Here is a 118,385-nt window from a genome sequence, read left to right on the forward strand (position 1 = left end):
TACAAATCAAGTGGAAACTGTTCTTTTTCTTCTGATTTTAAACGTCCAAATTCACAGGAATACTTTGATGCTGTAAAAGTTCTGAGTGATAGCCAAACAGCAGACACTACACACCTGGTTCCTTCAAAAATGAGACCTGAAAAAGATAAGGAATGTGAAAATTTGGATGATTTTTCAGTTTCTGAAGATTCAGAGGAAAATGTAATTGTAACATTAAAAAAATTAACAAATCTAATCATTGGATTTATGCCGCATAATTGTTCGTTCCCTAATCCAGATGTGGTCATGTCGAAAAGGTTAGGTATTTGTGTTTCAGTAAAGTAGTATGTACAAATTGTGGCTTTTCATCTGAACCTGTAAAACTTTATTCAACAATGAAGTCTCCTAGAGGCCCAGACAGTGGTGTCTTAAATAATGCATTGTTGATACCAGTGATGAAATCAAAAGTGGGTATTTCAGATATAATTACAATAATGTCTTGCCTGAATATTCAATGTTTAAGTCGGACTGTTATGCAACGAAAGGTCAACAAGATGTCGGATTTAATGGTTGACATTAATAAAAAAACAATGATCGAAAACCAAGAATATGTGAAAAAAGTCCTAGAATTAGCAGGACAAGACAATTCTTTTGATGCGGAGGTAGATTCTTCATTTAACAATCGCCCCCAAGCTGGGTTTGAAGCAGCATCGCAAACATTCTGTCCTTTTATAGAGCAAAATACAAGTAGGAAGCTACCTGTAAATATGATAGCAGCAAATACATTATGTCCAAAATTAAATTGTAACCATAACAATGACAAATGTAAAAAAAAACTACAGTACTGACGAGTCAATGGCTTCAACTGAAGGGAAATTTGTAAAACAACATTTAACTGAAATAAACAGTAAGAAAATTTTAAAGGTTGCGTTCTGTTACCAGTGATGCTTCTGCTCAAATTGCAAAATCTGTAAATGATTATTCTAAAGCTAATAACATACCGATTCGCCACTATAAATGCCTTGTCCACAAGTTGAGAACATTACAAAAACATTTGAGAAATGTAAAACTAAGCAGCTCAATGCATGGATTTGACAAGGATATTTTTGTAAGAAAGTTGGCAAGTGGTATAAGGGCCAGGATAAGACTAGAGTTCACTCGGATTAAAAGGCTCTCTGCCAATGAGTGCAGTTTTATTGAGCGTGGCAGGAGAGCAGTTGAAAATGTTATTCCATGTTTTGCAAATGATCATAGAAACTGTAGAAGAGATTCTATTGTTTGCTCTGCTCATCTATCCATGTACAATACAAGCCACTTGCCATATGCCAGGCATTTGGAACTGAACCAGAATGACATAATTAAATTGAAATCAGTCTTAGCAAAAAACTTTTCCAACTCTGAGATACAGAAAATTTCCCGTCTTTCAACAACCAACAAGTGTGAAAGTTTACACAGTAAGGTATTTTCATTTGCACCAAAAAATACTATTTGGACAAGAAATTTTGAAGGTTTATGTCATTCTGCCGTCCATTCCTCATCTCTGGGAAATGGGAAATCCTGTATATTACTTGCAAGTGCCATAGGACTAAAATACAGAAAGACGGATCCATTTATTAAAAATATGAGACTGCGGGACAAAACGGGTGAATACCATACACTCAGAAAAACTACTCGTCAGTACAAGTTTATCAGATTCAAATATAGGCGAAACAAAGGAAACAGGAAGTTGATGGCAAACTCATTATTTAACTGTGCCAATGAAAACATAATTAACGAACATCAATACGCTAACAGGAGAGACTTTACCTGAAGTTACAATATACATTTTGCGTATCCATAGTGCAACAAACATTCTGCATTATTTTTGCAAATCTTGCGTCTGTTATTTACACTTTGTGGCTCTAAAGATAAATGGTCTTTCCTTACACATAGTTCATTGTGACAAATATGTGAAACATTGAATTTATGATCAATTGGTTTAAAATTGTCATTCATAAAGTAGCTGAGTCTATGAGCAAAAATTTTAATTTTTTTCCCTCTAAATCTGGTTTCATAAACGCCATAGCCTTTTTTCTGTTGCCCCTGTCCAGATCAAACATCCACTAACATAGATAGTTTTTGTTTCAAAAACAGAGAAAAGCTTATTTTTTTCAATTTGTGTAAGGTTACATTTAAAAAAGTAAGACATTTGGGGTATTTACTGGTTTACACTATGAATACACAAAAAAATGCTGTTTTCAACTGAAAATATAAGCAGAGAAACATTGATACAGGGTAAATAATGTTTATCATGCATCTGTAACATTTTGTAATATCATATGCTTACTGAAAAGTCAACTGGAAGTAACATTTTTACAACAAACACTCTCTTTCAACTTGTGTGTAAAACTTGAAAATCAGTATCTGAATAGAGTTATCTTCCTTGAATTTCAAGGCATTTACAAAAAACATGAGTTCATCCCTGAAACTGTATTTTCTTACTGTTTTTGTGGTCGATTTAGGGTGAGAACACTTGAAATTATTTTTAAATGGTGAAAGTAACCTTGTGACTCTCATTTTAATTTCATCATGTATGTTAATGGTGGCAGAAACCAGTTTTTTTCACTAATTCACGTGCAAGTGTAGGCCAAATTTAAAAAAATTCTGTAAATAAATCTGAAAGATATAGACATGCTTTGATAATTTTTTGGTGTTCAGAATTGATTAAAATTGATAGTGAAGTACTTCTGATCAATGTTTTTTACATGGTTTCCTTATCCCGCATTACCTACTTTTCCCAGTTAACGGACAAAATCCCATCAATTTTTTAATTTGGCACCCTATTCCAGACCTCAGTGCATCAAACCTGCTAATTACTGACAAGAAAATCATTCAAAAATATCTAATTTAATCACTTGCAACTCGAATAAACAACAGCTGAACCTATCCTTACCATCAAAATTTGGCACTTTCCAGTGTCCTTAAATAACCACCTGTTTTGACCAATGGAAAACAGGATAACAATGTATAGAAAGCCTTCAAACAGTATGTATATGGGACTCTAGATTTTTCATGTCAAACAAGGATAAAACCATGAAAGTTGCATATCAATGTAATCAGGAAAGGTATCATTGTGTAATGCAAACTTAGAATTTTAAATCTTTTTATTTATCACTGCTCAGTGAAGTGACAAAGATAGCCAAAGTTTTTTAATACTAATTTTCTGCGTGGGACAATGGCACAGAGGCTAAGAACTGGTACCTGCCACCTTAAGCATTTTTTATATTGCATGTGTTTGACTTTTGATGTTATGTACATGTTTACTAGTCTTATAAGAATTAAAAAATCTTAAATGCAAGTTATATTTCTTCATGAAACAAATTTTACAGGCTTTCAAAGAAAGGTGGTGTTTTTGCGACATTTCATTCAAAATGTCATCTGTCACCGACAATCACAAAAAAATGCTTAAAAAATACTTCAAAGTGTTAGGCACAAATAAAAACCAGATAGATTGATTATGCAGTAAATTTTATTGAAAGAAAACATGTAAAAAGACCAAGAACATTACATGTGTATGAAAAAATATGAAAAATATTACCCCACTTTACAAATTTTCAGAGATTTTCACTTTAAAATATGTAATAAAGGTATAATTTTATCCAAGACATGTACCCATTTGTTAAAAAAAGTCATTTGAAATGAAGACTTAATTGCTTTTTATTATAAATAATGTTTCATTCAGTATCTATTTACCTCACATTGATTTATTATGTTAGGTTTAATATCTGACAGTCTAAGGGAGGTAATTAGTAAATATTTTGACAGCATCTATCAGCCTCTTTAAAATGACTCAGCATAGGACATAAAGTTCCAAATCTATCAACACATATGATTCAGAGATGTTGCAACCCCATCCTCTCTATTTTTAATTCTTATTGCACTCTTCTATTTCAAATGACCCATCATAAATTCCTTTCCATTTGATACACACAAGTTGAAAAAGTGATAGTCGTTTATAATTTAAAATGGTTTTTTCTCGTCGAAGTTTCTTAAGAAATCGTTCAAAGCAAAAAACAATGTTCCAGAAGGGACATAAACACTTTCCAATACACAAGGATTCTTACAAATCAAGTGGAAACTGTTCTTTTTCTTCTGATTTTAAACGTCCAAATTCACAGGAATACTTTGATGCTGTAAAAGTTCTGAGTGATAGCCAAACAGCAGACACTACACACCTGGTTCCTTCAAAAATGAGACCTGAAAAAGATAAGGAATGTGAAAATTTGGATGATTTTTCAGTTTCTGAAGATTCAGAGGAAAATGTAATTGTAACATTAAAAAAATTAACAAATCTAATCATTGGATTTATGCCGCATAATTGTTCGTTCCCTAATCCAGATGTGGTCATGTCGAAAAGGTTAGGTATTTGTGTTTCAGTAAAAGTAGTATGTACAAATTGTGGCTTTTCATCTGAACCTGTAAAACTTTATTCAACAATGAAGTCTCCTAGAGGCCCAGACAGTGGTGTCTTAAATAATGCATTGTTGATACCAGTGATGAAATCAAAAGTGGGTATTTCAGATATAATTACAATAATGTCTTGCCTGAATATTCAATGTTTAAGTCGGACTGTTATGCAACGAAAGGTCAACAAGATGTCGGATTTAATGGTTGACATTAATAAAAAAACAATGATCGAAAACCAAGAATATGTGAAAAAAGTCCTAGAATTAGCAGGACAAGACAATTCTTTTGATGCGGAGGTAGATTCTTCATTTAACAATCGCCCCCAAGCTGGGTTTGAAGCAGCATCGCAAACATTCTGTCCTTTTATAGAGCAAAATACAAGTAGGAAGCTACCTGTAAATATGATAGCAGCAAATACATTATGTCCAAAATTAAATTGTAACCATAACAATGACAAATGTAAAAAAAAAACTACAGTACTGACGAGTCAATGGCTTCAACTGAAGGGAAATTTGTAAAACAACATTTAACTGAAATAAACAGTAAGAAAATTTTAAAGGTGCGTTCTGTTACCAGTGATGCTTCTGCTCAAATTGCAAAATCTGTAAATGATTATTCTAAAGCTAATAACATACCGATTCGCCACTATAAATGCCTTGTCCACAAGTTGAGAACATTACAAAAACATTTGAGAAATGTAAAACTAAGCAGCTCAATGCATGGATTTGACAAGGATATTTTTGTAAGAAAGTTGGCAAGTGGTATAAGGGCCAGGATAAGACTAGAGTTCACTCGGATTAAAAGGCTCTCTGCCAATGAGTGCAGTTTTATTGAGCGTGGCAGGAGAGCAGTTGAAAATGTTATTCCATGTTTTGCAAATGATCATAGAAACTGTAGAAGAGATTCTATTGTTTGCTCTGCTCATCTATCCATGTACAATACAAGCCACTTGCCATATGCCAGGCATTTGGAACTGAACCAGAATGACATAATTAAATTGAAATCAGTCTTAGCAAAAAACTTTTCCAACTCTGAGATACAGAAAATTTCCCGTCTTTCAACAACCAACAAGTGTGAAAGTTTACACAGTAAGGTATTTTCATTTGCACCAAAAAATACTATTTGGACAAGAAATTTTGAAGGTTTATGTCATTCTGCCGTCCATTCCTCATCTCTGGGAAATGGGAAATCCTGTATATTACTTGCAAGTGCCATAGGACTAAAATACAGAAAGACGGATCCATTTATTAAAAATATGAGACTGCGGGACAAAACGGTGTGAATACCATACACTCAGAAAAACTACTCGTCAGTACAAGTTTATCAGATTCAAATATAGGCGAAACAAAGGAAACAGGAAGTTGATGGCAAACTCATTATTTAACTGTGCCAATGAAAACATAATTAACGAACATCAATACGCTAACAGGAGAGACTTTACCTGAAGTTACAATATACATTTTGCGTATCCATAGTGCAACAAACATTCTGCATTATTTTTGCAAATCTTGCGTCTGTTATTTACACTTTGTGGCTCTAAAGATAAATGGTCTTTCCTTACACATAGTTCATTGTGACAAATATGTGAAACATTGAATTTATGATCAATTGGTTTAAAATTGTCATTCATAAAGTAGCTGAGTCTATGAGCAAAAATTTTAATTTTTTTCCCTCTAAATCTGGTTTCATAAACGCCATAGCCTTTTTTCTGTTGCCCTGTCCAGATCAAACATCCACTAACATAGATAGTTTTTGTTTCAAAAACAGAGAAAAGCTTATTTTTTTCAATTTGTGTAAGGTTACATTTAAAAAAGTAAGACATTTGGGGTATTTACTGGTTTACACTATGAATACACAAAAAAATGCTGTTTTCAACTGAAAATATAAGCAGAGAAACATTGATACAGGGTAAATAATGTTTATCATGCATCTGTAACATTTTGTAATATCATATGCTTACTGAAAAGTCAACTGGAAGTAACATTTTTACAACAAACACTCTCTTTCAACTTGTGTGTAAAACTTGAAAATCAGTATCTGAATAGAGTTATCTTCCTTGAATTTCAAGGCATTTACAAAAAACATGAGTTCATCCCTGAAACTGTATTTTCTTACTGTTTTTGTGGTCGATTTAGGGTGAGAACACTTGAAATTATTTTTAAATGGTGAAAGTAACCTTGTGACTCTCATTTTAATTTCATCATGTATGTTAATGGTGGCAGAAACCAGTTTTTTTCACTAATTCACGTGCAAGTGTAGGCCAAATTTAAAAAAAATTCTGTAAATAAATCTGAAAGATATAGACATGCTTTGATAATTTTTTGGTGTTCAGAATTGATTAAAATTGATAGTGAAGTACTTCTGATCAATGTTTTTTACATGGTTTCCTTATCCCGCATTACCTACTTTTCCCAGTTAACGGACAAAATCCCATCAATTTTTTAATTTGGCACCCTATTCCAGACCTCAGTGCATCAAACCTGCTAATTACTGACAAGAAAATCATTCAAAAATATCTAATTTAATCACTTGCAACTCGAATAAACAACAGCTGAACCTATCCTTACCATCAAAATTTGGCACTTTCCAGTGTCCTTAAATAACCACCTGTTTTGACCAATGGAAAACAGGATAACAATGTATAGAAAGCCTTCAAACAGTATGTATATGGGACTCTAGATTTTTCATGTCAAACAAGGATAAAACCATGAAAGTTGCATATCAATGTAATCAGGAAAGGTATCATTGTGTAATGCAAACTTAGAATTTTAAATCTTTTTATTTATCACTGCTCAGTGAAGTGACAAAGATAGCCAAAGTTTTTTAATACTAATTTTCTGCGTGGGACAATGGCACAGAGGCTAAGAACTGGTACCTGCCACCTTAAGCATTTTTTATATTGCATGTGTTTGACTTTTGATGTTATGTACATGTTTACTAGTCTTATAAGAATTAAAAAATCTTAAATGCAAGTTATATTTCTTCATGAAACAAATTTTACAGGCTTTCAAAGAAAGGTGGTGTTTTTGCGACATTTCATTCAAAATGTCATCTGTCACCGACAATCACAAAAAAATGCTTAAAAAATACTTCAAAGTGTTAGGCACAAATAAAAACCAGATAGATTGATTATGCAGTAAATTTTATTGAAAGAAAACATGTAAAAAGACCAAGAACATTACATGTGTATGAAAAAATATGAAAAATATTACCCCACTTTACAAATTTTCAGAGATTTTCACTTTAAAATATGTAATAAAGGTATAATTTTATCCAAGACATGTACCCATTTGTTAAAAAAAGTCATTTGAAATGAAGACTTAATTGCTTTTTATTATAAATAATGTTTCATTCAGTATCTATTTACCTCACATTGATTTATTATGTTAGGTTTAATATCTGACAGTCTAAGGGAGGTAATTAGTAAATATTTTGACAGCATCTATCAGCCTCTTTAAAATGACTCAGCATAGGACATAAAGTTCCAAATCTATCAACACATATGATTCAGAGATGTTGCAACCCCATCCTCTCTATTTTTAATTCTTATTGCACTCTTCTATTTCAAATGACCCATCATAAATTCCTTTCCATTTGATACACACAAGTTGAAAAAGTGATAGTCGTTTATAATTTAAAATGGTTTTTTCTCGTCGAAGTTTCTTAAGAAATCGTTCAAAGCAAAAAACAATGTTCCAGAAGGGACATAAACACTTTCCAATACACAAGGATTCTTACAAATCAAGTGGAAACTGTTCTTTTTCTTCTGATTTTAAACGTCCAAATTCACAGGAATACTTTGATGCTGTAAAAGTTCTGAGTGATAGCCAAACAGCAGACACTACACACCTGGTTCCTTCAAAAATGAGACCTGAAAAAGATAAGGAATGTGAAAATTTGGATGATTTTTCAGTTTCTGAAGATTCAGAGGAAAATGTAATTGTAACATTAAAAAAATTAACAAATCTAATCATTGGATTTATGCCGCATAATTGTTCGTTCCCTAATCCAGATGTGGTCATGTCGAAAAGGTTAGGTATTTGTGTTTCAGTAAAAGTAGTATGTACAAATTGTGGCTTTTCATCTGAACCTGTAAAACTTTATTCAACAATGAAGTCTCCTAGAGGCCCAGACAGTGGTGTCTTAAATAATGCATTGTTGATACCAGTGATGAAATCAAAAGTGGGTATTTCAGATATAATTACAATAATGTCTTGCCTGAATATTCAATGTTTAAGTCGGACTGTTATGCAACGAAAGGTCAACAAGATGTCGGATTTAATGGTTGACATTAATAAAAAAACAATGATCGAAAACCAAGAATATGTGAAAAAAGTCCTAGAATTAGCAGGACAAGACAATTCTTTTGATGCGGAGGTAGATTCTTCATTTAACAATCGCCCCCAAGCTGGGTTTGAAGCAGCATCGCAAACATTCTGTCCTTTTATAGAGCAAAATACAAGTAGGAAGCTACCTGTAAATATGATAGCAGCAAATACATTATGTCCAAAATTAAATTGTAACCATAACAATGACAAATGTAAAAAAAAACTACAGTACTGACGAGTCAATGGCTTCAACTGAAGGGAAATTTGTAAAACAACATTTAACTGAAATAAACAGTAAGAAAATTTTAAAGGTGCGTTCTGTTACCAGTGATGCTTCTGCTCAAATTGCAAAATCTGTAAATGATTATTCTAAAGCTAATAACATACCGATTCGCCACTATAAATGCCTTGTCCACAAGTTGAGAACATTACAAAAACATTTGAGAAATGTAAAACTAAGCAGCTCAATGCATGGATTTGACAAGGATATTTTTGTAAGAAAGTTGGCAAGTGGTATAAGGGCCAGGATAAGACTAGAGTTCACTCGGATTAAAAGGCTCTCTGCCAATGAGTGCAGTTTTATTGAGCGTGGCAGGAGAGCAGTTGAAAATGTTATTCCATGTTTTGCAAATGATCATAGAAACTGTAGAAGAGATTCTATTGTTTGCTCTGCTCATCTATCCATGTACAATACAAGCCACTTGCCATATGCCAGGCATTTGGAACTGAACCAGAATGACATAATTAAATTGAAATCAGTCTTAGCAAAAAACTTTTCCAACTCTGAGATACAGAAAATTTCCCGTCTTTCAACAACCAACAAGTGTGAAAGTTTACACAGTAAGGTATTTTCATTTGCACCAAAAAATACTATTTGGACAAGAAATTTTGAAGGTTTATGTCATTCTGCCGTCCATTCCTCATCTCTGGGAAATGGGAAATCCTGTATATTACTTGCAAGTGCCATAGGACTAAAATACAGAAAGACGGATCCATTTATTAAAAATATGAGACTGCGGGACAAAACGGGTGAATACCATACACTCAGAAAAACTACTCGTCAGTACAAGTTTATCAGATTCAAATATAGGCGAAACAAAGGAAACAGGAAGTTGATGGCAAACTCATTATTTAACTGTGCCAATGAAAACATAATTAACGAACATCAATACGCTAACAGGAGAGACTTTACCTGAAGTTACAATATACATTTTGCGTATCCATAGTGCAACAAACATTCTGCATTATTTTTGCAAATCTTGCGTCTGTTATTTACACTTTGTGGCTCTAAAGATAAATGGTCTTTCCTTACACATAGTTCATTGTGACAAATATGTGAAACATTGAATTTATGATCAATTGGTTTAAAATTGTCATTCATAAAGTAGCTGAGTCTATGAGCAAAAATTTTAATTTTTTTCCCTCTAAATCTGGTTTCATAAACGCCATAGCCTTTTTTCTGTTGCCCTGTCCAGATCAAACATCCACTAACATAGATAGTTTTTGTTTCAAAAACAGAGAAAAGCTTATTTTTTTCAATTTGTGTAAGGTTACATTTAAAAAAGTAAGACATTTGGGGTATTTACTGGTTTACACTATGAATACACAAAAAAATGCTGTTTTCAACTGAAAATATAAGCAGAGAAACATTGATACAGGGTAAATAATGTTTATCATGCATCTGTAACATTTTGTAATATCATATGCTTACTGAAAAGTCAACTGGAAGTAACATTTTTACAACAAACACTCTCTTTCAACTTGTGTGTAAAACTTGAAAATCAGTATCTGAATAGAGTTATCTTCCTTGAATTTCAAGGCATTTACAAAAAACATGAGTTCATCCCTGAAACTGTATTTTCTTACTGTTTTTGTGGTCGATTTAGGGTGAGAACACTTGAAATTATTTTTAAATGGTGAAAGTAACCTTGTGACTCTCATTTTAATTTCATCATGTATGTTAATGGTGGCAGAAACCAGTTTTTTTCACTAATTCACGTGCAAGTGTAGGCCAAATTTAAAAAAAATTCTGTAAATAAATCTGAAAGATATAGACATGCTTTGATAATTTTTTGGTGTTCAGAATTGATTAAAATTGATAGTGAAGTACTTCTGATCAATGTTTTTTACATGGTTTCCTTATCCCGCATTACCTACTTTTCCCAGTTAACGGACAAAATCCCATCAATTTTTTAATTTGGCACCCTATTCCAGACCTCAGTGCATCAAACCTGCTAATTACTGACAAGAAAATCATTCAAAAATATCTAATTTAATCACTTGCAACTCGAATAAACAACAGCTGAACCTATCCTTACCATCAAAATTTGGCACTTTCCAGTGTCCTTAAATAACCACCTGTTTTGACCAATGGAAAACAGGATAACAATGTATAGAAAGCCTTCAAACAGTATGTATATGGGACTCTAGATTTTTCATGTCAAACAAGGATAAAACCATGAAAGTTGCATATCAATGTAATCAGGAAAGGTATCATTGTGTAATGCAAACTTAGAATTTTAAATCTTTTTATTTATCACTGCTCAGTGAAGTGACAAAGATAGCCAAAGTTTTTTAATACTAATTTTCTGCGTGGGACAATGGCACAGAGGCTAAGAACTGGTACCTGCCACCTTAAGCATTTTTTATATTGCATGTGTTTGACTTTTGATGTTATGTACATGTTTACTAGTCTTATAAGAATTAAAAAATCTTAAATGCAAGTTATATTTCTTCATGAAACAAATTTTACAGGCTTTCAAAGAAAGGTGGTGTTTTTGCGACATTTCATTCAAAATGTCATCTGTCACCGACAATCACAAAAAAATGCTTAAAAAATACTTCAAAGTGTTAGGCACAAATAAAAACCAGATAGATTGATTATGCAGTAAATTTTATTGAAAGAAAACATGTAAAAAGACCAAGAACATTACATGTGTATGAAAAAATATGAAAAATATTACCCCACTTTACAAATTTTCAGAGATTTTCACTTTAAAATATGTAATAAAGGTATAATTTTATCCAAGACATGTACCCATTTGTTAAAAAAAGTCATTTGAAATGAAGACTTAATTGCTTTTTATTATAAATAATGTTTCATTCAGTATCTATTTACCTCACATTGATTTATTATGTTAGGTTTAATATCTGACAGTCTAAGGGAGGTAATTAGTAAATATTTTGACAGCATCTATCAGCCTCTTTAAAATGACTCAGCATAGGACATAAAGTTCCAAATCTATCAACACATATGATTCAGAGATGTTGCAACCCCATCCTCTCTATTTTTAATTCTTATTGCACTCTTCTATTTCAAATGACCCATCATAAATTCCTTTCCATTTGATACACACAAGTTGAAAAAGTGATAGTCGTTTATAATTTAAAATGGTTTTTTCTCGTCGAAGTTTCTTAAGAAATCGTTCAAAGCAAAAAACAATGTTCCAGAAGGGACATAAACACTTTCCAATACACAAGGATTCTTACAAATCAAGTGGAAACTGTTCTTTTTCTTCTGATTTTAAACGTCCAAATTCACAGGAATACTTTGATGCTGTAAAAGTTCTGAGTGATAGCCAAACAGCAGACACTACACACCTGGTTCCTTCAAAAATGAGACCTGAAAAAGATAAGGAATGTGAAAATTTGGATGATTTTTCAGTTTCTGAAGATTCAGAGGAAAATGTAATTGTAACATTAAAAAAATTAACAAATCTAATCATTGGATTTATGCCGCATAATTGTTCGTTCCCTAATCCAGATGTGGTCATGTCGAAAAGGTTAGGTATTTGTGTTTCAGTAAAAGTAGTATGTACAAATTGTGGCTTTTCATCTGAACCTGTAAAACTTTATTCAACAATGAAGTCTCCTAGAGGCCCAGACAGTGGTGTCTTAAATAATGCATTGTTGATACCAGTGATGAAATCAAAAGTGGGTATTTCAGATATAATTACAATAATGTCTTGCCTGAATATTCAATGTTTAAGTCGGACTGTTATGCAACGAAAGGTCAACAAGATGTCGGATTTAATGGTTGACATTAATAAAAAAACAATGATCGAAAACCAAGAATATGTGAAAAAAGTCCTAGAATTAGCAGGACAAGACAATTCTTTTGATGCGGAGGTAGATTCTTCATTTAACAATCGCCCCCAAGCTGGGTTTGAAGCAGCATCGCAAACATTCTGTCCTTTTATAGAGCAAAATACAAGTAGGAAGCTACCTGTAAATATGATAGCAGCAAATACATTATGTCCAAAATTAAATTGTAACCATAACAATGACAAATGTAAAAAAAAACTACAGTACTGACGAGTCAATGGCTTCAACTGAAGGGAAATTTGTAAAACAACATTTAACTGAAATAAACAGTAAGAAAATTTTAAAGGTGCGTTCTGTTACCAGTGATGCTTCTGCTCAAATTGCAAAATCTGTAAATGATTATTCTAAAGCTAATAACATACCGATTCGCCACTATAAATGCCTTGTCCACAAGTTGAGAACATTACAAAAACATTTGAGAAATGTAAAACTAAGCAGCTCAATGCATGGATTTGACAAGGATATTTTTGTAAGAAAGTTGGCAAGTGGTATAAGGGCCAGGATAAGACTAGAGTTCACTCGGATTAAAAGGCTCTCTGCCAATGAGTGCAGTTTTATTGAGCGTGGCAGGAGAGCAGTTGAAAATGTTATTCCATGTTTTGCAAATGATCATAGAAACTGTAGAAGAGATTCTATTGTTTGCTCTGCTCATCTATCCATGTACAATACAAGCCACTTGCCATATGCCAGGCATTTGGAACTGAACCAGAATGACATAATTAAATTGAAATCAGTCTTAGCAAAAAACTTTTCCAACTCTGAGATACAGAAAATTTCCCGTCTTTCAACAACCAACAAGTGTGAAAGTTTACACAGTAAGGTATTTTCATTTGCACCAAAAAATACTATTTGGACAAGAAATTTTGAAGGTTTATGTCATTCTGCCGTCCATTCCTCATCTCTGGGAAATGGGAAATCCTGTATATTACTTGCAAGTGCCATAGGACTAAAATACAGAAAGACGGATCCATTTATTAAAAATATGAGACTGCGGGACAAAACGGGTGAATACCATACACTCAGAAAAACTACTCGTCAGTACAAGTTTATCAGATTCAAATATAGGCGAAACAAAGGAAACAGGAAGTTGATGGCAAACTCATTATTTAACTGTGCCAATGAAAACATAATTAACGAACATCAATACGCTAACAGGAGAGACTTTACCTGAAGTTACAATATACATTTTGCGTATCCATAGTGCAACAAACATTCTGCATTATTTTTGCAAATCTTGCGTCTGTTATTTACACTTTGTGGCTCTAAAGATAAATGGTCTTTCCTTACACATAGTTCATTGTGACAAATATGTGAAACATTGAATTTATGATCAATTGGTTTAAAATTGTCATTCATAAAGTAGCTGAGTCTATGAGCAAAAATTTTAATTTTTTTCCCTCTAAATCTGGTTTCATAAACGCCATAGCCTTTTTTCTGTTGCCCTGTCCAGATCAAACATCCACTAACATAGATAGTTTTTGTTTCAAAAACAGAGAAAAGCTTATTTTTTTCAATTTGTGTAAGGTTACATTTAAAAAAGTAAGACATTTGGGGTATTTACTGGTTTACACTATGAATACACAAAAAAATGCTGTTTTCAACTGAAAATATAAGCAGAGAAACATTGATACAGGGTAAATAATGTTTATCATGCATCTGTAACATTTTGTAATATCATATGCTTACTGAAAAGTCAACTGGAAGTAACATTTTTACAACAAACACTCTCTTTCAACTTGTGTGTAAAACTTGAAAATCAGTATCTGAATAGAGTTATCTTCCTTGAATTTCAAGGCATTTACAAAAAACATGAGTTCATCCCTGAAACTGTATTTTCTTACTGTTTTTGTGGTCGATTTAGGGTGAGAACACTTGAAATTATTTTTAAATGGTGAAAGTAACCTTGTGACTCTCATTTTAATTTCATCATGTATGTTAATGGTGGCAGAAACCAGTTTTTTTCACTAATTCACGTGCAAGTGTAGGCCAAATTTAAAAAAAATTCTGTAAATAAATCTGAAAGATATAGACATGCTTTGATAATTTTTTGGTGTTCAGAATTGATTAAAATTGATAGTGAAGTACTTCTGATCAATGTTTTTTACATGGTTTCCTTATCCCGCATTACCTACTTTTCCCAGTTAACGGACAAAATCCCATCAATTTTTTAATTTGGCACCCTATTCCAGACCTCAGTGCATCAAACCTGCTAATTACTGACAAGAAAATCATTCAAAAATATCTAATTTAATCACTTGCAACTCGAATAAACAACAGCTGAACCTATCCTTACCATCAAAATTTGGCACTTTCCAGTGTCCTTAAATAACCACCTGTTTTGACCAATGGAAAACAGGATAACAATGTATAGAAAGCCTTCAAACAGTATGTATATGGGACTCTAGATTTTTCATGTCAAACAAGGATAAAACCATGAAAGTTGCATATCAATGTAATCAGGAAAGGTATCATTGTGTAATGCAAACTTAGAATTTTAAATCTTTTTATTTATCACTGCTCAGTGAAGTGACAAAGATAGCCAAAGTTTTTTAATACTAATTTTCTGCGTGGGACAATGGCACAGAGGCTAAGAACTGGTACCTGCCACCTTAAGCATTTTTTATATTGCATGTGTTTGACTTTTGATGTTATGTACATGTTTACTAGTCTTATAAGAATTAAAAAATCTTAAATGCAAGTTATATTTCTTCATGAAACAAATTTTACAGGCTTTCAAAGAAAGGTGGTGTTTTTGCGACATTTCATTCAAAATGTCATCTGTCACCGACAATCACAAAAAAATGCTTAAAAAATACTTCAAAGTGTTAGGCACAAATAAAAACCAGATAGATTGATTATGCAGTAAATTTTATTGAAAGAAAACATGTAAAAAGACCAAGAACATTACATGTGTATGAAAAAATATGAAAAATATTACCCCACTTTACAAATTTTCAGAGATTTTCACTTTAAAATATGTAATAAAGGTATAATTTTATCCAAGACATGTACCCATTTGTTAAAAAAAGTCATTGAAATGAAGACTTAATTGCTTTTTATTATAAATAATGTTTCATTCAGTATCTATTTACCTCACATTGATTTATTATGTTAGGTTTAATATCTGACAGTCTAAGGGAGGTAATTAGTAAATATTTTGACAGCATCTATCAGCCTCTTTAAAATGACTCAGCATAGGACATAAAGTTCCAAATCTATCAACACATATGATTCAGAGATGTTGCAACCCCATCCTCTCTATTTTTAATTCTTATTGCACTCTTCTATTTCAAATGACCCATCATAAATTCCTTTCCATTTGATACACACAAGTTGAAAAAGTGATAGTCGTTTATAATTTAAAATGGTTTTTTCTCGTCGAAGTTTCTTAAGAAATCGTTCAAAGCAAAAAACAATGTTCCAGAAGGGACATAAACACTTTCCAATACACAAGGATTCTTACAAATCAAGTGGAAACTGTTCTTTTTCTTCTGATTTTAAACGTCCAAATTCACAGGAATACTTTGATGCTGTAAAAGTTCTGAGTGATAGCCAAACAGCAGACACTACACACCTGGTTCCTTCAAAAATGAGACCTGAAAAAGATAAGGAATGTGAAAATTTGGATGATTTTTCAGTTTCTGAAGATTCAGAGGAAAATGTAATTGTAACATTAAAAAAATTAACAAATCTAATCATTGGATTTATGCCGCATAATTGTTCGTTCCCTAATCCAGATGTGGTCATGTCGAAAAGGTTAGGTATTTGTGTTTCAGTAAAAGTAGTATGTACAAATTGTGGCTTTTCATCTGAACCTGTAAAACTTTATTCAACAATGAAGTCTCCTAGAGGCCCAGACAGTGGTGTCTTAAATAATGCATTGTTGATACCAGTGATGAAATCAAAAGTGGGTATTTCAGATATAATTACAATAATGTCTTGCCTGAATATTCAATGTTTAAGTCGGACTGTTATGCAACGAAAGGTCAACAAGATGTCGGATTTAATGGTTGACATTAATAAAAAAACAATGATCGAAAACCAAGAATATGTGAAAAAAGTCCTAGAATTAGCAGGACAAGACAATTCTTTTGATGCGGAGGTAGATTCTTCATTTAACAATCGCCCCCAAGCTGGGTTTGAAGCAGCATCGCAAACATTCTGTCCTTTTATAGAGCAAAATACAAGTAGGAAGCTACCTGTAAATATGATAGCAGCAAATACATTATGTCCAAAATTAAATTGTAACCATAACAATGACAAATGTAAAAAAAAACTACAGTACTGACGAGTCAATGGCTTCAACTGAAGGGAAATTTGTAAAACAACATTTAACTGAAATAAACAGTAAGAAAATTTTAAAGGTGCGTTCTGTTACCAGTGATGCTTCTGCTCAAATTGCAAAATCTGTAAATGATTATTCTAAAGCTAATAACATACCGATTCGCCACTATAAATGCCTTGTCCACAAGTTGAGAACATTACAAAAACATTTGAGAAATGTAAAACTAAGCAGCTCAATGCATGGATTTGACAAGGATATTTTTGTAAGAAAGTTGGCAAGTGGTATAAGGGCCAGGATAAGACTAGAGTTCACTCGGATTAAAAGGCTCTCTGCCAATGAGTGCAGTTTTATTGAGCGTGGCAGGAGAGCAGTTGAAAATGTTATTCCATGTTTTGCAAATGATCATAGAAACTGTAGAAGAGATTCTATTGTTTGCTCTGCTCATCTATCCATGTACAATACAAGCCACTTGCCATATGCCAGGCATTTGGAACTGAACCAGAATGACATAATTAAATTGAAATCAGTCTTAGCAAAAAACTTTTCCAACTCTGAGATACAGAAAATTTCCCGTCTTTCAACAACCAACAAGTGTGAAAGTTTACACAGTAAGGTATTTTCATTTGCACCAAAAAATACTATTTGGACAAGAAATTTTGAAGGTTTATGTCATTCTGCCGTCCATTCCTCATCTCTGGGAAATGGGAAATCCTGTATATTACTTGCAAGTGCCATAGGACTAAAATACAGAAAGACGGATCCATTTATTAAAAATATGAGACTGCGGGACAAAACGGGGTGAATACCATACACTCAGAAAAACTACTCGTCAGTACAAGTTTATCAGATTCAAATATAGGCGAAACAAAGGAAACAGGAAGTTGATGGCAAACTCATTATTTAACTGTGCCAATGAAAACATAATTAACGAACATCAATACGCTAACAGGAGAGACTTTACCTGAAGTTACAATATACATTTTGCGTATCCATAGTGCAACAAACATTCTGCATTATTTTTGCAAATCTTGCGTCTGTTATTTACACTTTGTGGCTCTAAAGATAAATGGTCTTTCCTTACACATAGTTCATTGTGACAAATATGTGAAACATTGAATTTATGATCAATTGGTTTTAAAATTGTCATTCATAAAGTAGCTGAGTCTATGAGCAAAAATTTTAATTTTTTTCCCTCTAAATCTGGTTTCATAAACGCCATAGCCTTTTTTCTGTTGCCCTGTCCAGATCAAACATCCACTAACATAGATAGTTTTTGTTTCAAAAACAGAGAAAAGCTTATTTTTTTCAATTTGTGTAAGGTTACATTTAAAAAAGTAAGACATTTGGGGTATTTACTGGTTTACACTATGAATACACAAAAAAAATGCTGTTTTCAACTGAAAATATAAGCAGAGAAACATTGATACAGGGTAAATAATGTTTATCATGCATCTGTAACATTTTGTAATATCATATGCTTACTGAAAAGTCAACTGGAAGTAACATTTTTACAACAAACACTCTCTTTCAACTTGTGTGTAAAACTTGAAAATCAGTATCTGAATAGAGTTATCTTCCTTGAATTTCAAGGCATTTACAAAAAACATGAGTTCATCCCTGAAACTGTATTTTCTTACTGTTTTTGTGGTCGATTTAGGGTGAGAACACTTGAAATTATTTTTAAATGGTGAAAGTAACCTTGTGACTCTCATTTTAATTTCATCATGTATGTTAATGGTGGCAGAAACCAGTTTTTTTCACTAATTCACGTGCAAGTGTAGGCCAAATTTAAAAAAAATTCTGTAAATAAATCTGAAAGATATAGACATGCTTTGATAATTTTTTGGTGTTCAGAATTGATTAAAATTGATAGTGAAGTACTTCTGATCAATGTTTTTTACATGGTTTCCTTATCCCGCATTACCTACTTTTCCCAGTTAACGGACAAAATCCCATCAATTTTTTAATTTGGCACCCTATTCCAGACCTCAGTGCATCAAACCTGCTAATTACTGACAAGAAAATCATTCAAAAATATCTAATTTAATCACTTGCAACTCGAATAAACAACAGCTGAACCTATCCTTACCATCAAAATTTGGCACTTTCCAGTGTCCTTAAATAACCACCTGTTTTGACCAATGGAAAACAGGATAACAATGTATAGAAAGCCTTCAAACAGTATGTATATGGGACTCTAGATTTTTCATGTCAAACAAGGATAAAACCATGAAAGTTGCATATCAATGTAATCAGGAAAGGTATCATTGTGTAATGCAAACTTAGAATTTTAAATCTTTTTATTTATCACTGCTCAGTGAAGTGACAAAGATAGCCAAAGTTTTTTAATACTAATTTTCTGCGTGGGACAATGGCACAGAGGCTAAGAACTGGTACCTGCCACCTTAAGCATTTTTTATATTGCATGTGTTTGACTTTTGATGTTATGTACATGTTTACTAGTCTTATAAGAATTAAAAAATCTTAAATGCAAGTTATATTTCTTCATGAAACAAATTTTACAGGCTTTCAAAGAAAGGTGGTGTTTTTGCGACATTTCATTCAAAATGTCATCTGTCACCGACAATCACAAAAAAATGCTTAAAAAATACTTCAAAGTGTTAGGCACAAATAAAAACCAGATAGATTGATTATGCAGTAAATTTTATTGAAAGAAAACATGTAAAAAGACCAAGAACATTACATGTGTATGAAAAAATATGAAAAATATTACCCCACTTTACAAATTTTCAGAGATTTTCACTTTAAAATATGTAATAAAGGTATAATTTTATCCAAGACATGTACCCATTTGTTAAAAAAAGTCATTTGAAATGAAGACTTAATTGCTTTTTATTATAAATAATGTTTCATTCAGTATCTATTTACCTCACATTGATTTATTATGTTAGGTTTAATATCTGACAGTCTAAGGGAGGTAATTAGTAAATATTTTGACAGCATCTATCAGCCTCTTTAAAATGACTCAGCATAGGACATAAAGTTCCAAATCTATCAACACATATGATTCAGAGATGTTGCAACCCCATCCTCTCTATTTTTAATTCTTATTGCACTCTTCTATTTCAAATGACCCATCATAAATTCCTTTCCATTTGATACACACAAGTTGAAAAAGTGATAGTCGTTTATAATTTAAAATGGTTTTTTCTCGTCGAAGTTTCTTAAGAAATCGTTCAAAGCAAAAAACAATGTTCCAGAAGGGACATAAACACTTTCCAATACACAAGGATTCTTACAAATCAAGTGGAAACTGTTCTTTTTCTTCTGATTTTAAACGTCCAAATTCACAGGAATACTTTGATGCTGTAAAAGTTCTGAGTGATAGCCAAACAGCAGACACTACACACCTGGTTCCTTCAAAAATGAGACCTGAAAAAGATAAGGAATGTGAAAATTTGGATGATTTTTCAGTTTCTGAAGATTCAGAGGAAAATGTAATTGTAACATTAAAAAAATTAACAAATCTAATCATTGGATTTATGCCGCATAATTGTTCGTTCCCTAATCCAGATGTGGTCATGTCGAAAAGGTTAGGTATTTGTGTTTCAGTAAAAGTAGTATGTACAAATTGTGGCTTTTCATCTGAACCTGTAAAACTTTATTCAACAATGAAGTCTCCTAGAGGCCCAGACAGTGGTGTCTTAAATAATGCATTGTTGATACCAGTGATGAAATCAAAAGTGGGTATTTCAGATATAATTACAATAATGTCTTGCCTGAATATTCAATGTTTAAGTCGGACTGTTATGCAACGAAAGGTCAACAAGATGTCGGATTTAATGGTTGACATTAATAAAAAAACAATGATCGAAAACCAAGAATATGTGAAAAAAGTCCTAGAATTAGCAGGACAAGACAATTCTTTTGATGCGGAGGTAGATTCTTCATTTAACAATCGCCCCCAAGCTGGGTTTGAAGCAGCATCGCAAACATTCTGTCCTTTTATAGAGCAAAATACAAGTAGGAAGCTACCTGTAAATATGATAGCAGCAAATACATTATGTCCAAAATTAAATTGTAACCATAACAATGACAAATGTAAAAAAAAACTACAGTACTGACGAGTCAATGGCTTCAACTGAAGGGAAATTTGTAAAACAACATTTAACTGAAATAAACAGTAAGAAAATTTTAAAGGTGCGTTCTGTTACCAGTGATGCTTCTGCTCAAATTGCAAAATCTGTAAATGATTATTCTAAAGCTAATAACATACCGATTCGCCACTATAAATGCCTTGTCCACAAGTTGAGAACATTACAAAAACATTTGAGAAATGTAAAACTAAGCAGCTCAATGCATGGATTTGACAAGGATATTTTTGTAAGAAAGTTGGCAAGTGGTATAAGGGCCAGGATAAGACTAGAGTTCACTCGGATTAAAAGGCTCTCTGCCAATGAGTGCAGTTTTATTGAGCGTGGCAGGAGAGCAGTTGAAAATGTTATTCCATGTTTTGCAAATGATCATAGAAACTGTAGAAGAGATTCTATTGTTTGCTCTGCTCATCTATCCATGTACAATACAAGCCACTTGCCATATGCCAGGCATTTGGAACTGAACCAGAATGACATAATTAAATTGAAATCAGTCTTAGCAAAAAACTTTTCCAACTCTGAGATACAGAAAATTTCCCGTCTTTCAACAACCAACAAGTGTGAAAGTTTACACAGTAAGGTATTTTCATTTGCACCAAAAAATACTATTTGGACAAGAAATTTTGAAGGTTTATGTCATTCTGCCGTCCATTCCTCATCTCTGGGAAATGGGAAATCCTGTATATTACTTGCAAGTGCCATAGGACTAAAATACAGAAAGACGGATCCATTTATTAAAAATATGAGACTGCGGGACAAAACGGTGTGAATACCATACACTCAGAAAAACTACTCGTCAGTACAAGTTTATCAGATTCAAATATAGGCGAAACAAAGGAAACAGGAAGTTGATGGCAAACTCATTATTTAACTGTGCCAATGAAAACATAATTAACGAACATCAATACGCTAACAGGAGAGACTTTACCTGAAGTTACAATATACATTTTGCGTATCCATAGTGCAACAAACATTCTGCATTATTTTTGCAAATCTTGCGTCTGTTATTTACACTTTGTGGCTCTAAAGATAAATGGTCTTTCCTTACACATAGTTCATTGTGACAAATATGTGAAACATTGAATTTATGATCAATTGGTTTAAAATTGTCATTCATAAAGTAGCTGAGTCTATGAGCAAAAATTTTAATTTTTTTCCCTCTAAATCTGGTTTCATAAACGCCATAGCCTTTTTTCTGTTGCCCTGTCCAGATCAAACATCCACTAACATAGATAGTTTTTGTTTCAAAAACAGAGAAAAGCTTATTTTTTTCAATTTGTGTAAGGTTACATTTAAAAAAGTAAGACATTTGGGGTATTTACTGGTTTACACTATGAATACACAAAAAAATGCTGTTTTCAACTGAAAATATAAGCAGAGAAACATTGATACAGGGTAAATAATGTTTATCATGCATCTGTAACATTTTGTAATATCATATGCTTACTGAAAAGTCAACTGGAAGTAACATTTTTACAACAAACACTCTCTTTCAACTTGTGTGTAAAACTTGAAAATCAGTATCTGAATAGAGTTATCTTCCTTGAATTTCAAGGCATTTACAAAAAACATGAGTTCATCCCTGAAACTGTATTTTCTTACTGTTTTTGTGGTCGATTTAGGGTGAGAACACTTGAAATTATTTTTAAATGGTGAAAGTAACCTTGTGACTCTCATTTTAATTTCATCATGTATGTTAATGGTGGCAGAAACCAGTTTTTTTCACTAATTCACGTGCAAGTGTAGGCCAAATTTAAAAAAAATTCTGTAAATAAATCTGAAAGATATAGACATGCTTTGATAATTTTTTGGTGTTCAGAATTGATTAAAATTGATAGTGAAGTACTTCTGATCAATGTTTTTTACATGGTTTCCTTATCCCGCATTACCTACTTTTCCCAGTTAACGGACAAAATCCCATCAATTTTTTAATTTGGCACCCTATTCCAGACCTCAGTGCATCAAACCTGCTAATTACTGACAAGAAAATCATTCAAAAATATCTAATTTAATCACTTGCAACTCGAATAAACAACAGCTGAACCTATCCTTACCATCAAAATTTGGCACTTTCCAGTGTCCTTAAATAACCACCTGTTTTGACCAATGGAAAACAGGATAACAATGTATAGAAAGCCTTCAAACAGTATGTATATGGGACTCTAGATTTTTCATGTCAAACAAGGATAAAACCATGAAAGTTGCATATCAATGTAATCAGGAAAGGTATCATTGTGTAATGCAAACTTAGAATTTTAAATCTTTTTATTTATCACTGCTCAGTGAAGTGACAAAGATAGCCAAAGTTTTTTAATACTAATTTTCTGCGTGGGACAATGGCACAGAGGCTAAGAACTGGTACCTGCCACCTTAAGCATTTTTTATATTGCATGTGTTTGACTTTTGATGTTATGTACATGTTTACTAGTCTTATAAGAATTAAAAAATCTTAAATGCAAGTTATATTTCTTCATGAAACAAATTTTACAGGCTTTCAAAGAAAGGTGGTGTTTTTGCGACATTTCATTCAAAATGTCATCTGTCACCGACAATCACAAAAAAATGCTTAAAAAATACTTCAAAGTGTTAGGCACAAATAAAAACCAGATAGATTGATTATGCAGTAAATTTTATTGAAAGAAAACATGTAAAAAGACCAAGAACATTACATGTGTATGAAAAAATATGAAAAATATTACCCCACTTTACAAATTTTCAGAGATTTTCACTTTAAAATATGTAATAAAGGTATAATTTTATCCAAGACATGTACCCATTTGTTAAAAAAAGTCATTTGAAATGAAGACTTAATTGCTTTTTATTATAAATAATGTTTCATTCAGTATCTATTTACCTCACATTGATTTATTATGTTAGGTTTAATATCTGACAGTCTAAGGGAGGTAATTAGTAAATATTTTGACAGCATCTATCAGCCTCTTTAAAATGACTCAGCATAGGACATAAAGTTCCAAATCTATCAACACATATGATTCAGAGATGTTGCAACCCCATCCTCTCTATTTTTAATTCTTATTGCACTCTTCTATTTCAAATGACCCATCATAAATTCCTTTCCATTTGATACACACAAGTTGAAAAAGTGATAGTCGTTTATAATTTAAAATGGTTTTTTCTCGTCGAAGTTTCTTAAGAAATCGTTCAAAGCAAAAAACAATGTTCCAGAAGGGACATAAACACTTTCCAATACACAAGGATTCTTACAAATCAAGTGGAAACTGTTCTTTTTCTTCTGATTTTAAACGTCCAAATTCACAGGAATACTTTGATGCTGTAAAAGTTCTGAGTGATAGCCAAACAGCAGACACTACACACCTGGTTCCTTCAAAAATGAGACCTGAAAAAGATAAGGAATGTGAAAATTTGGATGATTTTTCAGTTTCTGAAGATTCAGAGGAAAATGTAATTGTAACATTAAAAAAATTAACAAATCTAATCATTGGATTTATGCCGCATAATTGTTCGTTCCCTAATCCAGATGTGGTCATGTCGAAAAGGTTAGGTATTTGTGTTTCAGTAAAAGTAGTATGTACAAATTGTGGCTTTTCATCTGAACCTGTAAAACTTTATTCAACAATGAAGTCTCCTAGAGGCCCAGACAGTGGTGTCTTAAATAATGCATTGTTGATACCAGTGATGAAATCAAAAGTGGGTATTTCAGATATAATTACAATAATGTCTTGCCTGAATATTCAATGTTTAAGTCGGACTGTTATGCAACGAAAGGTCAACAAGATGTCGGATTTAATGGTTGACATTAATAAAAAAACAATGATCGAAAACCAAGAATATGTGAAAAAAGTCCTAGAATTAGCAGGACAAGACAATTCTTTTGATGCGGAGGTAGATTCTTCATTTAACAATCGCCCCCAAGCTGGGTTTGAAGCAGCATCGCAAACATTCTGTCCTTTTATAGAGCAAAATACAAGTAGGAAGCTACCTGTAAATATGATAGCAGCAAATACATTATGTCCAAAATTAAATTGTAACCATAACAATGACAAATGTAAAAAAAAACTACAGTACTGACGAGTCAATGGCTTCAACTGAAGGGAAATTTGTAAAACAACATTTAACTGAAATAAACAGTAAGAAAATTTTAAAGGTGCGTTCTGTTACCAGTGATGCTTCTGCTCAAATTGCAAAATCTGTAAATGATTATTCTAAAGCTAATAACATACCGATTCGCCACTATAAATGCCTTGTCCACAAGTTGAGAACATTACAAAAACATTTGAGAAATGTAAAACTAAGCAGCTCAATGCATGGATTTGACAAGGATATTTTTGTAAGAAAGTTGGCAAGTGGTATAAGGGCCAGGATAAGACTAGAGTTCACTCGGATTAAAAGGCTCTCTGCCAATGAGTGCAGTTTTATTGAGCGTGGCAGGAGAGCAGTTGAAAATGTTATTCCATGTTTTGCAAATGATCATAGAAACTGTAGAAGAGATTCTATTGTTTGCTCTGCTCATCTATCCATGTACAATACAAGCCACTTGCCATATGCCAGGCATTTGGAACTGAACCAGAATGACATAATTAAATTGAAATCAGTCTTAGCAAAAAACTTTTCCAACTCTGAGATACAGAAAATTTCCCGTCTTTCAACAACCAACAAGTGTGAAAGTTTACACAGTAAGGTATTTTCATTTGCACCAAAAAATACTATTTGGACAAGAAATTTTGAAGGTTTATGTCATTCTGCCGTCCATTCCTCATCTCTGGGAAATGGGAAATCCTGTATATTACTTGCAAGTGCCATAGGACTAAAATACAGAAAGACGGATCCATTTATTAAAAATATGAGACTGCGGGACAAAACGGGTGAATACCATACACTCAGAAAAACTACTCGTCAGTACAAGTTTATCAGATTCAAATATAGGCGAAACAAAGGAAACAGGAAGTTGATGGCAAACTCATTATTTAACTGTGCCAATGAAAACATAATTAACGAACATCAATACGCTAACAGGAGAGACTTTACCTGAAGTTACAATATACATTTTGCGTATCCATAGTGCAACAAACATTCTGCATTATTTTTGCAAATCTTGCGTCTGTTATTTACACTTTGTGGCTCTAAAGATAAATGGTCTTTCCTTACACATAGTTCATTGTGACAAATATGTGAAACATTGAATTTATGATCAATTGGTTTAAAATTGTCATTCATAAAGTAGCTGAGTCTATGAGCAAAAATTTTAATTTTTTTCCCTCTAAATCTGGTTTCATAAACGCCATAGCCTTTTTTCTGTTGCCCTGTCCAGATCAAACATCCACTAACATAGATAGTTTTTGTTTCAAAAACAGAGAAAAGCTTATTTTTTTCAATTTGTGTAAGGTTACATTTAAAAAAGTAAGACATTTGGGGTATTTACTGGTTTACACTATGAATACACAAAAAAATGCTGTTTTCAACTGAAAATATAAGCAGAGAAACATTGATACAGGGTAAATAATGTTTATCATGCATCTGTAACATTTTGTAATATCATATGCTTACTGAAAAGTCAACTGGAAGTAACATTTTTACAACAAACACTCTCTTTCAACTTGTGTGTAAAACTTGAAAATCAGTATCTGAATAGAGTTATCTTCCTTGAATTTCAAGGCATTTACAAAAAACATGAGTTCATCCCTGAAACTGTATTTTCTTACTGTTTTTGTGGTCGATTTAGGGTGAGAACACTTGAAATTATTTTTAAATGGTGAAAGTAACCTTGTGACTCTCATTTTAATTTCATCATGTATGTTAATGGTGGCAGAAACCAGTTTTTTTCACTAATTCACGTGCAAGTGTAGGCCAAATTTAAAAAAAATTCTGTAAATAAATCTGAAAGATATAGACATGCTTTGATAATTTTTTGGTGTTCAGAATTGATTAAAATTGATAGTGAAGTACTTCTGATCAATGTTTTTTACATGGTTTCCTTATCCCGCATTACCTACTTTTCCCAGTTAACGGACAAAATCCCATCAATTTTTTAATTTGGCACCCTATTCCAGACCTCAGTGCATCAAACCTGCTAATTACTGACAAGAAAATCATTCAAAAATATCTAATTTAATCACTTGCAACTCGAATAAACAACAGCTGAACCTATCCTTACCATCAAAATTTGGCACTTTCCAGTGTCCTTAAATAACCACCTGTTTTGACCAATGGAAAACAGGATAACAATGTATAGAAAGCCTTCAAACAGTATGTATATGGGACTCTAGATTTTTCATGTCAAACAAGGATAAAACCATGAAAGTTGCATATCAATGTAATCAGGAAAGGTATCATTGTGTAATGCAAACTTAGAATTTTAAATCTTTTTATTTATCACTGCTCAGTGAAGTGACAAAGATAGCCAAAGTTTTTTAATACTAATTTTCTGCGTGGGACAATGGCACAGAGGCTAAGAACTGGTACCTGCCACCTCAGCAAAAAAAGAATCACTGGTGACAGGGGAGTGTAACCGATGAATTGATCCTGAATCAGATAAGATTTTCCCGGTACGTCTAAACACCGCTCAGGAGGACCTCCTGGGTGCACACATGCAGGGCATACAAAGTGCACTCATGGCAGACCCTATATAGTCGCCGTCGTATCTGCACACATGATGGATGTATATATTCGTTATAGATCGTCATACACTTCTCATTTTAGAGTTAAATTTGCAAGCAACCTCTTAAGATTCTAAAATAATAATGCTACTAAAAATATATTATTTCCCCCAATTTTCGCAATTTTTTTCGCCATATAAAATATTTAGGCGACTGTGCTTTTAGTGAATATAAACGATGACGAGGCCTCACGAATAAATATAAATATGAAATATACTGGAACATCGATTAGCATAGATCGAGCAGCAGAGTAAACTTCCACATAAATCTCGAAGTTATTTACGCCGGATAATATAGACTGTGCTCCTGAATAAAGTTGTCAAATACATTAATTTGTGTTTTTTACTTCTACAAGAAATTTGATTCAAATGCTAATTACGCACCATTTGCTGAGCAGAGAATCATTCTAAGCCAGGAACCGTCTATACTAACTGATAACAGTAAGAATAGAAAGTCTCTGTAAAAAGGCAGTCAATACTAACAGAACTGTATTAACTTGATGATACATGTACATCAAGTTCCAGCACCTCACCAAGCACCCTTGCCTTGCATACTGAGATGGCAAACTGGTGTGTGTCAGTATTTTAATATAAAACTGCGTAGGTTCATATCGTTTGATTCAACGTTTGTTTGGTTATTTTTTAAGGATCGTTGTAAAATTATATCTAAATCTTTGTTAAAATACGATTTTAAATTGTTCAATTCTTTCTATTTCATAATTTTGTCAAAGTCTACTTTTTAAAGTTTTAAATTTTACAGAAAAAAATGAATATTCCAATTTGATTTGAAGAAAATCTTTTTTGAACTGTCATGACATGGTGTTGCAAGGCTGATTACAGGTAACTATAACATACAGTAATTTTCCATTACGACAGTGCGTGTATTCTCGGGTGTGTATAACGTATAGTTTTCTAGAGAACATCCTGTCTACGTGTAATACAGATTGATGACATTATACAACATTTCTTTGGTTAAATGTGATAAGGTATCTGTGTCCATTCCCTATTTCAACACCACTAATTTTTCGAAGAAAAAAAATCAAAAAAAAAATTATATGAAATTAAGAAGAAAAGTAGCAAATATAAACTTCATTAATTGCGCATTGAGTAAACATAATTCCAATATTGCATGAACAAATCCGTGAGAAAACGTATATATACATGTATGAATAAAGATGTGTTTTAAAAGACCTATTGGCATTATTTCACACTAGGACCTAAGATAACTAGAACTAAGCAATGGTTGATCCAGAAATTTTCATAAGTGGGGACTCATTGACTGCCTTAGAGGGGTCACGTCCAGTCATGCTTCCGTGATTCCCTATATAATCTACCATTTGTTTCCCAAGATTTAGGAGGGGGGCTGGTACACACATATATATATAAATATACCTCTGCGGCCATTTGAAAAGAAGGGGGTCTCAACCCAGGACAAAAGGGGGAGGGGGTGGTTCCAACCATATGTCCCCATTCAAATACATTGATCGTTCAAAAAAGGGGTGGTTCCAACCCCCGAAACCCTCCAGAGGCGGATTTAGAGGGGGGCAGGGGGCCCGGGCCCCCCCTTTTTGGGAAAAAATTTGGTTGCTTATATAGGGAATCACTGAAGCGTGACTGGAGCGGGCCCCCTCTTAGGTCAGTCAGTGGGCCCCCTCTTATGAAAATTTCTGGATCCGCCACTGCCCTCCCCCTGGATCCGCCACTGATACCTAGTATGCATATAATTAAGAACAGCTTTGAATATATGCATATAAAATAATGGTACGTTTAAAAACCGTTCAGGATCTCCTGGTTGCACACAGGACATTAAGTAACTTAGGACATGTATATATAATAGTAAGAGTTCAGGGTATACATTCGATAACTAACATATTTTATAATTTTGTAATTTTTGTTTTGATAAAATCAGAGACATATATACATGTATTGAGACATATATAATACATGTGTCTCTGAAAAAATCAAACCATCTTTAAAGAAGTTATTTCAGTTTGAATCGACTGTCTTTTGCATTAGAATTCCAAAACGTTAATGTTATTTACAAATGCCAAAACCTGCAAGAAAGAAACATTTATATTCGGTGATTTTTACACTAAACGTTTTCGTAATTTGTTTTAAAAATATTAAAAAGTACATGTACATCGTTTTTTCGAGATTTGTATAGTAACTGGTTTAATTAAGTCCCCTTGATGAAATTTAAATTGCGAGACGCTAATTAATAAACTATGATCTATCTATATATCGGCATGCGTCGTTATTTGGGATACGTCACGGATGACCGATGGTCATATTCAATACGATATACCAATCATCATTTGAATTTGGGCAATTGATCTTTAATAATTAGGACTAATTGGTGATGGCAGAGAATAAGTCGCTGGTGATGGTTAAAAACATATAGAAGTAAACTTTGCAAAAAAAATGGTTTCCTCGGAAAAAATTATGAAAATATATGAATATGCTAAATAATTTTTTTTCCCGAAATAATAATTAAAGACGTTTAGAAATAACAAATTTTCACAGTTGGGAAATTTTCAATTCAAGTTATTTCATTTTGAAAACGTTGAAAAATATAGATCTTATTATATGTTAAATGTGGGCCGCTTGGAGATCAACTTGTGAAACCCTGCATAATTAGGGTTTGTCTACTTTCGTCTTTTTATATTACAAACATTCTATAATCAAGGATTTGTACAAGGCCTTGTTATAATGAATATTATCGCCAATATCACCATAATTAAATAAAGAACAGATACAACATTCGCCTAAAGAGTTTGCCATCTAACAATTCAAAATGAAATGTTGAGTCGAAACTGAGGTACCAAATCTATAAAAAGAATCACTATTTTAGTCGAAATTAAACTGTATATAATATTCTTTTTTTCAAAACTCCTGAAATAATTTAACATTAACTATAGAGAGCTTACATATGCAAATCTGTTTAAAAGTATGTGAGCGTAAATAAAATTTGTTTATAACCCCCCCCCCCCCCCCCCTTTTTTTCCTTCTATTAAATTTAATTGTAAACGATTTTCGTTCTTAATTTGTGTTTGCTCATTAACTGGGGTTCATGCTGTCAAAAAAAAAATGTCTCCTTGTGTAAAAGTTATTGATAAGAAAAAATTGAAGCTTCCAGAAGAATAACGGTACGTCTAAACACCGCTTGAAGGACCTCCTGATTGCACTCATGACATACGAAGTGCACTCAGGACCCTTTATAGTCATCGCACACAGGATGATGCATATATTCTTTATACGCTTCTTATTTTAGAGTTAAATTTGGTAGAATTTGTAATTCTTAGAAAATAATAAGGGCACGTGTCACTGATTACACAACTACTGAGCCATGAATTATCCAATAAACAAAATTAATTGGATTATCTTTATTGTTGTTTTATACATTGTGTTGTTAGTACAGTGTGACCATGCGGGAAGTAATATTGTGACGTCTAGAATGAATATCACGATGTTTTAAGATTTTCGTCTTTTATTAAAATTTCGTTCCATAAATTTTTAAGTTTTATTCTTAATTTTATTATCATGTCCTGGACCAGTAATTAATTCTTTGCACGAGTTTGAAAAGGGAAATAATTATAAATGTTCATACTTTAAAAGAATTTATATTAATTAAAGTTTTGTATATGGAATCCGTTCTAAACGGTAAAAGCCGTACTTTTCAAACAATCAAACTCATATACATGTAGTTAGATGTTATTTCTCATTTTTATCGAACTTGTCCAGGAATTTTATTTTTGAGTTATACGAATATTTTAAGAAATCCGTTTTTATTAAGTTTTTTTTCTCTAATTAAAGTCGTTTTGTCCAGTTTCACAAGCCTGAAACGAATTTCAATGCAAAAATAAATTCTGAAAATGAACTTGTCTCCGTTTTCGTCTCCGTTTTTTGAAAATTATGATATTTTGGGTATAATTATTTCTAAAAAAATATGCAAGTTACATTGTAGTAGCGAGAAATTTTAAAAAGAAGATGTGGTATGATTGCTAATGAGACAACTATCCACAAAAGACCAAAATGACACAAACATTAACAAAGAAAGACTATTTCGAAGACAGTTTATTGACACGAAATCCGTTCAAACCACGACTAAGTCTTCGTGCACAGATTTTCGTTAAGGTTAAACTGAATATTGTACATAATTGTCTTCTCTTGTATAATGGTTTGTTGAGAATAAAGATATACAAATGTAATAAAATTTGATATTCAGTCAACATTGTGTTTGTTTAAAAACTTGATTTAGAGAGAGAGAGATAGAGAAAAGAATCACACTGAAAAACAAAAATCGAACTTGTTACAGAAAAAAAAACGCAACTATGAAATAATTTTCTTTATTCGTGAACTGCAAAACACAACAAATTAATTTACCCGTCATCATGAAAAATAAACTGAAAAAGCACATCGAATGAGATATATGTTTTATTTTTTCTATATGCAAATTCATGTTAAAGGTAAAACTGAACTAAACAATACAATTCCTAAAAAACAATAAAGATAATCCAATCAATTTTGTTGATTGGATAATTCATGGCTCAGTAGTTGTGTAATCAGTGACACGTGCCCTCATTATTTTATAAGAATTAACATATCTATCTAAGTTCGATTCAGGTGCGGATCCAGAGGGGGAGGGGGGTTCCGGGGGGGGGGGTTGGAACCCCCCTTTTTTGGTCGATCAATGCATTTGAATGGGAACATGTAGTTGAACCCCCCCCCCCCCCTTTTTGCCCTGGGTTAGGTCCCCCCCTTTTTAAAATGGCTGGATCCGCCCCTGCGATTTCAACTTCTACCAAAATTTAACTCTAAAATAAGAAGCGTATAACGAATATAAACATCCATCATGTGTGAAGATATGATTACGGTAATGGGTCCTGAGTGCACTTTGTATGTCCTGAGTGCACTTTGTATGTCCTGAGTGCACTTTGTATGTTCTGAGTGCACTCAGGAGGTCCTGAGCGGTTGTTGAGACGTACCCGAAGAATAAATCATTTCCTGAACCTAAAATACATTTATCTGTAATTAAAGAAAATTCGCTTAAAACATTCTCTCATATAATTAATTGTAAAATAATTAATTCAATGTCGGACTTTCTGTCTGTTTACTAATACTTTTCTTGTTCAGTTTAGTTTATACCCATAATAGATGAACGGAAATAAGTACTTTTTTTAGGAAAATTTACAATTAGATGAACGGAATTAAGTACTTTTTAGGAAAATTTACAACTCAAAATTTCAAAAACAAAATTCTACACTTTTTACCTGGATGTTTTTCTCTGTCTCGAAGCCGCAACCTTTGACCCCGTATCAAACGTAGCGACCAACACCTCACATGACGTATTCTCGATGTTGAGGTATTGACAATATACAATCACATTTATCAATATACAGCAAGTAAGTAATTTGGTGTTGAATGCCAGTAGATCAGAATTTGTTAATTGAACTTTACCTGTTTAAGGGGCACTAACTGCCAAATTCATGTTCTTCATCGATTTGGGCCCTTTGTTATTTATTTTATATATCAATGATTTACCACTTAATATAGAACATTCATTAATAGATTTATATGCAGATGATTCTACATTACATTGTAAAGGTAATAATTTACTTCAGTTAACTTCTAACCTTCAAAATGATATTCATGTAATTGAAAACTGGTGTGCGCAAAATTGTATGAAATTGAATGCCAAAAAGTGTAAATCAATGATTGTTGGTTCAAAACAAAGACTTTGTTCAACTGGAAACAGTTTAGATATCAATATTTCAAATGAACAAATAGAAAATGTAGATTGTGAAAAACTTCTTGGTTTATATATTGACAAAAACCTAAATTGGAATCAGCAGATAGATAAAATGTCATGTACTATATCAAACAGAATCAATTTATTACAAAAGATAAGAAAATATTTACCTATGCATATACGTATTATCTATTTTAATGCTTATATTCTGCCATTATTTGATTATTGTTGCAATATATGGGGAAGCTGTTGTGAAAGTGGAATAAATAAACTTAATAAGTTATTAAAGAAATCTGCTAGGGTTATAGTAGAAGCTGACATAATGACATCATCCAGTTTATTGTTTAATAGTTTACGCTGGTTAAATGTGGAAAAACGCATTCAATACCAAAAGGCAATACTTGTATTTAAATCATTAAATGGTATGGTTCCTAACTATTTACAAGAAAATTTTCATTTTACTGATAATCAAAATTATAACTTACGTTCAGCTGATGAAAAAGTATTAAATCTTCCAAAACCAAAAACCAATTTTTTAAAGAAAACATTTACATATTCAGGTTCTCAAATATGGAACAGTTTACCAAATGAAATAAAAATGAGTAATACACTTGTATCTTTTAAAACAAAATGTTACAAATTTTTCATCAATTGTGCAAATTAATATGCTTTTTCATTATTATTTAAATACAATTGTATATTGTGTATAATATAACTTTATAATACTCTATGTACTTATAAATATGTTATTATTATTTTGAGGACTCTCAGGAAGATTAGTTTTAACTAATGGGATCATCCTCTTGAAATAAAGATTATTTATTTATTTATTTATTTATTTATTTATTTAATAAAATTCACATAACGTGTATATAGTGTTGAATTGTTTATTAAAATGTTGCGCACAATCTTGGCTGATATGCATAAAACCATTATATTTCATGACACTGCATGAAAAGGAAATTGACTTATCGCATAATACCAGAACCAGAGACATATATATTGTATCTAATATCTCTGCCAGAACTAAAAAATAAACTACAGTAAGTCCACATACACATAAGAGGGTATGGATGTGAATTAACAGAATAGAGAACAAAGGACAAAGAAAAAAAAAGGAATAAAGAATAGTGAAAGAAAGAGAATAATGGAAAAAAGTGTAAGTTATTAAAAATATAACTAAAACAAGAATGTGTCCCCAGTACACGGATGCCCCACTCGCACTATCATTTTCTATGTTCAGTGGACCGTGAAATTGGGGTAAGAACTCTAATTTGACATTAAAATTAGAAATATCATACCATAAGGAACATATATACTAAGTTTCAGGTTGATTGGCAATCAACCTGAAACTTAGTATATATGTTCCTTATGGTATGATATTTCTAATTTTAATGTCAAATTAATTTGGACTTCAACTTCATCAAAAACTACCTCGACCAAAAACTTTAACCTGAAACAGGACGAACGAACGGACGAACGAACGGAGGCACAGACCAGAAAACATAATGCCCCTCTACTATCGTAGGTGGGGCATAAAAAGAAGACAGAAAAAAAGATACCCCTCCGAGACGAGCCTTACATGCACTGTTATTACCCAAGGTTAATTTTACGGCGGCTCATTTTATTTTGGCTTAGAAATAAACATTATTGACAAGTTTCCTTCCCCTGCATTCTCGATCCCACATGTAAATAGCACGGTGATTTCAAAAAGACATTGATACATCATTACAACTCTTGCCGTCAGTATTTGAATATATTGATTAAGAAGGTATAGAAGATTAATGCACGCACACTATTATCCACCACTGGCCTAAATAGTTAGTCCGCAAACAACGAGGGTCATAAAAACCCAGCACTTTGAACACAGCCACCGGCATGGTGTGAATCTGAAAGCTTCCCACTATCCATTTCTACCCATAGAAAACTTTTGCCTTTCATTTATCAAAAATGAAATATGTTGATATTATAATAATGGTATATAAGAATTATTGGGGAATTCAAACCATTCCTATTGTAAGTGATAAAACTAAATTTATATCAGGGTGATTGAAATGAGGAAAAAAAGGGGGAATCAGGAGTTCAGGGCCCCCTGTTTGGGAAAAGAATTGGTTGATTATATATGGAATCACTGAGTCATGGCAGGAGCAGGCCCCTCTTAGGCAGTCGGTGGGCCCCACTTATGAAAAATTCTGGATCCACCACTGTGGTCATGGTGGTCTTCAGTTCAGTTGTATTATCTTTTAAAAAAAAAATTACACCTGTATAGTGTATATTCTTTAGTGTAAATCAAGGGAAAATACTGTGAACTATCTGTGCATTGGGGCTTATTAAAAGGTATTTCGGGGGGAAGAAAGAAGGGAGGGTGAGTCCATGGGAGGTAATCTCCACCCCTTTCAATTTGAGAATATGCTATTATCTTGTAAACGGTCCAGATCCCCATCCCTAAACCATATATATTCTGAATGGGACGATAAAACAAATCAAATGAAATTAAAAGGAGGTCTTTGGGGGTTACCCCACTCTATTCAATTTGAGAATGTGCTATTATCTTGTGAACGATCCAGATCCCCACCCCTAAACCATATATATTCTTGTCGGGGACAATAAAATTAATAATGAAATAAAATAAAAGTGAAGTCCCACCCCCTCTAGTTTGAAAACTTGTAAACGGTCAAGATCCCCACCCCTAAACCATATTTATATATTCTTGTATAGAACAATAAAACAAATCAAAGGAAATATAGGGAGAGTCCATGGGGTTCACCCCCACCCCAACATGTTTGAGAAACTTTTAAATGGTTGAGATCCCCTGTCATCCAGTGGTTAGGTGAAAAAATTTCAGGATCCCTGATCCCCACCGTCAAACCATATATATTCTTGTATGAGACAATAAAACAAATCAAATGAATATAGGATCATCCCCTTTGTCTTGGGTTGGGAACCCCTCTTTTTAAAATGGCTGGATCCGCCCCGGCATACCATCTAGCTAGCTATAAAGGCTTTAAAAATATGAAATCAAACAAGGAAATTAACAGTGTAGGCAACTGTTTTGAATTTAAAAAAAAGTCTTTTACATATATATAACAACGTTAAATTTTTTGTGCATTTATTTTTGCTTATCGTATTTTCAATAAAAGACAAAATTGCATAATTGAATATTGTAATTTAAGAAAAATCAGCATACATGATATAAAATGGGAAGTGGAAACTGGGAATTTGACAAAGAGACAACAACCCAATCAAAGAGCAGACAACGGCCGAAGGTCACCTATGGGTCTTCAATGCAGTGAGAAAAATTCGGCACTGGTCTTCAGCTCATAAATATGTATCAGAAATGAAAACGAGATACAGCTTTCAGTTGTATTAATAAAAACCTCACAATAAGTTCTGAATATCAGAATATACAGTATTGCAAGATTCTCTCAAAATGTACACATAGAGCTGAAAAACTGTCAGTGACTGTAAAATTAATCATGCTTACATTAAAGTCCATGGAGTCCATCTTAATATGCATACTCTCGTACAAAGGAATATAAGTATGCAATAGACATCAAGTTTTCAAAAATAAGAGTATCTATGTCATTAATTTACGACAAGATCTTAATCAAGTAATAATTTCGGTTTGTTTAAATATTTCGGAGGTTAGTATGACCTCCTCTTTGGTGATGATGTTTTCGTTTTAAAGTTGGGAAAATTGTTTGTACATGTACCAACAAAAATAAAAACACAAATTCAATCTAGAATTATGTTTTTATCATTTTTTTATGTTTAGGTTGTCAGCAAGATGAAAAGGACAAGTATGCAGTTCAAAATTCAAAATGTGGATAAGTTGAGGTTCTAGGTCTTACCTTTGCAGATTTTCATATTTTGCATGAATGAATTCAAAGGTTATATGATGGACAGCAGAGAAAGAAAAAAAGAACTTTTCAATTATCCTGCTCCTGGATAAATGTAAAACATCTTGTTTTTCGGTAAGTTTTATGCTATGTTTTGATAGTGTTAGTGCATTCATCTTTCCAGTCTTTCCTCTAAATTGTAAGTTTTTGGTGAGTGTTCACCATGAATTTCAGTAAGTAACTTGTGGATTTACATGTATATACTCAAAATTTAGTACTAATATTAATGGGATTTTAGCATGACATCCTGCCAAATGCTTGTTAATCATGTTTATGTTCCAGAACAAACAAGTATTTGGACTGTACGCATACAGTCTGCCCAATTTTAAGAAGTTGGTCAAGTTTATTACAAACAAATGTACAGTACAGATCAACATAACTGAAATCTTTAATAGATTAATACAAAAAGTTTAATTGCAGTTAAAATAAAAACACAGGTTTGGTTGAGCTGGTACCAGACAGTACAATAAAATTGAGAATGGAAATGGGGAATGTGTCAAAGAGACAACAACCCGACCAAATAAAAAACAACAGCAGAGGGTCACCAACAGGTCTTCAATGTAGCGAGAAATTCCCGCACCCGGAAGCGTCCTTCAGCTGGCCCCTAAACAAATATATACTAGTCCAGTGATAATGAACGCCATACTAATTTCCAAATTGTACACAAGAAACTAAAATTAAAATAATACAAGACTAACAAAGGCCAGAGGCTCCTGACTTGGGACAGGCGCAAAAATGCGGCGGGGTTAAACATGTTTGTGAGATCTCAACCCTCCCCCTATACCTCTAACGTAGTAAAGTATACTTAAATGGTCTGACTGTACACATATGGTGGGACTGTAAGTTCTGGACCATAAAAGTAAGATCCGAATACTGATATGGTCTGGAACATTTATACATGTCTTAAAATTAATATCAAACACATTGGTGTTTTTGAACTTGGTAATAAGTTATGTGATAGAACTATAATGTTTTGGGATATCAAAATCAAAAATATCCCATTTTTACTTTTAATAAAGAAGAAGATTATTGATGTATGTTTAAATGTATATTAAAATGAGACAGCAAGCCAACAACACAAAAAAAAAGGATAAAACATACATATTTTGTTTGTATCAATGTTATAATTTCCAATATGTTCAAGGTATTTTTTCATTGAAATAAAACACAAATTGAAATCTGTCTGAACTTCAAAAGCTTAAAGAAATATTGTTTCTGTTGTCTGCATTTTGTATAATATATTGCAAATTCTTGTGAATAATGGAATGTTATTATAGTTGTCTAAAGTTTTAACTTTTAACATTGATCTTTATACTGTAAAATAAATTATTGCGTGCATTTATTATTGCGATTCTGTCATTTTAGACTTAAATGCGATTTTAAATTTTACGATTTTGAAAAATCCTGTTTAATCCATATAAAATATTTCATAATACGAGTTTAAATTATTGCGTTTACAACTCCGTTGCATTTTTCGCAATAAAAAAAAACTTGCATTAATTCCGAATTTACAGTATATATATATATTTTGTATATAACTTGGGAAAATACCCAAATTTTATAAAGAAGAATAAATTAATTGATTGTTATATGGTATTAGAATAGGAAGATGTGGTATATTGCTAATTTGACAACCCTCCATCAGAGACCAAAGGATGTAGGCCGTTAGCAACTGATGACACTGGACAACCTTTAACAATCAGTAAAATCCATACCGCATAGCTATTTTTATTGAAAATCATATTATTGCTACATGTATGAAAACAATTTTGTATAATCCATTACTTTAGATTTTATTGGTTCTTTTTCAGAAGGATTGAAATTCACCACCTAAAATAAATGGAGAAAACATAGAAACAAGACCAGAATAAATTCAAAGAAAAAAGTTGGATCAGTTATTATTTTCATCACTCAGTCAATGATTTGAAGTTCTTTTAAATTCAAAAAAATATTGAAACCACAATAATGTCAAAGTTCTGTGCTGAATGTCCAAAAAGTGGACTATACCATCAAACAATGCTGGATGATAAGAAACTATTAATGTTTTGTGTTGAGGGATATTGTGAAAAAAATAGATTTACTTAAATAGCTACTAGTATGTTAAGCCTAACAATAGAGTTTTTATTGATTTCAAATGGCAAATAATTGTGTTTCAAGAAAGTATTCTATAATTCATGAATAAACATATATTGATACTTACATTATCTGCTTTGTTGTTTAAAAGTTTAGTTTTGAACAGTTAAAGAACAATATGCTAAATTAACATTTCCCAAGAAAAAAAGATATTCAATTAAAAAGATTCATCTTATAATAATTTACTACCAAATAGAATACATTGTAACATACACATTACTGTTTATTTATATCTATATATTTACAATTAGAATCCCATAGGATTTTAATTTGTCCCATGGGATATTAAAAATCCCATGGGATAATAAAAATCCCATGGGATTTTTTTTGTCCCATGGGACAACAAATATCCCATGGGACTACAATAATCCCATGGGACAAAAAAAAATCCCATGGGATTTAACCAAAATCCCATGGGATAATGGTAAATCCCATGGGATTTTGCCCTGTCCCATGGGATATTGAAAATCCCATGTTTTTATAATTCAAATTGCAAAATAAATATGAAAGTAACTGTAGAAAACCAATGAAATTATTGAATCCCATGTAATTCTGCACATTTTGGTTATATACATGATATTGTAGCTCTTGTTTGAGGCGGCGGCGGATTTGCAAATGAGTGTTTTGCAAATTAAAAGTGTCCAGTGTTTAATGATTGATCTAAAAAAAATCATACTTTATTTTTTTTATATATATCGTAGCTAGTGCTCCTTTAAAGTCATAAGAAACCTCAAATTAAAAAAAAAAAATATGCATATGTTTTTTATAACTAAATGGATAGTTTTCATTCTACAACTTATGTACATATACTTTTTTCTGAGGAAAGTTCTTTAATTTGTCCGAATTTAGAAGAAGTTTACTTATTTTTAATTGCTTGCTTCCAGGAAGCAATTCGCCGACATATTTTCCGTATGCATATATAGTGACCTGAGCGTGACCCTCCTCGTAAAAATCCAGTGATCGCAATTCATTTTTTGTACGCATGGATCTGTTGTTAAACACGTCGTGCTCAATACCCATGCTTTTTGTTATTTGTTTACTATAAGGTGACAATCGGTAAACTTCGGCTTAAAAAAAAGCATTTAATGAGTAGCCATATTTGTTAAATCATAACAGACAGTGAGAAAAAAAATTACGATTAAACGATATATTTGCGTAAAAAATGATAAAATCGTGCACAGAGGACTAAGTTTATGGTATATACATGCATTGGTTCAAGAATTGGATAAACAATATTTTTCACCACTCACTCGTTTCATATGACTTTAAACCAAATGTAAACATGTTTACTGTACACGCCGTTTGGTGTGAACACGGCCTATGTTTATTTAAACAGTGTTTTTTTTCTGCATTTATCTTTATGTAAACAGACAACACAAACGAAATTATACCGGAATAAGCGGGATGGTGGAAAGTGAGCGGGTTCATCGACCTAGTTTTATATACAAAAATAGATAAAAAAAAAAAGACGTTTATTTCTTAGCATTTCGTTTACTAGAAAATTACCATTTTCGTCCGAAGAAAGCATGTTCATTTCAGGAATATGACAGATGTTACGTTGGTTGGTATAGTCGGGCGTTTGATTTTGACAGATTTTATGGGCTTCCCTCATTTTTTAATTTACATGAAGTTAGAAATTTTTGTTAATACTTTTATCCTTAAATATTTTGATATATATCACATTACCAATGATGCGTAGAAATCTTACTTTCGCTGTGTATACAGAAGTGGCTCTTGTAGTTTACCAACCTGCAGTTTTAGTAGAAAGCAGTGAAGATCCACGATCTGTATTGTATTTTACTACTGTTGTGAACTAAACATGAAACTGGATACATTTGAGTTTTCTTTTACCGTGTGATTATAAAAAAATGCTACGTTGAAAATATATTCATATCTGCTGCTCCAGTCACACTGTCACGTTTCAAGAGTTATGTGTTACTACGTTTTAAAAGCGTAGCGAAACGGGAGTATACGTAACGTAGCGGAAATTGAAATGAAGTATAAAAACCTAGTTTTAAATACGTATCAAAGCTTAGCGGAATGTAACAAATCGTGCTTAATACGTATTGAAACTTATCAATGCGTGGTGGAAACGTAGGTCTTAAAGTACCTATACGTAGCAAAATGTGGTTAGAACGTAGCACAAACCTAGTAAAACCTAATTTTCAAAATAACGGGACATTTTTTTTTATTCAAAACGTAGTTGAAACGTAGAATTTTAAAACGTAGTAAAACGTGACAGTGTGACTGGGGCTTTATTATAACGTACGTATACTTTTTTTCGTAACACTCATATGTCCAAAGGTCGAAAACGTCTCGGTGTGTGATACTTCTTCGCGAATCGCGATGCAAATACATGTATGTGTTAGGGCAAATATGGGACAACGCGGACGCAAAACAAACGAGTCTAGGTAAGGAGAAAATTTCCTTATTGACTGTTATCTTGTAACACTTTAAAAATTCCTGCGCAGCGTGCATGTCGGTCTATTACAAAGCAGGGTCCGTACTGTGACCTATAGTTGTTAATGTCTGTGTCATTTTAGTCTTTTGTGGATAGTTGTCTCATTAACAATCATACCACATCTTCTTTTTTATATTCATATTCGTATGGTATTCTGTTCTAGTCCTGAATTATGTATTGCACCTCCCTTCATTCTTATCGTCGTTGTCATCGTAATTTTCATCGCCATCGTCATCATCATCGTCTTCCTTATCCACTGTGCTTAAACGGCTGTGGGTAACTTACCCACAGCCCAAGATGGAGCCGCCTTGCGTCGGTTAGATACTTTTCTTCTATAGAATACCAATACCACGAATGCATCAATTAAGCAATTGAATTTAAAAGTTGTATTAATCGTTTAGGGAAACCCCTAAACTGGAAAGGTGATTAAATTCTACAAAATAAACGATCACAGCACGATTTTAAAAAACACTTAGGCTGTCCGTAACTTCAAAACAACTTGTCCGCAACTTTTTTCATCATACCAATAGAGATGTCCGTAACTTTCAAAGAATCGACATACGCGGATGTAATGTTTAAACTGATGATAGAGATTGCATCGAATACATATTCACAAAACGAAGTAGATGTCTAGTATGATATAATTCATTGTATCGATGGAAGACAAAATTGGGAAAAATATGAAAAAAATCACGATAAATCCGCAAAACTCGGGTCTCATTTTGTATAACGTCGGGGTACCCGAATCGCCTAGTTCGGAGGGTTGTTTCCGATCATAGCAGATAAACTGTTGAAACATCATTGTTCGTTTTTATTTTTGAACAAGTAGACTACACAAGTATTTTTTACACATACATGTAGCATGTATACACTAACTGATTATCTGCCAGCAACGACAAGGGTAGCGTGAATCCGGGATTTTGAAGGGGAACCCAAATTGCCCAGGCATGCAATGGATATACTATACGAGACTTAAGTGCACAAACTTTCCCCGTCTTTTTGAAAAAGCCAAAAACACTTTTCTCTCATCCCCACAAAAACAAATCCCATCAGCATTGACAGTAAAATAAAAGGGGTGTCAATCTGGACACACTGGGACGTTGCGCACGGTGATATTGCGGCACCCTGGCCAAGCTTTACAGTAAATGGGAAAACTTTAAAAAAGGACATTTTGTATAAATAAATAAACCTAGTTTTACAGCTAGCTGCATATTTCATTTGTATGCAAGTTGCATTAAATCTCATTAAACTGAATAAAACTAAAAGACACAATAGGTAAAAGTCAGTGACAATAAAAGGAAAAGAGCAGTCAACATAGTGTAACAATTCGACATAGTATATAAAAATATAAATAACTACGTAGGACAAAAGAGTAATTTAATAGTCTAACAACCCCTGATAACATACAAAGAGAGAAAAAAACATACTAGGAAACATATTCAAAAAATCATAACACTATAACTAACTGGTGGGATGTATAAATACCGAGCCGCGTCAAAGAGTATTCATCAAAATACACATAGAAAGATCTTTCTAAACAGAGGTGAAGGTAAACCGCAAACATATAATTAAACTCAAAACATAAAAGAGTATGGAAAAACCTTGGTCTGACAAGCGAAAAACGTCGATAAGACGCACATCAGTAAATAAAAGTTCAAACCATAACCAGGATGGAGTACCACAAACCCCACATACTTCTGTGGTGTAAGTATGATGCGTTAATAAAATCACATTTGGTGGTGAATGGGTAGTATAAACGGCCGCGAAGGTTACAAATATGATGTTAATTGTCTTCTAATTGTTGAAATTATATTCTTAAAATTTTAAATCAAAAGTTACCCACATCTAAAAATAAAGTTACGGACAGTCTGCTTAGTTTCGATCAAAAAGTTACGGACATCTTATGCATTTTTTAAAGTTGACCTTGTGCTTTAGTGAACTCTATATTAACAAATTTATGGTAATTGTTAGTCATTTCTTTATTCAATAATCCTATAAATATTTACATTCTGCATGAAAAACGTCGCAAAAGGTACATTTTGTATGAATTAAATATCAACGAGTTTAGAGTCCGCCATCTTGGGCTGTGGGTAACTTAAGTTACCCACAGCCGTTTAAGCACAGTGTTATCAGTACAAAAGTCATAAAATATCCTTTTTGTTTGACAAAATAGCTATATATATACCAAATATTTCAAACGTCGGTTTCAAAAATATATATATATTTTTTAAGATAAATAAAAAATGTTTTTTTGTATATCATTCGTATATTTTGAATATTAAAGCAAACATACATACAAGCAAACCACATGTTTCTTGTATCTACTTTTAATGTTACAGATCCATGAACAAAGAACGCTAGGAAAATGATACAACTTTGACATGATTGATTCGAACATGACAGGTCGCTGGACCATACAGTTATATATATTTGCCTTGCATTTATCAGTTGGCTGTTTTAAAAGAGGTTGGTTTGTTGTTAAACATCCTTTTAATTTTAAAAATAGAGTTTTTAGATTATGAAATTGAAATGAAGCACTACTGAGCCAAATTGAACAAAACTTGGCAACATGCAATCATCATTGGGGTATATAGTTTAAAAATGTGTTCGGTGACCCCTGCTGTCTGCCTGGTCGAAATTGTCAGTCGACTCTTTGAAAAATTATTGCCCTTTGTTGACGATTTTTACCAATTATTTGCGTATTTACATGTACCTTATAACTTTAAAATTATAATAGATAGCTAGATTAACATATATCAAGATAATTGACATCAAATAGGAAATTGCTACCTTTTTCTGAAACAAACTATAAAGTTAATCATATTATATTTTTACGATACATTTTATTGAAGTGTTTTTGGAAGCAGTTACACCAGTGGTCCTGGGACATGATGTCAATATTTTCTGTAATGCATCGGGATTTGATGACTGTTGTAACAGCAACACCAGAAGATGGTCTCGAATAGTAAATGGCACTGAAACTGTGTTGATTTTTCGAGGAGTGTCTAACTATCCAGAAAAATTTACAGAAGATGTGCAATCTGATGGGTTCAGTATGATTTTAAAGAATTTCAACAAAAGCGACATAGGTGTAAACTATACTTGTTCGTACGGCTTTTACTCATCAAATCAAATACTGAAAGAAAGTATCAATTCTAACCGTAAGTGCTTTTGTTAATCTGCCTTTAATTGCAAATTATAATTTATTATGATATGGCAGAATATGAAGCATAATAAATTTCACTTCAGTCTTGATCCAAACAGTTTACAATGTTAATGCCAATCATTATTAAAGGGACATATTTTTAGAAATAAAATAAACGAAAGTATTGTGCTTTGCTCGTAAAAAATATATTGTATCTTTGTATATTCTGCTTTTTCAGGTACCAGCACAGGAGTTTTGAAGAACGGGATTAACACTTCATTCGTTTCTGCAATTATTGGTTTAATAATCACTATTTTCTGTTGTCTTTGATCTGCATGTTTTGTTTTGTGTTCAATCTAAGAACGAAACTCACTCACGATGTAATCATGAACGAAGAGCTTACTAAAATATTGAAGCTGATTATCATTCCTCGTTAAATGTGTGCAAAATCTTGTATTCTACATATATATCATTAGTGGATAAGATCGTTCATACCCTTTCCGTGTACTAAGTTACTATCATAGATGCTTGACCAATTTTTAGAAACGAAGCAAGAAATATAGCTCTGCATAGAAATGCAGTCTTTTGAAGAAATGGAGATAGAAAGAAACAACTTAAGAGTAAAAGTTCCACTGACACTGGCTACCCCAATCGATTGCAAAGTTTCTAGTCATTTTAGTTATTATATTTGTATGTCTGTACTTAATTTAACAACTCAATGAATTGAAGCAGTTTCAGTTCTCAAGATTGTAGTTTTTATATCTGTATACAATCTGCCAATGTAGGCACCAGGCGCGGATCCAGAGGGGGGGGGGGGGGGTTCCGGGGGTTGGAACCCCCCCTTTTTGTTGAACGATCAATGCATTTGAATGGGGACATGTAATTGGAACCCCCCACACCTTTGTCCTGGGTGAAGAACCCCCCCTTTTTTTTAAATGTCTGGATCCGCCCCTGGGCACAGCTACAAGCGGCTGTTTTGTAAAGTTGTTTAAGCATTTAACTTATTTTAATTGTAGTTTCTATGTTTTTAGAATCGTATCAGTTTCTTGTCATATTGTAGCTTCTAAGTATCTAATCTGTTTAGTTTTTGAGAATGTAGTATCTGTATCTGTAATAAATTAAATCTGCCAATAGTCCATATTCCAATTCCCGTAATTGACCCTGTAATTAGAGACCTTTTTTAGTTGCCTCCCTTATGAGGGACAATAATTTTTATTAACAATGGAGAGCTAGCAGAAAGAGCAAATTTACCTGTGCGTAATGTGAGTAATCTTTAAGGTTTTGAAATCTTTTAATTACATAAAGTTGTTTTTAGCTAAATACTTACGACATCAGAAAATATTTTTCATGAAAAAAAATAGTTAAACCGCCGATACATCAATTTCTATTCATCATCCTTTGCATTGACACAAGCTAATATTGTCCGTTATAGAACCAGTCTAATATTGACAAAGGGAATTAATTTGTTTAAAAAGTGTGTAATAACAGAATCGAACCGGGAATTGGCAAATGAACTATTACGCAGTAATGCCTTAAGTACATGTATGTTATAAAGTTCTAGTCATTAAAGTTATGTTTGAAGCTTCTAGGTTTCTTGTCGTTTCTAGTAAAGATTGTGGCGCTTGTTTTTGGAGTATATATCTCTCAATTAATACGATATTCGTGGGCTTGTATTTCCAATCCTGATTTCCATTATAGAGGATTGCTGCTAACAAGGAAGCTATTAAACCAAGAGTTCAAAGAAATCACCCCTTCGTTATTTTTACGAACGCCACAGGAGTTGGTCGACCGTCACATATGATATTGGATATGTTCCTAATGTCGTACCTACATTACCATTCCCTTTCCACGAATGTGACCTACCGTTTTTACTATTTCCCGGTTTGTAATAAAATGAACAACACGATAGATTCCACATGTGGAGCAGGATCTGTTTACTTTTTCAGATGACAAACTCAAAAGCTCAAACACATCAAACGAATGGATAGCAACTGTCATATTTCTGACTTGGTACAGGTATTTTCTTATGTAGAAAAAGTTGGATAAAAACTGATTTACAGCTAGATAAACCTTTAACTTGTATGACAGTCGCATCAAATGCCAATATAGTGACAAATATGTGCGACCAAAACAAACAGACATAGTAGTTAAAAATGTCAAAAAGGGGGTAAAGCAGTCAACATTGTGCTATAATCTTAATCACTATAAAACAAACACATATGTAACGAAGAAGTTTATCAACTTCAATCATTTCTTTTATATTATACGATTTATTATTATCTATGTTAAATCCATCCATAAAGGATTGAAATATTTTTTAGAATCCTAATCCTAAGGCACATAATTAGGTTTAGGTTTTGATTCACGTTAAAGTTTTTGGTCGAGGTAGTTTTTGATGTCAAATCAACTTCAAACTTAGTACACATGTTCCATATAATACGGTCTTTCTAATTTGATGCAAAATTAGAGTTTTTACCCCAATTTCACGGGCCACTGAACATAGAAAATGATAGTGCCAGAGGGGCATCCGTGTACTATGGACACATTCTTGTTTAGCCATGGCTTTGTCAGTTTATGTTTGATCTATGGGATTGGTATCTTTCGACCTTTTCATCTAAGTTTCCAGTCATTTTGCAACGTGAAGGGGGTCATAGACGCCAGATGGTACTTTATGTACCCATAAACCCGTATATTTTTTTAAACTTAAAAAATAGGATAGAAATGACCATATGGATTCTTTAATACACGGGCAATATGATTCATTGCTATTTTCCGGCAAATATTTCATGTATGTACATTATTTATTAGTATGTATATTATTTAATATCCTATGATTATGGCTGATCGGAACGATATGATTTTAGTAGGGCCCCGGGGATTAAGACTGACATTGAAAGATAAAATGTGGACTTGCGAAACGTCACCTGTGTGCCCCTGAACAATTGTTGGAATGGTTTTTGACGCGCAAAAGGCATTGTACTCTCTACACGAGGCATCGTATTGAACGTCCTAGATTTGACCTTTTGTTGATGCCAATTTACACACTCAACACAGCCAAAACGGACGTCCCCACTTCAGCGAGGGTGTTTAAATACTAAGTATATAAATGAACATTTTTATCACAATAACATTTCATGATTTAAAAAACAAACTGTCATGTATGTTATGTGGTATTTTATGACAACGGCACTAAACTAATGTAAGTTGAGGCCATGCATGTATAAACATACTTTATAAATCATTTAGTCGTCTTATCATCATCCGAAATTCGGACAGAACATCTGAGAAAGATAGCTCTTACTCATATAAACAGCAAGAATGTGTTCCAAGTACACAAATGCCCCATCCGCACTATCATTTTCTATGTTCAGTGGACCGTGGAAATGGGATAAAATCTCTAATTTGGCAATAAAATTAGAAAGATCATATCATAGGGAACATGTATACTAAGTTTCAAGTTGATTGGACATCAAATAAAATTGAGAATGGAAATGGGGAATGCGCCAAAGAGACAACAACCCGACCATAGAAAAAAAACAACAGCAGAAGGTCACCAACAGGTCTTCAATGAAGCGAGAAATTCCCGCACCCGGAGGCGTCCTTCAGCTGGCCTCTTATCAAAAAATACCTCGACCAAAAACTTTAACCTGGATCAAATACTTAAACCTGAAGCGGGACAGACGAACGGACGGACGAATCGGACGCACAGATCAGAAAACATAATACCCATAAATGGGGCATAAAAAGTTGTGGTGTGATTGCCAGGAGACAACTCTTCACAAAAGTCCAAATGACACAGCAATTGACAACAATAGGTCAACGTTCGGCCTACAACAATCAGCCAAGCCCGTACCGTATAGTCAGAGGTATAGTTGGTAATCTCATGTAAGTCTGTGTTGGCCAGAATTTTTTCAACTGGAGACTGGAGAGTCTGTTGATGTCTATATTAGTCATTCTCTAGCACTCGGAGCCATGTAGGAGTACAGATAATATACAGCTGTTATATAGTCTGAGCTTTGTAGGTCTTCTTTGAAAAGGCTGTTGTTTGCCTAATCTAATGAATGCTGATCTAAATTTTCCTATTCTGATCTTTATATCTCTTTCAGCACCACCTTCTGTTGTTGTACAACTTCCTAGGTAATTAAATGAGTCTACTGTTTTTTGCTGTTTCCCATCTACAAATATGACTGGGTGTCTCTTTGTGTACATTAACTTGGTCTTTTTGACATTGATCTTAAGTCTAATAATTTTATCACTTTCTTCTAACTTTTTGGTCTTCTCCTACATATGATCTTCGGCATGCGATAAAAGTGCTAAATCATCAGCATGGTCTGTGTCATCAAGCGTGGTACATAGTGTCCATTTCTGTCCAGTGTTACTTTCTGCTACGGGTATTCTCATGACCAAATCAATGGCTATTACAAAAAACGCAGATAATACAACACATCCTTGCCTTACTCCTGATTTTACAAGGAAACTAGTGGCAGCTTCAGAGTTGATGGTACAAGTTTGTATATAACTGCTTGATGAGTTGTACTATCTTACTTCGTTTTCCATAGCTTCTCGAAGACTTTCCCGGTGTAAGCTGTCGAAGTGTACAAAATTAACAAATAGTTTTCTCTGCCACTCATGGCACTATTCTAAGAGGTTTCGTAGGACAAATATGAGATCTGTGCAACCTCTACCTTTTTTGAAACTAGCTTGTTCTTTTGTCGTAGTTTTTTTTTATTCACAGCGTCTATGATTGTTGATATTAAAATTATGCAGAAGACCTTACTTGGAATGGATAGTAAGGTGATTCCTCTACAGTTGTTACAATTAGTTAAGTCCCCTGATTTAGGCATTGTTATTATGTTTCCCTCAGACCAACTGTTAGAAATGATAGCTTGTTTCCATATGTTCGTAAATACTGGGTGTAAAGTACCCTCTGCTAGCACTCGATCTATTAAAAAGTTCTGCATTTAAATGGTCTATGCCAGGTGCCTTTTTGTATTTCAAGCTTTTAATGGATTTCTGTATTTCTGGTTTTGAAGGTGGATCTGTATCTATTTCCACTGGGGTAAAGCTGATGACCGTAACTGCATTCACGGTCATCCCAAGATGTCTGATGAAAAATTAGGTCAGTATTTGTATTGTCTGTTTAAGTGTTTCTATATCATTTTCTTAAAAAACATACATTGGTACGATGTAAATTTATAAAAGATTCACACGGAAATCGAAAATTACTACCGAGAAATGTGTATGAAACAGGAAATAGGATTTGAAAAAATCGCTAAGATGACCGTAAATCGCGATTAAAATATTTTCAAGATGACCGTAACATATAACAAGGATGACCGTGATTGGTAAATAGATGACCTTAATTTGTAAAGGATGACCGTAATTTATAAAAGATTACCGTAACATTTAAAGGATGACCATCAATATTCTAAGAAATATCCGTATTTGTATTACCTTTTTGTATCAAATAAATCAAAATAAATGTAGTAAATCGTGTTGGAATAAAACGTATGTATAAGACTGCAATTATCCTATAGGTAGAAGAAAATACATATACTTTTCTACATTGGCTAGAGTTACAGGGGGGGGGGGGGGGGGTTGAGATCTCATAAACATGTTTAACCCCGCCGCATTTTTGCGCCTGTCCCAAGTCAGGAGCCTCTGGCCTTTGTTAGTTTTCAATGCAAGTTGTATTATTTTTAATTTTAATTTTTTGTGTACAATTTGGAGTTTAGTATGGCGTTCATTGTCACTGAACTAGTATATATATATTTTGGGGGCCAGATGAAGGACGCCTCCGGATACGGGAATTTCTCGCTGCATGGAAACCTGTTTGTGACCTTCTGATTTTGTTTGTTCTATGGTCGGGTTGTTGTCTCTTTGACACATTCCCTATTTCCATTCTCAATTTTATTATAGTTTACCATATGTAGCCTCCAAGTACACGCCAAAAGATTTTTTTTTATTTCTTGGATTTCTATTGATATCATACAATAAATACGCCTTTTTTTAAAATAACAAAGCATGTACACCGATTGACATTATATCGTTTCAACTACCATTGCAAGTGTTCTTTATTTCAAATAAGTACATGTCTTATCATTATACCACCTGCAAATTCACGTCATTTAATGTAGACAGCATTTAGTTTTAGAAAGAAAGTTTTGAATGAAAACACTGGTCATTCTGCATATCGGTCTGTACATTTTGGTTATATGTCAAATATGAATTTAGAAGAACAAACTATATCATTCAAAAATGTTTCTCAAATTTGAAAATCAGAAGCGATTATGTCAAACGGAATCAAAAAATGAATATCATTAGGTCGTTGGTTTTTTCGTTTGAATTGTTTTACCTTGTTATTTAGGGGCCTTTTATAGCTGACTATGCGGTATGGACTTTGCTCATTCTTGAAGGCTGTGCGATGACCTTTAGTTGCTAATTTCTGTGTCATTTTGGTCTCATGTGGAGAGTTGTCTCATTAGCAATTATACCACATCTCTTTTTTTTTTATATTTATGAACTATTCCCAAATAATGAAGCAAAACTAAAAGAGATAGGGCTATACGAAGACTTAATTTTCGTATTGAAATCCATATGTAATGGAATATTTACTGAACATGTTGCTTTTAATTTGTTACTGGATGTCGAAAGGTTTTATTCCCAGTCAACAATATACTCTACAAGATATGTTCCAAAAACGCTGGCATTCTGGACTACTATCAAGAAACTGTTCAAGGGTGAGGAGTTAACTTTTGAGGGGTTATAAAGCTAAAGGACTATCAGCTGAAAACATACCACTAAAACCAACTGAATGCAGAATAAATGTAGTTCCATCGGATCCGGTGTTGTCAAGTGGATGTTTATTTTTTTTGGCAGATGTTAAGATTTTAATGTGCTTCCTCTGAAACCATAAACATGGGCTCGATTACTGGATATTCTTATGTTTAAATAATGGGTTTTTTTCTTCAACTTTTCGTCGTATCACTGCCAATTTGTATTTAAATTTTAATGTCGTTATCAATAAATATTTAATTATTTACGAGAAATATGCAATCTACTATCATTGTCATAAACTCAAAATACGGCAAATAGTTAAAAGAAATTGTGTAAATATATTTATATCCGCTCAGTGGCGGATCCAGAATTTTTCATAAGTGGGGCCCCATTGACTGCCTGCAAGGGGGCCGCTCCGGTCACGCTTCAGTGATTTCCTATATAAGCAACCAAATTTTTCCCAGAAAAGGGGGGCCCTGGACCCCTGTCCCCCCTAAATCCGCTTCTGCCGCTAACCGAGCCCCTTTTGAGACAAACTCATCAAAAAGCTATGAATATATGGATATTTCTTAGAATAGACGGTCATCCTTTAAAATTTACGATCATCCTTTACAAATTACGGTCATCTTTTAACCAATTACGGTCACCCTTGTTATGAATCGCTGATCCTGTTACGGTCATCTCGATTATGATTTACGGTCATCTTAGCGATTTTTTCAAATCCATTTTCCTGTTTAATACACATTTATCGGTAGTAATTTATGATTGCAGTGTGAATTTTTATAACTTTACATCGTACCAATGTATGCTTTGTAAAGAAGATGATATAAAACCACTTAAACAGACAATACAAATACTGACCTAATTTTTCATCCGACATCTTGGGATGACCGTGAATGCAGTTACGGTCATCAGCTTTACCCCAGTGTATTTCTAGGTCTATGGGTGCTTCAGGGATAATAGCTAGCTAGTCTGGATCTTTTCGTTTAAGAACCCCTTGAAAATGTTCCTTCCATCTTACGTATTGATCTAGTTCTGTTGTTAACATATTGTTGTTTTTGTCTTTCATTGTTCACTGTTCACTGTTCACGTATCGTTGTAAATATAATAGAATTTGATGCGACTGTCAAGTTTCAGGTTTTATCCATTCTTTGTGTACTTGTCTTTTGAATCCTAGTAACTTTTTGCTAGCTTTAGTGTAGATTTTATGTATGTGCTGCCACTCATCATTAACTGATATTGTTATTGTATCATCAGTTGTAAGGTTGTCTTATATCTGAAATATGTTCTTAATTTCTAGTTTATAAACTCTTGCTGGGTTTTTGGGTCTTGTAATTTACCAACATCAAATTTCCTTTTCACGTTTACATAGTAGACAAGTAAGTTTTGGTTTGATGTTTGAAATTACTGGATGGTGGTCATTATCATCATCTGCCCCCCTCAACACGTACATCTTGCAATGATCTTTTCCAATTGCCATTGATGATAACATATTCTATTTGGTTTTTGTCTCTACCATTTTGAGAAATCCATGTCAACGTATGTATATCTCTATGAAGGAAAGTAGGATCCCTATTATTAAGTTATTAGCACCACATAAATGTACTAAACGTTCTCCATTGTCGTTAATTTTGCCACACCCGTATTTGTAAGTGATACATTTGTCCTGGTAAAATATGTCTGGGCGGACAAATATTACTAGACGTATAAAAAGTCCATGGTTACATAATTTACTAGTATTTTTAGTCCGATGTTAGTAATTTTTGTCCCAGACTAATTTTCCTAGGAATTCAAGTCCTTGTTGTTCATATTCCTAGGTAAAAACGTCCATGTCCTTTTTGTTATAGGAAAAATATTAATAAATAAATTCAATTACATATAAACATGATAAACAATGGAAATTTTAATGTTACATGTACCGTTTGTAATTTCACAACGTTCAGTTCACGGTCATCGTGGCGTCTAACTACTACATCGCCATGTACCTCTAAACAACCAAACTGACTTCTAAATGACCTCATAGGGTATCCCTTACCGGATACCTCATTGTACTGTGGCCTTTGACACTCTTTCAACCACCGCTTAACAAGTTTAGGGTCCGAGTCATTTGATTGTAACTCTATTAAAGACGAGTCTTTACCTTTGTCTGGCATCTTGCTTGTAACTATGTTGACATGACTTTGTTTTCTCCTTGAACAATCATGGTCAGTTTTTGACTGACTCTCTGGTGTTAATTGACAAGCTTTCTACAAACATCAGTATTTCTAGTTTTAGTACCTTCAAAGAATAGAGGAACTCTCACGTTATCAATATGTAATATGTTAGCTGTCCAAGGCTCAGATAGTTGTCACAGACTGACTTAATCTGTGAACTAGTTGCACTCAAATCTGGCTTATACAAGTCAGGAATTAAGTTATAAACTCTTGTGGAAACTCTTGAGTATAAATGTAGCTCTAGTTTCAACTACAAACTTGACTGGTACATCTTGAAAGCTCAACTTAACAAACATTCCTGCATTATCTAATGCTGAAACAACAACAGCGTCTTTGTCATTGCTTGAAGACTTAAATTCAGACTTCAGTGTCTTGACCGTTCCGTCTGTATTAAAAACGTTTTTATGTGTTCCCTCCATACATTGTATCTGAATATTATGGAGACAATCTCTTGCAAAATGTCCTAATAGTATTTCTCCACAACTAAAACAGGGACCACACCTTTTCTTTTTACTTTGTGTGTTATTTATCTTCCCTTTTGTTGGACCTTTCTTTTGGGATTTTAAATCTTTAATCTCTTTTGTTATGGCCAGTAAATTATTCTCAATCGTTTGCATCCATGTCGGCATTTGTCCCATATATACAGCCGTAACAGGACTATTAGGTGCGTCTGTCCGTTCGAGACTAGTAGTCTGTCGAAAATGACCCATACCTTTCAGTATTTTGCTTTTAGCCGTGTTATAAGCTTCAAGCTCAACTGCCAACCGTATAGCATCATTAAGACCTTTTGGACGATACTGTTTAATTCTCAGTCTCATTTCGGAGTCTACTATAAATTGTTCTTTGGCGAGCGTGTCCCGAATTCTAACGGAGCAGTCGGGTATGCTAGATTAGAAAGTCTTTGAACTGACTGACCTAACCCCGGCAAAGTGTCACTTGCTTTTTGACGACATTCCTTAAATTGAACCCGGTGTAGTTCAGTTTGACAAGGTGGAGCAAAGCGTTCCTCCAGTGCATATACAAGGTCTGAAAATATTTGTCTCTTTTCTTTTGGTAAATCACCAAGGACTGATTGAGCCTGTCCAATCAGTGACACGGCCAAGTACAAACCTTTCTGGTGTTCAGACCACAAGTATGGTACACATCTCAAAGTGTGCTAAGTAATCCATCCAAGAAGTATTGCCATCATATTTTGATGGTTTGATTTTCACATCATTCGAACCAGAGCAAACAGTATGAGCAGTACTTTGATTTTTCGTTAATTCCGGCTTAGGATGAAAATATCGATCTTTATCTTCAACAACCATCGGACGTACACACTGATCTTTAAGTGTAGAAGATATGAAACCTTGTCCATTATGTATTGTTCTTTTTTCACTGAGAGATTGTATTTGCCTACTTATTTCAGCAATCTGATCGTCAATATTTGACATATTTATTGCCATAAAGTGTTATCAAAATAAAACAATTTTTATTAAATAATACACTCGTGTTACAACCCAGCCGTGACTTACAACTATGCCTCACGGTTGGTTCACTTTAATCTTTATAGTATATGTCGTGTACAAGTTGTAATTTTGTACAGGTTATAACATGTACAAAAATATTGTACATGTTATAATTTGTACAATGCTAAAATACAAGTTATAAAATGTACAAAAGTACAACATATTGTTTAAAAATGGTTTCAACCTGTACAAAATTTTCAAATGATAATACAGCAGAATTTACATTTACGATTGAAATGATTCAAATAATGAAGAACAATAATCAAATGCAAAAGAAGGTGCATTATTTACAGCATGCATAAGATACTTCATTTTCATACATTTAAGAAACAGGGTATGGTAGTTTAGAGACATGTGACACCTTTCTGTTGCGCAAAACTTTCATCCTTCTCCATTTACACCTTCCAGACTTACAACTGCCTTTCTTGCGCCATTTTTTGTTGTTGTACACTGACAATGCTCAAAACTGATATCTTACGCAACATCTCTCTCACTCGTATCACTCATTGGGACTAAAGACACATTTAAAGTTGCATTTGTTTTTTGTCAAGACATCAGATTGTACCTGCTGGCCAGAAAGGGTCCTCTTTCATGCACGCTTGATGTCAATATTTGATTTTTCAGACAAAACCTCACTGGTATTGACAGCAGTAATATCTCAACCAGTAAGCGCCATCTTTAGAGGAAGATGTCATGCGGATACTCCCTCACCAACCATGTTACTTTGATAACTATTAGCATCACTTCATTCAATTGCCATTGTTTCTGTTTCTATCTAAATTGTTTGTTCATTGTTGTCTGCTGAATCATGATCATTCAATTCAACTTCAGTTTCAGCGTTTGTGTCAGTAATAAATGTCCGTCTCTGACATTGTTTTGTCAGTTTCAATTTCAGTGTCCTTATTATGTTCTGTGTCGGTAAAAGGGTCTTCATTACAAGGTAAGAAGACCAAATAATGTTTCAACTACATGTTTATTTTAAAAGTCTTTACGGTATTCTGTAATCATAAAAGCTTTTTATCTGGTCATTAACTGTATCAAACACTAACATGAACAGACAATAGCAAAACAATGATGAAAATATTATTGAGGTTAATGATGGCATGTGTTGTATAAATAGAAACATACTTTTATTTTCAAAAAGTTAAAACGATTTTTAAGCAATATTTTGTACATGTTATAACATATATGAGGCACTTTTGTACATGTTATAACTTGTATTTTGGCATTGTACAAATTATAACATGTACAATATTTTTGTACATATTATAACCTGTACAAAATCGAAACTTGTACACGACATATACATCGATGTCAACTCACAATAAATTAAATAACGATCAATCAATCAAATAGTATTTGATAGACAATTTGATCCCAACCGCTAGCCACCAAATATGTAACGTGTAACCAGGCGTTTATATCTCAAACGTCCGTTCCAGTTAATACTTGAATCCAAGTTGTCCACAAACAATACGGTAATACTAAAAACTACAACTATCTATATTATGCACAATGAACCAAAATATATATACGGGCTCTTTGCCGATAAACGTAAGTATGAACTCTTATATATACAAGTTTATACAATATAACAGCCTGTCCTCCTAATGGGACGTTATGTCACTATAAGACAATGTGGCTGGTACAGCTTGTCATCCGAATGGGACAGTCTGTTACTACTAGACAGTGCAGCCTGGTACAACTTGTCCTCTGATCGGACAGTCTGTCACTACCAGACAGTGCGGGCTGGTACAGCCTGTCCTCCGAGTGGGACAGTCTGCCTTGTCAATCCGTTCAACTTGTACGTTTACTTTGTACCCGGTACAAAGTGTCCTTTGAATATCAAGGCTGTTACTAGCGCTTAATATAACCAACGTACGCTCTGTTGACTTGTGACGGCTCATCGACAGCCAACCGACAACCTCGAGTGCCGTTTCGCACTCTCTTATATACCCGTGGTCGATTTGATTATTTGCTGGATAGGAGTGTTCTCTAAATTTTCTCCATACGGAGCATAGGAATCCCCTTTCAACCACCCCTATAATCTTCGACCAGGCAACTAACTTTCCCGCCAAAGGTCTTAGTCTGTGTAACTCTTTCTCAAGCGTAAATCATGCATTTCTACACTAAGATTCTACTCAAATGTAACCTTAACGATCAATATACATTACAAGACTAACAAAGACCAGAGGCTCCTGACTTAAGACAGGCGCAAAATTGCGTCGGGGTTAAACTTGTTTTTTGAGATCTCAACCCTCCCCCTATACCTCTAGGCAATGTAAAAAAACCAAACGCACAACAATACGCACAGTAAAACTAAGTTCAGGAGAAGTCGGAGTCGTCAGGATATGAAACAAAAGAAAATAAACAAAATGGCAATAATACATTAATGATAACAGACCACTAGCAGTTACTGACATGCCAGCTCTAGACCTCAATTAAACTGATTGAAAGATTATGACTTCACCATATGAATATCAGGCACAATCCCTTCTGTTAGGGGTTTAGTATTATACCATCAAGAAATTTCTGAGAAGAACATATCTCGTGTCATGCCAACAACTGGTTTTAGAATAAATGTGTTAAATTCCGATGCGAAAACCCCATAAGTGAATTAATATTAAAGCCAAAATATGCAATCTTTAAATTAATGATTTGACAACATTATCGTAACTATATTCCTTCTAAATAAGTCTGTTTAAAGGTTTTGTTAGCTTTTGAGGTGAATACTTATATTTTTGTGCTTAGAAAAGAATATTATTATAATAGATTGTATGTGAAATACGATAAGATGTCTGCATGTTAAGTTAGTTATATTTACGAATGATTTCCTTATCACTGGAGTAAAGCTGATGACCGTAACTGCATTCACGGTCATCCCAAGATGTCAGAAGAAAAATTAGGTCAGTTTCTGTATTGTCTGTTAAAGTGTTTCTATATCATTTTCTTTACAAATCATACATTGAAACGATGTAAATTTATAAAAGAATCACTCGGAAATCACTAATTACTTCCGAGAAATGTGCATGAAACGGGAAATTCGATTTGAAAAAATCGCTCAGATGACCGTAAATCACAATCGAGATGACCGTAACAGAATCAGCGATTGATAACAAGGGTGACCGTAATTGCTTTTAAGATGACCGTAATTTGTAAATGATGACCGTAACTTTTATAAGGATGACCCTCAATTCTAAGAAATATCCGTGTTTATATAACTACCTTTTTGTATCAAATGATTAATCGTGTTGGTATAAACATATTAATATGAGACCATTATCCTATAGGTAGAAGAAAATAAGACGTGCTTCAAATGCAAAGATTACCATATGTATCTTTTTTACAGTAGAGGGTTTAATATTTTTTTAAATGAATTTGCAAAAAGACATGCAAATGAACAGGTAGGGAAAAAATGCTACAAAAGCGCGATAAAATGACACTTTACAAGTATAATGAAAAAATGCGGTGCACAGCCTTCATGCAACTGCTCGACAAAAGATTTTTTTTTATTTCTGGGATTCCTTTTAATGACACATAATAAATACACAATTTTAAAAATGCCAATGCATGTACATTAATTGATATTATATCGTCTTCCATTTTGTCGTGCAAATAAAATAACAGAAATATTTTGAAAATATCATAAGACTAAACTAGTGAAGGTGAGCTCCAGCAAATTAGATCCTTAAAATAGTCTTGTACGAATAGCGTATCACAAGGTGGAACGTTGTTGGTTATTTGTATATATACAGAAATGTTATTCATATAGTCAGGATTCTACTTCTTCAAAATTATCTCCCTATTACGCCAGTTCGTGCTCACAATCGTAGAAATGGAAGCCACTGTACATAGGGATGACTCTCTGCCAATTTTGCTCTTGGAAACTGACAAATTTATCCACATAGCACCATTACGATCGATCGTTATATGTCAGTTATATTTTAAAAGACAAATGTATCTACTAGCTAATGAGCATCAGTTAATGATCTTGTCTGCATTGATTAAACTTAAAAAATATTGTCTGTTTGGATGTCAGGTGGAATTTTCGAAAATTCTTAAGCATTTAAAAAAATTCTAATTAAAAATTTCGTGGAAGGGCAGACTAAACATTTTCAGTAGTTGAAGATTATAAACCCTAGTTATCACACACAAGAAAATCATATTTTTTTTTCGAAGATATCCATTTTCATCATCCAAATTAAAAGACTGTCTTCAAGTACTTTTAGAAAAAAATAGCAATTCGAACACACCTACTCTGTTTTTGTGATTCATTAGATAGGTATTTTACTTGACCCATATATTTTATCTTTTCGTACTGTGATTGTTTTATGTTATAAAGTCAGCCTGTAGCTTTGATATGTAAAAATGATAGAATCTGAAGCGAAATGATATATCAAATACTCTTGCTTTGTACGTTTTAAAGACAAAATATACACCCCAAACATGCCCTAACATAAAAAGGTGCACTCGATTTTTTCTTTTCGATACAATCGTTACCTGTTTTGGGGAATTTTTTCTTGATTCACATAATGGAAGGGCAGACACGAATATTTCTGAACTAAAAGATTGATATGTTCTCCGTCCGTGGTAAAAATAATAAAATCGGAGATTAAGCATTTTCTACATCCAACTTATAGATACCCATGTTGTCGACTAGATATCTTATTGTTTTGCATTATTATGTAATAGATACATTGAAAACTTATGCAAATGGTGTTTTTAAAGTAAAACACTTCGTAATTGAGAAGAAAATTGTCGTTTTATTTGTTTCTTTTAATTTTTTAAAATTTTGTTACTATATCAAACATTACAGTAAACATTTATCGCTTTCTCGATAAACAAAGAGCTTCGATTCTTTTGTTCTATTTCAAAAGTGTTTCCGCCTGCATATATCAAGACAAATTAAGATTTTAATCTGCCCTCTGGAACCATACACAGACTCGATTACCAAATATTCGTATGTATTATTAATGTTTTTAATGCTCCATTTATTGGCATTATGTTTTTCTGGTCTGTGCGTGCGTTCGTCTGTTTGTTTGTCCATTTGTCCAGCTTCAAGTTAAATAAAATTGAGACTTAGTACACATTTTCCCTATGGTATGATCTTTTTAATTCTAATGCCAAATTACAGTTTTATCCCATTTTCACAGTCCAATGAACATAGAAAATGATAGTGTAGATGAGGCATCCGTGTACTAGGGACACATTCATGTTTCTTCAAATTTTCGTCGTATCGCTGTCAATCTGTGTTAAAATTTTAACGTCGTTATCAATAAATATTTCATTATTTACGAGAAATATGCAATTTACTATCATTGTCATAAATCCAAAATACGGCCAATTATATTATAGTTTTAAAAAAATAATTATGAAACATATTTATATCCGCTAACCGAGCCCCTATTGATATCGACAAACTCAACAAAAAAGCTTTGAATACAATACGGATATTTCTCAGAATTGATGGTCATCCTATAAAAGTTACGGTCTTCCTATATAAATTACAGTCAGTCTTTACAAATTACGGTCATCCTTTACAAGTTACGGTCATCTTTTTACTAATCACGGTCATCCTTGTTTTATGTTACGGTCATATTGAAAATATTTTTATTATGATTTACGGTCATCTGAACGATTTTTTCAAATCGAATTTCCCGTTTCATGCAAATTTCTCGGAAGTAATTTGTGATTTCCGAGTGATTCTTTTATAAATTTACATCGTTTCAATGTATGATTTGTAAAGAAAATGATATAGAAACACTTTAACAGACAATACAGAAACTGACCTAATTTTTCATCCGACATCTTGGGATGACCGTGAATGCAGTTACGGTCACTAGCTTTACCCCAGTGCTTATACCGAAGATAACATTTAGTAAATGTTTTGACTAGTTCATGATATCGAAAACCCTGATTTAATAATTTTTCAGTAAGGCCACACCAATTTAATTTCTTGTTCTACGGATTTTTGGACTCCAAAAATTGGGGCGAGCGAGAGATTTGAAAATTAAAAAAAAAAATATTTGATTTGAAAATTTTTGAGGCGAAGCTGGAAAAGTAAAGGCGAGCGATTATAATTTTTTTTTGTAAACATAAAATTCTAGGTTTTGACAATATTAAAACTCATATTTATGACTTGTACTGTGACATTTCTTTAATTTATGAAGTATTTTTTCCCTGTTCACCATGTTCACCAAGAAATAATTGTATAATTAAATCTGGTCTATGTATGTGTGACATACAATGGGCCAATTCTCCATCTACATTAAGTCATAATCAGGTTGGGAACAACCCATTAATGTTATAATGTAAATATCCTTTTTTTTGAGGGGTCAATATCTTAAAGTCATAATATACTAGAACACACCCGCGACATCGCGGGCATTCAGAGCGGAGTTAAAAGTATGTAAAGTGTTGTTAGAAGTTTTATACCTCCTCCTTCATTTCCAAAATTCCCAATTTTTGGTTTTCTATCAATTTCAATATAACATACATTTAGCATGTTTAGTATCTTATGAACATTTAAGTAAGGAGCCTGTAGTTCAGTGGTTGTCGTTTGTTTGTGTGTTACATATTTGTTTTTCGTTCCTTTTTTGTAAATAAATAAGGCCGCTAGTTTTCTCGTTTGAATTTTTATACATCGTCATTTCGGACCTTTTAAAGCTGAGTATGCGGTATGGGCTTTGCTCGTTGTTGAAGGCCGTACGGTGACCTATAGTCGTTAATTTCTGTGTCATTTTGGTCTCTTGTTGAGAGTTGTCTCAACATGGCAATCATACCACATCTTTTTTTTTGTAATCAATGAATTTTGTAAAATATTTAATGAATGGAGAATTTCAGAAAAGGTATCAAAAGTTCACATGAATAATTTTAGCGCTTATCTGTATATTACTATATAAATAAAGTGTATTTACTTTCAATTCTTTATTCGTACTATTTGTTTGTTCAAAGTATACAGAAAAACGCAAACCGGAAGTATAATCTGACTTAAAATTTCGTCCAATGACGGGACAATTTCCGGATGCCTTTTTGGTGTCATACCACCAATTAAAAGTCCCTATCTGTTCAACCAAATTTTGCAATTTTTACAGCTTTCTAAATATTTTACCTTAAGTTGAACTTCATAGAAACTAGGTATATCCTGAATTGTACAGGTGTCACCTTTCTGCATGCCAATTTTCAACATACATTCAAAATCATATAAGAAAGCAGAGAGCTTCCGAAAGGAGGTACCACTAAAAATAACCCCTGGTTTTCTGGAAATCTTAAATTAGTATACTATGGAGCGCATTAATCCTCAATTTTTAATGCAAACTCATAGACAGGTAAATTTTGGCTCAAAATGGTCTTAATATATTTCTCTTTCAACAAAACTTTCATTTCTGCAAATTTATTGGTTAGTTTAGGTGAACAATGACATCAAATGCACTTTTTTTTTGTCCGAGTAGGCCTACTTTCACATACGTTCTAAATTTGATGGAGTAATTGGTGGTATGACACCTAAAGAGACAAAAAAGTTGATTATAAATCTTTTATTTTGCTTTATTCTTAATCCTTTGTCAATTTGTAGTTAAAAACAGCCTATCTGAGCATTATGCGACTTGTAATAAAAATTTCACAGCTCAGTTTAAACTGCTTGTAATGTATGACTTTGATAGAAAATACTTGAAAATTTCATTTTGGGCTACAGGAACATAAACTTTCAATATCAAGATCATTGTTTGCTGATTTTTTCTTGTTTGTTCTACTTCTTTAAAGACTTCCAACAATTTTTGCAATGAATTTAGTAAAAAATCCAAGGTATTGAAGTGTCAAGGAATATTGACCCCCCCTTTTTTTCATCTGGTGTCAGTAAAGTACTACAAATTGATCAAAAGTGCAGTCCTGGTCATTTAACTGTGTTTATTTACACCAGTTAATAAAATTTCAGATATAAAAAATTCATTTGGAATAATAAATGGTGCTTTTGTGAGTTTCTGCATGCAGTGCTTACATTAGGCCATGCTATCTGCCAAGTACATAGTATGACGCAATACTATAAGGGGTAAAAATCAAATAATTTCATTAAATCTGCATGACAAAATTTTTTTGGGGATAGTAAACAACTTATGTTTCAATGTTTAACACCACAGAATAACTTTCTGTGCATTTATAACATTATTTAGGACATTTTATAAATAAAAGCATATTGTCAGGATGGGAAAAGCTAAAAATAGGACAAACTCAAGTTTTAGGCTCTAAATTTGCAATATGTGACATTTTGCCCCCAAAAAGATTGAAATGTGGCTACTATTATCTCAAATGATCAGTTAAGGTATCACAATACAAAGATTTTATAACTCCAACTCCCAAGTTTTTAAATGCTGTAACTTTCTTAATAATGCTTGAAAATTTACAAAAGTGGTAGTTATGGATAGCTAACAGATTACTCTTTCAAATTAATGCAATGTTAGTATGATGCAACAATTATGTAACCAATTATAATGTTAACTGTGTCTAAAATATTTTTCCTCAAATTTCCACTTTCAATTGAAATTAGCTTCCTCATCGGTATTCCTAGAGGATTGATTTTATTATATGTTAATTGTGCCTATGGCCATTATCTACAAAAGGGTGTCTCAGATTTCAGATAGAATGAATAGAACAAATTTTACACCTAATTAAACATTATCTTCTTTAATGTGGTTAGGATGTTCACACTAATTAGAGATTTATGAGAGAATGAAATACCATATGGACAATTTGAGACACCCTTTTGAAGCCCATAATGTGTTGATTAAGATTTTGTTAAAATTTTCTGTATAGTTAAAGAGATGAAAGAGCTAAATTCGTTCAAGTAAACTGACCGAGATTTTGCCACTAATTACATAATAATTGATTACATAATGATTGCATAATAAAGAATATTGCATTCATTTATAAGTTTAAACTTTTATCAATCTATATATACCTCTTTTATTATTTTGTATGCATTCATAAGAAAGTTACAGCATTTTAAAGGTTAGTGATTGGAAGTAAAAAAATCTTTGTATTATGCTACCTTAAGACAAAAAAAAAAAACAATTGTTTTCTGATTTTGATGTTTCACCGCATTTTGCTTAAAGGTGTCATACCACCAATTAAAAGTCCCTATCTGTTCAACCAAATTTTGCAATTTTTACAGCTTTCTAAATATTTTACCTTAAGTTTAACTTCATAGAAACTAGGTATATCCTGAATTGTACAGGTGTCACCTTTCTGCATGTCAATTTTCAACATACATTCAAAATCATATAAGAAAGCAGAGAGCTTCCGAAAGGAGGTACCACTAAAAATAACCCCTGGTTTTCTGGAAATCTTAAATTAGTATACTATGGAGCGCATTAATCCTCAATTTTTAATGCAAACTCATAGACAGGTAAATTTTGGCTCAAAATGGTCTTAATATATTTCTCTTTCAACAAAACTTTCATTTTTGCAAATTTGTTGGTTAGTTTAGGTGAACAATGACATCAAATGCACTTTTTTTTGTCCGAGTAGGCCTACTTTCACATACGTTCTAAATTTGATGGAGTAATTGGTGGTATGACACCTTTTTTCTCGTTTTTCTCCCAAAATAACTCAATCTGAATAATCATATGGATGGACGACAAATGCGACTATGCACTGTACATATAGGACACAGAGTCGTGTTGATTAATTTATTGTGGAAAGAAGAGAAGCGACACCAAAAATGAGGTCTTCTCGTTTAATAGTTTAGATTTCTTTGTAAAAACATCTTTTAGTAGAAAAGGGCTCATATGTTCCCAAAGATCTATATATCTATCTTGTATTAAATGGTCAAAACATGTCCAAGAATTTTTTAATATTCCTGGACTTTAACCATGTTAACACATTTACCTTATAAACAGTTTATTTAATGATTCTTTAATATTATACAAAATAAGTGGACCCCTCTTTTAGAAAAATTGTTTAAAATATGATGTATTTCTCCTCTTTTTAAGTAAAAAAATCAAAATTTTCAAAAGTTTTGTGTAGTAGCATTACAAATTCTTGGTATTTCTTTTTTCTTTTCTATAACAGTAAAATTACCCCTTGTCAAGTCTGAGGGAGGGGCTGTTCACAACCTGATAATAACAAACACAGGTCAAAGTACGGCCTTTTATAAGGGGCTTTGATCCAGATCAAACAGCAAGCTTTAAGGGACCCCACAGTTATTGGTGTACACAATTCGAACAGGAAAACCAACTATCTAATTTATATATCCAAACTGGAAAATACCAATGAACCACATCTACAAACGATAACTGCTGAACGACAGGCCCCTGAATCCATTAGGACAGGTACATAAACATGCAGCGGCTATGTATAGTTTTGTTTCGCCAGCATACAATATAATTGCAGTTGAAAGCAAATCCTTCCGAAGTTCTTTGTACTTTATTCTAACAACGAACATTTTTTGATAGGGAATATAAGTAAGGAGAAAGAAACCAATGTTTTGTTCTGTACAGGTAATTCCGCTGTTATATATTTATATCGGAGCACCCCCATGTTTGATGCTGAAACAAATATTCTCACAGATATTTACACAGTGTTATGGGGTGCTTATAGGATTAAAATCATTATAAACAGGTTAGAATGTGATTTTAAAAAACAAATGTTGATATCTTTTTATAATATTTACAAAAAAAAAACGGTGCGGGAAATGGACATGATTACATTTTCGGATGCGGGAATATAAAAATAATTTTAAAAAATCTGTTTTAAAAAAAATAGGTGCGGGCGGGTCCGTCGAACAAGGAATTAAATTGGTGTGGTCTAATACATAAATTTCTCTCGCTAAAATCTAATACGTTGTTACATACTACACAAATTTACAAAGTCAATTCAACGCAATACACAAGATTTACGGGGTTGTTAATTACAATCGACTCTGTCTCTGTGTATGATATGTTTTTAAAAAGTCGTCAATTATTCTAGGATCTTTTGCTGATGTCGATATAAAAGTGTCCAAAACTATTATGTTTCTTACACTTGGATCAAGTAAGCGATCCTTCTCTAAATCAATTGGTATCACTTGTGTTTTTCAACATTTGGTTTAGCAGTCTATTGTATTTCGTCGACGAGTAGCTGCCAATGTCTGTATAACCATAATATTTAAGTTAGTTTAAATAGTATTTTATTCAAATAAATTGAACTGGATTGGGCAACAGGCATAGCCTATTGTAAGCCTTCTCCACAAATAATATTGTTTGTACATTTGGCTGAAAAAAATCATGAATTCTAAAGGAGCAATTTTCTTCCTTTAATCTTACACAAGATAGGGTACTGGGAAATTTTTAGTGAAAATTAGCCAAAGTCTGCTTGATTGGGAAAATCGTAGTTAGAATGCTTTAAAACCTATATAAAGTATACCTGCCCTTCTGGAACCCCATGTAAGTATATTTATGAATAATTCACATATTTTAGCTTACTATGATGTTTGAAAATGCAGGTCCTTGTTATGCACTATGTGCTATTAGTGTGACATTCAGACAATAATTTGAAAATGACTTTTAACTTGACAATAGTCCATATTTCATATATACATGGACTTTTTGTACGTTTCATGATTTATTATCAATAATTGAAAAAAAACCTACAAAATGCAGTTATTTCTATATATATGGATGTCACTTGCTATATATGATGACATACAAATAGAGGATATTTTATCAAGTGTTCTATCCGGAAATCATTAAATGATAAATAATTTGTACCGGCACGTATGAATTCATGTTGTTTTTTTACTTCCATTGTAAATACGTAATGCGGAAATTATTATAACTGGTGACATTTTATATTTACCAAACTGATAAATTTTCATTTTAAGGTAAGAAAAAGTTCCAAATTTGAATGAATTTTGATCTTTGAGCACCTTTTTAATATGTGCACGAAATACTCCATAACGCCATCTACATATGTACATGTATAATCGTATAATATTTACGAGTGAATGTGAGCGTCTTTAATGACTAAATCAGTTCAAATATTTCACATAGATTAATTGAATCTACTAAATATGAATCTGAAATGTGGGGCCAAAATCTGCCCTTACCGGACCTACTCCTTTTGATTTTTGGCAGCAGTATTTTGGTCAAAACTAGCGTGTGTCTTTTAGATAAATTTGGCAAAATTGGTTTTCCATTGTAAATAAATCATACAAACACAAAACAAATATTAAATATTAAAAAACGTACATGTAGTTGTAGGCACACAACAAGTACAAACAACAATAATCAACATATAACTGTATATTGTATAAAACATATATGGTGGTGTGGAGAAGGCTAAAACCATAAACACAGTAACATAACATAGGATAATGCTTATTTGTTTAAGTGTAAATTATTGAGTAATGGAAGCTAGGGATCCCATTAAAGGTTGGCAATGTGAAGAGGCTTTATTTTAAAAAATACATTCTTTTCTAGTATTAGATTTTCTTTTAGATTATTTTTCAGACCTGTAAAATATACTTGATTTCCACACACTTGTGTTCTATAGATAACAAATTTGATAAAAGTATTATTTATTTCTTTATTGTATTATCTGAATGTCCTAGATTGCCGAATTAAATTATATCCATTTTAAACGAAATAACTATTTGTGTTTGGTTATAAAATCAGTCACCGAGTCTTATCAACATATCTGCTATTTTATGGCATTTACAAAATATGTGTTCAATATCTTCGGAGACTTCATTTTAGAAAGTACATAAAACGCTTTGTTTAATTTTTATTTTGAATACACATTTATTTGTGCCTAAGACTCAGTTTATTATTTTATACTGGAACAAGTTGAGTTTTTATCTTTTTGTGGAGTAAAAAGACATACTATGAACGGTTTTCCAATCAAAACTTTTGTTCAGTGTTAAGGACCACTTGTCTTTACATTTAAGTTTAGTACTATTATACATATATTTCGAGCCTTTTTTTGACAAACAAAATATTCTTATATTATCTAGAATAATTGGTCCTTTTGTTTTACAAAGATTGTTTATGGATATATGGTTCATTAGAGCTTTTTTTATATGCTTTTAATGATGAAATTACCCCCATTATAAGTAAGATGTTTGTCTATATCTTATAAATGTTTTAGAATTGTTGAAAAGTCATTAGTTTTCCCTCGTCGTTTACTAGATCAATAATCAAAAAGATCTCTTTATCTGCCCAGTCTTTATAGAAAATAGATGTTGTTCCTATTTTAATATTTCAATATTCCAGAGCAAATCTGTCCAAGCTTTAAAGGCCTCTTATGAAAAGGAATTTTACATCTTTTTTTTAGGCCTAAATAAACTAGGTTTTTAATACCATTCTTTTCAGTACTTTCGAATAGCTTATTTAGTTTAGGGTTGTTTTTCAACAACCGTCTAATCCATGTTAGTTTCAAAGCTATTATATATTTGCCAGTATCTGTCATTTTCAGTACTCCTTATTTGTGTTTAGAAAATAATATTTCACTTATTATCTTGTCGGGTACCTTTTCCCACGTAAATGAATACACTTTTTTTAGTAAGGTGTTTTAAAGTATTTTGGCATGGTTAAAAACAGATGGTTCAATTTGAAATAATTAGTGTCTTGACGATTACAATTTTCCTAACCGGTGTTAATGTTTGTTTAGACCAACTTTTTATTATATTTTCAATTTCTTAAATTCTAGGACCATAGTTCAACAATTCCATTTCATGCAAATTGACAGAAAAGTGTATTCCTAGTAATTTAAACCTACTGGAACCCCATAACCCCATTACAATCCCCACTTTAAACACATAGTGTTTTGACTATATTTTGTTTGGCCTATCCACACCACCTTTGTTTTTTCGAAGTTCATATGGAGACCAGAAATTTCAGCGTATTTTTATAGTAAGCGAGGAGATGCATCTGGAGATTCGGGAGTACCGTAAAGTATATTTGATGTATCTGCGTATTGGGAGATAAGATATTCTGTTAAAAATAATGAATAGAACAGATTTTATACGTCTGGTATACAGCTTGATGATACTTTAATTGTTGTATTCAAAAGATGTATTGGTCGCTAATTTTTCATGGACTGTCACATTTTGGTAAACAAGTGATAATACCCTGCTTTTGAAGTATTGACAATTCCACACTTTTATAATAACCACAAATTATAGATCTGAAAAATAAATTATCCTACATGGGTCCAAAAAATTTAAAAAATCATTTGTTAAACCATTTGACCCAGAACTGTTTTCATTCTTCCCCTCTAACGATTCTTTTAAAGTATCATTTAATTTTTCAAAACCAGAATCAGGAATTTCGCGATTAGCATTTACTTTACTCAAGCTTTCTATTTCAGTATCGAGTTTTTTATAGTAACGTTTGGCCTCTTCTAATATTTTATCTTGTTTGCAAATTTGGTCCCCTTTTTCGTTGACTAATATGGGGATGGTTTTTTTTATAAAATGTTTAGTTTCCATATTAAAAAGAACTAGATGGCTTTTCCCCTTCTTCGATCCTTTGCATTTATTATCTATTACAGTACCTCCTCATTTTGTCTTCCCTTATTATTCTAAGGTCAATTTCTGAAAATTCTGTCAAATATTAAATTTTGTAATATTTTAAGAAACAGAAGGATACAATTAATTATTTAGTTTCTTGTTTCAAGCTTGAAGTTGTTGCTGTTAACATTCTTAATCAATGAAATTCTTAATCATAACAGGGATATACATTCTTGTTTGTTATAGTTTAAACTCGTCTATAATTTGATAAATTCCTTTAATATAGATCTTAAATGCGTTATATCCACTCAAGGACTTGTATTGCCTTCATCTTAGTGAAATAATAGGAGATGGCGCGATAAAGGCCTACATTCACACTGTACACTTTGTAAGATTTTCATTTATCTGTTTTTCTTTTAATACCCCATATTTCAACAAATGCTCAGTAATTAGAGTTCAAACAATTGTAGCTATTGAGTGACCGCCTTCAGGGTATCATACTACACAAATTAAGAGAGGGATCAACCCTTTTTACTGTTTTTTTGGAAGGAGGTTAAGACTTTGATTTCATTTGGGATAAAATGTGTTTCCTTTCGAGAGGTACTACTTCTTCCCCTTTTCTTTGTATACCCATATGTTTTCATGTCCACCAAAAAAACTGACCGTTATAAAATCACTCCTATTGTGTTCAAAGTGACATTAAACTTCTATCAAATAAACAAATACGTAGGCTATGACCTGGTTGTACACGAACGATTTAGTTTCACACAAGATCACATATCATTGAAGAAAAATAAGTTAATACCCTGAACCATAGCAATTTTTCGGTTCTACTCATCATTCTCGTATAGTTGACAGGTTGACATGTCATAGTCAAATATTGCTCAGTAAATGAATTATAAACGCTAATTAGGAGTATTAAATTTTCTGATCCTTGCTGCTTTTTTATGCTTTTTTATTTAGAATATGGAAGAAAAAAAAAATGTTATAATTTGATCACAAAATGTAAACAAAATACTCATTCATGCGTATTCAATATAGTTGTTTGTACTTACCAATCTCGCAATTTAATCCCAGAACGTTGTAATACAAGACAGTTTATATATTTACTACAGTTACAAAAGGACAAGGATTATATCTTTTATAAAGGTTGATGTTTACTCAATGTTAACTTCAGTTGTTTACAGATGAAATTGAGAATGGAAATTGGGAATGTGTCAAAGAGACAACAACCCGACCAAATAAAAAACAACAGCAGAGGGTCACCAACAGGTCTTCAATGTAGCGAGAAATTCCCTCACCCGGAGTCGTCCTTCAGCTGGCCCCTAAACAAATATATACTAGTCCAGTGATAATGAACGCCATACTAATTTCCAAATTGTACACAAGAAACTAAAATTAAAATAATACAAGACTAACAAAGGCCAGAGGCTCCTGACTTGGGACCGGCGCAAAAATGCGGCGGGGTAAAACATGTTTGTGAGATCTCAACCCTCCCCCTATACCTCTAACCAATGTAGAAAAGTAAACGCATAACAGTACGCACATTAAAATTCAGTTCAAGAGAAGTCCGAGTCTGATGTCAGAAGATGTAACCAAAGAAAATAAACAAAATTACAATAATACATAAATAACAACAAACTACTAGCAGTTAACTGACATGCCAGCTCCAGACTTCAATTAAACTGACTGAAAGATTATGATTTCATCATATGAACATCAGGCACAATCCTTCCCGTTAGGGGTTTAGTATCATACCATCATAACATATATGAGAAGAACATAACCCGTGTCATGCCAACAACTGTTTTTAGAATAAATGTGTTTAGTTCCGATGCAAAGACCTTATCAGTGACTCAATATTAACGCCAAAATATACAATCTTTAATGACTTGACAACAATATCGTAAATATATTCCTTCTTAATAAGTCTATTCAAAGGTTTTGTAAGTTTCTGAGGTGAATACTGACACCTTTGTGCTTTATAAAGAATATTTCCATAAAAAATTGGATGTGAAATACCTGAACGTATTAGAAGTCTGCATGTTGAGCTATATTTACGAATGATTTCTTTATACCGATGATAAAATTTAGTAAATGTTTTGACTAGTTTGTGATATCGAAAACCCTGGTGTAATAATTTTTCAGTAATACATAAATTTCTCTCGTTAAAATCTAAAACATTGTTACATACACGAGCGAATCGTACAAGTTGAGATACATAAACACCGTAAGATGGTGACAAGGGAACGTCACCATCTAAAAACGGATAATTAACGATAGGAAATGAAAAATCATCCCTTTTATCATAAATTTTAGTATTCAGCTTTCCATTAGTGATATAGATATCAAGATCGAGAAAAGGGCAGTGGTCATTGTTAGTATTAGCTTTATTTAAAGTAAGTTCAACAGGATAAATTTCATTAATATACATACTGAAGTCGTCATTATTGAGAGCCAAAATATCATCCAAATATCTAAAAGTATTATTAAATTTGTTTATCAGATGTTGTTTCGATGGGTCTTTGCTTATTTTTGTCATAAATTGTAACTCATAACAATACAAAATCAGGTCCGCAATAAGTGGTGCACAGTTAGTCCCCATTGGAATTCCGATAATCTGACGATATACGGAATCCCCAAAGCGAACAAAAATGTTATCAAGTAAAAATTCAAGGGCATATATAGTATCAAAGCATGTCCAATTAACATAGTTTTTTTGTTTATTGCTACTAAAAAATGACCTAAAAGAGTTTGAACATATATATTCACATTCTGATTTTTTGAATGCCCATTTAATTAGGTGTGTGATTTTTTTCTTAATGAGAATGTGAGGCAATGTGGTATACAGGGTAGAAAAATCAAAACTTTGAACAGATTCAAAATCACCAATATAAGCATGCAATTTATCAAGTACTTCCAACGAGTTCTTGACACTCCAAAAGTAATTTATTCCACTATTTTCGAAGGCCTTATTTTAACAATTTATTATCAGGTTTTTAATTGTACCAAGTGTGCTGGTAAGAAGAATAGACAATTTAGTAGTTGAACAATGGCTTGAAGACGAAATAAATCTATATTTGTAAGGGGTTTTGTGTAGCTTCGGAAGCCAGATGTTTGTTATTGTTGTTGGTTTTTTAGTTAACTTGTTTTTAAATCACTGATCTCTATTTCTCATTTAAATGATCATTATCTGTTTTCAGTATTTTAAAAGTACGGTTATCTATTTTGAGCAAAATAAAGAAAAAATAACCTGGAAATGTAAGACTCATGACGTAACAGTAAGTACAGCTGAGGCGTCATTGAAATCTTTAAGTATCTGTTTGCTTTCAGTTGATAGTTTTACTTGATATGCTGTGTTTACTTTTACTGTTTGGTAAGTATACTTTTAATTAACCGTTTTCGTAAAATATATTCATACATATAGTCATCTATTTAACTTTATTCACTACCCCTTTCAAAACTTCTTTTCCCATTCAACTTATGTTTTGAAACCACTGTTACACGCCCCATTCAAAACAATAACTAATAACAGCTATCATCTCAGATGTTGCTAGTCGGGACTTTTAAAACCTGGTTTGGAAAAAACGAAAGGGAGAAGATTCTTTTCAAAGCTTCCTTTGCCAACACTGGTACCGATGCATCCAATGTGGCAATAAACCATGAATAGTTCGGTGACAAATACATCCCTATTTTAAAGATCAGTCCATATCCAAGATTTCTTCAAGTAGGCTGTTCTACCTCAGGCATAGATTACCTTAGCTGGATTTGGCAAAACTTTTAGGAATTTTGATCCTCAATGCTCTTCAACTTCGTACTTTATTTGGCCTTTTTAACGTTTTTGGATTCGAGCGTCACTGATGAGTCTTTTGAAGACGAAACGCGCGTCTGGCGTATATACAAAATTTAGTCCTTATCTATGATGAGTATATCTTAACATCAGGATTACACCTGTTGTGCTCTATTTCCCATTCATATATAATCTGACTGGCCACGAAAGTACTGGTACCTAAAGATTTTGAATAACAGTTCTCTGAAAAACAATTTATCCAAAGGCCCGAAAGGTCTAGTGACCTCAACATTGTCGATAACAGTTCTCTGCGAAATTATTTATCCAAAAGCTAGAAATATCGTCAGCCTTTATCCATAAATTGGAAACACAACTTTAAAATACTGATGGATTCAGCAGAGTATTAAGAAAGAACGCATAGATAATCTTTCTGGATGGATTAAGGCTTTACAGTCGTTGATACACATTAGAATTGACAAACCTGAAAATATCTATGAATAACCATGATGCTTCAATCTATATTGCGAACACCTGTACTTTCTTCATTACACATATGTTGTTGTCCTCGCAGATAAAGCCCCAAAACATAGTGTTGTGCTTTATTCACATTGAAATAAACAGCTTAATAAATAAGGTTTTGAAAATTCTGGTGTTCAATATATAACCGCTCCGTACTTTCCAAGGAATACATCCTGGATTATCAGATGTGTGTTCTACGTTCCTTTGGAATTTGAACCAAAAATCGAAAATTTCCTAATGTGTCAACAGTTAAATCTCCAAACATTGATGCATCTATAGAAAACTCTGAAGAAGTAACCTGGTCTTGTCCTAGACGTTTACCTTTATCACCACCTGTTCCCACATCTTTACCACCCGGTCTGAAGGCCACAGAGGAACATGTAGATTCACTAAAAGAGTGGCTTCTATATTACTATGGTGCTACAACATTTTTAATGTCTGTGAACATCAACCTCTACCGCTTATGAATTATGAGCCTCTCCAACTACATGTTGATCCTAATGCCACACCAGTAGCCGTCCACAAACCGGCATTTGTTCCTATCCATTGGCAGGATAAAGTGCCTATTCGTGAAGAAGATCGCCATTTCACAACATTCATCACACCAGGGGTGCGCTACAGGTACAGGGATTCATGGCCAGTGATGACGCTTATAATCAACGATTTTATGCTATAATATCAAATTTCAACGACAAGGTTAAATGTGTGGATGACACATGTATGTGGGCGAACTTCATTGAAGCAGCATTTTTTCAAGCCTGTGAATTGCTCGACCTGTGTGGTCGTAACGGCATTACATTAAACACAAAGAAGTTTCAATTTGCTCAATACACAGTCAATTTTGCAGGACTTACAATCACCCTAACAACCATACGACCAAGTACTAAGTTTCTAGATGCAATTAGCAAATTCGCAAGACCAGCTGACATTACTGGCGCATGAGCTTGGTTTGGGCTTATAAACCAAGGAGCATATGCATTTGCCATGGCAAGACAGATGAAACCTTTTCGTGCTCTATTAAAATCATCACAACATTCTGCTGGACAAATGAATTAGATGAAGTATTTTACAAATCCAAAGAGATCATTATTTAGGAGATTAAGGAAGGTGTTTGTCTTTTTGACCCTGATCGCATGACATGCCTAGCTACCGACTTGTCTGTTGACGGAATTGGGTTCTTTTTTATGCAGAAGTACTGTCAGTGCTCAAGTAAAACCCCTACCTGTTGTAATGAGGGTTGGAAACTATGTCTGGTTGGCAGCAGATTGACACATCCAGCAGAAAGCAGATATGTTCCTAATGAAGGTGAGGCCATGACTGTTGTGTATGCACTTCACCAAACACGCTACCTTGTTCTTGGTTGCAAAGACCTTCTTGTTGCAACTGACCACAAACCACTACTCCAGATTCTGAACGATCGATCACTCACAGACATCGATAACAGACGACTCCTCAACCTCAAAGAGAAAACATTGGGGTACAGGTTAACAATTCTTCATGTACCAGGCAGAAAGAACCTTGGACCAGATGCTGCATCACGGTAGCCTGTTGGACCACCAGAACTTACCTGGTTAAGCACCTGAACTTAGATTCCCTAGTTAACATGACTGCTCATTATTATGATACACTTACCAGTCTATGTCTACATACAGAGGATAATGACACAGCTAATGACGCCTCCACAGTCGCTGCTGCCAATTGTGCCTTGAATGCTGTTATCACGTTGTTACTTGGGGCATGGTTCGTGAGGCCACTGCATCAGACCCTACATTTGTTAATTTCGTTAGGCAGCTGGAAGCAGGGTTCCCAGAAGACTACAAGGAGCTACCAACAGACTTGCGTCCTTACCATCGCTTTGCATCCAGTTTATGCACCTTGGATGGTGTAGTTCTTATGGGCCAACGAATTGTTATATATTACCACCAGCTCTTCGCAAACCAGTACTCAATGCTTTACACGCAGTCCACCAAGGAGTCAGCACTATGTGTGCGAGGACCATGGACTCTGAGATCACAGTAGATAATGCCCGGGTGAGAGACCAGTGTGTTTACTGCCATCAGATGGCCAAGTCAAACCCTATGCAGCCACCATTTGAAATAACACCTCAAGATTATCCATTCCAGATGATTTGCAGTGACTACTTTACATATAACAGTAATGACTATGTAGTTATTGTTGACAGATATTCCAACTGGCAAATGGTATACAAGTCTGAATCAGGCAGGGAAGGACTTGACAAGAGACTTCGTGAGACGTTCGTGACATTTGGCATCCCAGAAGAGTTGACGTCTGATGGAGGTCCGAGGTTCACGGCAGGGAAGACTCAAGAGTTTTTTAGATGGCAGTAAAAACAGTAAAACGCATGCAAGTGAACAACAGTACTGTTGTTGGTCTCTGGATGTTGACAAATTCCAGAGAGCCTTACTGATGTACAGAAATTCGGTTGATCCAGAGACAAAAGCCTCACCGGCATTGATTCTGTTTGGACGACCCATGCGTGATGCCATTCCCATACTGATGGGTAGATATTCTCCGCACGAAACATGGACGGAGTTAATGTCTCATCGAGAGATGGCTCTTGCCAAACGTCATTCAAGGGAACATGAACGGTGAAATGAACACACTCATCACTGCCAACACTACAGGTTGGAGATCATGTTTACATACAAAACTTGGTAGGCAACCATCCCAGGAGATGGGAACGAACATACAGAAACAGTTGTTGAAGTACGCTGATACCACCAGTATGTTATAAGTGTAGAAGGCACAGGTTGAGTAACTATCCGCAACCGCCAACACCTTCGAAAGTTCAATCCTTTTCAAACCAACCAAACACAAGGTACTTTGATGGCACCTGCTGCAGTTCAACAGCAAGAAGTAATCTTGAACTCTCCAACTACATCCAAGACGACACAGCCACAAGTACCCAAGATTTCAGTGTCTTTAACAAAAATCTTAAGTCAACCAGCTACACTGAATGAGACACAAACTATAGTCCACACTCCAAAACAGGCGACTCAGACAATTCAACAGCCTACACAAATAGATTTGGACTAGTCATACCATCACACCCCTGAACCAGATGTACCTTCTTTGTCCAAGATACCACGTGCTCTATCCCGTCTTCAGCCACACAATAAAGCTGGCGAAAAGGAACTTTTGACACCACGAAGACCGAGCCGCCGCAACACAACAGAACATAACATTGACGAATCAGCAACTGATTAGCGAATTATACATAGACATTGATAAGTGAATCTAGACACTTTGTGTTTAAAATTGTGAAAGGACATCATACGTTTAATATTGTTCGCGTCCGGAAGACTTTAACAGAACATTCGTGAAGATTTATTCTCTTATAGACTTTAATTTATTTGTTTAAGTTTTTTTCATATCCAAAACAACTTGTCCTCGGGGAGGAGATAACTAATCATTAACTAATGTACTGTATATATATATATATATATATATATATATACATTTCAGGTATCAGTCATCATTATTATTAAAAATATAAACCTAAGAAGATGTTGACTCTCATTTACTAATTTATCAAGAGGTTTCGTGAAGGCATTCCACAAGCCCAACATTTGGCTCCAGCTGCCTGGGGTCATTTTTGAGTTTCACATGGGGCACTTATGGCACTACCTGAATCTCCTACTGCACTCCTTGTTGCTTTACCCTGTTCTTTCTGAGCAATTCATGATACAGTCTCTTCTGGTGTTCTATCGGTCTTGGAGTCACCTAGCAGGTCAGACATAATTTCTGGGTCTGCAATACCTCGTACTAAATTGTCCTTGATTATCCCATCACTATAATAATCAAATATATGGTTGCAACCTAATTCTTTGCACGTTGCTTTATACTGGCAGAGTGATGCTTGGCCTCTGAGACTGGCCAAAAAAATCTGATATTTGACCCAGGTGATTGAGTCATTCTGTTCTATTTTATGCGTTGGACCAGTTTGCTCCCTTCTTTGACGGCCAGCCTTTTGGTTGCCTTTAAAAGATCTGTCTCTATTATAATGGCAACATCACCTTGAAGGTCACGCATAATATATGTACGCAGATTAGTGTCACAGCAGTAGAAAATGGCTGTAGGTAAGACATTGTCTGTGATCGCCATCCCTGTTTTATACATCTTCCACTGTCTGGTGAATGCTGACCATTGATCTGGATCACATCCTGCAGCTATAGTAGGTGGGTCCAATTTCAATTTGTTTGATGCTGGTTTAACTAGAGGTGGGTGAACGGTTCTGTCATAAATCTGTAGAGCAGTGGTTTTGAGCAGAGCAGCAAATGATTCATCCAGGTCCTGAGATTTCCAATTACAGATGTCTATAGTGCACTGTAGAACAGTCATTGTAAATTTACTGTTTTTCAGCTGTTAGTAACAGTATCAGTCATAAATGAGAGTCAACATCTTCCTATGTTTATATCTTTAGTGATGACTGATACCTGAAATGTATATATACACAGTACATTAGTAAATGATTAGTTTATTAGTACATAACCTATCCTGGAGGCGGCGTGCAACAGATGTTGAAAATAAAAAATCCCAAACTCTTATGCCATTTTTATGGCATAATTGCATGAACCCCCTGAGGGGTTCATGCTTATATATTGGCGAGTTTTGGATGTGTCTATGGGCCACTCGATATCTCTCGGCCGGAAGTCAAAATTCTCGGAACGTCTCTAAAGTTTTCGGTCATTTATACAGGTCTTAACAGGTTGTTATCTACGTCTTTGATATGGTCCCTTGGTGGCCCTTGACGACGCAATTATGTTTGTTTTAAAACGACCACTGTACACTGTGTGTATCTGTGTCAATTATAACGTGGTATTGTCTGTTGTCTCGATAACATGTAAACTAATTATGTTTGAAGATTTAACCACGGAATTACTGTGTATTTCATCATAAACTTACGGGAGAGAACATTCTGGTTAAAATATTAATATTTAGATCGGAAAACAGAAAGATAATACTCTTATTAAAAGTATTTAATACAATCGGAATCAAAGAAATATATATAAAATATATACTGTATTTATGTTTCTGAAGAAACTTAACAATGATTGAAATATTTTCAGAGTTGCAATTAAGAAATAAGTATTTTATATGACAAGATACTCTGCTTTGGTATTTTTAAATATTCATTTGTAAAGGAAACATAAAAATTAAATCTAAATAAATTCTTGCATCCTACAATAAAAAATGTGTATAAACAATAATCATTATACTTCTACGTTAAATATTTCATACCATTTTAGTATTTAGGTTTTATGAGTAATTATTATTTATTTTTGTGTATTGTAATATATCGATAAAACGGAAAGTAAGATCAATTTATTAAATATTTAAATTTTAAACGGTCGTGAATAAAAATACTTGTGTGTTTTCAATTCATAAAGCATGATTTTAAATCCTTGAAGCTCACAACAACCGTTAAAATAATTTACAATAATCACAACTACATTTAATTTCAACCATAATGTTGATTATTTTATACTGTTAGTATGGATTTAGAAGTATTTGCTTATATTTTGTATACGGTAATATATTTACATAGTGGAAGGTAATAGAATTTAAAAATAGATTCATTCGATAAATAAAATGTCCATACGTAAATACTTGACGTTCGTGTTTATTGACATTATATGTAATATTCAAAAGAATTTGAAAAAAAAATACTAACAGGAACGTTAATTTATTATAAAATTTTAATTCAATTTTAGTTTGTTCGTTTTGATAGTTTAACCTTATAGCATCGACATATTTGTGCTATCATGGTACGGTTTTGAAATTTGTATTCATTGTGTGTCCAACTATCCTACACGTCTTGATTCATTCGCATTATAGATCACATTTCAAAAGCACACTATCGGTTTGCGTTCTCAAAAATTCCGGATAAAATGTCAATGAATCCGGAATCAAAACATTTAATGTAGGTCGTTTGAAATTCGAATTCAATATTAGATTGAGATATGTGATGACGCAAATGCGTATTATTTTCCTCTGAGTATCAATGAGATGCTTTCTATTTACTATTTCGCGCGCTAAAATACTACTTGCATGTAATACTATTAAATTCACTTGTGAGAGCTTATTTTCGTTTTTGTTATCTAAATTCAGGATACGGCAGAAAGAGCTTTACATGTGACTTTCAAGCACGGTCATCATTACTAACGGTATTCTGACCTCGAGTTGTTTCTCTTTTGTTTCTTTTTTGAGTCACTGTCCTATCATAACCTTTGACTTTTTAACTCGTGTCTGGCGTTTTTTATATCTACATACCTTTTTATATACACTGGTTATTTTTGAAAGTGTGTACAGGTATTCATAAACTTCTGAATTAAGAAATTCTTCGGCAAAACTAAGTTTCCCTGTAGAATGTTTGAATTGATTTAAGTAAAATCAGGAAATCTTAAAATTTGAGATGTTTTATGAATCCAAAATAAGTCTCTTCATTAGAGGTCCCAATCAATTGCATGCCAAGACAGCTTCAAATACGAGTTAAGAATATAAAGGCATTCATGTAGGAAACAAAATATAAAGATATGATAGATGAAATAAATGCATCCATAATTCCAGATTATAAAGCAAACTGAGTGCATAAATTTATATTGCGATAGGTTTGTGCAATTTGCATAAGTCATCCGGTTAGTAGGATTTGCTAAAGGGTTATAATCGGAAAAATTAAGTACATTCCCAAGTAATAATTAAAATAGTCGAGCTGTAAAATAACTATTCAAATAAAAGCTGTAAATATATACTTTCAACTGGCTTCTTCTATTTACAGTCAATTATTTCAATTCAAAAGCAAACACAAATTCAGCAATAATCTTTTGGTGACCCAGCATTCAGCGGTCTTAGGTTCATGTATTGCTTTTCTTTTTTTTTAAAGAAAGCAACTTGTTTTTTTTTTCATTGGCTAAAAGCTACCGTCAACTCCAAAGTTGGCCACACGTAACTAAGGAGGGACCAGCTATTTTGAATTTATTGGATCAACAAATTTGGAATGAGGAAACGATGATAGTCCGTGGGTACGGGACGATAAATGACTTACTCGTGTTAAGAGAGAGAGAGTCATATCTCTTGCACGTAAAAACACCCTTGTAGATTTCGAAAGAGAGCAGGCTAATGCCGCTACAAGGCAGCACTCACACGAAAGGGATTAAAATAAGCTGTAAAACTTGTTTCCCAATCCACTATAAATAAATATGTTTAAACTTAAACATAAAAAAATATTTTGATTTCTTCAATATTATCTAAACAAAACAAGACCTACCACAAAAATGACGTTTTGATGCGATTTTATCCAAATTTGAATCGTACAGATAAAGTTATAACTTTCAGGTTGTAAATTTTCCTTTGCATGAAGTCACGTTTAACCAAAATCATACATGCAATTTCCTGGATTTTTTGTTCCACAAATTTATACATTTTTTTCAAGCTTTAACGTATTATTTCTTTTTGTAATGCATTTTCATCGGAATAACAGTACTGTCATGAAGAGTTTCCAGCGTTAATTTTGCTTTGACGTGTCGCCAGTAAAACTGCATTTAAGACCGTAAAATCACCAATTGAATCATATGGTGTTCAAAGTGACATTAAACTTCTATCAAACAAACACATACGCAGAACATGACCTGTGAGTACACGAGCGATTTAGTTTCACACAAGATCATTGAAAAAAATATAAGTTTATATCCTGAATCATAGCAATTTGTAGATTCTACTCAGCATTCTCATAAAGTTGACAGGTTGACATATCATAGTCAAATATTGCTCTGTAAATGAATATAAACGATAATTTGGAGTACTAAATTTGCTCATCATTGCTGCTCTTTTATGCTTTTTTATTCAGCATATAGAAGAAGAAAAATATTTGTTATAATTTTGCAATGTATACGGTATGACAAACTCTAAATCGTTCTAAGTTTATAATGTGTATAAATTAAGCAGATTGTTTATGTATTGAAGTTGTTTTTTGTTACCTTTTACAGATGTGTCAGAAAAAAACTTCGACTTCAGTTCCTATATTCTCACGAAGCATAGAGGTTTAGCCAACCGCCCCTGAATATTGAATATTAAATGTTTTAATCTTAATTCACATATAGCTACTCAGTCTGCAATGTATACTTGAGAGTCCTTGCAATTGGATAGTTTACATGTAACCCTGTCTCGTAATTTTGATAACGTGTGACAAAGAAAAGATAAAAAATGCCATAAATCGATCATATAGAGCTAGATAACATATACATTGTAGTTCATGAAAATATGAAAACTGATCCTAGTATATCATATAGACTCTTCGACATTCAACTTCAAGTAGCATTGGACATCTTTTGAAATTTGACAATTCAATGAAAAAATGCAGGTTAAGTTGAACATTACACTATTTTAAATTCTGAAATTTAGTTAGATTAAAAAACTTTGCAAGAGTTTAAATCTTTAACTATCAAAATTAACTATCAAAGTTCAGTAAAATTATTTATGTAGAATAAGTCATTTAAACATAATATTTAGAGATCTTATAACTTCTTTATTGTGAAATATTTGATTGATTTTGGTAGAACTGTTGGTAAAGACGCAAGCTTGTTTGTTCTAAATTGAACAATTTGATTTTAAAAAATCCAGAACAAAATTAAAAATGCTCTTCAATTTGATTTTTCATTTAAATTCTGATTTCTATGACCTAAAACGAAGCTGAGATATTTATCCTGGAATATTTAGAATCCGATTTGCAAAAATATTTATCATTGTCGGTGAAGGTGAGAAACTGAGGCGTTTGACTCTGATTACGAACAAACGACATCTAAAAATAAAAGTGCAACCAATGTTTACTGCTGTACCCCTATTTTAAAAAAGTTTTTTCTATACGATGTCGATAGTGAATAAAACTGCGTATTCATGTCATTATATTCGATATTCACCTCGATTAACGTTACATGCTCTTACATGTTTAATAATGGTAAGATGTTTGATTCTCAACTATTGTTTTTTTTGTAAATAGTTGTTATTCATTGTATAACTTTTATGTCGGAATTTGAAATTAAACATTTATTATCTTTATTTTCATTAAGAAAATCTAACATTTGTATAACAAGACCGTATAACTTACTTTTGATAAAAATTAAAACCAAGGTATTTGATACACCATCTCGCTCACCATTTTATTCGTCTTGTTTATTAAGGCTTCATAGCTATCTTATGAGTCATAAATGTTTGTCTGTATGCTTGTTTCATTTTTTACCATGGCATTGTCAGACTTTTGAATTTATTGTCCCTTTGGTATCTTCGCCTCTCATTTTCATAAGAACAGATCTTGCATACTTCATTTATTTTTTTATTACGGAATAATGTCGTAGATGGTTTGTAACAAGTGTATTATAACAGTCTTTATAATTTACTCCTTATAGTAGTTAATTTTAATAAATAATCTGCCGTTGAATTCTTTATTTATGCTTACAGAATTATGTGTCGCGGTGATCGGTCAAACAACAATACACTTCAGAGATGGAGAAAATGTTACTCTTATATGCCACTTAAATCACCCTGTGGGAATTGTCTTATGGACAAAGGATCAAACAATAATTACAGACGAAAAATATGATATTAGTCCCAAAATTTCGTGCTGTAAAAAGTACAGTGTATTTAGTAACGATTCCTTTGAAGCTATGCTTAAAATCAATATGGCTGAGGACTGTGTAGTAGGAAATTATGGGTGTGAAACAAGAGGTGACCAAGGATTTCAAAGCTTCTCAGTGAAATTGAGTAAAATTGGTTTGTAAAGTTTATTTCTGTATTTGATAATGTTTATACTTAAAGATTTGAAATAAAAAAAATAGAGAAATATTGTAAAGTAATAATTATTGTTGCTAAAGAAAATTTTAAAATTTAAACCGACCTGCCTGCCAGTTATGACGGACACTTTCATTTAAAAAAAAATACTAAGTTTAAAGAATTATGCAAGACAGTAGTGTGTATATAAGAAAATAAAAAATACATTTTTTTTTATCTTATTCTAAGCTCATTATCCTGAATTCCTGGATTCACCACATTTATTGAGTTCTTTTGTTACGAACTTTGCTGTTTGCGTCTTTTAAAATACTATTCATTGAATTCTTTGTTAGTTTCCATCTCTTCGTATTAGTTTAGCATTTACAACCAGGTAATAAGAACAATAGCTTATGTGTAATGATAATTATTGTTACTTTTTATAGAATTGCCTAAAAATCTAACAGTACCGAACACCGATTCCAAACAATTACTTCATGGGATTGAATCAATACCTCTCGATCTGATATGTCGAGTGATTAGTGGAAATCCCAAGGAAACGTTATCCTGGATCTTTAATGATGAAGTATTAACATCGGACAATTCCTCTGACTCGCTGGAGTATACCATCACACCAGACCGGACATTTGATTATCGAGTATATATATGCCAAGCTGAAAGTAGATATCAGAAGACACCCTTGAGACAAAATATAACTTTGAATATTGATTGTAAGTGTTGATATTTTATAATATAATTGTCTTTTACATTATAAAGAAAAGTCTTTATTTACAGATTTGAATTATGAATACAAGGATTAATTTTTTCATATTTCCTCTACGTCAATTCACAGCAAAATGATATATCACAGCGGGAGATTAAACAAACGTGAATTAAGGCTATATGGTAAACGACAAAAACAACATGTCATCTAAATGTGAACCTATTACATTCAACAACAGACAAATGTCTCTTAAATACGTTAAGCTTAAAATCGAGCATAGTCTTATTTTCCATGGAGTCTGATTATGTTATTATCTTGATGATTTATTTAACTTTTTAACATTTCCCCTTGTCCATTTTTGTTTTCGATGTTATATCTTAAAATACATTAATTCATATAAATCTTCATTACAAAGCAGCAACTCTATTCTTATCGTCTTAATACTAAAAGAATTTACTGCCGATCATAACTTTACGTTGTTTTTTTTCGCATTCTTTGTTGATATAGGGAAATGCCAGTTCATTTGAGACATGCACATGAAACTTTTTTTTTTGTAGTTTGTAAAATCATTTTTTCGTTCAGCATGTTTATCTAAATGTTACCCCAGTCCCACTAGGCCACGATCGCACTACGATCTGTGAAAGAAATGCAAATTTTGATGATCGTGGTACGATCGTGTAGGTCGCAGTAAGGTCGCACCACGATCGTGGTGAGGTCTTCAAGATCGTGAAGAGCGTGGCCAACTTTGAACATGTTCAAAACAATCGTGGTGCGGTCGTGGCGAAATTAGGTCGTAGTAGAAGCAGAGTGAGAGCGCACTAAGATCGTAGTAAGATCGCAAAGGTCGCTGTACAATCGTAGCTAGAGCGTAGCGAAAGCGTGATTCTATTCGGAGAGATTGAGCTACGATCTCACAGCGACGTTATCACGACCTTACTACGACCATCACGTTCTCACCGCGACCCAACTACGCTTCCACTACGACTTTACCACGCTGTTCACGACCATAGTACGATTCTAGCACGCCCTTGCCGTCCTTATCACGCTCTTCTCACTACCTTACTACGTTCACACTACGACCATCATTTTTATTGTCATTTTCACATAAAATATATAAAAAAAACCTCCCTAGATTTTGTTTGTTTGAATTTGCTCTTACGGCTCAACCATGCTTCTAGTTTTTATATAGAGAAGACCGTTGGTTTTTCCCGTTTAAATGGTTTAACATTAGTATTTTTGGGGCCCTTTATAGCGTACTGTTCGGTGTGAGCCAAGGCTCCGTATTGAAGGCCGTACCTTGGCCTATAATGGTTTACTTTTATAGATTTTTACGTTGATGGAGAGTTGTCTCATTGGCACTCATACCACATCTTCCTGTATAAATTGACACATCTGTGTCATCTCTGCTATCGTCACTAAAATATCGTCATTTGAGCTTTATGGACCAGCAATAGGTTGTAATTTAAGTTTGATTGGTCGTTCCGACATCTCTTGATGACAAGTATTATACTACTTATACGTATGTGTATAGTATCAGTTTAATTGAAGTCTGGAGCTGGCATGTCAGTTAACTGCTAGTAGTCTGTTTTTTTAGATCTCACAAACATGTTTAACCCCGCCGCATTTTTGCGCCTGTCCCAAGTCAGGAGCCTCTGGCCTTTGTTAGTCCTGTATTATTTTAATTTTAGTTTCTTGTGTACAATTTGGAAATTAGTATGGCGTTCATTATCACTGTACTAGTATATATTTGTTTAGGGGCCAGTTGAAGGACGCCTCCGGGTGCTGGAATTTCTCGCTACATTGAAGACCTGTTGGTGACCTTCTGCTGTTGTTTTTTTCTATGGTCGGGTTGTTGTCTCTTTGGCACATTCCCCATTTCCATTCTCAATTTTATGTTTTTATTTATGTATTATTGTCATTTTGTTTATTTTCTTTAGTCACATCTTCTGACATCAGACTCGGAATTCTCTTGAACTGAATTTTAATGTGCATATTGTTATGCATCTACTTTTCTTCATTGGCTAGAGGTAAAGGGGGAGGGTTGGAATCTCACAAACATGTTTAACCCCACTATTTTTGCGTCTGTCCCAAGGCAGGAGCCTCTGGCCTTTGTTAGTCTTGTGCTATTTTTAATTTTAGTTTCTTGTGTACTATTTGGAGTTAAGTATGGCGTTCATACTTTGCTCCCTCTGCCTCTACATCAACCCCTACCACCACGCCCACGTGTTCTAGTAGATTTTGGTAGCATGGCTGTATTGTTTCCGAGAAATCTTCGTTTTAATCAGAAATAGAAGGAATGGAACTATATTGATATGAAACACAATATTGACGGTATTGCTGAGAATGTAGTAAGATCGCGGTATGAACGTAGTGTAATTGTGGTGAGAACGTGCTATAATCGCAGTAATATCGTGTTGCAATCGGATAACTCGTGGTATGGTCGTAGTGAGAACGTGATGAGCGTAGAAAGAGATCTTGATAAGCGTAGTAAGGTCGCAGAATAAGCGCGGTGAGAACGTGGTATAATCGTAGCGGGATCGTTGTAGAAGCGTAATGAGGACGTAGTAGCATCGTGAAAGCAACGGAAATTTACATTTTCATGCCGCTCATACCGCGACCTCACCACGATCTGAATTTATTTTAGATCGTGGTGAGCGTGGTGCGATCGTGGTCTAGTGGGACTGGGGCTTTACAACTGTATAATTGATTATTTTCAGTCTTAATCTTTTTCATTTATCTGATTTTTTCTTCTTCCGTTAACCCAATCCCCTCCCGAAATATCAGCATGGATAAGGTGCATTATTAATGCTATAAAGCGCTCGCACGGTCGGTTTGTACAGTATAGTTTGAAATTTAAATCGAAATTTGTCAATAGTACTATCAAATATGATCTAATCTAGTGTAATGCCTTTCTTCTTGAGAAATATATTTGTAAATTTGCTATTGCTACATGATATATTTCATCTCAGATATATATATATATATATTGCTCCACATTACGATAAATTAAAACGTTTTTGCGAAAGTCAACAAATTTTTTTTTTTTTCGTTCAATCGAAATATAGATAGTCGACAACACAAATTCAGTCTTTTGTAGACGAAACACGCGTCTGTCGTATCAAAGTATAAGCCTGGTACCTTTGATAACAATTAGCCTGTCGTAAATCTCTATTGTATTGTTAATTTGTGTATTTATCTGTCCTGAATGTTCTTCCTTTTATTTGTAGTGTAGTCCTGTCATTTAATGTTGCCATTTTAGTGTTATATTTAATATTGCAATAAAAGCGGAAGGTTTTGCTTGCCACAAAACCAGGTTCAACCCACCATTTTTTCTTCAAATTCCTATTCAAAGTCAGGAAAATGACAATTATTATCTCATAGTTGGTTTTTATGTTTGTTGCATTGTCGTTCTTTGTTGGTTGCACTTTGGTGTTTCTGTTGTTTCGTTGTTTTCCTATTATATTTGATGTGTTTGTCTCAGTTTTAGTTTGAAACCCGGATTTGTTTTCTCTTAATTGATTTATGAATTTCAAACATTGGTATAGTACTGTTCCCTTTTTTTAGCATAATTAAGGTAAAAGGTTATTACATCGAAAGTTTTTGTATACCGGACTCGTAAATATTGAACAATACTTAATAGTTTTAATTATGAAAGTTAAATAATATATCAATGATGATTTTGTTAGATTGGTTGATGTCATCGTAAATTTTAGTGGTAAATATTTTTTAAAGTAATCCAGGCCGAGGAACTTTTAATGATTAACGCCATATGTAGGTTCTGTAAGGTGGTATGCAAAGGGTGATGGCTGGGAACTTTTTAGTGTCACTTGAAACAATGCTATATCAGATAGGGACACACATTTTGGATTTAACAGGCCACCAACAGACCTTTGAAAGGGTTGTTGCTAGGGTTCTGTTATACAGATATAACTGACAGGACATGATCTTTCATAGAGTATGTTTTACTCTTGGAGCTATCCTTAACTCTTCTAGAAAAAAACGCTTACAGAATATCAAAAAAAAATTTACAGGCTGTTATAAAACGCTTCTCCTGGTAGTTCAAAGCAGATTTAAAAACTTTTCATAATTCTAAGTGTAAAACAAAAATATCGAACTCCAAGAAAAATTTAATGGAAACTGAATATCTAGCTTAGACCCGCAACATGTTTAGATGTCTGTTAAAACAGTGGTTATCAATTTTAATAACTTTGTTTTTGCGAATTTTGAGAATACCGATAAAAATAAATCAATCATGTCATTACCTCATATGGCCATGAACTTAATAGTTGTACAAAGTTTCAACCATCTACCTTATTTTCGACTTGATCATTTGTTCTGACTCATATTCATTGTAGAAAACTGTATGTTGTCCTTTTTATGCGTATCGATTTTTTACTGTCCTAATGCCGTAAACATTGTCAATATCTCAAAAGACAACATACAGTTTCCCTCTGAATTCCAACTGTCTTGGGCAATGACAAGAGAGACATTTACTGTTAAATGTGAAAGACAGAAAAAAAGATTATTTTGGAATGAAAATTTTTAATACCATATATTCTTATATTAAGTACATATGTCTTGGTTTTTAAATTATTACCAGTCTTTAGAAAATAAGTCCATGCATAGATCATTTTCTTATAAAATTAAATGGAATGTTTTTTAAATTAAGCCCTTAGCGTTTGGGCACCTGTATACAAGTATATTGTAGTTTATACTTTTCAAATTGTCGAGTCGCATTTTAGCATTCTAACGGTTCAAGAAGACTACGATAAAGATACTTTATTAATTAAGTTCTAATAAACAAATCGATACTAATAATTATTTTTTTCTACAACAAACTAATATTCTCTATTCCTCAGATTACTTGTTACAATTTTACATCACTGTCAAAGCTGCAGTAAACTATTTGTGTGAAATACTTATGAGTATCCAAGAAAATACTCAAAAATATATAAAAAGAAAAACATGGAGACATAGTATGACTTGTAAATACAAAAACCTTAAACTGTCAAATAGTTGTTAAAACCATGATACTCCTGATCTGATATTTTGTATCCAAATACTATATATTTTGCCAATGCCTTTTTAAAAAAAATCATTTTTGCTAAGAATGTACCTTCTTCCAAAAATCTTTCAAAAATTAACATGTAATAAAGAATTGCAAGTAATCTTCTTGTTCATTTTTACAAAAACTGCATTTATCATTCTCAGATAGTTTCCATCTAAATAGAAGCTGCTTTGTAGGACTAATATACTGATTTAAGTAATTCTCATCTTGAAATTTACAACTTGTTTTCTATTAAAAAGTATAAAGTCGTATACACATGACATATGTAATGTGTATTCTAATTTTTCTAAATATTTATACCGATTGGCTTCGTATATTTTTTATTTACTAAAGTGTTATAGATTATTGTATTTTTGAAAATAAACTCATCATAGATACCAGGACTACAAAAGACTCATCAGTGACGCTCGAATCCAAAACATTTAAAAAGGCCAAATAAAGTACGAAGTTGAAGAGCATTGAGGACCAAAATTCCTAAAAGTTTTTGCCAAATCCAGCGCTAGCTAAGTTAATCTATGCCTGAGGTAGTAATGTTTTGCTTCAATTTGTTTATGTCGCCAACTTAATTAACCTTTCTAAAATAAAAGTTTCAGATATTTTTCCTCACTATCCAATATTTGTTGATATACACCAATCCACTTTTAACCCATTTCGGGAAAACAAACTTTTTTTGCGATTTTTGATATATTTATTTCCCCAAATAATCTGTTTCCTTATACCAGAAAAGATACTTATAATTCACTTCAATCCTTTGTTATTTCTATACAACATTTTTACATTTGATTATTTTTCTTCTCATTTTAAACCCCCAATCAAATATTTATTTCTTTTCAATAATTTTCAATAATTTTAATTTCATTAAGCACAAATGTAATATGATTTGTTTTATTTATTAAGTTTTAAAGTTGTTCTGATTGACATTTTTATTGTAATTTGTTAGTAAAACCACATCAAATTCAACAACAGACTTATCATGAAAACATATCATTCGACGTTCATTATATTGTAGATGTTCCCAAGGTGTCTGTGGCAGTTCATCCTAATTCTGTGATACAAGAAGGAACTGATGTTATATTTGAATGCATACATGATGTGAAATTTGCGCCTTTTGTCATTTGGTCAAAAGACGGTGAACACATACCATCGTTTAGTTCTTCACTGGAGTATATTTACAACATAACGAGAACTGACACAGGATTGTATAGTTGTAAAATAATGAAGAACGAAAATGAAGGATCTGGAAATGTCTCATTGGACATATTGTGTATGTATTTCTTGCGAAATATAAAAATTGAGAGTGTGTGTTGAATGTACAGTTTTAAAAAAAATGCGCATCGAATGCTCTCCATATTACTTTACTGAATTTGCAGACTGCCATTACCACAAACCGGTATATCAAATGCCTTTCTTTTATTTTAAGTCATATGAAACAAGGCACAAAGGTATCAATGAATTCGGGATAGTAATAATAAAATATCAAAACATTTGGAAATATATAATTAAATAATTGATTTTCTTTTAATAGAAAGTATATGTACATGTGTAAATAGTAAAGCAAGTATATTAAACATATTCATTTATATCGGTTTGTTCTTAAATGTAAAGAATTGTCTTCATGAATGACCATACACTACATTGTTTGGATTTATTATCTTTATACTTTTTGCTTAAATCTGTTATAGAACATTGAAACGATATTTCCAGTAGCAATTATTTCATCCAGTAGACTGTCATACATTTTTGTTTTCTATTGTGAAATAATGCACAGTATTTTGTTTCCAGATCCTCCAGATGTGTTTGTTATTGATTATTACAACGGTACTCTGTTTTGTAATGCCACTGGTAATCCTGGCATACACAAATACTCACAATGGGAGCATAGGTCAAGCAATAATAAGCATATACGATATCTAGATGGAAGACAAAACGGCTATTTACTTATACCTAATCTAAATGGTCTACCATGGTTTTGTAAAAGTGGTACATATATCTGTTCAGCAGAAAACGGTATAACTAATAATCATAGACTATATAGCACTGGGTCTATACACGTAGAGTTTGAAGGTATAAATAGATATGCTGTAGAATTTAAGTTGAACAATGGCGTATGTCAATTAAGTTTCTTAATAATATCTTTATGTAGAATAGTAGAAATTACTACATAATTTGATAAGAAATATGGAGAACAAAAAGATATTCTCGATTAGTTTTTACAAAAATTTAGTATAAACTACGTTCGCTTATCTTAAAGTCATTGATAACTTAGAATTGACGACAGAAAAACAAAAGACCACATTGATATTGCGTCTGACCTAACATACACATACAAGTGAGATGAACTCATTAAACAAAGATTACGATATTTCTTTTAAAATAAAAATCATCAGTCACTAAAAGCTGAAACTTTTCCGTTGTCGATATATACATTCTAATAATTATATTTAATGCGTTTCCCTCAGTTTTAGTTTGTTACCCCGATTTTGTTTTTTGTCCATGGAGTTATGACATCAATTTGTTTTGTTACAATGTAATGCGTCATCTGAAAAGCGTTCATAAGAATGAGTTTTCCCTTTTAAAAATTAAATAAAAATCTGTCTTTTTATATCAATTCATATTGGGACAACTAGTGATCGTTTTACCCATTTTTCAATCCGAAAATAACGGTTCCGTATGCTGGATTACCATCAAATCGGATTTAGATCTTGGCAGAAGAAACTTGCACTAAACTCCCTTCTGGATCATTACCTCGTTTTGTAAAAGAACTTGTTAACTGTAAAATCTTCCATGAAATACATAAAAATTCGTTTGCAAAAGAGGGGCAAAAGATACCAGAGGGACAGTCAAACGCATAGATAGAAAATAAACTGACAACATCGTGGCTTAAAAAGAAAAAGGCAAACAGACAAATAATAGTACAAAGGGTAACACATTGAAAACACAATATTAAGTAACACGAACCTCACCAAAAACTTGGGGTGATCTCATGAGCTCGGGAATGTAAGCAGATTCTGCTCCTTATGTGGCGTTGCTTGTGTTATTACAAGCCCTTATAGTTAAAGAATACTAGTAATAAGTGCCAGTTGAATAATCTGAAAAAGGTGAATGGTAACTTTGATGAATCTGAAAAATCTGAATAATATATTTAATTTTGCATTAGTTCTACCTAGTAAGAAATATAAGTAAAAGAAATAATACATTATTGACGTAAATGTCGACCATTAGTCTAAGTCCTTGCATAATCTAAAAATAGCAAACAAAATTTCTGGATTGTAACAAGAACACGTAAGGGCCAAACATTACTACGGCTTTTCAGCATTTGCACTTCCTAAATAAGAATTTCAGATTACTTTGTGATTGATAATGTCACCTAAAAATTAAAATCACAAAAATACTGAACTCCGAGGAAAATTCTAATCGGAAATTCCTTAATCAAATGGCTAAATTAATGGCTAAAACAAATCAAACAAATGGATAACAACTGTCATATTCCTGACTTGGTACAGACATTTTCTCATGTAGAAAATGGTGGATTTAACCTGGTTGTATAGCTAGCTAAATCTCTCACTTGTATGACAATTGTATAAAATTCCATTATATTGACATCGATGTGTTAACTAAACAAACAAACATACTAGTTTTAAAAAAAGGTAAAACATATTCTGTATTTTATTTATATCTAACTTTTCAAATTAAAACATTTAGCAAATAAGCAATGTGTCAATTAAGTGCAAAGAAACTAAATAACACTTTATAAACTTTGCTCGTTCAAAGCGCTAATTTCATCATAGAATTAATAAGAGTAATTTGAATTTAACTGTTTATGAAACTAATTTGATTTCATATTGTGCCTCTTCATTTGTGTTTTCGGCTTATGTTGTCATTATTCAACTTTGCTTTTGTCTAAACCTTTTGGAAACGGTTTTAATGTCGAGTTTATACCGTCTATTTTTCTGCTCTCATAAGAATTTGTTTTACCCTGAAAATTACATTAACTAGATATTTGGACGATATTTGATTTAAAATCGATCTATAAATGTATAAACACTCAATATTTGTTTTCAGGAACACCAGAATGTATTCTGAATGATTTTTATGGATATGGTGTTCTTGGACTAAACGCTGAAATATCTATTGAAGTTTATTGCGTTCCAAAGTATGAAGCCTTTCATTGGAAATCATCTGATGTTAATATTACAAACTCATCAACTAAATATTTCATAAAAGTCGCTGAAACACATCTAGAAACAGTGCGTAACTATATGCATATTCATGTAGCTAGATGGAAATTTTCGCTTATAATATATGACCTCAATCAAGATGATTCTGAATACTACACTCTTCAAGTTAGGAATAAAAATGGAAATACCTTTTGCGGCTTTCGCTTAAAACATACAAGTAAGTAACAAATATTTTGAGAATTTGTGTATATTTTGTTGTGTTTAAATGGGATCATCACAAATTATATACCCCTTACTCTCTAACTATTTGTTTGAACATATTGAAAATTTATTGCAGGTTTTTTTTTCATGTCTTTATTGCTTGTGTTGTCTTTTCAAAACAAAAATATATGTACAACTTCAAGTCTTTCAGTTTTCAAATTCAAATGTTTTCTAAATCATCTTTTAAAAAAGACCTGTATGCACACCAATCAAATAAACGTAATTTCTGGGTTCGTGTTGTTTATTATTTAGTTTTCTATGTTGTGTCATGTGTACTGTTGTTTGTCTGGTTGTCTTTTTCATTTTAAGCCATGACGTTGTCAGTTTTTTTAGATTTATCAGTTTGACTGTCCCTTTTGGTATCTTTCGTCCCTCTTCTATAAATGTATTAAAACTATGCATAAGCGACAGCTGAACTTCCTCTGCTTCTGTGATAACTTACACTATATATAAGAAAGAAATGATGACTTGCTATTATCGATTTACATTAACTAGCATGATAATTTCCTAAGCAGTTAAAAAAACATATATATATGCGGGCTTTGTGATCGCTTAACTGAGCTAATGCACGTATGTCTTAATAAAAAACATGATCTTTCCTTATAATTCCGGAGTTCTTCTTCCTGTCGTCTCCTGTTTTATCTCGTGGTTATTTCGTTACATGTAGATGAAGATGTAGTTGCGAACGAACGGTCTGTATACTAACAACAGGTATCTGTATTTTGATCCACCTTCATGATTGACTTTGATTTAGTGTTTTCCTCTCTGATCTGTTTAATTCCCAATTGCCGGTCCGTGTTTTACTGGCTACGTGTTTGATTAAGCTAGGTCACTATTAATGAAATTTGTTACCGGTTACATGCGAGTCACTTAAGGCGTCTCATGTTGTTTGTCTGAGCGATTGTCAAAGGGAGATACATCTCAATATACATGTAACAGGCTTATTTTTGAATCCTTAACATTGACGTTTTGACACTTCACGAAATGTCCTATTATAATGATTTATATAGAAAGACACGTGTCACATTTCACAATCATGGCTTGATCTTGTCTGAGGAGTCTGAAAATGTATCAAAGATGACTCAGGTTAAACACGTGTGAAAACTTATCAAAGATACCAGGCATAAAATTTGGTTCTTCATTTGAGCTTTTCGTCTAAATAAGACTCATCAGTGGGACTCAAAACAAACACAGTACGGTCGAATCATATAAGAACTCAGAAGAGAATTGGACAACACAATTTATTTTTTTATCAAATACATCTTAGGCTATTTTAATTGGGCAATCTAAAAATCATTAGGGTAATATATCAGTCACGGTTTCCGAATGGTCGAATGGGAAATCAGTCAATACTGTTCTCAATCAATCATTTTAAACGCTTTGCATTTCGGTTGAGTACAAAAGGAACCTAATTTTGATATCGTGTCAGTTATATCCACAACATAAGCCATAACTCGAACCTTACCCCCCAAAAAAGAGGTTTCGGTAATATCCATTTATATATTTATTTGTAGAAACAACAGTATTATTAGACAAGTATATGTGAAGATTTGGCGATTCAACTGATGTAGACAAATTTAAATTAAACATCAAAGAAAGGCGAAAGAAACCAAAGGGGTATTCAAACTCATAACTCGAAAAGAAGTTCCCAATGCCTTGGCAAAAAAACGATTACGACGAAAAGACAAACAATACACAGTCCGATCAAAGAAAAATAAAGACTGAGAAACATGAATTCAACCAAAAACCCTGGTTAATTTCAGGTAAAATCAAATAAGTATCACTCACACAAGTGCGCAAGAATAAGATTATCATTATCACGAGAAGAATAGATTATTGGCAAACATTCAACAGAAGATGGGATATGATTGACAATAAGACAACTCTCCACCAGAGACCAAAATGACATAGAGGTTAACAAAAAAATATATAGAAAAAGAACTCAGTCCATGTTCACTTAAGCTTGTATTTAGAAAACATTCTCAAAAATACAGTAATATTGTTTACTTTAAATTATATGTATCTGTGTATGAACCATAAAAGTTTACCTTAAGAAATATCTAATTTAATAAATAACGGTCAGAAATAAAAGTAGACTACTAGTATACAATTCAAGATTAATATCATTATTGTGGGTCTTATTTGCTTAAATGGTTATTAATCATTGTCATTTCAGATATTTTAAACAAGAAAAGTGTCCTTTACTTTAGTATATTAACATTATCATTTATAATACTTGTTACATCAGTAATCGCCAATATATGCATTCATCTTCACTGCAAGAAACTATCAAGGGTACAACTCCAGACTGGTAACAATGAAGTATCAGAAGTAAATATAGAGATGACAGACATTAACAATGGATATCATACCATCAATGAAGAGGACATCAGACAAGAAGACAATGAAGAAGAAATTCAAGCTGATATACAAAGTATTTATAACTCGCCGTCAGATAACTCTAGTGACAAATCTGCTGAATCAGCTGCGAATGAAAATGTACCAAGGGAATCGAATGATTACCTTAACCCTTACTGTACAATGATTGAAAGTACAGCCGATGTTCACAATTATGAGTCGTTGTCTTTAGAAAAATTCGAGCTTAATACTAGTAAAGCAGATGTCGATTTGAACACTGGAATACAAAGATCTTATGAAAATTTAAAATTTTGAAATCAGATTTTTTTTTGCACCGGTTATTATATGCACAATACATGAAACGCGAAACAGTTATTCATTAAAAAGGCCTTATGTTTAAGTTAAATTTAAAAATATTTGCAAAGAAAGATAGAAAAAGTAATAATAACAATTATGATATTTTCAACAAAAAAAACCGTCTGTAGCCCTGTGTTTTATTAAATTTTCCAAGTAGATTAACATCAAAACAGAAACGATAACGAATAAAACAGATGCGCCATTTTGTACGTATTAGTAAGCTGGTATATCATATTAACATCCTTGTTTTTTGTTACACTCTCTATTGTCAAATGTGTAACATCATCTCGTGATGCTTCAAGAAACTTGGTTATGGATAGTACCTGGTCACTGTTTTAAATTTCTATCTATAACGTGTCCAATTTGGATCTACATTATTGGTACTTCAAACATGTTGTCGAATATTTATTTTTTATTTTGTTTATTAAATAATGTAACCATTGTAGTCTTGAATTTATGTACTGGTGGGTTTGTCATTTAAGTTCCAGTCCTACTGTTCTTTCACACTGTTCAATGTTTTGTTCTTGTTAAAGTGGTACATACAGAGCCCTTACAAAATAAATCTTAACAGCATCAAGTTTCATTTAAGTTGTGTATAAAAGAGGGAGAAAGATAACAGAGGGACAGTCAAACTCATAAATCGAAAATAAACTGAAAAAGACAAACAATAAATGGTACACATGTCGACACAACGTAAATAGTCTATTTCGGTAGGTAACGTTCATGAAAGGGAAGGGAATTGTAGTTCCGACGTAAGCAACATATCCGATATCATTTGTGAAACGGTTATTCCAAAACGGTCAACCAACTCGTGATGGCGTCCGTAGAATTTACGAAAGGATGATTTCAACTTCACCATTAGAACTTTTGGTTTAATAGCTTCCTTGTGAGCAGCATCCCTCTATCAAGAAAAGCATGATAAGAAATGCAAGCACGGGGATATCGTTTCAATTAGGAGATATATACCCCGTATGCAGGTGCTGCTGGAATGATGCTACTCAGAAATGGAAAGTTCACAACTAGAAAGCTGAAATCATCTCTTTTGTTGTAAAGTTTTGTTTTCAACCGACCCTCATTGTCAATTTCTAGATGTAAGTCAAGATATGAGGGCGACTTAACTGTATCTGTTGTATCCTTTATCTATAGTTCAATGGGATAGAGGCGTTCAACATAGTCACCAAATTTTGAATTTTTAGTGAAAGAACATCATCTGTATAGCGGAAAGTTGAGTTGAAGGCTATTGCTAACTTCTTACCTTTCTTCCTAAGAAGTTCCTGTATGAAGTAAGCCTCATAATAATAAAGAAACAAGTCGACAAGAAAAAGGGGCATCAAGTAGTTGGTAGACAGGGTAAATAAACCACCACCACCCCCTTTATCATCAGCACTTCTTTATCCGCTAGGTGAGGAGGAAGGAACAGGCATATGAAATATTTTAATTGAAGCGTCAGTTTATTGCATGAATAAAATTGCGGATGGAAATAGGGGATGTGTCAAAGAGACAACAATTTGACCAAAGAGCGGAACACAACCGGAGGCCACCGATGGGTCTTAAATACAGAGAGAATATCCCGCATCCGGAGGCGTGTTTCAACTGGCCTCTAAACAATAATGTGTTCTAGTTTAATGAAAATGGACGTCATTTTGTTTTTGGGATATATAACTATCCGGCCACGTCAACTTGTATTTGTAGTATTTGTATTTATATCCATCTGATTAGCCTTTTTAACTGATTTTCATGTTGTACTGTTACACCACTGTCCAACGTTAGGGGAGAGTTAGGATTCCGCTAACATGTTTAAACCCTCCACATTCTGTATGTATATATATATGTGCCTGTCCCAAGTCAGAAGCCTGTAATTCTGTGGTTGTCGTTTGTTTTTGTGTTACATATATGTTTTTCGTTCATTTTTTGTACATAAATTAAGCCGTTAGTTTTTTCTTTTGAATTGTTTTACATTGTCATTTCGGGGTCTTTTGTAGCTGACTATGCGGTATGGGCTTTGTTCAATGTTGAAGGCTGTACAGTGATCTATAGTGGTTAATTTCTGTGTTATTTGGTCTCTTGTGGAGAGTTTTCTTATTGCATACTACATCTTCTTTTTTTATATATAAGATTAACAAAGGCTGGTGGCTCCTGAATTTGGACATGGGCGCAATATACATTAATAATGTAGAAATATTAACGCTTTCAAAACCCGAATCAAAGGATACAGTCATCTTTGATCAGATCACCAGCAGAAGTGATTTTGTTTTATTTCTTTAAGATTGTCGAAGTTTTTCAGGCTTTTTGACGTCATTTACATGTTGCAATTGTATTTGATGTAACTCATGTGTGCTCCTTGGGTTAGAATAAGTAATAAGCCCTGGCTCTACCTGAAAGGTATTTTACATCTGTTAACATTCGTATATGATACAACAGAATACACATACTTTTATCAATTTAAAAAATAGTAAATGCACACATTATAACAAGAGTAATAAGAGACTATAACTACTTGAAAAGCAATTAAAAGTCAACTACATGTAGCATGAGTTTAGAATGAATACAGCTTTTGCTTTCATGAAATGTCGTTGCAGATTTTGCCAGTATAATACACCATTTGTAAAAAAAAATAATATTATATTTTCAACGCATCTATCCTTTCGGCTTTGGAATAAAGAATTACAGATACAATTAAGTATGCCTCATATCTTTGAAATTGACAATGATGGTCGTTTGCCAGCAAACTATTTCGACAAATTTGACAAAGATAGATAATTCTTGCTTTCCTCAATCATGGTCTTGGCTTTCAAAGTTTTCTGTCTCCTGTGTCCATATTTCACCCTTCATATATCTTATTTCCTAATTTTGACCTTTTTTCAATTTTTAAATATTTTTTGTTGCTGCGCACGAACATTCACAAAAATATCTAAATAAATGAAAAGAAAAATGAAATGTCAAAATTAATCACGAAGAGACAGATTATTTGGTCTACCTCTTATGATAAGTGAATGGTATTTGGTATGCATTTTATAAGGCTTATGATTCCCATTTCCGTGAATGATCATCCATTTTCAGTAATGGCATATTGACTTTAAATGTTTTGCATAATTAACATGTTTAAATATTGTGATTTGAATTCCAATATGCATTACACTACCAAAATTACAAAAAGGGGATACATGCCTCTAGATCTGTGTTAATAGTTTCTTAGTTCTTCGTCATAGTGTTGTCAGTTTATATCGATTTATGAGTTTTGAAGGTCATATTGGTATCTTCCTACTCTTTTTGTCGTATCGGGCATATGCATAAACAATCACCAGGAACACTAGCATGATTTTAAAATAAGCTTTACATATATACTTGCATATATATACAGGATAATTTGATAATACCTGTTTTTTTCTACGTTCATATTTTCGTTAAAACCAGTTTCGATTCTGATGGGGTGTACACCACATATACATTTTGCTTAAGTTGGTGTAAAAGTATAAATGAAAATGATAGAATTTGTTTTATACTTTGTTTAAATGTAGTAAGTATATATTATAATAAAATCGTGAATATATTTCAAATGATATATCACTGCACTTTTTTTCATGCCACAGGTTGTGAAAAATGGCAGATTGCATAATGGTTTATACAGGAACAAACATCATTATGTTAAAATAAAAAAATAAAACAAATGGTAAAATTATGAAATGAAAAACAAGAGATAGCATTTATAACATGCTTATAGATTTGGATGGAGAGTTGTCTACTTGACACTCATAACACATCTTCCTATATCTATTATAGAATAGAGCTTATCAAAAGTAATTTTAAGATACGTTTTCCTGATATTACATAAAAAAGAACAAAAACATCATGCAGATTTCTTTAGAAATTGAATACTGTTTTAGAGTTCCTCACCCTAGATAATTAAAAAGACAATGACAATCGATCATACAGAATCTAAAGTGTATAAAAAGTTAAAATATTCTAAATTTGTCCATTTGAATGAAAATTTACATAAAGTAACTACATTCTTGCATCTAATTTATCTACTTTGATTGAATGTCGAGACCTATTATGTTCTTAAACGCTTCTATGTCTTCCATGCTGAAATACGAAAGTTTTATATACACAGTGCTGAACAGTCTACATGTACATAACTTACATGTATATCATTTAGATAATTGTGACATTATATTATACTACTCGCTGTGTTGAAGTATATTATATTCTCCCTGTGTTGAAGAACCATTGGTGACATTTGGCTGTTTTATTCTCTTTGGTCGGGTCGTTGTCTCTTTGACACATTCCCTATTTCCATTCTCAATTGTATTGCTTACATTTTCATGATTCTTAATCGAAATATTGTATTATAACATAAACGGTACCAATTTTACTATATGTGTGCATATCGACATTTAATATATCTTTAAAAGTCAAGCCCTAAAACAAACGTAGAGTCGCTGATAAAGCAATAGCAAACAAAAAACAAAACCAAAGCTTGAAAAGGATTCCAAGCTATGCTTTAGGGGTATCCATTCTTAAATTAAAATGATGTTCAACAAATTTCATAAAACAATATACATATTATCAGGAAGTAACTCACTATATGCTGGTGATATCTCTCTAAGATGATCAATTCAACAGAACAGTAATCGACCTAATGGTATGTAGTAACCGTACAGTTGCATTGCTGCAGATGATTCTTTAAAACAAATATCTCTTTTTAGTGATGTTAAGGCCAAAATATTTCTCAATAAAAATCCAAAATATGATATAAACATTGAAAGGATGATAAAAACCAAATGTTCAAAATCTAGGGGGTTCCTCACAAGCATTAGGCTTAAAATTCTAACAAAACTCGAAAAAGGTGTGATCTAGAACTACTTAATTTTAATTGATTTCCAAATTTGTCTCAAAAAGCATAATAACCCATATACTTACGACAGACTAAGTCCTTTAAACAATTTTAATTAAACTATTTAATTACAAGCTAGCATTAACACCATGAATTTGAAAACAAGCATTATGAATGATCTTTTCATTAATGTTAACGTTTTTCAATTAATGGAATCAAAAACATTCCAAAACATCAGTTCTGTCCTACCTTTTATTGTGATTGAACTGTATACTCTTGACCTTCACCTACCCCAAGATTATTCTCAATGGTAGAATCTGACATTGTTATTACCAGAAACGTTGCCGTGGAGTCTCACCTAGAGTCTATTTTATCGGGCCTCTCATATCTTTTCATCATTGTTAATGTTTACATACAACAAGCACCGTGAACTGTATCACATAAATGACATTTATATCAGCGGATAAAGAATATTTTTGATAAAGGATCCTCATAGAAACCATTATAGCGCATTTACAATGGAAAATAATCTTGGATGACGTAAAGGTCAGGGGTATACAGTGCAATCACAATGAAAGGTAGGACAGAACTGCATGGTGTTTTTGGAAAGATTTTTGATTCCGCTACTTGAATACGTCATCTCGAATGAATGCAGTTGCTAGTTAATTTTCGATCAAACACATGGTGTTCAGATTCATGTGGACCCTTTGGCTAAATGGCTGCATTTTCATCTCAAATTGTACGCAGAGTGCAGACAAACATGTGCATCTGAGAAAGTGGTAAGGCATAACATGCCCTACTTAAATAAATTTTAAATATGTTTCATGTGTAGAAAACAAAATCTTAACAGGACTTTGCAGTGCACCGTGACTTTTTTTTCATTTCTCCAGAAGATACCAAAATAAACTAAGTTGGGAAAGAAGTTTAAAAACTTCACCACAGGTAATAATTGAAGTGAGCTGTATTAATTGACATTGACAGTAGATGGACAATAGATACTTGACAATAATTGGTTATCTTCTGCAAGAACGAAAGAAGGTGCACTGCAAAATCCAGTTTAGTTTTCAATTTTCTAAAACATACAATGCATTTGAATTTTATTCACTAGTATCTAGGGCATGCTATGCCTTAAAACGTTTCAAGATGCACAGTCTGTACTCAGAGTAAATTTTGAGGTGAAAATGTAGGCATTTTAGCCATAGGGTCCACATGAATCTTAATGTTACCTAACGGCGACTATACATGTGTTACCATATATATGCAGTAAAATATATCACCCTTCAAATTTTAACATACTTTTAATGAAAATTGGTCCCAGTTTGATAATGCAATTCAGTTCAATTCAGTATTCTATTTACTTCTGATTTATACGTATGTATGCATACATAAATAATACACTGATGAAAGATTCATTTTTAGCTCACCTGGCCCGAAGGGCCAAGTGAACTTTTCTCATCACTTTGCGTCCGTCGTCGTCGTCGTCGTCCGGCGTCGTTTGTTAACTTTATAGGCATTTTTTACCAATTTTTAACAGGATTTTTATGGCAAAAATGTCGGTTATTGATTTGGGATGTACGGCGGGCAGTCGGACAGTCGGGCGGTTGGTCGGGCGGGCGGCAACCAAATGTTGTCCGTGAATTTACATATGAACCGTTCAACCAAATCTTTTAAAATTTTATTATGTTGTTACTGACAACAAAATGAAGGTCAAGTTCAATAATGACGATTTTAACTCTTACCATTCAGGAGTTATGGTTCTTGAAAGATTGAAAAATGGCATATCCAGTCGTGTCCGTTCATTTACGCATGAACTGTTCAACCAAAGCTTCCCAAATTTTAATATTTTGTTACTGATGACAAAATGGAGGTCAAGTTCAATAATGACGATTTTGACTTTTACCGTTCAGGAGTTATGGTTCTTGAAAGATTGAACAATGGCTTTTCCAGTCGTGTCCGTGCATTTACTCATGAACTATTCAACCAAAGCTTTTCCAATTTTAATATGTTGTTACTGATGACAAAATGGAGGTCAAGTTCAATAATGTCGATTTTGACTTTTACCGTTCATCAGTTATGGTTCTTGAAAGATCGAAAAATGGCGTTTCCATTCATTTTGTTGAATATACTCATGAACCATTCCACCTAAGCTTTTCAAATTTTAATATGTTGATACTGATGACAAAATGGATGTCAAATTTGATATTGACGATTTTCACTTTCACCGTTCATCAGTTATGGTTCTTGTGATATTGGCAGGACACATTCGTCAAATAAATGTTAATAAATCCGGTTTGCTGTCGTTGTGAGAGCTCTTGTTCCTTTGAAACTACTAGGCCAAATTTTACCAAACTCAGCCACAATCAACATTGGAGTATCTAGTTTTAAAAATGTGTCCGGTGACCCGGCCAACCAACCAAGATGGCCGCCATGGCTTAAAATAGAACATAGGGGTAAAATGTAGATTTTGGCATATAATTCTGAAACCAAAGCGTTTAGGACAAATCTGAAAAGGGGTTAAATTGTTGATCTAGTCAATATTTATCTGCTCTGCAATTTTCAGATGAATTGAACAATAGGTTGTTGGGTTGCTGCCCCACAATTGGTATTTTTTTAAAGAAATTTTGCTGTTTTTGGTCATTATCTTGAATATAAGTTTAGATAGAGATAAACTGTCAACAGCAATAATGTTCAGCAAAGTAAGATCTACAAATAAGTCAACATGACCTAAATGGTCAGTTGACCCCCTCAAAGAGTTATTGCCCTTTATAGTAAATTTTTAACAATTTTCATTAATTTTATAAAGGAGTAGGTCCGGTAAGGGCTGATTTTGGCCTCAAATTTCAGGTTCATCTAACGAACGTTTTTTAAACACCTTTCAAACACTTAAGTGTCTATTTCAATTGATTCGATTAGTTTATGTGAAAGATTATAACTGATTTATTCATTAAAAACGCTCTGATTTAAGCTTAAATAAGAAAAATCTATCAAATATGCCAAAAAACGTCACTTTTTAGATGGTATTTGTCAAAAATGAAAGTGGCCGCATCCGTGTTCATCCTCCACTTTTATATATATTTTGTATTATCATCAAATACAACTTACATTTCAATATTATGAATAAACACGAATGCGGCCACTTTCATTTTGACGGAAATCGTCTAAAAATTAACCAAAATGCTAAAATTTTGAAGAGTTCGGTAATTTAGCATGACTTAATGATGCTAGAACGCGATATGAGTGCATTGTATTGTCGAAAACAGCTCATATTTATGAAGCAGAAGCATTTTATTTTCTAAAATATAGCTTAAAGATTACATTTTCACAATTTTCTAAAACTTCTATATTTTGTTGCTTAAAAGGGGTCTTACTGAATCTACTCCTTTTTGAAATTTTTACAAAATATTTTCCTCTGTGTAACTAAAGGGCCAAGTTTATTATAGATAGAGAAAGTTGCAAGTAGCAAGAATGTTCAGTAAAGTAAGATCTACAAACACATCACCATCATCAAAACACAATTTTGTCATGAATCCATCTGTGTCCTTTGTTTAATACATGTATGCACATAGACCAAGGTGAGCGACACAGGCTCTAAAGAGCCTCTAGTTTTTATCCATAATAGAAAAACAAAGAATATGAATATCCATCCACCACAAATTCATACATGCACAGCAAAACACACCCAAATTGCAAAGGAACAGTGCTTTTATTACTGTTCTGCATCACAAAGTCACAGTGAGCACTTAATACATGATGGTCATAATGTGTGGATTCTGAGTACTGACGTTTTTTTATCATTTAAATAACGTGTTATTTTTTTCTTTTCTTTGTCTTTGTTCTATTATTAATATCACTTTTACTGTTTGGTCTGTGATATCCATTTGACGTGGCTCGGTACTTATACATCCCGTCAATGTGTTTGTATTATGTGTTTCAATGGTACATATGACGTGGCTCTGTACCTTTAAACATCACGCCATTGTGTTGTTGTTTTAGTATAATGCCATAATGTTATTGTCCTATTATAATTTAGAAAATACGTTGAACAACAACATTATTTTACTCGCATAGTAATATGAACCATATGTGGATTCTTAGAAATTCTTAAGAACTTCTGGATAATTCTAAATCTCGGTCTTTTTCTTAAATTAGTTTGATTTTTTAACCCTGTATACTACCATTTCCCATGTGAAATTATAATTATTTGGAAAATACTTTGAACTACAAAATTATTTTATATTTCTTCCTGTGTGAAGTTTACATTTTCTGACGTCAAACACGCGAACAACGAATGTGGTTGATAGATGTGTTTGTGCTTCTTTGTTAAATTTTTGTTTGTTTTGAGTTTGTGTGACACAGTGATGACTGCTGAGTCCATGTTTTGACAATTTTACCTATTGTGTCTGTTTTGGTCTCGCGTCGTTGTAAATGTGATGGAATTTGATGCGACTGTCATACAAGTGGGGGGTTTAGCGCTATTAAACAAGGTTTAATCCACCATTTAAAAAAAAAAAAATAGCAGGTACATTATACATAAATTTTAAAAACTAATCATAAATAATAAAAGTATACAGCATAATTGTTGTATTATTTGCAATATTCAACATCTATAAAATAACAGATTTTGGCACATAATTTTACAATAATTATTTGATTAGCAAATAAAATTACCTTTTTCTTAAAAGTCTGTACAATTTGCAAAATGATCATCACTTATAAGAGATTCATTAAACATTATTTGCCTCAGATCATTTTAAGCCGGTCAATACACAAAAGTATGCTTTTTATCTTCACAAGTGTTAAAAAAGTACGATAGGTCAAGCTCAAAATTGCCATAACTATTAAAATGAAAATAAAACAAATGTATCAGACATGTCGTCAAAACATACTGTTCAAATATTTAAGACTATAACTCAGAAATATTCAAGGCTTAACTGCAAAGCAATTATATTAGGGAAAATTTGTCAGGAAATGAGAGCTCTACAATATCAACTGGGTATTATGAGTGTTGGTTTCATACCAAATTTCAAATTATACAAACTATATGTGACAAATAGCTTCTATTCAAAAACAGCAATTAAAAAAAAAGACTAAATGAAACATATGGGTCTAGGCTATGGATCTGAGTTCTATCAGATGTATTAAGGACCTCGCTTAACAATTAAGGAGTCCATGTAAATCATCTAAAGCGATCACTATAGAGTTTATCATGTCGACACTGTGAATGCGAGAAAGAAACAATACGCGTTCGTTATTTTAATTGATTAGTATGGCATATTTTCGTGACGAAGTTCTATTGTTATATATGGCCATATCAGTTTCTTCCACCAAAAAAAAACCTGACTCCATATTCATGATAAAGCAAAGAGTAATAAAACTGCGTGAAACCCAATCGATCAATTAATAAATCCGATTACATTAACAAGTAAGTATTCCGGTGTCAACGTATATTTGTTCCACCTAACAGAAGTTCCAATGGAAACTTTGTTATAAACATTGTCGTAATATCTATTCCTGTTGGAACAAATATTCTATAACATTTATTCCGTTTAGGAACATATACTGTAATATTTCTTCCTGTGGAAATAATATTCCAGAATATGTTTTCCTTTTGGAACTTATATTATGAAGGAACTTCTATTCCGTGACACCACTACGCATGACAATTAAAATAACAAAATGGTTGCAATCAAACTAGCAAGTGTCGGAATAGATGAAATATAAAACGTTTTCTTTTCGCTACCTGTGTTGGTGGTACCTGCAAAAAGTATAAATACAGTATTACAAACATTTGAAATTAAAAAAACAAGTATTAAATCTAATTTTTTTAAAAGATGTTTTCTTAATATTCATTTATCCATGTTCTTTATCTTTATTCATTTAAAGTTTCACATTTATTGTTATTTTCTTTTAATAGGTAGAGGACGTTCAGCAACAAACCTCCAGTACATCATACAGTGGCGGATCCAGCCATTTTAAAAAGGGGGGTTCCCAAACCAGAGTAAAGGGGGGGTTCCAACTATATGCTCCCATTCAAGTGCATTGATCGGCCAAAAAAAAGGGGGGGTTCCAACCCCCGGAACTCCCCCCCCCCCCCCCCCTGGATCCGCCACTGTCATAGTTTCATAGAATGGCTTCATTCAGATAAATTTGGGGTATAATTAAATCATATGTTTTACAGATTCAATCTAGTGGTCAAAACGACTGAGAAACGAACTTTGTTGACCCGTAATGGTTATTTTACGGCATATGTCGTGTTGTTCTTTGTTTATATACATACAATCTATAACAATTGACAAATGTATAGAATATACTATTCAACAAAAGAAACGATATAAAGTTGAACGACAAAACTATTTTAAATGTCTTTCTATGTGACGCCAAACACTCGACTCTACACTAGAGTTGATGGGGAAACTGTTTGGTCGCGTAGTGGTGTTAACCATATGTTGATTCTTAAATAATTTTAAATCTCGGGCTTTTTCTGAAATTAGTTCTATCAAAACTTTTTGATTTTTCAACCCTGTATACCACCATTTTCCATGTGAAATTATAATTTTGAAAATACTTTGAACGACAAACTCATTTTATATTTCTTTGTGTGACGTTTACAATCTGGCGTAAAAACACGCGACTCTACACGAGAGTTGAATTGAACCTTACCATTCAGTCATGGACTTCTAATATTTCAATCCTTTATAAGTTGATTTAAAGTACATATTAAGTAAGCAATGAAATGTTAAATTTGATAGATGCTTTTTGTGCTTCTTTGATAGATATTTGTTTGTTTTTGTTCTAATTGAGATTGTCACACAGTGATGACTGCTGTATCCCTATTTTGACAATTTTACATATAATGTCTGTTTTGTTCACGGATCGTTGTAAATATGTTTAAATTTGATGCGATTGTCATACGAGTGAGAGGTCTAGCGCTATAAAACCAGGGTCAATCCACCGTTTTCTACATTTGAAAATGCCTGTACCAAGTCAGGAATATGACAGTTGTTGTCCATTCATTTGATGTGTTTTATCATTTGATATTGCCATTTGATTAGGAACTTTCCGTTTTGAATTTTCCTCGGAGTTCAGTATTTTTGTGATGGATTTTTTTGTCAATATTTTTTTTTTTTTTAACTTAAAGTTACTTTATAAGATTATTTCTGTAAACAACGTCAAAAAGTATCTGTTAGGTCTTTGTTTGTATAAAACAATTCCGAATCAAAATAAGAAAAAATCGTAGATGTTACTTTTGCGTCCGTTAATCGAGTTGGTCGTGAATGAATAAAGCATTTAAATTGTTTCATGTCAAGGATTGGGCTACTTCAAGTAAGTAATTTGCAATCTTAATAAACGGACTTTTTTTCGGACTCTTGTGTCTTTGAAACGGATCGTTTCGGAAGCATAAGTTTGAGGGTATAGGGTGGAATACGACACAACGTACGCACACAGTTACATATCGTTGATGGTAACTTGAACGCTTTGGGATGTAGGGATGACATGCTTGGACCTTTTTTTCTGCCTTTAATTCGACAACGCGGTTTCAAACCCGTTTTTCAAAAAAAGATAACAATATGTGTTACGTGGCAAGGATTTGTATGGACTATCTTGGAGAAAACCATATTCGAATTCTCCCTTGGTCATCATTGGCACAAGATCTCTCATCTTTAGAACATTTATTTGATAACTTAATTGGCAGACGGAAACGCTACAAGATTTACGTTTGGCTCTCATAGAAGTAAAACAATATCCCAAGCCAATATTATGACTTTGATTGGATATATGCGTCGTAGGTGTGAAGCTGTTGTAGCTGCGAGAGGCAGTCATATTCGCCATTAAATTTCGAAATCTGAAATTCCGAATAATGAGACTGACCCTTCGGGATTCGGCCCAAGAACTTTTATTTTAAAGAGAAGTTCATTCGTGCCTGAAATTCGATGTATTATTCTGTATTGAAACCACTGCATAATATTTTGAATGGTAAAAAGTCAATTCCTAAACAAAAATGTGAACAAAAATGATCATTAATTCTCAATGTAAACTTCAATTGGAAAAGTATCCATGTATTGCTCTTTTATATAACAAAAAAATCAAAATTGCAGTGGTTTCAATAATAACTATTATGCATACACATGTATATAACTCATTATGTTCATGTGCAAATAAGAAAAATATGAAATTTAATGTAAAAAAACTATATATATATATATATAAATATGTATATTTATTTTCAAAACCTGTGCATTTGTTATACTTGATTATTAGTGTAGGTATAATACTAACAAAAACTAACAACTGTATCAATATGTTTATTTACTAATATTAACGAGGCCGGGATAAGGTACCGGTACTTGATGTTTTCAACTAATAAATGCACAGATTTCAATAAAATATGATAAAATTAAAAAAAAAGTTTATATCTCGCTCTTTATCTCTCTAAATTATGGATGATATAAAATCAGTACAAAAATTTACATGTGGTTGATGTAATCTGCGTGTCTCTGGTGAACCTACTTGACCCCAATGACCCCAATAAGTTCGGTGTAAAGAGTCATTAAGATCGTGACATGATGACTCTTGAATACATGTCGTCAGCCGTTTTCACTTAATAATATATAAAACATATTTGGTATTCATCGTCTAAAGCTGTTCTATGTAGAACTGTCCAAATCAGTTCTAGTCGTAGAACTGTCAGCAGAACGGACCAAATTAGTTTTAACCGTAAAACTTTCAGCAGAACTGTCTAAAACTGTTCTATTCAAGTTCTAAGACAAACAAGCTATAAGTGTTCTCAATCTGAATGATTCATATTTTTCATGTCGAGACTATTTCTAGTTTACTATACGGTATGGGTTTTTCTAATTTCTGCAGGCCGTTCGGTTGCTCAAAAGGAGTAGGTCCAGTAAGAGCCCTTTTTGGCCCCAAAATATAGCAGTTTTATAAAATTGTTAAAATGTAAACTTTTAGTTATTTATTGGACAGTAGTATGTTCTGCTACATAAATATGGGCTGTTTTTTGACAATACAATGCACATGTATCGGGTACTAGCACCATTAAGTCATGCTAAATTACTGAAATCTTCACAATTCTATCATTTTAGTTAAATTTTAGACGGTTTTCGTGTAAAACGAAAGTGGCCGCATTCGTGTTCATCCATAATATTGAACTGTAAGTTGTATTTTATGATAATACATAACATATATAAAGGTTGAGGATGAACACGGATGCGGCCACTTTCATTTTTGACAAAAACCATCCGAAAAGTGACATTTTTCTGCATAGTTGGTAGATTTTTCATATTTGAGCTTGAATTGGATCGTTTTTAATGACTTAATCAGTTAACATCTTTCACATAAACTAATTGATTCAAATGAAATAGACACTTAAGTGTTTAAAAAGTGGTCAAAATCTTTCGTCAGATGAGCCTGAAATTTGAGGCCAAAATCGGTCCTTACCGGACCTACTCCTTTGCTTTCGTCCACTTCATTTGAAATTTAGTGGATTAAACAGGTACACAAATATTGTTTTGCTTTATTTGTTATTGTATTAACAAAGTCTCCTGCTACTTCGCTTCCCTATTGAACAAGCAGAAAGGTAACTATTTTTTTTGCGCGACAGTTGATTTTTGGGGTCCTCTGCCAACATTTTAGGACCGCGACTCGATCATGTCAATTTCTATGAAAGAAGGGACAACTATTTGCATTTAAACAATTACATATTGTGTTGTCGGATGACATTACAGAATAAAAGCAAATATATGTAAATTGTCGGAAATATAAAATGCATTTGTATTCCATAAGAAACAAGAGAAAGGCTCGACCAGCCTAGCATTTGTTCCTTTTTCAAAGCTGTTACAAATACATATTATACTTTCCTACAATTAACATATATTTTGAATTTCATATGCGTATTCGGAAGCAGCTAGGTTTACTAATCACTCGACTCCACACGTCCGTCTGTCCGAAAAATTAAAGAAAATGTCTTGGCTACTATGAATAGAAATGATTTTAATATTCGGTCTGTAAATTTATAAATAAGTAAAAGCGAGTAAGCAGATTCCACATCTACCGTGTAGCTACTTCCTGTTTGCGAATAGCATGAAATTTTACAAAACTCATGGAACAAAAAGAAATCGGTCAAAATTTGATTTGCTCCTATCAAAGTGAATGATTTTAAGATTTGGTATAAGAATGGTCAGTTATGGTCCGGTATACATGTTACATCAATTAATTGCACTCATTAGGTCCAGAGCCGTTTTTGGTCTTGTTTAAATTAATGTTTGCAGAGCCAACCGATTAGATTTAATATCGTTAATTTGTCCTTACCCTGAATATGAATGTAATATTTGCCACTGTATTTTATTTAAACACAAGTTCAAACAATGACCTGTGCAAGCAGACATGAATTTTAAAGATGAAATAGAGAATTGTCACATATATGATAATTCAAACAAAAATGTTGCTTCACACTTTGTTTAGTTTAATTATGTACATAATATATGCATGTATATGAAATTTCACAACTTATAATTTCAAGTTTTTAATGTTTTATTGCCTTATTTCAGGATAAAAACCCTATAGCAAAGGGATAAGTAGTCACCTCCAGGTTTGCATAAATGACAGACAATGAAATGAATGTGCTTATAAAAAAAAATAATAACAAAAACAGTCAAGTTGAAACTACAGAATGGACAGTTAGTGTCTATGAAGACTTAAAGAAATCCATATTCCATACCAGAGTCAAAGACATTTGACTGTTCAGAAAAGATAATCGTTAAAATCCTACATTCATAGGAGAATGCTGATATAATAAAGAAAAATGTATTTCGTATCGAAGCTGTGAAATTTGGAATAATATAATTTTTAACGTTATATTGTTAGTATTCATTTTTAGGTTTTTTTTCTGTATCAGGATATGACAGAACTTATGAATACATTGTAATAGAATAGATATTTTACTTTTAAAAGTGCTTGATAGACAATAAAAGAAAAATGTCGATGGTTTATATACATCTACTCAAAATACAGAATTCGTGCTTTTTCAATAAAATAAAGATTAAAAAGACAATAATATAGGTAAACAAACTGTGTTCTTATTGAGCCTCAGTGAGACTCAGTATAACAGGTACATGTGTGCACTTGATATTTCTTACAAAATGATATGGAGAATGACAAGTGTCTTCAATATGCTAGCAATTTACGTATACTTACATACAGAATTATTTAGATATGCCGGAATCTGTTTCGACTCTGACGAGTAAAATCCATATGAACATTTGTAGAAAACATCAATGTCGCTTTGATTCAAGTTTTTAATTATCAGGTTGAATCCATTAGGTTTAATATCTTCTGTGAACTTATCAGGGTATGATGATACACCATTAATCATGAACGGTTTGTGTTTGTTATCTTGGGAATCGACTGTGCGGGACCATCGTCGGTTGTTGGTACAACATTCATCAACTCCTGATACATTACAGAAAAGTTGAACATCACACCCAAGTCCAACTGGGGTTACAACTTTCCATAAAACTTCAATGAAATATAATTAAAGATTAGTAATGCACAAAATGAACTGATTGTAAAGAGACACTAGCTACGAGATATAAAAAAAAAAAAAAAAAAACTATTTCTGTTTGTGTCAATCATTTATGACAGAAAAATAGTAAAATGACGATTCGCTCTTAACAGCCGGTTTGGTTCAATTTTGTCAAAATAATCTAAGAAACAGGGATGATAAATTATTATTTAATTTGCAAGTGAAAGATTAGTCCTCATTCAATCTATACTCATGTGACCTTCAATTTAATTCTAAGCTTGGGAAGGATTACGAATTATGCTTATGTTAAAATTGTGTCAAATGTGACATTCGAGGAAAGGAGGACGGGATTGAGGTTACGACAATTCGAAAATATCTACTGTATTCTGTCAAACAGATATTCCAAAATGGTCAACTAACTCGCGCTTTCGTTCGAAAACAATTTGAAGGGATGATTTAAACTTCATTACTTTAAATGTTTGATTTCACAGATTCCTTTAATTAAACCAGCAACCCGTCTACAAAATCATGACATGAAATGCAAACTCTGGATTATCGTACGGTAATCAAGTTCACAATTTGGAAGCTGAAATCATATCTTTTGTCGTTCAGTTTTGTTCTCAAACGACCCTCATTGTCAATTTGTAGATGTAAGTCAAGATAGTTATAGTTTAAACATATTTATTTATAGTGGATTGGAAAACAAGTTTTTCAATGTGAGGTAGAGTATTTGCAGTATCCTTTAATTCATGTTCAATGGTATAGATGTGTTCAACATAGTCACCAAACTGAATTATTAAGTGAAAGGACATCAGGTATATAGCAGAACACGAAGAAAAAGGATAATGCCATGTCCTTTTTATTATTCAAGGAAGTTACGTTGCAAGTTCGGCATTCTATAATATAGCGAAACATGAAGATAAGGCAGACAACATTTTTAATTTGTATTACTATAAAATTTAAATATTTTGGAACAACACCATTTCGAGGTAAAAAAAAATCTAAAAAAAAAATATGCAAGCAAAATGTATGTTGTTCCATAATATGTAAGTATTATAAGTGTAAAAGAAAATGATGGATTAAAACTGATATGATAGTTGTTTATAGTTCCGTCTTATAGACAAAAGTGTGTAAGCATTTAAACAAACACAATAAATTTTACATATTGTAACTTGGATAGAGAACTGTCTGTTTTGCACTCATACGACATCTTTTTATATCTAATTGATGTGTTAGTGTAACAAAAATTTGTACTCTATCAAAACTGTGTAAACATGGTAAACATACATCTCAGGAATACAACCAAACTCAATAAAAGATTCATATATCAACCTTAATAAACACAAAAAGAAAACCAAATTTAATTTTCCCGTTTTCCTTATTTTTCTAAAATATTATGTACATTATGTTTAGATGCACTCACACTTTTTCACTGACACGAACTACATATTTATTTTCTCAGTGTTTTGTATGAACTAAACATATTTGTTCTTTCTCGAAATGTGTCATTTGTTACCGTAAACTAAATTGGTAACAAATGGTAACAAAGAGCAATTTTTAACAATGACAAAAATATAGCTGATGAATAATAAAGTCCCGAATTTCGATATCCAAAATTACTTAAAAAACATTAATATAAAGATCTTTTGTCGAAGTTTGGCTGTACTTGGAGAAACCTTACCAAGTGTTCATTACAAGTGGAATAGCATTTCTTAGTTAGGAAGAAAATGTCACTGCAGATTTTGTTGGTATAACAGTTCATATTTTCATTTGTGAATAAAAATATGTATCGACCTTCATCAGATATATAATGCAAACAAAAAGTTTAAATTGCACCATAGAGGGCAAAAGGAGAACAAAAGAGAACCGCCCTAACTTTGAACATTGTACACCTTTATTAGCGTATACACGAAGAAGTAGACGTTCTCGCTTGACACAATATTTCATGTACAGTTAACAATATACCCAATTGAAGCGGAGTAAAACATATGCATATTTTGAAATAATCTCAACACAAATTGATTTAATTTAAACCCTAATTGATTTTTAACTGTGATATCCTTTGTGAGATGGTGGGTATACATTTAGTTCTATAATTTTCCTACTACTTTCAATTCGATCCCGATAAAGCGCCGTCCGTCGACCAGAGTAAATAGCAAGTTAATACGGTAAATAAGTTGTATTTTTTTGTATTCGTCGCGTAAATTAAAAGTGTCACTATCTTCATTATAGCCAAAATATTTTTTTAATATAATTGCATAGAATGGTAATAAAAACGGGGGTATGTGCCAAGGAAACAACAACCAAAGAGAAGAAAACAGCCTTAGGCTGCCAACGCAGCGAAATCATCCTGCACCAGATGAAGGTATCCAGCTGGCCCCTTAAAATAATGTATACTAGTTTATCGCAATGGGTACAACACCAACTTCCGAAGCTTATTAACGAACCAAAAATTAATGTAAATATGGACTTTACCTGCCTGACTAATGCAAAGTGTGATATATAAGGTTGAGATGTAAAAACTCAAGATCCATCTTATCTTCATTGTTAGAAGAATTACTGTACAGACTTTGCCATATTATATGTCCATCAACTAGATTTACATCACTTTTTAATCTGGAAAATCAAATGTTAATATTAAAAGTTTACATATCTAAAAAAACATTTTACTTTGTGTAAAGTTAAAATTCAAATAATAATTTCTACAACATTTTTGTGTGCAAATTTTCTTTATTTTTTTAACTTGTGTAGTAATTTTGACTCTAAATATGCCTCCTCTGGTAGTGGAAAGATGATCCCAAATTGTCAAACCTGTGCCAGTATCTGATCATAGACTTTGCAATGCCAAAATACAGAGTGAATCTACCGAGTTAAAAAATCTGAATATGGGAGACAACTCTAGAGATAATTTTTCTTTTCCGATTTTCGTGCAGTAAACGGTTCATTTGAGTCAAACCGCTTGTCTCATATACACATATCGTGAGTGCATTCTTATTGAAACCAAATTTGACACATAAAAGCATTCTAATTTTCGTAAAATAGTCATTCAAAAATTCGAGCATGATGGTCGTAACTTTAACTTGTGATGGTCGTAATGTCAACTATAGTATTTTGGATGATGGTCGTAACCGACACAAGATGGTCGTAACTTTGAAAGATGAACGTAACTCAAGTATTAAGACGAACTTTTATCAAGCTATTTAAAAAGTACTGTGCACATGCATAACCATGTTAATAAACTCAGTTGTTATATAAAGTTTACTACAAAAAATATTATTTCATTTGTTACTCTGATAATGGTAGGCAGAAATTAAGTTAAAGAATTATCAATCATACATTTTTGATATGTTCCAAACGACCATCATTTAGGAGAAACAGTGAAAACTAATCAGCTCGCATTAAGCCAAATAGTATGTTAGGGTTGAGTATTAATATATTTTTACTGTACGTTAAGGCATAAAATTGTTGAATATTTGCTTTCAGATTTTTTTTTTTTATTTACGACTTTTTATTTCCTGCAATCATGATGAAATTATTGAACGTACAATTTTGAACAATCTTCTTTAATTTTTAATCAGCTATTGCAGTTTTTATAAACCATTGGCTTTCAAATATTCGGCTTTTGGTGAATCATGATTAATGAAAGTCCACAAATGCCTGGTGTTTTTATCGTGTTGTCTTTATGTTTTTATCGATTGCATGACGATCTTGCGGTATATCATTGATAATTGTTCTAAGTATTGGTTCAGAATAAAAACTTAATCCATGGTGTCGCAATGAACATTGTGTTAACCTAGAAAGTATGAATAAGGTTGAGATATTTTACAATGCTACACGCGTTGAATTTAAGAGTAAGATCAAATATAAGTAGTTTGTAGACAGGCTTGTAGCCAGGATAATATTACAAGGTAGAACTAAATGTACTGCGGCAAATATTACATACATATATGCAGGTATATATTTTACAATGATACACGCTTTGAATTTAAGAGTAAGATCAAATATTAGTAGTTTATAGCCAGCCTTGTAGCTAAGATAATATTACAAGGTAGAGCTAATTGTACAGCGGCAACTGTCACATACATATGCAGGTTGAAAATAATATTTATGTTATATGTATATATTGTATGAATGTATGAATGTACACAGATTTAAAAGACCAGCACGATGAGTTGAAGCATAAAGATCTATCTTTTAAATATTATCCTGGCTATGTATGAATACTGTTTGCTGAAGCCCTTTTGCTGAAATTCAAAAAAAAATACATTATCATCAGCATATAGTAAACAATGTGAATTGCTGACCCCCATCAAGGACGTATAACTAACAAGGATTCGTGTCTCGCGGTATCTCGTTAAAATATCGCATATCGTGAGACTTGTTTTGTATACAAGTAATAGCTTTTCTAGAAAGCTTGTCGTATTTTAGATGATTGTATTGAGACAAGGACGTATAACTAATATACGTCCTTGATTGAGATCAGTGTTTTCGAAGTTCAAAAATCAAAGAAACAAATATGAAAAAAAAATATTTTCTAGCAAATATGTCTTACATGGCCGTTAAAATCGTATAAATTACAAAGTTTTTACATTTTTATTAAGGTAAATGTTTTCTAGAAACAATGATTAATTTGATTAAAACCTTATTTAGTTTGAGATTTTGCATTCCTAATTCTTGTGATGATTTATAATTAATTATAATAAAACAAATAATTAGTCCTGATTG

The 118,385-nt window shown here is 32.8% G+C and overlaps 2 protein-coding genes and 3 long non-coding RNA genes across 8 annotated transcripts in view; 4 read left to right on the plus strand and 1 right to left on the minus strand.

Annotated features, from left to right (window-relative positions):
• Window positions 1–35,227: 35,227 nt before the first annotated feature.
• On the plus strand, window positions 35,228–39,740 carry LOC139480876 (uncharacterized). Of its 2 annotated transcripts, none has more exons than XR_011654526.1 (3): window positions 35,228–35,382; window positions 37,416–37,614; window positions 39,351–39,740. It is a non-coding gene; the product is annotated as an uncharacterized lncRNA (long non-coding RNA). The 2 variants fall into 2 exon arrangements; XR_011654525.1 differs by having other exon boundaries at window positions 35,233–35,411.
• Window positions 39,741–44,477: 4,737 nt separating this feature from the next.
• LOC139482796 (uncharacterized) lies at window positions 44,478–45,986 on the plus strand. Its single transcript, XR_011654958.1, has 3 exons — window positions 44,478–44,599; window positions 44,986–45,294; window positions 45,517–45,986. It is a non-coding gene; the product is annotated as an uncharacterized lncRNA (long non-coding RNA).
• A 30,184-nt stretch (window positions 45,987–76,170) lies between these two features.
• Window positions 76,171–76,915, plus strand: LOC139482995 (uncharacterized). The gene is made up of 2 exons (XM_071267024.1): window positions 76,171–76,311; window positions 76,355–76,915. Exons 1-2 carry the CDS (start codon window positions 76,171–76,173, stop codon window positions 76,913–76,915), a joined length of 702 nt encoding a protein of 233 aa, XP_071123125.1.
• A 7,114-nt stretch (window positions 76,916–84,029) lies between these two features.
• Window positions 84,030–97,712, plus strand: LOC139480901 (neural cell adhesion molecule 1-like). Its single transcript, XM_071263843.1, has 6 exons — window positions 84,030–84,353; window positions 84,794–85,078; window positions 91,149–91,403; window positions 91,922–92,203; window positions 94,202–94,534; window positions 96,755–97,712. Exons 1-6 carry the CDS (start codon window positions 84,032–84,034, stop codon window positions 97,249–97,251), a joined length of 1,974 nt encoding a protein of 657 aa, XP_071119944.1. The 5' UTR covers window positions 84,030–84,031; the 3' UTR covers window positions 97,252–97,712.
• Window positions 97,713–106,693: 8,981 nt separating this feature from the next.
• LOC139480902 (uncharacterized) overlaps window positions 106,694–118,385 on the minus strand; it is a 22,276-nt gene continuing 10,584 nt past the window's right edge. For all 3 annotated transcript variants that reach the window (XR_011654535.1, XR_011654534.1, XR_011654533.1), the window contains exons 2-4: window positions 116,136–116,276; window positions 113,333–113,653; window positions 106,694–107,882 (exon numbers count right to left, since the gene is read on the minus strand). This is a non-coding gene — a long non-coding RNA (uncharacterized lncRNA). The remainder of the gene's footprint in view (window positions 107,883–113,332; window positions 113,654–116,135; window positions 116,277–118,385) is intronic.

This window comes from Mytilus edulis, chromosome 7 (genome assembly GCF_963676685.1).
Source record: "Mytilus edulis chromosome 7, xbMytEdul2.2, whole genome shotgun sequence".
NCBI classification, from domain to species: domain Eukaryota; kingdom Metazoa; phylum Mollusca; class Bivalvia; order Mytilida; family Mytilidae; genus Mytilus; species Mytilus edulis.

Excerpts from the sequence above, each read along its gene's own strand:
- LOC139482995 (XM_071267024.1), top strand. The coding sequence starts at position 76,171 with ATGACTGCTCATTATTATGATACACTTACCAGTCTATGTCTACATACA. Across the intron at positions 76,312-76,354 it reads TGTTACTTGGGGCATGGTTC|GCAGCTGGAAGCAGGGTTCC; the intron begins GTGAGGCCACTG and ends TAATTTCGTTAG.
- LOC139480901 (XM_071263843.1), top strand. The coding sequence starts at position 84,032 with ATGCTTACAGAATTATGTGTCGCGGTGATCGGTCAAACAACAATACAC. Across the intron at positions 92,204-94,201 it reads TATACACGTAGAGTTTGAAG|GAACACCAGAATGTATTCTG; the intron begins GTATAAATAGAT and ends ATTTGTTTTCAG. Across the intron at positions 94,535-96,754 it reads CTTTCGCTTAAAACATACAA|ATATTTTAAACAAGAAAAGT; the intron begins GTAAGTAACAAA and ends TTGTCATTTCAG.